Source organism: Amphiura filiformis, chromosome 5 (assembly GCF_039555335.1).
Source record: "Amphiura filiformis chromosome 5, Afil_fr2py, whole genome shotgun sequence".
In the NCBI taxonomy this organism is placed as follows: Eukaryota; Metazoa; Echinodermata; class Ophiuroidea; order Amphilepidida; family Amphiuridae; genus Amphiura; species Amphiura filiformis.
Window position 1 is genome coordinate 8,924,373 of NC_092632.1, and position 127,839 is coordinate 9,052,211.

Consider the following 127,839-nt stretch of genomic DNA (forward strand, 5'->3'; position numbering starts at 1 on the left):
TTGATTTTTTGAAATTTGCAATTTAATACACATTTTATGGCAAATCATTAAAATTGATATTTTGATATTTAACAGTACTTGAAGTAAACTTTATAAATCTGATGATTTATACTTAAAGTGTATGTAGGTGGGATGAAAAGCCGACAAAACACCAAAAAAAATTAGGTCTTTTTGGGAAAAAAATCCATATATTCAATATGAAAGGTCAAAATTTTCAATTGACCGTCGGCGTTTCCTCCCTGCTACATACACTTTAAGAATATGTCATTAGATTTATATAAATTACTTCGACGACTGTTATATATCAAAAATAAAAAAAAATATCAAATTTTATAATTTGTCATAAAATTTGTATTATATTGTGATTTTCAAAAATGAAAATTATTTGATATCAGAAAGACATGCCTTATTCAGAATGCAATTTGATAGGTCTGAGGTGCTTTCATGTCCCACAAAAAATACTATCGAAACGCAATAAACGCTCATTTTAGATCCCTTAACTTCTCCAATACTAATCTAAATTATAAACTCCATTTCTATAAACATATAATCAAATTAAACTGCATTTAAATTGCTTCCATCTGCCATGCTACAGGCCTATATATTAATTAGAATTCAATATTTTATTCAGCTGAGCAGTAAATAAATTTCTTTATTACTAAGAATTACTAATTATAAACATGTCATACAATTGAATTGCATGTGCTTTTATTGTTAATACTTGTCACACGTTGTAATGTAGTTGCACAACTCTGCATTATGATTTTGCTACAAATGTGGCATCAAATTTAAATGGTCATTGTAACATATTTTGTGTTTTATATTCCACATTTGTAACATCATTTGTTCTGACTGTTGAACTGTTATCATCAGAGTTCACTGACCTTTATCTGACCTCATTTGACCTATGATGACAGAACTTGATCTATAATCCCATTCTGCAGAAAAATTTCAGGTGAGTTATTTAAAAATGTTATTGAACAAAAGTTCAATCGCCATTCTACCAAGTAGATTAACTTTCATGCTTTATTTTTATTTCTTAACCATCAAAAAATTGATGACATGATTGACACCCCAGGGAGAAAGAGGGTTAAAACTGTTCAAATACTTTTCTCAAATTTTGTTACAAATGGAAGAGAGTGGTCAACTGTCTATTAAACCAGACTAGTTATGTTCATAGGCTTCATTGATAAAAACCTACTCTCAGAGTGAATGCAGCATGATGAACACCCAGACCACCATTTATGACAACACATCCACAGGGAGTGGGACAGGGAGGCTGGGACATATCAGATGCATGCATCTATACATTATAATATTCATTCATTTACCATTCTGACTAGCTTGGCCAGTATCAATTAAAAGAAGAAGACTATTTTAATACTGGATTGGTATGGTATCACTTGAATTGGTTGATAAAATTTATTTTCCCACCTTTTGTGAGATTTGGAGCATGTAACAGGTAAACGAGTTAATCCACATAATTCATAAATTGCCAAAAGAAACATCTTTTCTAGTTGTACTATACTTTGGTTCAGTTGTGATGTACGTCCATATTTCGCTGGATGCAGTATCAAATCATGCACATAAAGTTAATCATGAAGTTAATGTCGGCACACTTGCAGCACAACGGTGAAAGGCATCAGCCGCATCACTACCAAACTTGAAGTGAACCAAAGAATAGCCCTGTTATAACAGTCCATGACTAAGTTAGTCCCTCTTTGTGAATGCTAAACCTATGAGTGTAACCAGAACTATACTTTCTTTAATAACTTGTAAAAACCTTTTTATTTTTATTTTCGTTGATGCATGCCTCAATATAGGTCCAACTTATGCTCATGTAAATTCACAAAAGACCATGCCTCCTACATACATGTACTGTACCCTGATGTGACAGTGGCAGTGATGTCAATGCAGTGAAGCAGCTGTTTTGTTCACACATCTATGCAGCGTCTTTAGACGTGTGCGTGTGTACACCAGCTATTTGAGCGAATTTAAGCTGTGCTTAATGAAATGTGCACTGATGTCACTGCCACATCAGGGGCATATTACCAAAATGGTTTACACAAAGGCCACTCACAGTAGTTACTGTGTGTCCATCATGAATTCACTGGACAACAAAGATTTTGTCACTGGGGTAGAAGTAAATGTGTTCTAGACTAAATCAAGCATGCTGATTTCGAATCTGAAGTCAGAATTTACCCATTATGTCAGGTTTTTAAGATACTAGCGGTTACCCGTCTTTCGCGATCAGGGTCTTTCGCGGTTGGTAAATTTTGTTATATTTTGTGTACATGTAAATGTTTTATTTAATGTGATTAATGGTATGAGAGGAGATTATCATTTCGAACTTAGAAGTATAATATTTAGTATCTTTTCCATATAAATCAATGGCTTGAAATTGCAATTAGATCATGATCGAAGCAAGTCTTCTTGCCACCATATCATATCCACCGTGAGAAGTCTTGCCCCTGTGGGATGCTGGCCACTCTGCTATTAAGATTTTTATGCATTTGTTTCTACAGTACTTTTTAGCCCATTTTGGACACATTTGTTGTACCTTTTATAGCTCATTTTTATCATTTTCATCCAAGTTTGTCCCCACCTTGAAATGTACCTTGCTGCCCCGCCTCCTGCAAAAGTCCTGGCTACATCACTGAGCAGATGAACACATTTATTCACATCCCTCTTGGCCCCTGTGGCCTGCTGGCTGATCTGATATTTTAGATTTCTATGCATTTGTTGTACTTTTTATTTGTTAGCCCATTTTGGATAAATTTGTCGTACTCTTTAGTCCATTTGTGACAACCCCCCCATGAAATTTGCCTTGCCCCCCCCTCTCTCTCGCTCTCTCTGAAAAAGTCCTGGCTACACCACTGTGCAGCTGAATCAATTTTATTCACATTTCCTTACACTCTATTTCATATAAAGTTATGATTTTTTTTTGGCAACCCTGATTAATTTGTCCTTCAAAAGTTTCACTTACAAACTAATTCAATAAACAAACACTCTACTGTTGACTATAGGTTCTCCATAAAAACACAGAATACATACTAATGTTGATAAATTAGTTGAATAAACAATAGATGTTAATTGAGTTTCTACTGTGTGATGTAATAGTTGAGACTACAGGCATACTTCTACTGTGTCATGTAATAGTTGAGACTACAGGCATAATATCCTCACACCGATGACAGGATCAACATTAGTGTATTGTGTTGGCTTGAAAATTTTTAGCATGCAGGTGCTCTGGTAGTGGCTTTGAAACTAATTAACATAATTTGACCGTCTTAACGTAAACAAAAACAAAATTGGACGTTTTATTGGGGTGCGGACAACTTTACTCTCTGTAGCATAAAAATCCGTTTTCCAAAATAATGTAAAACGTAGAAGTTTTTAGCCTTACCAAGTCGCCAAACTCAGTAATTTATTATAGATATGTAAGGACTATCAGCAAATTGGCTTAAAATTAGTTTAGAAATGCCCTTCTTTTATTCTCACCTTGATTTCGTTCCACCTAATAAGGGTGATGTAAGTGATAAGCATGGTGAAAGGTTCCATATAGACATTTAATGATGGAAACTAGGTACCAAGGATGGTTTATCCCAAACATGATGGTGGATATATTTTATGTCTTTAGCATTCTCAAACTAACTTGAAAGTGTAACATGCTGGGTAAATTCTAACTTCACACTTGAAATCAGCAGCCCCGATTTAGTCAAGAATATTTTCCTCAGTAGCAGAGAGAAAGTTTTCAGTTGTTATCCAGTGAATTATCAACCCATCCATGATATTACAAATCCTCCCTAATTGTAACTATAGAAAAATTATTTAATTTGTGTACATCATGGAACATTCTCTTTGTGTGGCTGTGCATAGTAAGCTGTTGTATGCAGATAACCTCGCTAATATGGACGTGTAGAGTAGCGTTGTCGGGAGCCTTGTACGCTCATGTATTAGCATGATTAGTCGCGGAGTAACAAGTGTGTTGAATGCTCCACAATGTACACAAATTAAATAACTTTTCTATAGTTCAAACAAAGTTTAGTAACTGCAACAACAACAACTATCATGGTTTTTCCCTACATAAATTTGTTGAATCACATGATCAAGTTGGATATTAATTTTTGAGATGATTTTCAGGTGACTAAAACTCACTTCAGGAACCAACTCATGAAAATATATATACTTTTCATAAATTCTGTATAAATATAAATAAAAATCCCTTAAGGGAACGGATAGCACTGTTTGCACAGTATTTTTTATGGGACATTAGAGCACATCAGACATATCAAATTGCAATCTGAATACAAGGAATGTCCTTCTGATATCAAATAATTTGGATTTGGAAAAAATGTATATCTTCAATACTGAAATGTCAAAATTTTCAAATGATGGACAGCTTTTCTTCCCAGCTACATACACTTTAAGTACATATCATTAAATTTATAAAGTTTAATTTGAGGACTGTTAAATATCAAAAATTTTAAAAAAATATCAATTTGCTATAAAATTTGTATTTTATCATGAATTTCAAAAAGATCCAAATTATTTGATATCAGAAGGACATTCCTCTTATTCAGAATGCAATTGGATGTGTCTGATGTGCTCTCATGTCGCACAAAAAATACTGTTCCAATGTTGCTATCCGAGCCTTTAAATCAATCAGCATTGATTGCAGATATATCTTAGATCACTAGATATGCTCCATAATGAAGGGTGACTGTCACTTCCATAACATCACCTTGAAATGGAACGCAGCTCATTACATGGTTGACTCTCTTCATATTCTTTGTACATCTTGCGAAAATCATTCACATAGTTGAATTGCTGCATACAAATTAAAATAAACAAAAACAACTTAATTATACATCAATGTGTAGAACTTTGTGAGATTTTGAATTGGCAAAACCAAAATGCTCTAGATCTCTTGTTGTTAAATGCATACAGAGTTTGAGGCCTTGATTTGAAGCACCCTCATTCCTTAAAGCTCCGACTGAAATTCTGTTGAAGTTTTATGGACACTACCACCATTTTATGACTATATTAAGTAAAAATGTCAATCAAAATAGTGGCCTTCAAAAGATTAAGAACTGCAGTCATCAGAGCAATCTGTATTTTCAAATATCACTATAGAAAAATTATCAAATTTGTGTACATCGTGGAACATACTCTTTGCGTGCTTTGTGCGTAGTAAGCAGTTGTACATGAGATAGCCTCGCTAATATGGACGCATGAGTAGCGTTATAATGCAGCGTGTAGTTAGCATGATTAGTCGCGGAGTAACAAGCGTAGTTGAATGTTCCACGATGTACACAAATTTAATATTTTTTCTATAGCAATATTATTGAAAACCATTTTAATATTTTTTTGGTTTTCATTTGTTGAACTTCATTATGTGACCAGGACCAATTCAATGGCTCAAAAAATTCAACACAATCCAGTAGGAAACAAAGGAATTTCAAGAGCGAAACATGAAAGAAAAAAAAAAGAAATGTGCTAAAATGAGAATTTTAAAACCTATGCATGTCAGAAGCTAATACAATTGCTGATACTATAAAAGTGTGTTAGGCCAAATTTTAAAAAAAGGTTTGTCTTAAAGCTCTCCTACTCAGAAAAACTAATACGAAATGCGTTTTTGTTTTTTTTTTCTATTTTTTTTCCATCAATTTTTTTCAAATGTGAAAAACCTCAAAGTCTACTGTATGAAGTGTTGTATTGAACAATAAAGTGATGCTGCTATTATATTGAAGTGAAGTAATCTAAGAGCAGGGGTCTAAAATTGTCAAAACGGAAAAAAAAAAGAAGAATTTTTTTTTTACTAATGTGGGTGAACACACTAATGCACGCGGGAGCTTTGAGACAAACCATTTTTTTTAATAAGAAGAAAGCAAAAATAAAAGATTCATTTAACATGTACGGTACAATTACCTTGATTGTTTGTATAGCACTATGTCCTCTCAGAGCCCTGACCTTATCAATTGCAGTCTCTGACTCCATATCCTCAGACATCATCAGTAGAAAACAAGCTGCAATCAGGCAAGACCTTCCCAAACCACCATAGCAGTGTACAAGACACTTACGATCTGATGCGATGTTCACACGCATGTCTTCTAGAAGCTTAGCACAGTTTGCAAAGGACGGTGTGAGTCCATCTGGGAATGGGTAGTGGTGGACGGAGAACTCTGCTGTGGTAAGTTCTTGGAGGAGTCGAGGGACTCGGTACTTGCGTAGTTCTCCACGAGTGCAAAGCACAAAGATATCAGTAATACCTTCCTCACGTAAATATTCTTCAATTGAAATAGAAAAAATTGGTTATGATACTTTCAATAAAGAACAGTGAAACACATTGTGAATCCAAGAAACAAAAGAAATGTAAAAAAAAACCAAAAAAAAACCCATATAATAATAATAATAACATGATAATTATTGCTCCAGCCCTTCTTCATTTATTTTAACATTGTTACCAGGTCAGTTTCTTTGTATATTATTGTTTACAATGAAATCTTACTTACCAATGTCAGTCATCAAGCTTCTCCATGTTTCATTAAATCGACAACCTGATAAGATAAAAGAATAAGATGTTTGGAGATATACATTTTCCATTATAAACATACAGCTTGACATAGCCAAGAAGTCAGGGGGGGGGAGTAAAGCCAAATGTGACACGATCAAGGGAAATGAGTCGGATGTCGCTAATATTGATTTTGAGATCTATATTGGCAAAGAAAGTATTAAAATTCTTTTGTTTTATATTGTTTTCAGCGATTGATAAATTGATGTAACTTTGCAAAGACAATTGGTATCAACATGGGGTTTTCAGGTTCAGAAAGCTCTAAATGTCCTCTTTAGAAACACATGTAAAACTCATTTTCGACCAGGGCCAACATGTGACTCATTCCCCTTGATCATGTCACAAATGTCTGTCATTTGCCTTTTTTTTTGGCGGTCCAAATTGTTCAAATTTCCCTCCCCATCATACATTTGCTTATGATTTTTCACATTTCCGTCCTCCTTTGCCACAACTTAATTTATTCCTGAAAATTTCTGTGTCCCCCTGCTACACCACCAATAATATACAATTAAAATGACAAATGATGCAATCTATTTTTTTTACTTCTAAACATCACAACATACCTGGCAATCCTGATATTCCAAGACTAGTTGAGAAACCAACAGAAGAAAGGTCTAGCCTGAAGGAAGAAGATTGATAAAATCACACAACAAACTCAATATTTATACAAACTTTAAACTTCCTTTAAACTTTTTTAACTTAAATATGACATTTAAATAATAGATCCATATATCCTTGCTAATTCCCTGCCATTTCTATTTTGTTCAATCAGTAATACCTCAAAAGTAAAAATATTTAAATTTTGTAGGAAGTAAATGATAAGTTTATTGTCATTGGGTATTTTTGTCATAATTATGAAAAAAAATTGGCAAAAAGGAAGCAAACAGCAGGGTTGAAGCTCCACTCCATTGTGTGAGTGTCCATACTTCCTCAACATATAGTCTAAAATGCAACATTTTAGTCATATCAAGTCCCTTTCTGTTTTAACACACTTGGAGGTTAACACCTTCTTCATAAATATGCAAATATATGAATTTTGATCATTTCTAATGAGTGAATCACTGAGAGTGCAAATACTGAAAACAATCACACCAGAGTTGGGCCTATTTTCTTAAATGGGAGAATTCCCTTCCCTGGGCTTTATATGAAGAATGAGGATAATCATTTTTATGTTTATGAAGTAATAATAAGTATTTTCTTCACTCATATCCAAGATGACCGCCAGGGACTTGTCCCAACAAATGTGGTATGAGTAAGGACTGGGATTTATCTGTTGGCGCATTTATGCGCCATATCCATAAGTGAATGATGTGTTAATGTAATCTACTTACCAATCTACTTTCAATGGAGAGAGGTCAACTTCTTCACCTTGTTCATCTTCTGATGAATCAAATTCATTTATCATATTGTTCACATCTGCTTCTGCTGCCTGTCTCACAGAAAAAAGGGTAAAGAACAAAATCTTGTCAATTGGGTGATGGGGATGTGCATTGTGCAACATGAGTTCACGGTGCCCCGTGAGGAAGGAACAACTAGGTCATGATGTTTCGGGCTAACATAGCTAATTGACTAAATTACTGCATTGAAACGCATCTCTGATTGGCTGACTGTCATGGCTGAGTCTGAGACAATCTGCTGTTGCCGAGTGGTAAATTTATGAACTTTTGTGCCGCACCGTAAGCATTGTTAGCTCCGGGTGTTAGCTCTGACTTTGTCATTTGGCCAATTACACCGTTACGGACGTTACAGATACATGCAACTTGCAACTTTTAAGTGAATAGCACACATGTTTGCTGTTAGGATAATACTTTATTTCTTAGTATGCTACTAGTTCACACTCTAATGTTTAATATAATGAAGCAATTTTGTTTTGGCTTTCTTAGTTAATTAGCTACAGAAATTAGAACGCAGCGTTACGGACGTTACATAAAAGTGCCTGCCTTTTTGACAGATGGTACATATCCTTAAATATCCACTCAGTTCTGTGTTTTATTTTTTTCTGTTAACTATATTGAGCAAGCCCTGACTCCATTCTATGTAAACATGAAAAGCAAGTTTGAAATTAATACTCCTGTATCGCCCTACACTGTTGATTTAGTGTTACGGACGTTACATTTTATCTCAAATGTAACGTCCGTAACATTTTTCATATTGAAAAAAAACTGTCAAGGTGCTTCCTCAGATTTTTTTCTTTACTATCTTGAAGTACATGTAGGTCTGACATCAATCTATGGAGGCATGATTAGCAAGTTTTAAATAAATGCTCATGTTTTGAGCAATAATGTTCCGAAATTTTGTTACGGACGTTACAAAGGCACTTTTGGCATGGAATTGGCCATTTGTTCGGAAGTACGCGATCGTCAAACATGCAAAGGTTTTATACTGTAAAATCATGAAATAGAATAGACATTCACATAATAGAAGAAGTATAGAAGAAGTGTTTTCTACTAGCTCGAGATACTCTAGCTAAAATACAGGTTTGCATTTTACTATCTTTAATCTTACATTATCTTGCTGACAGTGTTCTCTAGTCGGGATTATGCACTTTCAGTTTCTCACGCGTTTGAACGGGAATTGGATTGCGTACTTTTTCGATGTCTAGTGAGCAAATTTCTTCAATATTTTGAGAAAATGATGTCAAATTTTCCATTCTATATTGTTTGGTAATAATGTCTTTTGCCAATAGTATGTTTAAAGTTGTAATTTTGTGTTATTGATCGCAAAGATCGGATATTTTCGTTCCCGATTCGAATTCTGAACCCTTCGCAAGGGTGCCGATTTCGACAGAACTTTGACGATAATTTTGCCTTTTGGACACTAAAATGCATTCGATCCTTAATTTTGTTTCAACCGAGTCTTAAATTAGCAAGCACAATAAGGTTGGTACCACTTTTATTTTATAATATACATTGATAAAATTTTAAAGATTTTTTTCAAGTTTCTAACTTGGCGCCAAATCGTTAAGTGTGTATTTCCCATTGACATCCAAAATGGGAAATACGAGTCTGATGGACATAGGAACGGCGTCCATGAGACTCATCGAGTCTAATGAGGACATCGTATAAGTTCCTTGTACTAAGCTGGCAGAGAAAATTCCGAAAATTGACTGGAACTGAAAATGAAATTGTGAAGGCCCCTGCCCTGTCTCTCGTCTCGCGATCTCATACTCATAATAATATATTAGTATACATGTACGATGATCTTACCTTTCGTTCAACAGTAACACCCATCTCTTTTTACTGGGAACAAAGATGATTATTAAATTTTGTGAGCGAAATATTACACAAAGATGCGTCGGACGGAGTTTTTCAATTTGCTTTGTTATTGTTTACGTTTTTAAATGGACTGCGGAGACCGGAGAATCTGATTGGTTCACTGGTTGACAAACAGCGTTTCTATAACTAGTTTGCAGTAATTACATAATAAGGTTAAATATTAATTTAGAAAACTCTAATATATCTAGAATATACTTTGTCAATTCCTAATTAAGAATTTTATTAAGTTATTTCTTTCCTGGATTACTATTTGGGAGTTTTATTTCTTGTTTTAAAAGCATCAATTTTTATTTCTTCGAAATAAACGCGAAAACTTTTTATACTGGGGGCTGACATTACTATTTGTAGATGCAAAAGTGTCAAACATGATACTTTTTAACTACAAGTTTTGAACATTTGTCAACTTTTATATTTTGAATCAAATTTTTCTTACGGAAATACCGGGCGGAAATACCACCGTTTTTAGTTTTAAAAAATCCCTAGCATTAACCCATTAGCATTAATCCCATCTTAACATTTTGGCTGAATTGTCCGAATAAAAATCAATAAAGTCACGGAAAGACCCGCTTTTTGGTAAAATTTTCCTGGTCTCACAAAATCCTACAAGTTTTTTCGGAGCTGGGGCCTTCTCATTCAAACACCTTTAGTGTAAATTCTTTCACGAAAGACCCCAAAAATGTTTATATCGACAGCATAAACACGTTGTTGCATGTCAGTGATAACACTTAAAGCCATATTATAACATTTCTTTAAAAATAGGCCTAGATTATTATTCATTTTCTACAAAATGTTAGCATTTAGGCCTACTTATACTGTCAGATATGCGGGCAGATATGTCCCCTTTTAATTTTGAGCCGAACAAGTGAGGTAAAGCAAAGAAAATTGGAATTTACTACTAGCGCCAATGCATTACTCCGGCGGTTGTAATATGGTACCGTTGGTACGATCCTCTGGCGTGTGTCTGTGTGTCCCGCACGCCGTGTACGTAGGGGTGTGTTGACATCGCATACGCGTTCGACTAGGCCTATTTCTATCGTAATAATAAAACGCGCAACGGTTCCGGCGGTTTATTCAAAATCTCGAGTAATTCAGGTTTCGTAAGGCATTTGTTAGTAAAAAAAGTTGATAACCTAGGCCCTAAGTATCTTTACTAATTTAGACCTGCACTGAATCTAAAAAAGGTGGTGAGCAAGCATTATTTTGAGTCTATGACCCTCAAAATGACCCCATAGGGTTATGCAGGGGTCAAAAATTTAACGTTAAATTAAATCAAATTATCTGGTCTGGGTGTAAGAATCACAAAAATATCAATTTTTTGTGTGTACGACCTGCATAGGTGTAGATCATGGGGGATGGGGATAAACCCCCCAATATTTTGTCAGGGGATGGTCCATGCAATCCCCACCCCCCCCCCCGCCCCCTATATATCTTGCATAAATTATAATGGATCACTTCAATACTGAACAATAATTCTGATTTTGGAATCCAGTACCAGTTTATTGATCGCGAAAGCCCGAGTAACAAAATCTTGGGAAGCTAGCAAACAGAGGGAGTACGGTGACTGAAAAGATCAGAGATGAAAATCTATCAATTGCACACAATTTAATTTCTGGGGTCATTTTATGGGTCATAGATAACGCATGATCACCACTTTTCTTTTTTTTTTTTTTTTTGATTCAGCAGGTCCAAATTAGAAAAGATACCCGGTACCTAGTCCTAGGTGATCAACTTTTACTCAAAAATGCTTCAACAATTTTATATAAGCACATGATGTATTTGAGATTTTCCTCTAGATAATATTTGATTTGAATAAAGTTGAAATCAGCGGATCCTGAGCGATTTTTTTAAAAATGTTTCAAAGAGCACGTGGGTGCTTTATCGGTGATAAACACCTAGCCCCTTGCAATGTGCTAATAATCATGATAATGATTCGGTAATCACTCCAATAATGATACGGTATCAAAATATGATGTGGGAATTTTAAATTAGGGCCAAATTATTGGCTGTGGAGCTAAAAAGTTCTAAATATTTTCCAAATTTGAGCAAGAGCTACAATTGTCAGAATTTGAGGTTCAAAGACCTGAAGCAGATCCAAATGTGGGAGAACCTGAAAAGGGGACCCTTGACCACCGCACATACCCATTATACCAGTTACCACCTTTACCACCCCCCCCTTTGCCGTTGCGGTCTTAAATTATATTGTACATGTAGCTGAGACGAATATACCTATACCCTGAGACGAAGGTATATTCGTCTCAGCTATACCCATGATACCTGTAGGTATATTCGTCTCAGATTGTAGGCCTAAGGCTGCGTTCACATAGAAGTATACGGTATACGGTATTCGCTATACGAAATACGCTCATTCATTCAGGCTGAGTTCATATAGGAGTATACTATGTGAACTCAGCCTGATCGAATGAGCGTATTTCGTATAGCGAATAGCGAGTTGTCAGTTTACCCATTTTCTTCGTCTTATCAAATGCTTGTAACTTTACTTCTTGAGGTCACATTGCATTCATTGAGGTGTCATAATGTGCAGAATTAGATAGTGCATCTATTAAAAAAATGAATTTGCCCACGTATGGTTTAGGTTTTTAAAATTTGGACGGTATACGCTGCACTAAAATCGAACATGCGCGATTCCCACTATACTATACTATATGCAGGTATACGGCCTTTTCGAATAGCTCTTATGTGACCCGGTACTATGAAATTACCTTGCTAGATTTAATCTATACGCGTGCACCTGCAAAACGTGCATCGTATACCCGAATAGTATACTTCTATGCGGTCGTAGCCTTATGTGACCCGGTACTATGAAATTGCCTTGCTCGATTTAAGCTATACGCAAAACGTGCACCGTATACCCGAATAGTATACTTCTATGTGAACGCAGAATGAAACCTGAAATATTGATCTTGTTGCACAAAATGTCCGCTTTATAATGACGTCACTAAACATTTTGTTTGTACTAAACTGGACCCTGAAACACCTCAGCCGTCGATAAAGGCAATATAATCAATAAAACAATATTGTTTGAAACGTAGATCAGTCTGATAAGACACGTTGTTTACTTGCTAATGTTTGCAGTGCAGATATAAATGTGACATACCTGTATGCACATAATGATGAACCTATAATAGTCATAACATTCATATTGTATTTAGAGTTCTTCAATATCTCACGATGGAATTACCCTGGAAGAACGTGAAATGGTCTTTTCCAGCTTTTCTTGGTAAACCACCTTGCCAAAAAGACGATGGAGATAAATTGACAGAAATTCAAGACCATCGGAGTAAATTGGAGGAGTCTGCAGACATCAACTACAATGTGCCTAGTCGTCTAAAAATGACATGGGAAAAGATTGGTACAGGAGACTTCATCAGAACGTTTGATGAGATCAATGACGCTCAAGATTCCTTAATGTTTTTTAATTACAGTAGCGATGGATCGAGTTACAATCCAGTTCGATCACCGATACTTGATCAGTCGACAGAGCTGGATGACAACGATATTAATAACAGCAAAGAAACCATATTTGAATGCGATCCTGATGAAGAAGAGCAACAGAAGGCCTTGGAACATCTGTGGAAAGAAACTGGGCATAACCATTGCCAATGTCGCAGGGCAGCTTCATTAGTTTGTGGCAAATATGGGGCATATCCACCACTGAGAGTGAATCAAGAATCTGTATTAGATTCATTTCAATTGCATAGAAATATAGAAAACAGTATTGATGAACTTTGCAACACCGAGGATTTCTTAGACTTTGCGGCAAGGGTTAGCATCGAGGAAGAACTTAAATACATGAGAGTTGCAAGTAAAGCTAAACCTTCTCTGAGCATAAAACTGATTATAGGTAAAACATACTACCCGACGCCTTTTCTTGACATTCAGTATCATTTATTACACTGTGTTCTGCGAAGTTTCTTCATTTGTCCAGATGAAACAATTAGCATAGAGTGGTCAAACTCAATACATCACAAGATACTTCAGCTTCTTGGTCATCAGAATGTCAAGATGAAATTTGGTGAATGTTATATTGCACCAGAGAATTTGGACAACATTCGTGCGTGTTTGATTCTTACTCACGATGCTTCTGTTCTGCTTCGAGATAGCAGCTCAAGTTTGTTAACAAATGTTGCCGATATTTTACTTATCAATAGAAAGAGTATAGTAGTATTTGACGTGATTGATGCATCACAGTTAACAATAGAAAGAGTATTATAGTTTTGGACGTTTTAATTTGAAATAATTATTGATGACACAAACTTAAGCAAAATGTGTTTGCATTCTTTAGTATAATTATATAATTGTTTTTGATTATATAATTGTTTTTAGTTCATGTTTTATATCATTGTTTCGGGTGCACTCACTCCGTCTCGACCCCCATCAGCCAATTTAATCATAAACAAAAGTCAAAAGGTCTGCAAGATATCGTTTTGGGCATGCGAGTCTACCGTCTGGTGACATCAGTAACGAGTTTATGCAGTGAAATCGGTAACATCACGGCTAAGAGAAGAACTATATTGGTTTCTTTACTAGTTCGGGCTCAAATTGCAATTAACTAAATCGGTCGAAAACGAGTTGGGCCACTTTTGATATTTTCGCGTATAACAAGCTTGCATTTCGTAAAAACGACTTTCATTATTAAGTTGCATTTTTGCTTTTCAGATAAGGAGTTTAATATGGCGTACATGGTAATGTGGTATACAGTAGAATCGGTGAACGGTGTCTTTCCAGGTTCAAACGCGATGTCCGATTTTACTTAATCGCCCGAGTTGGGCTACTTTTGCCAATTTTGCGTATCAAGTTTGTACCGCGTAAAATTAACTCTCATGCTTATCGTTTCATAACAAAAGCAAAGGGGTTTTCATGTTTTTTTCTCTCACAATAATCGACATTAGTGAATAAATATTATGATATTTATTTCAAAATCATCAATTATAATACCACTTCAAATGCCACATTGTTTAAAATTACCCATCTTAAGAGCACCGACCAGATGGTTCATGATTCAACTCAATTCAGTCACTTTTGCTACACAAAGACACGAAATTGGCCCAACAAGCTGTTTACTACACAATTGGCCATATCTTCGATTGTCGACCACCGATTTTATTGAAACAAAGCTTGTGTAGTAGCTTCAAATATTACTTTCACGACCAAGTCAAATTCAATGCAATCAATAAGTGATATGTTTGCCTATTTTCTAAATTGTATACATTTTTTGGTTACAGCTTGTACTTATAAAATAGATTTTTGTAACCATTTATTGATCAGTCAGCGGGTTGTTCGGTATTTAAGTATCGGACGCTTATCGATCATTCAAATGCTCATCCACCCAATTGGGTGATTTATGTTCTAAATTCTGGTACAACAGCTCAAATATCCGGTATGTTTTTGGAGTTGTTGAAAGTGTGGGCAACACTGCCAGCAATATGATGATAATGATCGATTTACATCATTTAATGTCAATTATCTTGCTTGAAATGCAGAGTGCAGCACCCGGGGTGCAGCAGATCACATCATCTCTGACTGAGTCCGAGTACAGCCTTATGATATTATAAAATGAAGACATAGCTGTCATTGCATCATTTTACTCCTATATATTTCTGACTTACTCAGTATTTCACGATGGGAACACCGTGGAAGAACGTGAAATGGCCTCTTCCATCTGTTCTTAGTAAACCACCTTGTCAGAAAGACGATATCGGAGCTGTTGAACTGACAGAAATTCAAGATATTATTATTAAAAAGCAGCGTAAATTGGAGGAGTCTTCAGAAATCAACTGCTCTGTGTTTAGCCATCGGAGAGTTTTTCAATATGTCATGACGGAATTACCGGTATCGTGGAAGAACGTGAAATTGCCTTTTCCTGCAGGTTTTTTTGGAAAACTACCTTGCCGAAAAGATGATTTGGAAGATGAACTGACAGAAATTCAAGATATAAAGCAGAGTAAATTGGATGAGTCTGCAGACATCAACTACAATGTACCTAGTCGTCTAAAAATTACATGTGAAAAGATTGGTACAGGAGACTTCAGAACGTTTGATGAGATCAATGACGCCCAAGATTCCTTGATGTTTTTTAATTATAGTAGCGATGGATCGAGTTACAATCCAGTTCGATCACCGATACTTGATCAGTCAACAGAGATGGATGACAACGATATTAATAACAGCAAAGAAACCACATGCGATCCGGATGAAGAAGAGCATATGAATGCTTTGGAACATCTGTGGAAAGAAACCGGGCATAACCATTGCCAATGTCGCAGGGCAGCTTCATTAGTTTGTGACAAATATGGGGCATATCCACCACTGAGAGTGAATCAAGAAACTGTATTGAACTCATTCCAATTGCATAGAAATATAGAAAACAATAGGGATAAACTTTGCAACACCGAGGATTTCTTAGACTTTGTAGAAAGTGTTCGCATCGATGAAGAACTTGAATATATGACAGTTGCGAGTAAAACAGAACCATCTCTCAACATCATACTATTTGTAGATAAAACTAACTCGCCTTTTCTTGGCGTTCAGCATCATTTATTACTCTGCGTTCTGCGAAGTTTCTTCATATGTCCAGATGAAGCAATCAGCATTAAGTGGTCAAACTCAGTACATTACAATACACTTCATCTTCTTGCAAATCAGGATATCAAGATAAAATTTGCTGATAGTTGCATATTTGCACCAGAGAATCTGGACAACATTCGTGCGTGTTTGATTCTGACTCACGATGCTTCTGTTCTGCTTCGAGATAGCAGCTCAAGTTTGTTAACAAATGTTGCCGATATTTTACTTATCAATAGAAAGAGTATAGTAGTATTTGACGTGATTGATGCATCACAGTTAACATAAAACGTGTTATAGAAAACGTTTAATGTCGGGTTGTATAAAGCGTAAAACGTTTTAATAACATTCCGAAAACGTTTTTGAAAACTTTATCCAAAACATTATAACTTAATGTAAGTGTTTACAGAATATCTTGCGAACAAGTTTGCCAAAATATAATTATTTTGACAACATTTTTAAAATGTTGTCACCTGGTGTTTATCCTCTAAATTTTTTTGAAAATGTTTTATGACCTTTATAATCTATAACCCGGTAATTTAATATTATTAAAACGTTTTGTCCAAAACCAAAACGCATTATATCATTTTGTGTTTGCTGGGTGACTAAAAGCAAAATATTTGCGTAGACAATTAAGTATTATTCTTTTAGTATTATTATATGCATACACAATTCTTTTATACTTTAGAATTTTTATTTTTATTACTTTTTTTTAATACTTTTTTTTATTATCAAGTGAAAGCATATGTTCCTCATTAACATAATGAAATTAGGCCTTCCAAATCGGTATTTTTTTACAAAGAAATCATCAAAAAAGCTGTCAAATTAGTCTCGACTGATGTAGTATATCACGTTCGAGACTAATTCAATAGTGTTTTAAGGATATCTTAGAAAATATACCGATTTGGAACTCCTAGTTTCAATATGTTAATGATATTATCAGTTTATTACATACATGATTATCATTAATAAAAGACACTGTAGTCTTTTTGCATGAATACTCAAAAGGAACGAGATTTTATGTTAATGTTATACGTAAGTTTGAAAAAATTCCATTTTCCAAATATCAGGCCACCTTCCTTAAAGGGTCCAACTATTTTCGTTGGGCGTTTCTACAGATGTTTAGGAAATGTGCACCTCTTTTTTGTTGCTCAACAATGAGAACTGGTCACTGATTTATTTTCTATGCATACTGAAATGATGTTGTAATATACAAAATGTATAAATTTAAAGGAATTTGGTGGAGCGGTTTTGTGATAACCGAGAAACATTCAATGTGGGAAGTTTCGATTTATTGAGAATTTTGAAATAACGTATGATTTACGTAGCGTTCTCGTGGGCAGAATGAAATTTTTTACATTTGTCACCACTTAGACTTAAAAGACTACACTTTAATAATAATTTTATGTAACTAAGTTAATACATTTAATGTGTGGGGGTGTGAATGTGTGGGTTTTTTTGTGTTTTTTTGTTTTGTTGTTTTGTTGTTTTTTGTTTTTTGGTTATTGTTCACTTTTATTCAGATTACTATAATTAGCTTATTCTTGAGACATTATCTTAGATTTTTTAACACCCATGCGTAAACAACTTTCCATTACTAATATGTCAATGAAAGTTTGAATTATATTTGGGAAGGTGGTACAAAATTACTGTCAAAAGTGTGTCATCACCCTGTAGTTCCAGGAGCTATTGAAATGCCATGGATTTGAAAGTACTCCATGTTTGTGTTTGTTTTTAATTACAATAATTTTAAAATGTAATTATATGTAAGGAATATTTTAGCTTTTATACACTGTTAATCATTTTAACCATAACTTGTCCTGTCTTTACTATACATGTATTTAAAGACAGCAGTCTTTTAAAATGCTTATGAATTCAAATTATAGTATACAGCAGCTGCTAAGCTCTTAAACTGGGAGTGGGAGCCATTGTGCACTTTCTTCTGCGACGTTATTTCATTTAGTCGGGTACGGTGAACATGGAATCGGAGTATCATTTTTGCATTTTTTTTCTTGATTATCTGATGTCCTGACGTACATAGAATCTGGCATTCTGGCTGATGTCACTTTTTCATATGTGTCGAAAAAAAGTTAACACATCCACTCCGATCCGAATCCAAAGGTCTATCAGAAAGTATTGCTCTGGTACTGTCTGGTATTGCCCATGTGTGACACAGTATTATTAAGGGCTGGGGTATGAACGTTTGGACAGTATTTATTGTGGGACATTAGAGCACATCAGACATATCGAATTGCATTCTGAATACGAAGAATGTCATTCTGATATCAAATAATTTTGATTTTTTGAAATTCGCAATTTAATACACATTTTATGGCAAATCATTAAAAATTGATATTTTTGATATTTAACAGTACTTGAAGTAAACTTTATAAATCTGATGATTTATACTTAAAGTGTATGTAGGGGAAGGTGGGGCATAACGGACCCCCGGGGCAAAACGGAACCACCTGGAAAAATAGGCCTTCGCAATACTGCCGTCTATGCAAATTATATTAAGGAACACAAGTATGGCTACGAGGATTTACAACAAAAATTTTATCTGAAACAATCCACTGACATACGAGCAAGATCGAGTCAAAAAAATAATACCCGTCTGGTGTAAGATATGTAGATGTTTAATGCGCTGAAATTTTACTTCATTAATATCGGATTCCCAAATAATTGTGTATATTGTAAACACGAAGGTACTAGCCATGAGCTGTATTAAGTGCATGGCCTATATGCTACGATGTATTATGCATGCAACCTATTTCTAAAAAATCGGGTATGGGGCAAAACGGAACCCTAGGTGTGGGGCATAACGGAACAGGGTTCCGTTTTGCCCCGGGCGTTTTGTCCCACAGATGGGTTCCGTTTTGCCCCAATTGGACATAACTTGTCTTCACTCAAGGAAATGTAGGCGTTATCTAGGGGCCTACTCGAACATGGTAAACACTTCGCTGAAACATAGACATATAACTAGACCTACAGATAGAATTAATGATTAAAAGTTAACCACTTACTCCACAGAGATGGTAGGCCTACTGAATATTTCTTTCTGATCAAATATTGGTCATACATATTATAGGCCTACTAGGCCTATAAAAAGTTAACCACTCACTCCACAGAGATGGTAGGCCCACTTAATATTGTAACTGAATATAGGCCTACATATAACTAGGCCTAGGGCCTACCGATGGAACAACTGATATAAGTTTACACCCAGGGTGCCGTTTTGCCCCATAGGGGGGTTCCGTTTTGCCCCGATAGTGGGGCAAAACGGGTTTTTTTTGTTGAAAATATTTCTCCATTTTTATAAAAAAATTGTAAGATTCAAGTTATATTGGTTAATGGTATATTAAAGGTAAATACAAACTTCAACTGAACATATAATTTTTACAGTCATATTACTTATGGTGACGTCACAGAGCATCCTCAAAGTTAAGTGTTCCGTTATGCCCCACCTTCCCTAGGTGGGATGAAAACCGACGATCAATTGAAAATTTTGACCTTTCGTATTGAAGATATGGATTTTTTTTCCAAAACACCAAAAAATATTAGGTCTTTTTGGGAAAAAATCCATATCTTCAATATGAAAGGTCAAAATTTTCAATTGACCGTCGGCTTTTCTCCCTGCTACATACACTTTAAGAATATGTCATTAGATTTATATAATTTACTTCGAGGACTGTTATATATCAAAAATTTGTCATAAAATTTGTATTATATTGTGATTTTCAAAAAATGAAAATTATTTGATATCAGAAAGACATGCTTCGTATTCAGAATGCAATTCGATAGGTCTGAGGTCCTCTCATGTCCCACAAAAAATACTGTCGAAACGCAATAAACGCTCATTTTAGATCCCTTAACGAGGTTAAACTTTCCGTGTACAAGATACAGGAAAGTGTAGGCCCATAGGGCCCAAAACCTAAAAAACGAATACTCCGATTAGTGGGCGTAATTGTTCTCAAATTGTTCGCAATATAAAGATATTAATAATATTAAGTAAGATAAATCTCGACACGTTTTTTTTTATTGCGTGCTATAACCGAAAATATATTTTTGTCGATTGTTATTAATAAAAAAAAATGAACAAATGTAGACAAGTAAACTTAATAAATGATGGTACATGTATAATGGGCGTAATACATTTATGACCCTATAGAATGTATTTGGTATATTTGCACAAATAATTATTAAATATACTAAATAATTAATGATACGTGTATATGAGTGTTTTATTTGTGTTTCCTTCGTGTCTGAGTGGTTAGCCATATATGGAACACAAAAATGCTATGCAAACGTTACTATCCGATTCCTTAAGCCTATACTACTTTCTCAAACTTGTGAAATTTTGCTTATTTTCAATATATGTACTAGATCTAGAAGGTAAATATAGTAAGAGTGATCGTGAAGTTATATAAGTAAGGATTTCTATTTATAAATAAGTTATTGCGGTTTTTTTTACTAATGATCCTTCGGACTACGAACCTGTAAACGGAAAAATTACGTTTTTGGACTTCATATTTTTTCTCCAATTTTGGATTAAGAATTTCCTTACAGTAAAATAGTTTAAACGATTTGTTGGGATTGGAAGTGGCATTGTTTTCAAAAGCTTCATCTTTTTTCCCATAATATGGGCCAGTATAATTATGCTTAGGCTCTCATTTTATAGCCTTTTGCTGGTTCCCATCATCAGGGCTAAAAACAAACAAGCAACCACCCAGGGTTGGATACACCTCGGGGCGAGATGGGACTACTACGACAACATGTAGGCCTACGATCTATGCATTTTTATTACCGAAAAGACTGTGATATTGATTTCTTCCATAGGTTTTCCTTCATTTTAAGACCATTCTATAAATATCACACCATTCATAATTATGGTCTACAGTTACATTTCTGTGAAATGTAAGAGCGGACATGACGTTTTCAAGATAACAAAATATCGTCAAATGTTGACATAAATATTTGGCAATTATCATCATACTGTGCCAAAGTATCCTTAGAAGAAAAATCTTAATTTTAAAACTAAACCATATTTGGGTAAATTTATTTGTTTAATAATGCACTATCTAATCCGGCACATTATGACACCCCATTGAATACAATGCGACTTCAAGAAGCAAAGTTATAAGCATAATTTGATTAGACGAAGGTCCCGTTTTAAAAGTAACAAACTGGCCTAAAAACTCCACGGACTAGACATCTGGTTTGAGGGTGATGAATGGCTAATGTATGCGTGCCTTTAATTTAAAACAAAAGGAACAAAAGAAAATTGAAACAAAAGAACTGACAAATAAAATGAAAGTTATGAAAAGTGCCGGGGAAAAGTATAAAGAAGTAAAAACTGAAATAAAAACTGCTTGAAATAAAGTTTCATTGAAGAAACTGAGTTGTCTCTTTGTTGCACTTGTTGGAATCTTTTTGCGACTTGTATACCAGTTTGTCACTTTTAAAACTGGACCTTTGTCTATTCAATTGCTTGTAACTTGACTTCTTGGGGTCAATGTGGTGTCAAAATGTGCAGGATTAGGTAGTGCATCTATTTAAAAAACAAATTTTCCCCAATCTTGTTCAGTTTTGAAATTGTGATTATTTTTCCAAGTGTAAGGATAATTTTTTGGCGCAGTATAGGTGGATTTATCATTTATGGCGTAATTGCAGAATCCGGAACGCCCGGCTGTCAAACTTAGAGTATAGCAGGGTTTAAGGTAAGAGTTTAGGGAAAGGCCATAGTTATTAGTATAGATTGGTTAATAAGACTGGTACTCCGTATATTGTTGAAACTAAAACAGGTCGTAGCCATGCCAGTCACTCAGAAAATGCTCTTTTACTGGCGTAAGCAAGATGGATGGAATATAATATATCCTAGTCCATAGGCCTACATGTACGCAGGATAGTTTTGAGGGGGGTGGGGAGTGCGGAACTTCAAGAAAGTGGATGTTTTTTGATGAAATTTAGTGCACTTTACCCATGATTGTTACTTTAAGAGGATTACCCCTTGCTCTCCCACCGTAAAATATAATATATAGCAAAAAGTAACCTCTATGGATTGGGTGCCCCGGCCGCACCTTTGTTTCATATTAACCACTAAGGACATTTTATAGCCCCCCCCCCCCTCCCTCTTCAGAAAATATTTGCATTTGCATACAGCGGGCAATGTGAATTTTGCCCGATAAGTTTGTTGCATAAATTGTATGGGATTATTTTATTATGAGCCTAACTTTAAGTGCTTAAATGCACATGGTGCCATATCCAGTCTTCTAATCTTCATCTCCATTGACTTTAGTTTAGGCCTACTTAAATGTAGGCTAAAATGAAAAGCTAGGTTCGTTGAAAAAGAACCGCGGTCATAATTATTAAAGTTTGTATACAATTTCCACAAAATGATAATAAGTATATGCGATGCACTAGTTTTCGAGAGGGCTATACAAATTAATCATATTTAAAATGGGCCTTTCAAAAATAAAATATTTAATCTATCAGCCCTGCAATCTATGACCCCTGAGACGAAAATCAGCTATGCCTCCGATATGCCCCATCTATTTTACTGTATGTAGGAATGTCAGCCCTAAGTATTCATAACTTTATTCTTGTTTAATAATGAAAAATATTTTCCTCTAATTCTCTAAAAACACATGATTTTTATTTTCAATGTTAAAAGTTTTTAGAAGTAATCAACCCTAATATGTTATTTCTTGACATTAATACTTCCTTATGGTCAGTTTTTGACAACATTGGGTACATCATGTTTTCATTGTCAAAAGAAATGGTTAGATGATGTACTAGAAATACTCTTCCTGGTTACTAAAGTCAACAAAGTTTCGTTTTTGCGGCTGGTGAGTTCGAAAAACTTGTCTAAATATATGAAATAAAGCGTTAGAAATTGTATACGATAACTTTGATTATATTATGTTGAAATCTAATTACTGCTGTTATCAAACATTTGTCAAATATTCACAACTAGACTGAAATTATAGCTCATGATCCCAGCTCATATCATGTCTGTCTACCCTGCAGAATTCGGCATCCATGAAAGGCATGATCATGACATTATTCAGTTCTGAATTTGAATCTGATTGGTACTTTCAACACTCCCTTCGGGGATCAGGCGAGATGATGATGAGGGGTGCTTTTAACTTTCTTATTCTCGTAGGGTGCTTTCTTCTTGGCTGTAGATGTGCTCAGCCACTGGCCACTTGTCTTGACTTGAATTCACCTGTATTCACTATAATATTTACAGTAATTTCTTGGCCAAATTGGAACACAATAAACGCTAGTGGCTCCGCGATAAACACACGCAAATATAGCGCGGTACAGAAGAAAGCATACACGCGACTTACATTGCGTACACGCTTAGTACGCTACATAGACGCAACACACATGTTCCAGTTTGGCCAAGAAATTACTGTAAATATTATAGTTCCAGTCATGCCAGTAACTGTAACTCGGCATACCGTAGATGTCATTAATGGGCGCGATCCCCTGAAATGGTCTGCCCAGTAATCCAGTAGAAGTAGAAGTAGAAGTAGATAAAGACTGAAGTCTTGCTGGCAGGACTGTATTCACCTGTCTTGTCCATGTGTCGGGCTCTTAGTCTTGGGAAGGTAGAAAAACCTTGTGCCCACCTTAATATAGGTATCCCAGGCAAACCTTAGTTAACACATTTGCTAGTTAGCGAAATTCGCCGAGACCGGGGCCCAAACACAATGCATATTTACATAGAAATTTGAATTTTTTTCGAGAATAGGTCGGTGAAGGAAACCTACATAAATATGTTTTCTATACTTCACTTGACCCAAATATATGATTTTTATGGTGATAATCAAGTCGCACATGGAATTATAGAGGGATTTTGATAGCAGTTCCATTAAAAAAAAGCTGCTATCGCCATGAGACTAAGATCTAGAAACACCCCGAAATGCCGTTTTGGGAATTTTGCTAGCTGAATCTTTTGATGAAAGTCAGTCTTTGACAAGATGTAACTTTGCTATGGAAAGTGCTATGAAAAAAAGGTTTTCAGTTTTGGCTTTGTTTACTCAAGGGCTTTAATTTGATATATAAAATGATGCAGTTTGATGGCAAATTTGAATTCACCTAGCATACCTACTTAATACATCCTAACACTCTTACATAATAAGGGTATTTGGCTGAAGAGGACTTTGTACACTGAAGCAGGGATAGCATTAAGGGTTCATACCACTAAATCCGCCTGTGAAGCGGTTTCCGGCAAAAGTTTATCACGCCTATAGTCCCAACTTTGCATACAAATTGTGCAAAATCTGTGCAATATTAACAATTTTAGTGTTGAAAATCGTGTTTTACTAGAACATGTGAATGTGATCTCTACTAATTTGAAAAGAAAACGCAAAAATTTGAGTGATGTTTACGATAATGAGCGCATGAACACACAAGGTTATACCTGATCTCATGTACCAATACCTTGTGTATTGGTACATGATTCGGCGGGTATACTTCAGCAATAGCGAATAAGTGGTCGTTTTTACTCTTTTCAAAAGCGTCACATGTACACCAAATACAGCCCCGAAATGGTCTACTTTTAGCGTGCCTTAACTCCGAAACAGTTTAGTCAAAGTTAAAAATGCGATCCCCAACCCTTTGCTTACCTTGGGCCGAATTTGCAGTATTTTCCGCTAGCTCCGTGTTGGAAAATGTCCGGTACTATCCAGGTACAAACATAGAAATGGCCACATTTGCTTCAGTCCTGGTATGAATATTTCTTCCGTAATCCAATGGTTCCAACGTGGGCATCACGATGATAGTCTCCTACACAACCAGATTGTGTCGGCCTGACCCTCGTCGATCCTAAAAGTGAGGACAGCGTGAGCTCTTACCTGCGTAAAAGTCTGTTCGACAAAGGCAATAAGGATGATTGACAGCGCCGTTCATTGGGCGGAGCCATTACGGCATGACAGACAGACAGGTTGCGCTGTTCTCTGACCTTGACTGTTCGTCACGTAGACATACCGTGACCTGGGTACACGTACAAAGCTGGGGGTTGCGACTGCGGCCGCCATTTTGACACGCGGTATCTACTCTTCAGAAAAATTACTTTTGGTGACGTTTTATATCAAACAATTTTCGATAACGGATTTCTACTAGGATTTCAATTTTTTATTAATGAAGGTGCATGTAGTTTTGAGGAATAACACGGGATGTTTAGAGTTTTATTTCAACTGGTGGTGTAGGAAGGTGAGTGAATTCGTGAATGAGGCCGGGGATTGAGGTTTCGTTGCTTCAACGATCCGATAGTAGGATCTGAAACGTAGGCTAAAATGTCTAATGACGCCATGTTTACATGAAAACATTAGCTGTTGCGAGGTCAGTGTCGTTGAATTCGTTACCTAAATTCCTTTCAGGATATTCTGATTTCACTTATTTATGATGTGTACGAAAATTCACCATATAAACTCAAAAGTGTGAATGCAAGCTGTTATTGCTGACAATAGAAACATTGTTGCAAAGTCATTAAAAACAGGTATGTATTACAGACGTTCTTTGGCCGAAATGAGATACAGGCCAGTTAGGCAGTCTAACACGAGGTCAAAACGCGGTTATCAGTCGGACGTAAACACAGGAAAATCGGGCCTTTTTATATAGCGCTAATTTTCTCAAAAAGTAGACCTAAAATGTTGTGTCATTTTCAGATATGTTATGCAGAATTTTGTTCTGATTAAGATGATATCAAATATATATTTCAAAGCTAGAGGTAACTCGACTTATGGCCTAAAACGTGACCCCTGTTTTGCACGTAAAGTCAATGGAAAGCTATTTAGTGTTATGTACCCTTAAGGCCCGAAAGTCGGGGTTGTTTTCCGTGTTTTTCACTTCCGAGCTTGCAGAAAATCCAAATGCATGGGGTGAAAATTAAATCTCAGGGGTGAAAAATATTTTGCAGTGTAGTCAGGGGTAGGAGTAAGGTCCAAAAGTAGAGGGTCAGAGTTCACCCCCGAGCTTGCACATTCCCAATATATGGAGGGTGAAAAATTAAAGGTACATGCCACAAAATAGCTTTCCGTAGACTTTACGTGCAAAATAGGGGTCACATTTTAGGCTATAAGTCGAGTTACGTCTTACTTTGAAATATATATGGTCGCATGTCATAAGTTGGGTATGCAAAAAGGGTGGAGGGATTACACTTTTCTGAAAATTGTGATAGAAATTTGATTGGTTTTCCGTAACCCCATATCCTACAGCAGTGGTTGATACCTCATTTTAAGCCTAATTTTATACTCTTTCAATCTACTGAAGCATATAATTATACATTATTCAGTAAAAAAATCACATCAGTTGAAATGAAAAATGCCAGGGGTGGAGGAGCAGGCGGATGTGGAGCAGGCGGATGCGGGAGTGTGCAATAGGGCTTATGTGAAATTTCACATGTCAGCATGTCATAACTACTGGTTATTTTTTCAAATCTAGTGAGGGTTTGATGTATTGACAGCTTTGAATGTTGAATTTATACAACTAAAACAATTACTGACTACTTAAGGTGGTACTACACCCCCTGATATATTTTGTGACTAATTTTGCATTTTTCTCAAAAAGTAACTACAAAATTACTACATTTTGTGTACACACTGGTAACAAAAGTTATGTATATTATTGGGGCACGGAATCCAATATACTTCAACGAAATTTCAGTGATTCAAGACAAAGGGGTTCATTATATAAGTTAAAAAATGAGGTACATTCTAGTGGTACCTTTTTTATCATAAATAAAGTATACCGCTTATCTCAATTCACTGAAATTCCAGTGTAGTAACTTGATTCCTAATACTCCTATAATTTACATAACTTTTGTTACCAAAGTGTTATTATTTTTTGAGAGAATGAGAGAAATGCAAAAATAGTCACAAATTCATCAAGGGGTGTAGTACCACCTTAAATGGTTATAATGTTCCATTTTTAAATTTTTAATGAAATCCTAGTTGAATTTCAGTATTTTTAGCAACATGCTAATGTACATTTCTTTTCTTGATATTCATTTCCTTAATAATAGAATAACCGTCTAAGCTAATTACTCGTATAAAGGTCATTGACCTTCACAATGTAATTAACATACGTACAATTATTTTAAATAGTTCATTTGAAGCATTAATGTATTGAGACCATATCCTCCAAATCGGATGACATTCTTGCATTAAATAAAAATTTTACAGTCATTTTTGTAATTGAGGTCCGATTTGAGAAAAACGCATTTGAAAATTGAGATTTACATAGACACCTGTGTATTAATTAATTAGTAATTAAGCATTATCTCAAAAATTAAGCATGTGATAAGGTTAAAATGGTGTTAATTATTAGATGTTGTCAATATATACAACATATCCAAAAATACATTTTTTGTCATTTTTGACCATGTAATGGAAATTGTACCCAACTTATGACATGCGACCATATTTGATATCATCTTAATCAGAACAAAATTCTGCATAAAATATCTGAAAATGACACCATATTTTAGGTCTACTTTTTGAGAAAAATAGCGCTATATAAAAAGACCCGATTTTCCTGTGTTTACGTCCGACTGCTAACCGCGTTTTGACCTCGTGTGTTCATGCGCTCATCATCGTAAACATCACTCAAATTTTCGCGTTTTCTGTTCAAATTAGTAGAGATCACATTCACAAGTTCTAGCAAAACACGATTTGCAACACTAAAATTGTTAATATTGTACCGATTTTGCACATTTTTTATGCAAAGTTGGGACTATAGTCGTGATAAACTTTTACCGGAAACCGCTTCACAGGCGGATTTGGTGGTATGAACCCTTAATATTTTTTAAATTTAGGGGGTCATTCACTCCCGACCTGGGGTTAACGCTACCCCTGCACTGAAGCCTGCCAGAGTTGAGCAACACCGTCCATGAATTGAGTTGTTGATTCAATGAAATGTCCACTACAGTTTACGTATTTCTTGGCCAAACTCACAAACTGGAACATACTTATTGCGTCCATATAGCGTACTAAGCATGTGTGCACTGTATGCCACAGTGACCCTAACCCTAGGCTACCGCTACCATTACGTGATTGGTGAGTTCACAGACTGAGAGGTCATCTATACATCGCCGTACTTTATTACAGGCCGGCTGGCATATAGTACAGAGACTAGGGGTGTAAATTAACGGTTATTTGTCTAACCATTTAAACGGACCACAATCCGTCGGTTAACCATGTAAACGTACATGTAATAAAAAATTTTATTTAAAAGAAAAAAATTTTCCTAAGTTATAGACCCTAAATTTCTTGTTATTCAAGGTTGGAACCAGAGAAAAACTTGTTCGAGCATCAGGGCATAGGAAAAATATTTATATGATACTAATTTTTTGTTATATAACCAACTGGTACACGAAATATACTAGCTTATTACCTATAGACGAATCCAAGTAGCCAAGTCATGGTCAGGATTTGGTCGGACATCTTTGGGTAGCCGCTAGCACCAACCTGGTGATTTGAGCGTCCAATTGTGCAAATAAAAGCCGCCTAACACCTAGAGAAGATGCAAGGACGAGGAGGGTTAATAGAATAATAGCTAATAATATATATAATGGAGATAATTCCGCAGGTAATCCCGTCGCATCTATTCATACATATAGCCCTTTTGTTCGCAAGTACATCAATGCATAGATACCGCGTGTATTAATCCAATTATTATGTCACTTCAACAGCGAATAGACCATGCTGTGTGTTATGTCGAAGGGAACTGTATTGTGTTATTCTTTTGTCTGCCTGTGTTTTCTCGGAAGGTGTAAAACGGGTGATGGAATGCAGTTTAAAATTTCCGCCAAGGCCGAATCATTTCACATTTTGAGTGCATTGTAGCCGACCACACCACACGCGAACAAAACTTGATTTAATGCAAACGGCGTTTTTACCGCGGTGATTCTATAATGCCGTCATTAGACACGCCCCACGTTTTGGCCACGAAACTCAAATTGTCGCTGATCGTTTACTGTGTGTAAGTATAGGGGATTTATGGAAGTACGGATTAAAAGTTCAATTGTGAAGAAAAATGAGCTTGACTCAATTACTTTTGTGACTTTATGGTATCTTTACATTGTGTATCGATGATTTTTGCCAAAATTGGATTGAGTCAAGCTCAAATTTCGGTAAAAAATGCAATCATAACCGGGTGTGTACCGGGGAACGGTCGCCGATTGTTTACGTGTGTTGGTATAGGGATTTGTAAATCCGTGTAAAACCCGTGTGAAAATACTGGATTAAAAGTTGAATTGTGAAGAAAAATGAGCTCGCCCTCTTTTCTTGTGTGCCTTTTAGTAAGTTTACATAATGCATCGATGATTTTTGTCACAATTAGAAGAGGACGAGCTCAAATTTCGATAAAAAATGCATTTATAACCGGGTGTGTACTGTACAGGACTGGCAAGCGAGTTTGCAGTGGAAATTACTGTCGCCGATTGTTTACGTGTGTTGGTATAGGGATTTGTGAAACCCGTGTGAAAATACGGATAAAAATTCATTTGTGAAGAAAAATGAGCTTTGGACTCAATTTCTTTTGTGACCTTATTGTAAAGTTACATTGTGCATCGCAGACTTTTGCCAAAATTAGATTGAGTCAAGCTTAAATTTCGGTATTGTAAATGCAATGCATGCCATTGTCATTGATAACCGGGTGTGTATCGGCATGGCATTGGCCTACAACCAATGACAACGTACGGTAAAGTCAATGCATGAATGAATTTCAACATGACAAGCGTGAGCATGCATTGAGACTTCTCTTTTGCGTCTTTTTGGTAAGCTTGATTTTTGCAGAAGTCAGTCTCTAATCTTGATAAAAAAATGTATCATAGCTTAGGCCCTGGCTGGGCTAGCCTAATTAGGCCAGAGAAAATTACATCTTCTCTGCTTAGGCCTAGGCTACAGCTGCATGTGTAAACCCTAGGCTATGAACACAATCATCAATATGATCAAGCTTTAGACTTTCGTGCTACTGCAAGTACTAGAGCAAAGCTTTTAAAAGCTGGAGCTACGAAAACTTAAATTGTGGAGAAACAATTCCCGAAACAATTAAGGGGGTACTACACCCCTGGCCAATTTTGTGCCTGTTTTTGCATTTTTCTCAATAATTATAGCGCATTGGTGACAAGTAACATATGTGTATTATAGGGGCAAGGACTACAACTAATGCACTGAAAATTCAGCAACTCAAGGCAAGTAGTTTATTGATTTATTGATCAAATATTGGTTTTCCCTCATTTTTGACTGTAACTGTTGTCTGTGTTGGAATAAAATTACCAGTGTAGTAGTTGTAGTCCTTGCCCTATAATATACATATCTTACTTGTCACCAATGCGCTATAATTTTTAAGAAAAATGCAAAAAAAGGCACAAAATTGGGCAGGGGTGTAGTACCCCCTTAAGTTGACACTAGTATTAATTGGTGAATTTATCCACAATTAAACTTGAACAAAAGAATGTCAATCTCTATTTTTGCTCAAAATAGCCGGTGCTGCATAGCCAAAGCCAGGCCCAGGCTAGGCCTGCGTGAGAACTAGCCCGTTCCACAAACTGCGCACGCCACTCGAATAGTGAGGCGTCACGGACTCGCAGTTTGTGGAATGGGCTAGTTCTAGACCTGCTACATAAAGGGCTGTGCAATAATTATGAGCCCTGGTGGGAGGGTAAAATTGGGGAGGGGGAAGACGTGATTTTTGGTGAGCAAGCAAGTTTTGGCAAGCCGGGGGCAAAGTTTGCAAATTGCGATCCCAAAAATTTGGCATGTGCAAAGGGGCAAAGATATTTTGGCGAGGGGGGGGAAACAATTTTGGGTGGGCGAGAGGGGCAAGCAAATTTGGGCGAGCCGTTTGGACATTTTACCCCCTCGCTATTCGTCTTACGCCTTGTTTGTACATCACATCAGCTGCGTGTAGCTCTGCCAATAATCATGATAAGGCCATCGGCAATGAATTCAGTAAGTTTCCTCTTGGAGATCTCGAAAAGGGGACGAGGTCACATTTCATTATTCATTTAATAGGTTAATATAAATTATGCGTATCACTTGTTGGGAGTGAAATTGTACAAAATAATGCAGCGTGCTGAGAAGAGCCCTATGCAGGGGCGGATTTACCTTTTGTGGGCCCTGGGCCAGCCCAAAATTTGAAGGCCCCAAATGCACTGTGAGGAAGACATGTACACTCAAATGCCCAAGTTTTTAGATTTTACTAGGACATTTTGTGTGTGAAGTGCGCAAAAAAAATTCAATTTTAGACTATTTTGGCCCAAATTGAAGCAGAATTTTGCTATAGGCCTATAACAGGCCAGTGCATGCGAAACGTGCAAAATTGTGCAATTCTTGTACCCAGGGTTGTCACTACGCTGCAGTGGCGTAGCCAGCACTTTTTCAGAGGAGGGGGGCAAGACAAATTTTAAGGGGGGCACCTTTTGGCGACAAAATCGGTTAATGTTACAAATGCGTGCGAAGCGTGCGAAAAAATGTGCCATATTGAAGCTAAAGTGATGAAATATGGTACAGAAAGTGAATAAATTCGGCCAAGCGCATACACTAAATAGGCTTACACTAAAAAAGATAGTGTGAGGCGCGAGAGCTTTGCTTGCTATGCTTCACCTTCAATATTTTAACCAGTACTTTTTGGTCCTGGTGACAACCCTGATTGTACCCTATTTTGGTCCAAAACATGGTGTTTTTCGGCTAAAATGTGGAAGATGCACAACGCACAGGGCAATTTGAGGGCCCGGGCCCATCTGGCCCTATGGTAAATCCAGCCCTGGCCCTATGGTGCAAAAGTAAACAAAGTTGTGTGAAGAGCGCATAAAATTACTTAATTACCCTTTAGGCTAAACTTGCCAAATAGAGAAACCTATCAAAATTCCACATGCCAGTCGGGCGCGTACTTTTAAAAATGCCCACCATATGAGGCCGCCCACCGTAGACCTATTCCAGGGTAGGCCCCATGTCGGGAGATCACACAAAAACAGCCAGATTTTCTAAAATAATGACAAAATCTGTTAAAACAGGCTGCTGAATTCTGCAAAATTGTGAAAAATGAGGAGAAATGCTGCTAAATATGTGTGATTTACCATTTTCCCCATGTGACCTTGTGCCTAAAAATTGAAATCCTTCAAATCCTACAAAAGAAGAACTGTTGGGCTATTCCATTTGAATTCCATACTCCGCACCCTGCAAGACATCTTCCACACAGGGAGTATGAATATCAAATGGAGTTGCCTGAATGGGTGACTACATTTGATATCTACACTCCTGTGTGCAAGAGTGACATCATGACCTCCATCTAGAGGGTGTAAGGATTTTAACAGGAACAGCCCATTGGCTGCATTTCACACATCGGACATGATTTAAATTTCCCGTTTTTTTTTTTTAATTCTCGAAGTCCGCAAGTAATACCGGTACATGTATATATACGTTCTTGTTAAGAAACTTTTATCCGCAATCAAGTCCATTTTTTTGACGCCAGAGGAAAAAAGCACTTGGAATTTCAGAAAAATGCATGTGAAGTTTTAATTTTACATTGAACCCTATGCAAAATATACAAGTTGGAGCCACAATTGAGCTATCCTACACATTTGCTGCCTTGAGATTCCAGTGCTTGAAAATATGAGCGATTTTGAACGTTTGAATTACCCCCCCCCTCCATGCAGAATTTTTTTCTTAAAGGGGCATTTCGTGATCCACAGCCTCATCCCCCCACTTTTCCCAAAAAAAGTTGAGATTTTTACACCACTGGATACCTCTGGCTACATAATGTGTATGTACCAAATATTTCTTGCAGATTAATTCGTTTAGCAAAAATATTGCCAAATTTGAATTTCGTTCTGGTGCACCAGAACGAAATTACAACACATTGTCTATGGAGCAGTGTAATACACATAATCATGCATAACTCGTAAACGCAAAATCGGAATCAACTGAAATTTTGTAAAAAAAGCCTTTTTCGTGGATATCTACTGAAATATGTCATAAAAAGAGGATGCTAGGATCACGAAATCCTCCTTTAAGGTGAGTGATTTCAAATGTAAAATCATGATCTGAAACAAGACCCCATGTCGCATGGGGGAAAATGGGAGATCACACAAAAACAGCCAGATTTTCTAAAATAACGACCAAATCTGTTAAAACAGGCTGCTGAATTGAGGAGAAATGCTGCTAAAATATGTGTGATTTACCATTTTCCCCCATGTGACCTGGAGTCTCAGGGTGAGGGTGTTGTGATTAGAGGAACTGACAGAGTTCTAATCTGTGTAGCTGCCAGTTGTAATCTAAATCTGTATACCAGGCTACATAGAGGCATGTACCAGGTACATGATATATTTTATTAGTCCCCATTCAATAGCTTTCAATGCAACTGGCAAATCCTGCATTATTTATTGCTTTTTTGTGTGTTTGGTTTACAGGTGACTAAGATATCAATGGAGATCTATGTGTAAAATGGTTTGATCACTTCCATGGTTTGATGTAATAAGTTCAATCTTGGATTCCTGTGAAGATACAATTCAAGGACACCATTCGACATAGGCAGGTAGGTTAGCAGTGTCTAGTATACTAAGTTGAGCGCTGACTAGGGGCACAATCTTTTTAGCGAACATGAGGGATCGGGAATAGGCTAGGCATACTCACTAAATGTTTTTTTGTTTTTGTTTTTTTACTCTTTTTATGATGAATATTAAATCATTTGTGGGAAAAATAGGAGAAAAAAACTTTACTTATTTTTTAGTGCAGGTTGGCCCGACCAGCGTAGCTATAACCAGTGGCGTAGCCAGTGGGGGAGGGGGGGGCAGGGGGCCGGTGTGACAGGAAAAAGGGTAGAATTGTAAAGAAAATGATGAAAAATTGTGAATTACACCCAAAAATTATGTGTTTTTATGTTAGTACCGCCTATTATTAGGTATGTCACAGTGGCTGCACAATAATTCTGTCATACTGTGCACGCATACATAACAGTGAATCAAAAAGCCATGGATCAAAGTTGGCCAATTTTTGAAAACATACATGTCAAAAAACGATTTCCTCGTTATGTTTCATTGATCACAATAATTTGTTTTTTTAATATATGGTAGGTGAAACATTTCCTAAATCACTATCAACTCACTTGAAATTAAACACTGCCTAGTTTAAGAGTTAAGACCTGTTTTATGAATTTTTTTTTTTCGTCCATAAATCAATAAATATAGGTCTCTCGAAATAGAGGACCTAGTACCACCGGTCTGAAATACCAGTGTTTGTTATCATGTATTTTTTTTCCTTGGACAATGAGTGAAACACTTCCCTATACCAATTGAAAACTCGGTGTACTTAGGCAATTAACTGCAGTTTCTTTATTCAACATCACAGCAGGTTCATATTTGACAAAATCATGCTGTATGAATAAAACATAAATAAAACATTGAAAAAGTAAAATTACATATGCCTAATTAACATAAGAATGGCATAAATATATAATTAGATGTAATTAGCTAATTTGCATAATTCATGACTTTTTGTGTATTTTTTGTTACCAAATGAAAGAACTTTTGGTACTTATGTGTGCAAAAAAAACCGCATCCTCATATCATGTACGGTTCTCTGTTGGCATTATTTTTGCATATTAATTAGCTGGACTTAGTCATTTTTAAGCATTTATTTGTCTGCAGATTGGTCAAAATGGCTAAAATTGTATATTTGGTGGATTTATTACATTTATTCGAGGAGAGATTTTTTAATCTTGTTTTCTTTAACGAAGTCCGGAAAGATATGCAATTAATCTGTGATACTTAAATCAATGCTACCTTTTCAAGTAAGTGTCCGAATAAGCATTACAAATCCCAAAATTACCATTTTGCCATTTATAGCAATTTGTGGTATGTTTTCACCCGATTTGCCGGTATCTTCAAGTTGACGTTACATCACTTTGCATTATCCGATTTCAATTCTGTTTTTTGTTTTGTGAAGCATTCATAACGATGATTCAATTAAAAGCGTCAAATAACATGTTTCTGCTGCGCTTATTTTTGGGGTGATATACCTACTATTATCCTTCTTCTTTTTTTTTTTTTTTTTTTTTTGCTCTTCACTTTTCGCTCTTTCACTCACTCGTCAACAAATCACAACTTCCGTCGGTAACAAATATTTCTGTCGGTACATTTACAAGTTGTGCCCCCTCGGTTCCAAAATCCTGGCTACGCCACTGGCTATAACCCTGACCCCAGTGGTGGTGGTGGTGGGGGGAGCAGGTTGAAGGTAATGTATACCGGTATGTGCCATGGTTTGGAGGAGGGATTTGGGCAAAAGTGTCCTTAAAAGCGCCCAATTAGAGCCTCCCCGGCTATCACTACAAGGTGTGACTCCTCCGACACATTGGGGCAATTACATTTTTAGGTATATTATTGCACAAATGTTAAATTTAAATTAGTGTTACAATCCCAAAATGATGTGTGTCATCAGTGGCATAGCCAGGGGGCCTTGCCCCCCAGATAATTTTAGGGATTTAGGGATAAAATGGGGATGACAAAGAGTTAAGTGTCATTAAAATGACAAAAAATTTACAAATGGGGACTGTCCCTTCACACTGAAAGGCTAGCTACGCCGCTGCATGTCATGATCTACACATATGGCCACACTGGGTAAATTCATGTTGGCAGTTTTGATCAGACCTATTTAAAAACATGTCAACATATATAATTTCTGTTTAATTTAAGATTTTTAATATATTTATTCTTGTTATCATTATTTTGTTTTACAGGGGCTTGCAACGTGCATGATGATTTGGAAAATGGACCTGTTAATTTAAATCGAAAGATGACATAATCTTGTTGATTATTCAATGGACCTTTCAACCAATGTATTTGTCATAAACAATTCAACTATCAATAATGGTATTAATTAATAAAGTGTGTACCAGCATTCAAGAATTGATACTAACTTCAGCAAGTATAATCAGGGATACAGATCATTGAGGACCCAGTATGACCATGAACTTGAAGTTGTGTACCAATTCATATTTTTTGCTTCAAAAGTGATGGAGAAGGGTTTGTAGGCAAATTGAGTCATTAAGGGGGTACTACACCCTGAGACGAGGTACAATGTATATTCGTCTCAGACTACACCCCTGTCCTATTTTTGCATTTTTCTCAAAAATTATAGCGTATTGGTGACAAGTAAGATATGTATTTTATAGGGGCAAGGACTACAACTACTGCACTGGAAATTTTATTTCGGCACAGACAGCAGTTGTGGAGTTGCAGTCAAAAATGAGGGAAAACCAGTATTTGATCAATAAATCAATAACTACTTGCATTGAGTTGCTGAATTTTCAGAGCAATAGTTGTAGTCCTTGCCCCTACAACATGCATATCTTAATTGTCACCAATGTGCTATAATAGACACAAAATTGGCAAGGGGTGTTGTACCCCCTTAAGATCAAAGGTATGATTATCACCTTTTCATACACTCCTATATCAAAGCAGCCAATCAGAAAACGGTTAGAAAAGTAATGAAACATGCATTGATTGTGTATATTGTGCACTCCAGCGTACTACGCGCAGTGTTTCAAGCATGCTTCAAGGCGTCGCTGTAGAGATTGATTCATTTTTCGGGCGGGTTGCTGCATTTATATTTGGTTCTGTTTTCCAACATTTTGTTGCGCTGATGTTGATGCGTCTAATGCACTCCCCCTTCGGGGCTCGTGCATTAGACTCATCAACATCAGCGCGCGTGCATTATTTTGTCTAATTTCTCTCTCAATAAGTAATACGCGTTCAATAACCTATAATTAATCAAGTTGTTCCTCTGGTCCCAAGGAATAAAAAGTAAATAGTCATTGTGACGTGCACATGGTATATCGAAAGGAGACTGGGCGGGATCGTAAATGGAGAAATAGGGGTGATTTTTCATAATTTGGGTTTGTTGCAAATTGGTGATGTTATTAATGTTTAAAATACTATCTCATAATTTCAGACCGGAATATAACTGGTATTTTGTATTAACCCAAGATATCTTTCAAGGTCATTCCTACTCTCAACATTGTCAACAATATTTTTTAAAGGCAGATATCTCAATTTCCAATTTTATAATACCACTTAAGGGGTACTACACCCCTGCCCAATTTTGTGCCTATTTTTGCATTTTTCTCAAAAATTATGGAGCATTGGTGACAAGTAAGATATGTATATTATAGGGGCAAGGACTACAACTGCTACACTGGAAATTTTATTTCAGCACAGACAACAGTTGTGGTTACAGTCAAAATGAGGGAAAACCAATATTTGATCAATAAATCAATAACTACTTGCCTTGAGTTGTTGAATTTTCAGTGCAGTAGTTGCAGTCCTTGCCCCTATAATATACATATCTTACTTGTCACCAATGCGCTTATAATTTTTGAGAAAAGCATAAAAAATAAGCAAAAAAAAATGGCTAGGGGTTTAGTACCCCCTTAAGAACTCAATATCTTCGCTAAGGAATGTCCATTGTGGAAAATGGTGTTGTGGAGCAAAATATCTGTATTGTAAGACACTCAAATTGATAACTTGCCCAAAAGTGTCTCTTTCTGATATTCCATGTCACAATTATATCTCTAGGATGCCTAATTGATGCAGTATAGGTCAAAAGGTATCCTTTGTTCAGACAGGGACAGGGCTAGGCTACCAACTCATGTATTCAGCCTGATAGAGACTCACACATTCTGGCACCAGCTTTCTCCCACTCTCACACCAAGGTAGTAAAATCACACATACACCAAGTTATGTAGTAAATATCACACCAAGGTTAAAATCTCACACATGAGAGGGTGATGCAATAATTATGTGTACCCTGGGTGGCAAATTGGGGGGGCAAAGATTTTTGGCAGGCCAAAAGGGGGGGGCAAGCTTTTTTTGGCAAGTCGAAAGGGGGGTCAAGCAATTTTTGGCAGGTCGAAAGGGGGGGGGGTCAAGCGATTTTGGGCACAAATATTTCTATATTACACCCTAAAAGGTGTAGGAAAACATTAGGAACATGTTCAAATATTAAAAACTTTTTTGGCACATCAAAAGGGGAGGGTCAAAGATTTTTTTGCCATGGCCAAAGGGGGGCAAGTAATTTTGGCAGACCACTTTGATAATTCACCACAACAGGGGTACACATAATTATTTGCACAGCCCCTTAGAATCAACCAGTCCTGTTGTTGCTATGTGCCTCCGATTGGGGGGTGGGGTGTATCGCTGGTCTGGTCCTGTATACATGTTATTTCCTTCCTTGCCTTGCATGTATAAATTTGCATTCATTTTCAAATTTCAACACAGAAGCAAATTCAAGCAAAATAATGATGTTTGTAATTTATTATTGTTTTCATTGTTAAACAAAGGCAAGATTAAAACAACTACCACTGTTTGTGTTAAAGTAATATCAACTATGCAATACTGTAAAAGTGGAAATTTTCACGCTACATTTATTTTTGCATTCCAAGTTGCTACCACGAAAATATTCTTTGTGTATATAGGGCATAGGCCAATGTAAGGAAACTTAGAATCGCAAATTTAAAAAACAGGGAACAGTTCAAAATTAGCAAAACCTGAAAATGTATTGTGCTAAAATTTCCACTTTTACAGTACATGTTATCAGATTCAAGTTGACAGAAAATGTAATTTCCTTCAATAATGTAAAGTATACATGTATGTAAATCTTTCAATACCAGTAAAAAAGGCTGAATAAAATGTTTTTTATATAGCATGGTCATTTTCAAAAAAGTCTGATTGAAGTCATTCTCTATTTAATTGTTAATGTCAATTTTGCACATTGCGCTCTTTTATTTACTACTTTAGTAGAAACAAATAGCACCCTTTGCTCTGAAGAACAAAATTTCCTGTCAAGGTTATTATTGACTGTATGGCAGTATGGCAGACATGTGATATATGGTGCGACTTCTTGAACGGGCTCCCAAACCTGCACCTCACTTTCTTAGTGTGTCCTAAAATCCAAATTGCAACCCTTGTAATATTTCGTTGCTTATTTCTTGCCCGCAGAATTAAAAAGGTTGCCCATCCCTGGTGTATATTTTTTGGTATGAAAGTGGATATTTGCATGCAAAAACAAACAGTTAAACACAAGTCACAAGTGAAGTGGGGTCGGAGAGTGCAAAGTCACAAGTGAAGTGGGGCACTGGTATTGTTCTTCCTGGGGTTTATAACTTGGAGCAAATTTTGCTCTCCTGTTGTCTATCCAATCGAACAAATTTTGCTCTCCTGGTGTCTATCCAATCGAACAAAGCTGCATGATATTAACCCTTAAACATGTGTTGTCACAGTCCACTGCTTAGATTGAGTTTCTGGAGTGATGCCATTCAGTTTGCCAACTTGACTACAATACACAAATGAATGATTCTTGCAACTCTTGGCTCCATAAATGCATAATGTGGGACTTCATATCGCCGATTCCCAAGATGCTTGCTTTTCTTCAAGGGCTTGGTTCACCACTTGCTTACCACATCAACCTGTAAATTTTAACAGAAACAGAATATCAAATATTTTTATTGTTTCAAATTGAACAAGTTTTTATTGTAAAACGATCCTGGGAAAATGGGGGGGGGATGATCCACTGGTTACATGCTGGCTGACAATGTCCACAAAATATGTTGTAACCATGAACACAGGACTACAATGTACAGTGTAAATATCAGCGGGTTGAGCGCAATTATATAATCACCAGGGTTGTAGCTAGGCCAATTTCTATGCCAGGTGGCAAATTATTGAGAAGCCGAGCGTGGAGCTCTCGCGTGACTTACGGCCGGGGTCCAGGGGCCCGCTTAAGGGGTATCACCCCTTTTTTTTTTTTTGTGCGGGTGCCCGGCAGGCAGCGCCGCGAACTCACAACCCTGATAATCACACAACCCCATTTGTTGCTAAATTGAGTTATTGTATGAACACAGCTGCACAGTAGTGTGACGAGCTGCGACGGTGTGATGAACGTTCCCACTAATATGTAAGCGCATTTAGAGAATAACGATAGGAATTTTTATTTTGCCTATCCTCTATCGTGTGATAGAGCGACAGGCAGGTCCAATATTTTGAGTAGTGGATGCCGGCGCAGCCGTAAGATAAAAATATTGGACCTGTCTGTCGTCTATCATAGGTAGAGGATAGGCAAAATAAAAATTCCTATCGTTTATTCTCATTCTTAGTCAGTTTAGTTAAATATTATTTTAATAACTGTAAACAACTTTTTAGAGCAAAAACTAAGTTACCGTCATAAAAACTCCCCTCGTTATAAAATAAACGAAACTTGTTTACAACTTCACGTATTCTGTTGCGCAGATTGCTAGCGCGTTCGCGTGTTCCGCACTAGTCTACGCATCCAGCGAAATGTGTCTACGAAGTAGACCACTCCCACTGACTAAGAATCTATAATAATACGCAAACAAGATCGCAGTATGTGCAAGTGCAACTAAAACGGTTTACAAACAAGTTTCATTCATTTCGGAAAAAGGGGAGTTTTCATGACGGTAACTTATTTTTTGGTAAATAAAACATGCTATCTACTAAAAAAAGATAGCTTTGGACTCTAACCTCGACTGAAAGCATCTGACCTGGGAACGGCGATGCAGGACATGAGTATATCTAGTATGGAAAGCCGTTGTGGTATTCTCACCATATAACTTTGTATAAATAAATTGAAATATTTACGAGAATCCATTTAGATTCTTGCAATTTTGTTCATGCAAATCTTAGCTTTGCGAGAATGGATTCTCACCAAGCTAACCTCGAATCATCAAATGAGATCTATCTTGTGCAAATTTGGAGTTCGAGTTCTTGACTTGAGTAATGGCCATTTCATCAAGATCAAGAAGATCACAAGATGAGTTTGCAATTTTGTGAGAATCAATTTTGATTCATAAATGCAAAGTATTATTCAATTTCAAAAACCCATGCTGAATTTTTGACACAATGCCAAGACTATCACCTTGGCACGACATCCTGACTGAGGACCATGCCGAGATGTACATGTAGCAAAAATCAGCTCTCACAAGCTAGTCACATACGTTACGTAGTGCACTATTTAAATTGCGGTCTCTTCAAAAGTGTTGATGCTTTAGAAGCTTACTTCCCGACATGCGCCCGGAAGTAAGCTTTTATTTACTCACTGAGACTCGCGAATTTGAGCCTTGCAGTTGAGGCTTGTATTATATACTCCCTACATTATTTGAGCTAAAACCAAGTATTTGCCATGTTTGTTGTATCCCGGTGTCTGCCATCACGTTAAATCCTTATTTTTGCTCTTATTTCCACACAGCAAAGTTGTCTTCGACGATCCAATGTTGTTTTACGCCGCATTGACTGGTTTGTTTACATCATTTAAAATTTCCGCACTGAAGCTGAACCTGTCAATCACCTGCAATTTGCATATGCACGCGGGCGATTTGTGTCGTGGGGCTGGCGTCTGATGTCAGTTTAGGCAGGTTTAGGGAAAAATCGCCTTTTTGTTCGCTAGTGGTGTGGTAGCCGACGGCTACCCAACTAAAGGCTGCTAGTCAGGTGTAGGAATGCGTGTATTTGAATTCGTCTATAGATGAGGTGACCTCAATGTTTATCAACAAAGGCAAGGGACTGGTATCATCTTTATGCTTGAATGAACCCCATGCAACCACCACACTGTTTAATAGTCTTATTGTGATGTGGCGGGAGTTTTAAAAACACGAGCCCTGAACAAAATATGATGCGCACGCATACTGCCAGGCAAAAAACAATGGAAATTGTGATGATGCGTGCGCATACTGTCAGGCATTGATGTCAGAAGTCACATCATCTATACAGAAAGGTGATTATCAGCCTTCACTCAGCAAATTGACGTGCCCGGCATATGCAGCCATTCTCCGTCTGGATAACATGATTGTCGCCCTCAATACGTCTGGGCACAAATTTAAATAACAATACGCTATTTACATATCAATGTGGCCTCATGCTAATTAAAGCTGCCCCATCCAGGAGTTCATCTATGACACTAGTTATTTACTAAACCATGTCTTTATATGTTTGAAATGGTGGTTACGTCACTGTTTGGGTAGCAGACAATGTCTGTTTATATTTTTGACAGCATGCTGCAACTTTTTTTGGTAAATGAAATGCATTGCTTATCGAAGCTGCGTAGCATGAGGCACATGACATTTACTAGCCTGAATCTCGGTCCTGCTCTCGAAACTAGAAAACATGGCGGAACAAAATATCCATGCGTTTTGGTGAAATGACTTGTGAATTCAACCTAACTGTGCATGCACAGATTCAAGCATTACCGAGTGTTCCAGTTTGGCCAAGAAATACTTAATTTAACTGTAGTTGTTGCGGCAGGTTATTCCAGCTCGTGAGTGTGAGCGGAAAATAAGAGTTCATGTGTAGGGCCCTTTCACAGTAGGCAGGGTTCGAATTCAGCTGTATCGCATAGCAGTTTGCTCCTTATTTTGAAGCAACTGCTACTCAATTTTGGATTTGTATTATTGAATAGCACTTTTTATAGTGCTGTAGTATATGGAAGTATCCTGATTATGATGAATTAGCCAAAAACTGCTACTGCTTCTGAAGCCTTCAAGAAGAGCTGTTTAGAGCATTTACAATATAATGTAAAAAGAGAATGGTCAACTAAGGAGAGCAAAAATCACTCTCCTACATCAGATTTAAGGAGAGCAACAGAGAGTGATTGCTCTCGCTCTTCCCAAAAGGCAGTCCCTGCATACATGGGACCCAAGCTGACAGTGCATTCAAATGCAACTGAAATTTAAGTCTTGTGAAATTTCCCAACAAATCCTTGATGGAATTTAGACTATACTCTTGTGCATAGGATAGTGTCAAAAAATTTCATCCAGATTAAACAACACATCTTGCCCATTAGCTGAGTGCCTTGTTACCCAGAAGTGATGTTCTGGTTTTGTAAATCACTGATTGTCCACAAAGCAGTTAAGTTATTACCCTGTGTTATTACCCCTCCGACTTTCAAATATCGCCGAAGCACACGGTCAGAAGAACACAGGAACTTCCAAATCGCCCATATACTGTCAAAGTTCACTTTTCAAAAGGCGAACTGTTAGGATAAGAAAAATGACCGAAGAAAGTCTATTAAATGGCCTCAAAAGGTCAACTCGTCTGTGAAAATAAAAATGGAAAATTGCGATCCAAGAGCTGTCGCCTGTCACCCTTGCAAATGAAAATACAGCATATTTAGCCAATGTCAACATGGGGTCATCAGGAAAATATTTTTCTAACAAATTGGACTCTTAAAATTTAACTTCTTTTTCCTTTTATTATTTTTTAACAGATCAAGTCACTTCTTCATAAGTGTCAACAATGATCCACCGTTTCCAGCCCTCGATAACAGCAACCAAAGATGAAGCATTAAAACCTCCAAAAGGTTTTCGCTTTGGTAACTTTGAGGGTGTGCGTGCTCTTCCTAGTGTTGGTACAGCACACATAGCAGGCCAGCATGTCAATTCTTATTTCAATAACAAGCAGATATTTTATACCATCTGTGAGTGGTTTGAGACCTGGATGCCCTGGCAGAGGCGAATCATCCTCTGTGGAACAACGGACAGGTGCTCCAATCAGCAGTTGGAATGTTTGGCTACGGTATTAGAGCCTGTCTTCCACAGAGACTTTGCTACAGCTCTAAAAGGATATTATCCAAGAGCTCCTCTGAAGAAACCTAAAAAGAATTGCCATATGGCACTGATGAGAGCTCTCCAAATGGCAACTGAAGGTACTGATCTTGATCCTAGAAGAGGATTAGTATCAAAAAGGAAAGAAACTGCTAATAAAATACAGGAAAATAGAGAAATGCAACAGTTTGCTTTAAAATTTGTTGAAAACATTCTCGCAGTATCGGTTCGACAATATCTTGCCGAAGAAGAATCTTCAAAGAGTTCATCATATGATGAATTGAACATAGATGATGAAAATAACAATATGACTGTACAAAATGGAAAAAGACGGATAGTGTCTTTCACAGGTGATAATGATTTGAATGAATTCTCTGATGGATCACATGCTAATACACCAGAACTTTCCGCCGCGCAGAATTCTTGTAAAGAAGAGGTAATTGAAAACAATGAACTGGTGGAAAGAGAAACACCATCAAGAACTTCAAATTATGAAATTAACACCGAATCAAGACTATCAGAACAGCAATCAAAACTAAACTGTGATGAAACAAGAACTATTAGCGCAAGTCCAGATGCAAATCATAGACCCTATTCATCAGAGCTAAGTTTGTCATTACAGCTCCATCATAAAACTCAATATGCAGACCTGTCAGAACACAGAGTATATAGTATTACCCCAACACAGAGTAGGTTACCTCCCCTTGAAGCAAAAAAAGCATCCACTTTATCATGGTGTATGAATCGACAACTTAGTGCCTCTCTTCCATCCACTCCAGTGTCAGGAAATAGTGCAAGGTTACCACATCGTCACCATAGCAACGTGAGTTCTGTCAATGTCACAAGTACATCAGAATTTTTTCAGAAACAGAAAACATCAAGACTTGGTAAGTATGAATCATGTGTCTTCACATTCCTGAAAAAAGTATACAAAAATTAATTGACAAAATAAGTAAATGTACATGTAGGCATCTATGTCTCATTTCAAGTTGAGAGTAACGCCATGCTGGTATGGTAGCATATTCATATTATGTGCTCTAACTTAATCCCGAGGGCGTATACACTAGACTTGCTTCAAGTCCTTTGGTGTCCATAGTTAGTGAATGTAAAATTCATGGAAGCTTTGCCACATCTTCCAAAAATTTCTGTTTCAAAAGTTATTCTGTCGAAATAATTATTTACCATCATCTTTGTAAAAATTTGTTTGACATTTGAATTGTTGAGGCCAGATAGTGGACTTTCTTATCTTTACTTTACTCCAGGCATACTGTGCACTGCAGGGGTAGTGTTTGAGCAAAATGCACACCATGCCACGCCCACCCCACAAGGCACACTTCCTCCCTAGCTCATGTTGCCAGCACCAAAAAAATCTGACCTGACTAAAAATTTTAGAGAGTGAAGTATACAATGGTATATGATAGGCCTACTTCTACCACTGATTATACATGGGGAAGAGCATGAATAGAGAAAAAGTAAGGAGGAAGCCTTGATCAAGGCTACGTATACACATGCATAGAAGGGTGATTTGTCCGTATCCTGGCGACGCAACCGCGTAAATGTACTGAATTGAATCTGCCACTGTGAAATCCAACATGGCGTTACTCTCAAGACAGACACACTATAGCACAATTATCAAAGAGCTTTTTTTTTCTTCGCATTATACACTTGTTCCACTGCCACTACATCACATCAGATGGCTGCCAAAAAAACACAACACATTGGCCCTGTCATGGTTTAAACCCAACCTTGTGATACACTCAGTTTCAGAGAAGAACGGCAGTCCCTTGCTCAGAATGACGCGAGCGCCCTGTTAATGAGCGACGTATGCGGAGCTTTGACACTTAATCGGCCAATGATATTATTAGTCTATGGTTATGATTGTCAGACGATTGAATCGGCCAATCAGAACTCTACTTCTGTGTTTACGCTGTGCACGTTATCAAAATGTAAACAACTGCCGTTCTTCTCTGCCAGAAACTGTAACTTTTAGGCCATTGATCACAAAAGAATGGAAGACACCATTTTGCATTATTTTGGTTACTTTTCTAACCAACCCCATTGGCCATTGCTCATGTGCAAAAGTTTGAATTTTTTGAACTTGAGTGTTGCTTGTCTTATTGAATTGTTACGCCATATTGTTGCGTGTATGATATCTAATACCATTTCTTGCTGCAGGATCGATGCATGGTGCACTAAGAACAGGACGTATCAAGAAACCAAACCAGATACAAGATCTTTACATTCCAGTGCAGAAGTCTTTCAAGAATGCTAAATGGTGGAACAGTAATAGGGCTGCAGAGTCTGACAAGAATAAAAGCACCACTAAGCCTAATAAAGATGGACTCAAAGAACACTTCAAGCAACAAGTTTTACAGGTTTGGCAGGTAATCACATATGGGTGAAAGGTAGATTTCATAGGTTTGTGTCTTGATATAAGGGATAGATTAATTGCTGTTAGCAAGAATCTAAGAAGTCCACTTTGTGACCATGGAAAACTAGGTTAGACATGAGGAGACTAGGGAAATTTCAATCTCCTTCTGTGTTATGTAGAGAACTGGGTTAATCGATCATATAAAAAGGTGACAAAATTGTAATCAACTTAACCATATTCAAAATCTGTACTTACTCATGAATACAGTCAGCATGACCTCATTCTGAGTGAAAATACACAGAATTATTCCAAAACTTTTGTTATAAAATAGTTAAGTTTTATCATAACCTTTTGATTAGTGATTAAATCATGGGATATGTTATGTTTATGTAGGCTAATTGAAACGTACACCAGGGTTAATTGTTTGTCACACTTTTAAACATGCAAATCTAATGGGAATTTGCCATATGTATGGTGTGTTTTTTACCAGGATCTTTGCAAGAAGTGGGTTTCTTGGCATTATGCTTGTACAATTTGGATTGGATATGATCAAAGAAACATGCAGGGAAGATTTGACTCTCCACAACTAATAGAATTACCAAAGCTTAATTTTTCCCAGCACTGCACACACATGGTTGATACCTAACCCAAGCCTGTTCAACCTACATAATAGCTTCTAGCTATTGCCCAATACCAGTCTGAGCCTGTGAGTCTGATCCGTGTCTGTGTGAGAATATTGAGTGGACCTACATTGTGAAGAATGAAGGAAAGCAGGGCTCGAAATCAAGGAGGCCACCAAGGCCATTGCATGCCCTTTTTCAGTTTTGGCCTTGGTGCCCCTAGATCTTTGTCAACTTCAAGGCATTCTTCATCACTTGTTGGCCTTGGCCTTCTTTGTCCTTGCCCAGTGGCCTTGTAAATGGGTGTTTCCAAAGAGATTCGAGGCCTGATGGAAAGTCAAGTGCAATTGATTTAGGGAACTCTACAAATGAGCACAAGATATTAATTAGATGAACATTTCAAGATGGGTGGTAAAGTTGTCCAAATTCTCATTTCACTTTTGGTGCCACATTTTGGGAGTAGGCATAATCTGCATCACTGTCATGCTTCCAATACAGTCCTACATAAGATCGAGAAACTACCATGTAAGTGTGAATTTCATGTGGTATATGCTGCTGATTTTCATCAAGTTTCCTTTAAAACAAAATCTATTTCAAGAATCACTGGACAAATACTTGTTTTTCTACACACTGGGTGCATTTTGATCTCATCTAGACTGAAGGTGCATGCAAGAATACAATTTGCACTCGCAAACCATAGCCGGACTTCAGAGGCACCTTTGTCTTTTCGCACCATTGTGACAAGATTGCAACCGCTGAATTATATGAATGCACGTCTGCACAAAATCAGTACCCCATTATCTGGGGAAAAAGGTCTGATACAAAATTTTCTCAGTCACCAACCCAGAACGTTGAAGACTGAGGGCGCCAGACTAGATCCCGTGGTCATAAAGCGGAATAATGATTTACACAGTCATAGAGATCATTGACTGTACTTGATACCGTTGCAGGAAGGTTAATACATATGATTGAATGCTGTAACTTACTGAATCCCCTCAATCCATCCAGTCCTCAGACCTTAATACCAATTGGGTCATCAAAGTCCCTGTGGTGTTTAAATAATAATGGTAACATAGCTTCAATATAAATAGCTTAATCGATAACATCAAGATTGGTTACAAATTATTCATGTTCCTCCTCCCCATTGTGGATATTAGTTAAACATTACCTTGACTTAATGTTTGTTAAATGTTTGTTTACGCTTAATCCCCTTTGGGTCTTGCAATTCACCAGGACTGGTGCCCAAGCTCAATAACTTAATCCTAATTTTACTTTGCCTTGCCCTCAAAGGGTTACACTAATCCTGTGAAATGCAGGCCAAGTCGTATCAATTTGCCCGACATTGTCCAGTGCAAGTCTGGAGGAAGGATGAGGGAGGGGGTTAACATAAAAGAGGTCAACAGTGTACGCCTATGGTTTGCATGATCAACACTACATCATGTGGGGTGCAAAGCATAAGTATGTCACTTAACCACTGTGGAGCTTAAGTATAAGGAAATTATTGCAAGGTTTCTGTCTAGATTTTAGGAATTTAATGAATTTTTGAAATTGGGAGAAGAAAGTCGTAAATGAGGAGGAAGAAAAAAGCCATTTAACTTAAGATTTTCTTGCATCATGTGGACTACACATGGTTAAATTGTTGGGCTTAACTTTGGTTCATGTGCAGCTTAGTCATCAAGTTCAATGTATTTTTATGTTTTCAAGAACCTTGCTAATAACAAATCGTTGGTCACATCATGTAAAGAGCTATAAGTTTAATACCATTATAAACAAATTTGTTTCACATACATAGCTATATGTTTACTATTTCATTTAGAACAGGGATGTAAATTTTCTGTATTTTTACAGAATTCTGTAATTTTTGTAGTCCAGATTTACGCAATTTCTTTTATTTTCAGCCCATTTTGGGCTTTTTAGCCCGAATTTACGCGGTTTTTTTTTCCGTATTTTCCGTATTTTTTCTTCAGGTTTACTTACATCCCTGTTTAGAATGGTATGTGATGCGACTGATGAAATGTATACTTTTGTATTTTAAAAAAGTTCAGTGGAACAGTGAAGCTGAAGCTACTTTATTGTTATTGTATCGTCTCATAATTTCTTACCAAATTGGCTGATCACAGTTACTGACACAATGCTCTTATATGTGGTAAGAAATGGATGTAATCTCAACTCCTTTGTAGAATTTTACATTTCAACAATATGATTTCAGTAGGCTGTAGCCAAATTTAGTGGTGAATTTATTCTATGTAACTTTTCAGGACTATTATTTGAAAGAAAAGAATACAAAGTCAGTATATATGCATGATGATGAAAACCTCTCAATCTGTGAATTGTTTTACACACACCACCAAAATTTTAGCAAATGTCAGGAAAATATCTTGTCTTACACATGTATCTCATTTTGCTGGTGATGTTCCATACGATGATTGCACTAAATCAAGTGATCTTGGTATCACCAAAGTACATGTAATTGGTCAGAAAGGTCAGTTGCTACAAAACAAAATGGAGGGAGAGATTGAAAGCATCATTGGTGAGGTTGAAGTTATTTTGAAAAAGTAAATGCATACAGTAACTGAATATCATTGAGCTGTTTAGTGTCATCCAAGAATTGAGACATTGAATGCGGCATCCATTAAGCCACCATGGATTTATACTGAGCTGCATTAAAGAGCACTTTATTTCCCTGTGGCTTCCTGCTGGCAAACTTATGTTGTCAGGCCAAAAAGTAGCTAGGACACATTTAAAAAGGGTAAAGGGTCACCAAGTTATTACAGCTAGGGGAGCTGCAAGTCACTCTCCTTGGTTTGTTAAGGAGAGCTCTCAGTGGAGTGATGTAAGTTGAACAGCATTAAGTTTTGGAAATTGCAGGTAGGCTACACATCACTATCATGTTGAATCACTGTCCTGATGGAGCAATGCTCACAAGCTGTTATGCTCATCTCAAAGTATATTTAGTTTCATTTCTTTATAATTATGATCTATAATGGATGTTACTCTTTGGAATTTGGACATCTTCCCATATCCCTGCCCCCATCATATTCTGTTGGCATCCCTTTGAGTGCTATTGGGTTTTGCTGGGCTTCGGCCAAATGTTATAAATAAAATAAATAAATAATACTATGGGGAGGAGGGTGTATTAATTCTTTTTATTCTTATTTACACAACAAATCTTTTTGACCCTTACCCATAGAATGGTTGAGGTACCCAAAGTGTTTTAACAGTTAAAACTGCCCCTGAGATGCTCCTTGGATGGCATTCAGGGTGCTGGTCTTTGGAAGGCTAGGTTTAAAGACTCTTGACCAAGACAGTCAAGTCTATGATGTATTGCTTTGTGAAAATTCAGTAAATTGCCTCACTGTGGCTGGAGACTTGCACTTCCAAACTGACTTAACTATTTGTTCGGAAGCTTTGTCTTGGACAGCCAATTTCAAGGGATCCCAAAACTTGTATGTATGTGTGCTATGGTGTATGAGGTGGTAGAGGGTAATTTGCTGGTGATCACTTTAAGATGTTTTTAGTGGAGGTAGGATATTTGCACTATGGTCGTGTGTCTTGAGCTCGCCACCAAAAAAAGGTGGCGACGTTACATTTTGCCAAAGTCGACTCAAAACAAATGATGATATCTCTGTCAAGCAAGATGGTATTGTCATGCTTGTGGTCTCATTTTATTGCTAAATAAAATGCACTTTCAACCCTGTAAAAAAGAAATACTTGAACCTTTTTAATACTGACACTGTGCTTCATAGAATTCAGAATGGGCAGGGTGGCGGTGGTGGGGGATGTGGTGGTGGGGGATGTGGTACACACAAACTCTATGGGATTGGTATTTTTAGTGCGTAATCTGCTTCTGTAAAGGTTGTAAATTGGATTTGGACTCTATTTAGCATCTAAAACACTCATGGCCTTACAGCTAAACAATTCTACTAATTGTTTTTAATAATTTATGATTGGTTTAGTCTAGAAAATACAAACTTTTCCATACAAAACTACCCGTTGTCATATTAAACACTGTAGTAAGTAATGCAGATGTCTTCAAAATCTAAAAGTTACTGTAAAATTTTAATTACTTATCCTATCATAGTCAAAGTATAGGTTGTCTGAAGGGAAATTTGACAAGGAATCTAAATATGGACATATTTTTTCTGTATGGGTTAGGGGGAAAATGTTTAGGTTCAAAATATGTTGAATTGTAAAAAAATCTAACATACTTTGGGACACCCTATATTCCTAGATTACCAAACAGCTGTGATTTTGGTTTCTTCCAAAGTCAGTTGGCTCTCCATATCCTCTTACCAAATGAATGTTGTTTACTTCCAGTTTATTACTGTAAGTTGGTAATAAGCAATGCATTGAGTGACCCATTTTTTATCAAAATCTTTTTTATTCCACCCTGTATAACTTGCAGGTCACCATGTATAATGAGTTGAAATGTATATATTTGAATTGCTTATGCCTTAAGCTTTCCAAAAATGTATACTTTTGCTAGTTTAGGGTTGATGATTGTCGAGATAATCTAATTAGAAACCCGGTTGGTGTAAAAATTCATAATATTTGTCATGTAACGCTAAGGGTGGCGAGTTCAGGACACACGGCCCTTTATGTGTTTTCTCACTCCAAATTAGTGAGGTTACTGGTGATTAGGGTTAACTTTTCAATTTCTCAGATACCCTGTAAAGCATGTGATAGTTAACTATCTTGATGATCATGATGTCAGTCTGTACTTTATTCCAACATTGCTTATGTGCACTATCCTTCAGAGGGCTCCACTATAATAATGCAGGAAGCATGTCAAGATTCTGGCTTTGTAACTTTTTCCTCTAAGTCATCAAACATTGTGTACAACATTGAACAGCTGTGTCCTGAACATTAAGACACAAATATGTAAAGAGATAGTTTAATCTGGTATCAGTGTACTATGTGCGTATACATTATGGGATCCTGTGGGGATACATACCGCATTTAACCCTCACTACATTATAGCAAAGATTCTTTTAACAAATTTGAATTTAATGGAGTAAATTTGAAGTGTAATTTTGTGTAATGTATACAAAATCAGTTGCATTCAAGTGAATGTGAGTATACCTCATAATGATTCACTGTTTGATAAGGTTTGGTACTGTTTTGAACATTCAAAGTAAATATTTAAAGTGAAGAGTAAACTATTAGTTTGTCCAATTTGATTCTAGTGGCTATCTGAATGGGAAGACCATGAGAAAGGTGATCTACTTGTGGAACTCATCAAGCTTTGTGATCAAGATCTTCTCAAGTTTTTTGCTCAATGTTTGGTACAGAGGTAAGGAATCATGCAAATACAACATGGGATGGTTGGGTTGATGCTTTCAATCTGATACACAATGTCAGGATAATATTATTATTCATGTATGATTCTCTTTCCTAAAGGAGACACTTTTCAATAACCATTAGAAAACTAACTATCAAATACAAGGGTGGAATATAATGGCCTTGTGGTTCTGGTATTTTATTTGTCAGTAGATTGCCCCTTCCAGTCAATGTTTGAATACTTGCTGGGCATAGATCCAAGTGCTTCAGATGCTTGGCCAAGTTGTAGAGGGAAAACTGAATGTATAAATCAAGGACAAAAAGACTAATTGAATGGGATGCCTAGAGCACAAAAAGTTTAACTGCCTCTGTTTAACATTAGTTAACCCTTTTGTGCACCAAGCAGTCCATGCAAGTGACCTTTTTGTACTCCAAGAAGTCAACAGGTATTTTGCAGTGTACAGGTCCATTAACCCTAACCGTACCAAACATCAAAAAACCTCAATTCAAAAAGCGTAGGCACAAGCAGGTATCCCACGTGATGCTATTGCTTCATCATGCGAACAGTCATATGGTGACGGAAAGCTTAGCCGAGCAAGCTACTCCCCTGTGGCAAGGTAGGCCAGTGCACGAGCGTGGCACCCGAAGGGTCGGGGTTCAAAACCGCACCCGAGAAAAACAGTTTTCTCTTCTTCTTCTTTCTTTCTTTCCTCCTTCTTTCCTTCTCCCTTGCCAAAAAGCAACTGGGGCGATAGGGTTAAGCAAGATTTGCAACATACCATGAAGTGAATTGACGTGCAATCTGTTATACACAATGTGTGATTACCTAATCTTTGGACCACTGTTTTACCAATTGTCTCATTACATTTACAATTGACAGGTTGTTAACTCGATATCAAGGGTATGTAATTATAATATGAAGAGTGGATTGATTGATTGATTTTGATTGATTGATTGACTTTGATTGCTGTGAGTTTGTAGATCAGTAAATCTTTCCTCCAAGTTGCCTTTTTCTCTGGTTGCAGTAATCGGCACATCAACCAGTAGCATATTCAAGTGTGAGCAGAAATTAGCCTAGAAATGAAAGAATTAGATTTACCATACAGATCATTTTAGATTTTGACAACAGGATCATTTGCTGGTTCATTCATTAGTAACATTTGATGCAATGTAGCTAGCAACATTAGTGTTCCCTTTTCAAATCATATAGTCTGCCTAGAATTCATATAAAACTTATTTTTACAGAATCAGTTCTTTGAAATATTTTGCAATTTGTGTTTTCATAAGCAGTGTAGTTGTTTTTTATATTCAGGAGTGCTGAGGCAGCCTCCACTTCCCTGTATCCATGTATCCAACAACATAATTATACTGGATGGCATTTAATATCTCTGACTAGAGAATGAATTAAAAAAATACAAAAAGAAGCATCTATGAATGTAACTTTTACATATCAGTTCTTCTCTAACATCGCATAACATTATGAGCAATTGACTCTTCCATGCTTGTGTGATACATTTTTCATTAATTGCAGTGTGGCAATGTGATAATAAATTATATATAATTATGAATTTCATTGCATTAGCTTGCTTTGCAGTGCAGTGCAGTGACACAATTGTTAACAATAAAACAAGGTTGATTTAGTTTGTTCTTGATATTGATTAATCTCTAATCAGGTTAGAAGATCGCAGTGATATCAACAGTCTTCCAGACAAGCTCCTATTTTATATCTTCACATTCCTCACACCTGAAGACATTGGTATGGCAGAGAAAGTGTGTAGAAGATGGCACTATATTAGTGCTCAGGACGAGCTGTGGCGTATCAAGTGTGAGGAGTTAGGTAAGTAGCAGTCTTTGCCTTCCTTGAGTATAGTCCATTTGGCTTCCTGGAGGCAGTGATATCTGTACTTTGTTGCAGATATGTTTCATGTGTACACATGGCGGTCACATACCAGTTATTTGAGTCAGCACACACAATTTAATACTGCACCCATTGGGGCACAAACAGATGTCACTGCCTTGATAAAGCCAAAATGACTATACTTAGCACATCGTCATGATCTTAACTTGTAAATATGCTATGCACAAAATGGATTGTTAGAAGTGTTTATACATTTTGTAACAGGAAATTTTGTGAATTGTGTGTGCCTAGGACCTTGTGCAAAATAATACTGGATGGTTAGCAGTATGCTTAATTGTAAAAGGAAATCTGCAAAATATTATAGTGAAGCAGAATCTTCGTAAGCTAGTTGTACAAATTGAACATGTTGAGATTTGAGTAGACAATAAATTAGCATTTTTTTTACTCAACTGAAATTAATCTGATCTGCCAATGCAAATGCTTGTGGCATTCAAATTGTTATTCAGCAAACATGAATAGATGCTTCCAAATTTCCCATTCACAAGTTGAATGTCTATGGTATCAATCTTGTCTGGATCTGGATTTCTCTGGATCTGGATATCTGGTTCTGGGTGAAATTTTGATTATTGGAAATGTTGCTGCAGATGAATCTTAATGGTTTACGTTGTTTAGGCGCAAGCTGTAAATTTGTGGACATTAATATGTCTGTTTCTCATAGCCTTTGTATTTGACTAGCTCTCAAAGGTACTTCGTATCAGTAATCAAGTCAATGAAATTCTCTATGGGTACATGTATTTTATGCAAAATGTACAAAAAGGAAGGAAACAGCAGTGCTGAAAAAGAATGTGAAGCTCCACTCATTTATGTGCTGCTGTAAGTGTTTATATGGACTGATATGGACTGAAGACTCGACAGTTGCTGCAATGTGAAATTATATCCTTATTTAGGTCACTTTCAGTCTGATCACTTGCGCAGTATGTTAGAACCACAGAATTAAAACCAGAGAGCCAGGACTCAGCCGACATACAAGCATGGGGCAAAAAATTTGGGGTATTTGTGTCTTGCTCATGGTGTGTTGCACTAACTGCTTCTAAGGAGTGACGCTATGCGTTTTACTGTGATTATAACATAGAATTGCTGCCGTTTGTTTCCGTGTACCGTGGCGTCTGCAAGGACCCAAATACCCCCAATTTTCCCCCCATAGCTGACGGCTCCATATGGTAGTATGGGGAGTCCTGGTTCACTGGTTTTAATTCTGTGATTAGCACACTTTCAGATATTAGATATTCTGTTTTAAGAAAGCACTAATAGTATCTATAAGGAGTAGTTTAGAGCAGGGTTGTCAGCTCTCATGTATTTGGTCTGAGTCTCACCATTTTCACGCATTTGGGCATTTTCTCATGTTCTCACTCCAAGGTAATAAAATCTCATGCATTGTCAAAATATAGTTCGATAATGTTTTGTCCTTCCCCCTTAGATTCTCAAGTGCCCTGGCGGCAAAATCAGAGATCGACAAAACAATATTTCCGTCCGGGTACGCCCCTGTTGGACAATATCTCCCCGCCAAGCAATTTTGTAAAGTTGACAGCTTTGGTTTAGAGCAATATGTTATGGTTCTAAATGAAAAATTATGCCAGACATGTAACATGAAGCCATAGATAATTCCCACCGGATGGTATGAACACCTTAAATCATAAATCTGAGATTATCACTTGATAGCTACTAGCCCATGATACATAACAATAAAAACATGATAGGAAAAAAAAGACAACATTATTATTGCTATAATTAGGCACAGGAAGCGACCTTTGCTAGAAGACGACCTACATTAGCCATTGCGTGTGGTGATGTTTCCCCTGGATCATTTGCTGTCAGCCTAGAGTAGAAGGCAGTATTGCCAGTGATGCATCTAGTTCACACAATTGAGTTACTTACTGTAATAATCCATGAAGCTGAAAAACCCAAGACCTTCAACAGGTTTCACAATTATTTTGTCACTACTTCCTTTAAAAATCTGTCTTAGATGTAGCAACTTCCTTTTCTTTTCTTTTTCTTTTTGCCCTATTTTTGTGAGATTTTTCTTTTCCTGGCTTTTTTATTTCCTGGTCAGTATCTTAGAGATATGGAATATTTCCAGCTCATAGGAAAAAGCTACATGGTCAGCTTGGCATATCAAATTGCCACACTTTGGGTGCGGATATACGTTGGCAACACCAGTAAAAGGACCCTTGTTTCTGAGAACATTTATGTTAGCTCTAAGGGCATTCATTTTCCTGCTTCATTTTTCATAAGAAAGTTAAACTTTAACTTTGAAACTGAAACAACAAGGTATGGTTGATATAAAAGAGGAAATGAAATGATTGCATATGAAATTGGTTACAATCCTCGTCATGTCACGCCTAATATCCTGATCATGTGAGATGACTGCAATAGGTACTGGACAATATAAGACAGGTTGATCAAAGTATTTGTGTGCATATGTAGTGAACATTTTCAATAATTTCAAGTTAATGGGGTAGAATAATTGGAAATAGATAAGCTTATGAATGACATGTTGTCTGGGTATCCAGACACGGTCTAATCACATCAGATTGTGGGAAACTACTTGCTTTGTATAGTCACAGTAAAAATAGAAATGTTGTGTTTATTACAATTTGCTGTAGTATGTTAGCTATTTGGGAATAAAAACATTTGGCATTTTTGTTCCTGGTACCAAGGAAAATGAAAATCACAGAAGTCCCTTATATATTTGTGCAATTAATGACAGATGATGTATGTCAAAGATATAGCACAGCAAATGTGCTTCCAAACAGAAGTTTTCTTCAAACTGTATTATTTACAATGATTATGAGAGTAGAATAATCTTTTTGTTTTGATAAATTACATAAAAACATCACTGCTCTTCCCCATCTGTCTCAGGCTTGAATCCTGGATGGTTAGTTTTTTTAGATTTTTTCCCTGGCTGTCATTTATATGACTTGTGTCTAAAAACATTTCTCAGGGATTGCAAGTTTTTGATTTGAAGAATTTCTCCTTCATTTATTTAATTAATTATTTTGTTCTACTGTTCTTATTTTATCTTAAACACTATAATAGGTGTCAAGGAGAATGTTCCCAACTTGGTAACCATGGTAGAGGACTACATGAAAGATAAAGCAGTTGACTGGAAGGAGGCGTATGAGGAGTTGTCACAGATTACTCTCAATGCTAGAGTTGCAGACCAGGGCAGAAGACATGGATGGTTGAGAGGTATAAGAAGGGGTTGTTTGCTTTTACCTTCATCTTTTTAGAAGATGTTCTGAGATTATAGATTTTTTAATATGTTGTCCTCTGTGCTCAGACTTGTAACAAGGTATGACTCAAAACTCGACCAAAAATGCGATGACTCGACTCAGATTTTCAAATTTTCCCCATAGAGATTGTACAGTGACTTGAGTCATTTGAGTCATTCGAGATATTGTTAGAAATGACTCTACTCGACCATGAAATGACTCGACTTGTTACAACTCTGTACATATTAAGACTTCTTCAGTAATGTGGCAATTAAATCTCCACTGCATTTGGTACTCCTCTTACTCTCATCCCCAGTGTGTGATAGTCCTTCCAGCAATTGATTGTAAACATGATTTGACTTAGAGCATAACCCTTTCATCATGATTGATAACATTATCCCCCCTAGTACTGACATATTATAGAATTCCAAAGATTTCAAGATATATCCAAACCCAATTGGTACTCTGATGTCACTTCACAGGACAAATAAAGTGCTGTACAATGTAATTCATCTGACTCCTTCAAAATATATCCTCTCTGTTCTGTCAAAACCTTGTATATGATTTTTTACTCCTTCATGACAAACTACCCCATCTCTTTATTACAATGATTAAATGGTCACATATGCAGTTTTGAGTGTTATAATGACATCTCCAAATACAATCCAAACTCATGACCATTTATTAATCATTGGATTAGCATTAATTGGATGGGGCAGTTTTGGATCGATGAGGTATTCAAATATTACATGCAAGGTTTCGACAAAACAGCAAAGAATATAGTTTATATAAAAAATGCCTTTCATGTGCAATTTGTTGCAAACTTAAGATGCCTCAGTTATATTATCAAGACTGAATTTGGAGGCAAATTGGATGTGGATGACCAGTTTTGTGATCTGTGCATGGATGGGAGTATTGAAGACAGATTATTTTGTCTGGGATTGACGAGGTTCGTAAACAAATAGGTTCCACCCAGGTGCAGGTCCAAGAGAGTGTCCCCAAGTTTATTTTTCTTATATTGGTGGTTCTATATTGGTTTTTCATGCCATGATACATTATGAAATGATTTTTTTAAATATATTTATTTTATAATTCTGTTGCATTTGCCTTGTTTACACTGTAGTACAAAACACCAAGGGCCTATTATGTACAATCAAATTTAACTGAATTGATATAATTCATGTTCATTACAGGTTCAAGTCGTCAATGTCACTTGCTAAAGCTCAACTTTGATGATCTGCTGAAGAGAACACCGGTCCCAATAGAGTCTCTTCAAAATAGTAGGTCTAGTTTTCAAATGAGAATGTACACTTTGTCTCACATCGAGTTTGGTAGTGACTGAAGTGCACATTTCGCTGGTCGCATTATCAAATCGTGTATGCTAAGCTAATCCTTAGAGCATTTTTACATGCATACAAGGGCAGTGTGGTGGCACACTTGCAGTTGTGGTACAAACTTGTAAAACCAATGACGTCACTACCAAACTCAAGTATAGTTTTGTCATCTTAAACCATGAGGGAGAATTTGGGCAGTGGTATTCAGGTTTGCACTACAATCATTCAGTTACTATACCATTTTACACCCTGATGTGGCAGTGACGTCAAAGCGTTGAGGCAGCTGTTTCTTGCGGCGTCTTTAAGCGTGTGCGTGTGTACGCTAGCACTTTGAGCGAACACTGGGGATTTGTAGCTGCACCCAATTCAACACACACTGACGTCACTGCCACATAAGGATGGAAAATGGTCTATGTGTACATCCATATCAAAAGGATGCACTTGTCGGCTGCTACATGTGTCTCATGTTACATAATAGCTAGGAACAAGTACCAAACTCATCTGAACTTCTGAAGTTAAGGATGAGACACATGTAGCAATCGACAAGTGCATCCTTTTGATATGGATGTACACATATGTATGTTTTAGTCTATAATCACACTTGGGACTTGACTGCTTCCCATTTCAGCTTTTTGCAATGCTTCTGTGGCTCATGAAGAGAATAATAGGTCTCACAGAATCCAATGGTTATACAGAAAACATAATGAATCCACTCCCTCGAATCGTAGAGATACGAACTGTGATGTACTTCAGCAGTAGAGCTATAAGTTTGTATTCTGTATAATTTGTTCTCTTTGTGGTTTGGGCACACAGCTGATTGCTGTCGCATTTTCTCCCCATGGCAAATAACTCTGCTAAATCTCTCTCATATGCAAGCCTGAACTAATGTTATTCATTGTGCCAATTGCATGTGTATGTGCCATCAGTCCATTATTTGTAGTATTTATGCTGACACTTTAGTTAGGCCTTCAATTTATGCAATAGTATTGCTAGAGTTGCTTTTATATTTAAAATGTCATTTTTGGATGACACGTAGCAGTTTTTTTATCCATCAGAAGAATATTCCTCCATGTGTCTTTGTATAGCATAGGGTAACCCATGTCTAATTTTTGTGAACAGGGCAGGCATCACAATTTCTCAGTTAAATCTCTTGAATTTGTTTCAATAAGTATAACAACTGTATAGATTCTAAGTTCCCCATTTAACTCTTTTTCTATTACCCTCACAACTCATTATTGAAAATCACGCACTGATTTGTCAAAACGTGTGACATGAAAGCACTATATTCGAAATTCACTAAATGCCTACTGAACGCAAGCGTGCACATTCTATGTTCTCTTCTATGATTAAATGTGGCGATATTCCTGAAACATGCACAGTTTCTATAAACATGTAAGTGAACTATATAAAATCACTGCTTCTTCACAATATAAACTCTAACTTACAGTAGTATACAGTATACCTTTACTGTTTGCTCCCTTTAAACATTTGGTCAAAAAATTGATATTTTCGCTTTAAATCACACTATTTTTGTGAAGTATAAAGTTCTGTTGACCAAAAGAACTAATAAATATTGCAGAACAATAGAAGTTGTGATGCCTGTGTGTTAAGGTAGTTCAAACAGTTCCATAGATTCTACTAATGTACATTCTATACAAAATGGTGCAAATCTGTTCAGGTAATGCACATGTTTATGACATCCCATCTTATCTTTAAGTTGAAGATGACATCAGTTGTATTAGAGTTTGCAGTCTAAATGTTGTCTGTGCTGAGACCACATTAAAGGTTATTTTGATCACATCCAGGTGTGATAATACAGACTGAAAGTGATATTAAATGAAAATGACACTTCAAAAGGTCTCATAAATCAAAGAATCATTTGTTTTTGATTAGCTGATTTGAATCATAAGTTTATTTAAGACTATTATTTTGTAATACTAGAGAACCATGTGACCTTTGTGAGTGTTTAATAGCTAGTGAACAAGGCTCTTTAACAGGGTGCAGATATGAGGAAACATTGTTCTGAACAAATCTGGAAAAAATAGGCAAAACGTGGCAAAACAGAAAGCAATATTGGAAATTAGGAACTGTCTGAATACTTTCAAATTGTGTGGGAAATGTACATGTAGCCTACACTTTGTGTTCCTTACCCATTACCCATATCATTTCCATTCTCATTTCATTTCTGTTATTAACACAGTACCAATTGTAGATAGTTCAAGCTCCTCAGATGAAAGTATTCCATCTCGTCGTATGAGTACCGTAGGTAAGGAACAAGTTGCCACTATTTGATATGGCCGTATCACAGGAGCACCATGTGGAAAGTACCTTAAAAAATTGAAGCAGAAAGACCTGTGCAAAAATCAAAACCACTGGTAATATATATTTGTCATCTTAATCTTTCACTTGTTTTAACCAGTCAATAGCACAATGACTTGTGATTTTTTTCACAGGTTTTTCTGCTTTGATTTTCTATGGCACTGTCCACATAATGAGTACAATGTAGTGGGTGTTATAGGTCCTGTCCGAATCCGTTTGCGCTTGCTGGCATGTGTGCTGTAGTGGATGTGATTATTGTGTAAAAAGGCTGGGGAATATAATGAGACTTTAAATGGTCAAGTAATGAGATGTGAATATTTGACGACCTTATTCAGTTATCCAATCAGAGTCCCTACTTCCATATTTACTGGGTAAAGTGGTACAATTTTGATTTCCTATTCAATGAGATGCAAAACCAATTAAGAGTCTCTGCTTCAATATGTATGCATTTCAATTTTGAAATTAACAAATCTAGATTTGATTTAATTTGCCAGTAATTATTTCAAATGCATCGTTTCATAGCCAGACTAATATTGTATGTAACATTGTTGTGCCGGCAAGAAATGATATAGTTATATCCTTCTCCCACAGTTGATGTACCAATCCATTTTATGCAGACTGCTTATGATGATGATGAAGACAGTGAAACAAATGCTGATGGGCTAACTCCGGATATGCAAGGCTATAATAGGTAAGGTATATTATGCCAAATAATGGCTAGAGGAATGTACAGAGAAACTGTTAAACACGGGGTGACAGGCAGGTAGGCCATCTTGATTCCTAGATGCACAATGCATTCCTCATCTTTGTAAGAAAACAAAAAGATTCAGCTTCAATTGTAATAAAAAGAAAATAGAAATCTGAATCTGAAATTGAGAATCTGAATTCTGATAAATGTGCAGATTTGTATAAAAATTTTGCTTGACTGTACCCATACATATTTAAAACTAGACATAGTGGTCTTAACAGGTATAATGATTATAGAATCAGCAAAGTTTTATTTGCCATTTCAAAGCAATTATAAAACCACAAAATATAAATGTGCAGAGAAAAATAATTCTCCCAAACAATGCCCCTTCCTGCCCCCTTGCAGGATAAGATAATTATTATCAGTAGCAATTAGAGTAGGTGCCATGGACTATGAGGGGGTAACACAGCCAGCCTGCCAGACAACCAAGGCTATAGGTAAACATAACAGGGGAAATGAGAATAACTAATACTTTCCTTGTGTGTAGTCAGAAATTATGATATGACTAGTCATATCATCTAATGCTACTAATCACAAGGATGGATCTGTGCCCCGCATTTTTGTAGGTTTTTAAGCCGGGGTTTTAAGTTTGTATACTTAGATGTTTCAGTGAAATTAAGTCTGCAGCAAAATTGAGTGTTACATGGTCATTTTGTCTGGGTGGTATCAAAGTACTGCTGTGTCTTACCTATTAAGTACCCCCTCTTTCATTAGTGGTTGAGCAATCAGTCTAAGTAGGGATTTGAGTAGCTAGATGACTATGTCTATAGCAAGCTTCAATGACAAATTAATCCTATAAAGGCTTTGAGGATTTAGTGTAAAGATACTAAATATATTGTGTATGTGCCCTTGCAACCTGATTTATATTTCATATATTATACCGTAAAAACTCGATAGTTAGCATATGTGCTTACTACCGAGCGCATTTAAAACATGCAAACATGAAGAGCCCTACCCACAAAAGTGTAAAGGGTTTTGAGCAAATCATTGATACACATAGTTATATACAAACAAGTAAACCTGCAAATGTGTGTCTCAACCCCATTTACTCAATTGGTAAAGCGCCGGCCTTTGGTACAATTTCATGTTTTCAAAAGCGCTCGATAGTAAGCACATATGCTAACTATCGAGTTTTTACAGTATTATGAGAGGCTACATGGGAGATTATCATAGCATCAATGACAAAACATTGAAGGCCTAACAAGTCTGTTATTAGGTAGTGTCCAAGATATGGAAGGCAGTGAGAGGGAGAGAGCAGTAAATACAGCCTTTTTCAGACTTCATCTGTTTTGTTAGGTTCATACCGTTGTATGTTTCTTCATGCCATTCAGAGTTTACGTGCTAGTACAAACAAACTTTTTCTGTTTAATTTATGAAGGTGAAAATGTGAAGAATCCTATCACATTTTGTGACAGTTCTGCTTGGTCATTTATACGAAACAATGGCATCTTTTGTAAGTGATTATACATGACTAAACTGCATTGCGCAAATACAATACACTCAACAGGTATTTGACAAAATAGTTAAGAAATATGTCAAAATATTACATTATCATTACAATGTTTGAAATTAACAAGGACAATAACTGCTTATGAAATCATATGCCAAGTATTAGATCAGCAGTTTTTGTGTATAATATTGTTTAAATTACTGAAAAATTGAGGTTGTGGAACAGACAACCTGGCTTTTTGTTTTTTTGTTTTGGTTATCCACCAGATTGTTTGGTTGCCCACAACTTGGAATACACTTTTGCTTGCGTTGTGATTCCTACCACGGTCTCGCATTTCAAATATATTTTTTAACTCTATGTATTTTGATGAGGTTCTTAATTCCTGAGATTATTAATTCAGCAATACGATTAATCTGGTTTTTTTTTATTGGCAATGACAAAATGAAGCATGTAAACTTAGTTTGTCAGTGTACAGATTTTTGTTAGCCAGACAACAACTGCCATTTAAAAGTTGTCCGCAACAAGTTTTGGTTGTATCGGGCAACCGCCGGGACAACCACCTTACATGTTACTTGGTATTTCATTATTCTTGTACAGTAGGTCCCAAACCAGCATAAGAAACATAAAGCAAAGAAACATGCATGATTTCACTGTCCGCTCTCACTCACTCAAGTCCTAGCTTTGATGAACTACCTGCCATATGTAATAACAGTCATTGGTATTGATTGAGGATCGCAAGACTAATCTGAGTAAATATTGTCCTATATTAAATATTATGTAACCGTCCAATTAAAGAGGAAGAGAAGTGTGTGGTCATTATGAATAGTTTGGCTGACTATGTCACATGCATGGGTGTGTAATATGTGTATCTATGAAATCATACAAATTAAAATTTTGCTATATCATGTATTTGGCTTGAAATTGTATCTGTTGAGTTTTGAAAGAAATTACCTAGAGAATTGAGTGAGAGATACAAGATGACGATGTCACATCAATCAGTCTGAAGCATAGATTCTTGCAGTTTATTGTGGCGCACAAGTAATCCATATTTTCCATCAAATCTCCACAATGTCTGTATGGACCAAACTTGGGAAATGATGACTCAAATCAAGTAATCTAAATTTAGGAAGCTTGATTTCCCATTAAGTGAAATTACACCAGCACACCCAGCTGACGCTCATTACAATGCAGGATCATTAGAACAATAATATAAGATGCCAGTCAATTTAAAAACAGAGAGTTCTCCATTAAGTGCTGGTTATTTTGCACTTGTGTAAAGCAATCCCAACTTTTAGGTTCATAATGTGTTACTATAATATAAAGATTAAAGCGCAATGTATAGGGAAACAAAACACAAGATGGTCAGTCAACTTTAATGGGTATATTTTCACGGGAAAATTTTCTGGACACATGACCAATGCGTATCAGTGTAAGTGTAACTTCGAGCCTGATCTCTGATCCCCGGCAGTGACCTCGCTATTCTAGTCTTAGTAATTTTGAATTAGAATAGTATTCTTGGCTGCAATTTCGATAGAAATTTGTGTATTGCAAATTTATTGAATATCATGCAATCTTAATTTCTTCACAATATCATCAAAACGTAATTTCAAAAATATCTACCTACGGAAAAAAATATTTATCTTCGGAAACTCTATAATACAATATTTTTAACTGGCGACAAGTTACTTATTTTGCATCAAAGGAGGAATTCTTCCTATTCAAATACATTGGAAGACCACCTGCCGTGCTCGGGGTCACATTCCATAATGCTAATATGTCTGCGCCCATGGGTGTCACGTGTCCAGAAAATTTCCCCGTTAAAATTTCCCTATTAATTCTGACTAATGGTATGCAGAAAACAATAAATGTAGGCTGCACAGAAGTAGGTGCCATTATGTGCAGAGAGTAGGAGACTTTGCCTTCCTAGTACTAAATCTTGATGTCTCCCTAGAAAATGTCTGGTCTCCAAAAATGCATAATAACTTCCTACTATTTGCCCTTTTTATACAAATTTACCAATTTTATCCAAAACAGTCTCTTATATTTCAATATTTGATTTAACACCTGCCATAACTTACAGAGCAGATGAAGCTATCAAGGAGGCTATTTAGGAATTATATTTTGACTTACTGAATTAGATGGCCTCCCTCAAATGTATTGCTTTTGTAATATTTAGTTTTGCCTGGCCGAACAATATAAATAATTCATAACCTTATGAATATATATGCGAAGCGTGTGATCCAATCAAAAGAAATTGATATCCTGACTGCGCACTTATTGCACGGTCATTTAATATTAACTCACAATGACTCCTGGAACATGGTGTTCATCACAGATACGAACTACAATGATTTCTGCATGTGCGTGCATGTATACGCTTAGCGTTATAGCAACGCTAACATGAAGCCATCACGCTTCTGTGATTGGTTGCTCTTGTTGTCGGTGCTAATGTCAAGTTTGCCAGGTCGATTTTTTTGTAGGGTAGGTTATAACAATAATTAAAACTGTTTATATTTTTATAGGATTTATCCGTGCAATTTTGTGATCATGACATGCCAGTTTTAACTTTTAAGCTTTCTTACATCATGCTAAGGCATGGAAATTTCTGCATTTTGGTCACTCTTTCTTTGAATAAAAGAAGGGGTGTTTAATAGAGTAAAACTCAGAATATATATTCAACCACTATTTTTTCTTTGCTTTTTTATAGACGTAGCACAACTAGGAATGAAGCAGACCAATCCAGCACGCCAACTCAAGATAAGAAAAGGGTTCCTAAACCTAAGAAGAAGAAAATTGCAAAAGCTGGACAAGCAGCAGACTTTGCCTTTGATATCAGACCTGATCCAACCCAGGCAAAGGATATCATGGTATGTATTTCTTTGTACTGTTTTACTCCCCCTAGTTACAAACAAAGCAGTGTTGCCTGTGTGTTGATTAAACCACCTAATCAGCTGATTTTGAATCATTCTTGTTACCCTTGAAAGTGATATTTACCCTGCACACACTTTAATTGTTTGCTTGACAAATCCATGAAATCTGAGTACTCACAACTTTAGCTTTCACCATCTGTGGACTTTTTCCACAGCTTTTTCCACAAAACTGTTGACATTTTCTGGAAATTACTATGTTTTTATTTACGTATGTGATTCTCAGCTGAAAACAAAAACATCACTTCCAGGTAATGTCAACATGAAGTTTAGTGTGAAAAGCAGTGGACCAAGTCATGTGTGATCAAGCCACTGGCATAGATTGTGAAAGCTAAAGTTCCAAATACTAACTATTTTATATACAATACTGCAAATGCATCTATATACCTATTGATGCATGTTTGCATTTGTAACCATGTGATTTTAGCTTTCAGGGATTTTCTTTATTTTCATTGTCACATTTTGTGTAATTTTACTTGGATAAGTTTGCAAGACTTTTCAACTTAAAAAGTTTGTATTGCAATAAAAAAAAATCCTAATTTTTGTTTTGGAAACATGTAATAGGATTAACGAGATATGATCACGACAATCTCACAAATGTTCATCGATTGAGAAATAAGTTCCTATAAAATAATCATTTAGTGCCAATTAGATATTGAGTATCATAAAACATAGATTTATTACTTGTTTTATTGAACTGTTATGTGATCAATTAATTATCTTCATAAATTGACTGTCTGCATGAAGCACGCAAGCTGCCAATTAGAGCTTCTATGTTGCTAAATAGGTTCCAATACAGTTTATTTCAAATGTGATTGGATAAGAGTTACAAACTCATCTTTTTTAGGAAAATTTTGTTCAAAGATTTACCCATGGCAAACGTGATTACACCCTTTACTGGAATTAATGTTTTTGGTAACATGCTAAAATCTAATTGTTATTGATAGTAAAAACTAAAATGATGCAAGTGATTATTCTAAGAAACTTAGAAATGTTGCCCTTTCATAAGAATCGTTCCCTATGATCCAATTATGATATAGGATAAATTGTGATAATGATCTGATATGATACTTCCTTACATATGCTTATTATCTTGACTAGCTTGATCCATCCAATTCATTATATGGACAAGAAATTGGACTTAGTTTTAAGAATTTTAGGTAATTAAGTGGGTTTAACCTAGTTTCCCCATATCAACCATATAGATGAGGTGACATGTGTTTACATTTTATACGCCCTCTGTTGGTCTGTGATCAAAACTGTCAGGCACAAAACACTATAGTTTACATGGAAAAAGTTGATTTTTATTCATTAACTTTGGTTTCAAAGCAAATGATACAAAAAATGTTATCAATCTTGTTTATAAATGCATCAAGCTATATACATAATATCACACAAAACTTCAAAGGTTTTTAAAAGTTGAGTTTTAAAGAGATTTATGTGGTCTGTCATAGACACTTCTGTGTTATTTTGCCTGCTTTGAAACAACAGAGGGCGGTATGAATGTAAACATGTGACATCATAGGTCACCTCATCTATAGAACTGTGTTTTTTGACCCCAACTCATGACCTACTATGTACCACAGTGATTGGTTACAGCATACCTTTGACCTCAACTTATGACCTACTATGTACCACAGTGATTGGTTACAGCACACCTTTGACCCCAACTTATGACCTACTATGTACCACAGTGATTGGTTACAGCATACCTTTTTGACCCCAACTTATGACCTACTATGTACCACAGTAATTGGTTACAGCACACCTTTTGACCCCAACTTATGACCTACAATGTACCACAGTGATTGGTTACAGCATACCTTTTGACCCCAACTTATGACCTACTATGTACCACAGTGATTGGTTACAGCATACCTTTTTGACCCCAACTTATGACATACTATGTACCGCAGTGATTGGTTACAGCACACCTTTGACCCCAACTTATGACCTACTATGTACCACAGTGATTGGTTACAGCACACCTTTGACCCCAACTTATGACCTACTATGTACCACAGTGATTGGTTACAGCATACCTTTTGACCCCAACTTATGACCTACTATGTACCACAGTGATTGGTTACAGCATACCTTTTGACCCCAACTTATGACCTACTATGTACCACAGTGATTGGTTACAGCACACCTTTGACCCCAACTTATGACCTACTATGTACCACAGTGATTGGTTACAGCATACCTTTTTGACCCCAACTTATGACCTACTATGTACCACAGTGATTGGTTACAGCACACCTTTGACCTCAACTTATGACCTACTATGTACCACAGTGATTGGTTACAGCACACCTTTGACCCCAACTTATGACCTACTATATACCACAGTGATTGGTTACAGCATACCTTTTTGACCCCAACTTATGACCTACTATGTACCACAGTGATTGGTTACAGCATACCTTTTGACCCCAACTTATGACCTACTATGTACCACTGTGATTGGTTACAGCACACCTTTTTGACCCCAACTTATGACCTACTATGTACCACAGTGATTGGTTACAGCATACCTTTGACCCCAACTTATGACCTACTATGTACCATAGTGATTGGTTACAGCATACCTTTTGACCCCAACTTATGACCTACTATGTACCACAGTGATTGGTTACAGCATACCTTTTTGACCCCAACTTATGACCTACTATGTACCACAGTGATTGGTTACAGCATACCTTTGACCTCAACTTATGACCTACTATGTACCACAGTGATTGGTTACAGCATACCTTTTGACCACAACTTATGACCTACTATGTACCACAGTGATTGGTTACAGCACACCTTTGACCTCAACTTATGACCTACTATGTACCACAGTGATTGGTTACAGCATACCTTTTTTGACCCCAACTTATGACCTACTATGTACCACAGTGATTGGTTACAGCACACCTTTGACCTCAACTTATGACCTACTATGTACCACAGTGATTGGTTACAGCACACCTTTGACCTCAACTTATGACCTACTATGTACCACTGTGATTGGTTACAGCACACCTTTGACCTCAACTTATGACCTACTATGTACCACAGTGATTGGTTACAGCATACCTTTTTGACCCCAACTTATGACCTACTATGTACCACAGTGATTGGTTACATCATACCTTTTGACCCCAACTTATGACCTACTATGTACCACAGTGATTGGTTACAGCATACCTTTGACCTCAACTTATGACCTACTATGTACCACAGTGATTGGTTACAGCACACCTTTGACCTCAACTTATGACCTACTATGTACCACAGTGATTGGTTACAGCATACCTTTTTGACCCCAACTTATGACCTACTATGTACCACAGTGATTGGTTACAGCACACCTTTGACCTCAACTTATGACCTACTATGTACCACAGTGATTGGTTACAGCACACCTTTGACCTCAACTTATGACCTACTATGTACCACTGTGATTGGTTACAGCACACCTTTGACCTCAACTTATGACCTACTATGTACCACAGTGATTGGTTACAGCATACCTTTTTGACCCCAACTTATGACCTACTATGTACCACAGTGATTGGTTACATCATACCTTTTGACCCCAACTTATGACCTACTATGTACCACAGTGATTGGTTACAGCATACCTTTGACCTCAACTTATGACCTACTATGTACCACAGTGATTGGTTACAGCATACCTTTGACCCCAACTTATGACCTACTATGTACCACTGTGATTGGTTACAGCACACCTTTGACCTCAACTTATGACCTACTATGTACCACAGTGATTGGTTACAGCATACCTTTTTGACCCCAACTTATGACCTACTATGTACCACAGTGATTGGTTACAGCACACCTTTGACCCCAACTTATGACCTACTATGTACCACAGTGATTGGTTACAGCACACCTTTGACCCCAACTTCTGACCTACTATGTACCACAGTGATTGGTTACAGCACACCTTTGACCTCAACTTATGACCTACTATGTACCACAGTGATTGGTTACAGCACACCTTTGACCTCAACTTATGACCTACTATGTACCACTGTGATTGGTTACAGCACACCTTTGACCTCAACTTATGACCTACTATGTACCACAGTGATTGGTTACAGCATACCTTTTTGACCCCAACTTATGACCTACTATGTACCACTGTGATTGGTTACAGCACACCTTTGATATAAATCAGTGAGAATTTCTTATTGGATGTGACCTACATAAACTGGTTAACTGATTTTGCTGCTTAGATAGGGGATTTAATTAACCACAACTTGACCCAGTACAAGTGTCAGACAATGTACAAGGATTTGTCCAGTTGCCATATGACACCATAATAAGCACAATTGGGCTGCTTTAAAAGAAACCAATCTTTTGTTATGTCAGGAAGACAACACTTGATACAGAAGGCCTAGAAATCAAGTCTGCAAATCCATTCGTGAAAAGATTCATTGGTCAAAAAGAAAAGAAATAGTACTCTTGAAGCATTGAGTTTGATTAGCCATGGTTTAACTATTTATATCGAATATACACTATTTTTGAACCCCAAATGGTGAATTATAGTCTAATTTACTTCAATCATTAACATATTGTACAATAATACTGATTTGAGGGGCACATATATACAGTAAAAACAACCATTCAGTTGCGGGAAAAAGATGTGAAAGTTTCAATCCGCCTGTATAGAATGTGGTTGAAGTTCTGAAGTCTGTGTGCTTTTTTACTTTCCAAAGTTGTTCATTAAAATAAAATGCAAGGCAGTCATGAGTAGTTGATACTCATGAGTTTCATCCTTTCAGTAGTTTGTGATTATAAAGTATACCAGTTATTCAGATATCAAGTAACACTCGCAACTAAGCTGTGAATAGCTTGCATATCATCATAGCGAGTGATGGACCATTGGCCTTTCAAATCTAGATGCAAAGTCCTGTTATCACATCCCTGTTTAATCATCTTGCCCATGGAACATACTGCAATTTAGTGTTATACATGAATGTTTGGATATTTAAATCTTCTTTTTGGCTGCATCTCAAAATCAATTTGAGCAACAAATGAATGTTTGTGCCTGATTGCATCACAGATTGCTTAATAGCTCCACCATGTTTTACAAAGTCACCATTACTTGCTGAGAAGTTAGGTTACTCTTGCAAGTTCTGACTTCTGGTGGAATTTTAGTTGAATTGAGCTATAGTCAATATAATTTATGTCTCAAATTTTATTTATTTTCCAGTGTGTTATGTTAGAAATGGATTGGAGAGCAAGCAGTAGTTCATGTTTCCAAATATAATACATCCTTCTTGTGAATGAATTTTCCTTTTTCAGGAGTTTGTAAAGTGCCCCAAATTTGAGTTTGCAGCACTTTGTCTTGGTTTGCAAGTGGTCAAGAACCCAGTGGCATATGTTAGTCTGAAAAAGATGGTAACTCTGTTAAGCTTCTTGTAGTCTGATTAATTTACCTCATTTCATGTTGTATTTTATTATGGATAATGTTTAGGAAATACAAATAATCAATAAATGGCATATCATTTTCCTTGGATCGGTGACAACAGGTGTACCTGTAAGATGTGTACATGATGAGTAATTGGGATGAATCCTGGACCCTGGTCGCAAGTAATTGACCAGCAGAAGTGGGATGTCAACAGTGACGAGATATAAATGAAATATGGCACTTGTGGTGACCAGTTAAATCTTGCTAATTCATCTTGCAATAGCATTGACTACAAGCTGTCTTGTAAAGGAGAAAGCTGAGCACCCCATGTTTTCTGTGATTCCTTTTTTAGCGTATCCCTCATGTAGTACCTACACAGTTTGAAGCATATACCATATGAACTTGTTCAAAATTATATGTACCGAACTGGATGACAAGTAGTATGTGAAATTTGTGAAAGTGATTCCACTTTTGATTTTAGATGTAATTAGTGAAAAGAAGTAACACAATCATGCATGTATAGCCCGAATGTAGAGCCTTTCAATATTCTCTTATGGTATATAAACAAATTTTTAGTTATTAGGCTTAAATGCACCTTAATGGAGGATATTTAAATTTAGTGTAGTGTGCTCTTACATAATGTTATATTCAAAATTTTCCATAATTTGCAAGGTCTGAATATGTTAACACCATGTTGCTGTGATGTGTGTCATAGAATGATAATTAACTGATATGGTGTGGTGAAAAAAGATCTGATTCAATGATTAAATGATGGCAATAACAAGTGTTTAATTATTAGATTGGAATAATCATAATGTATTAAATTAATAATTATGCCACTCCAGCTATCCAGGTATGGGGTTAATGTGCAGGCTCTATCATTGGATAATGTGTTTGAGTGTAGAAAAAAAGACCCATTTATTCAGGGAAAAATAGATTCTATGGCCCCAGTGATGATAAACTTCTGCAGTATCAATGTCTGAATACATTTAAACAAATTAAAGATTAAAAAAACCTCCAGACCCGAAATATGTAAAAAGATGCAGTGACGTGATACATTTTCTGTAACTTGAATGCAGGTGATTCTATGATTTCTGTAGGTTGTGGAAAATCTTTACTCTTGATTTAATTGCCAGAACTTTTAAGGAGGTTATTAAAGTGCTGAATCCCATAGGTTTTGATAACTATTTGATTAGGTGTGATGGGTGTTTCTGTGATTCATATTTTCATTATTCATAAGCATGAGTTAATGAAATTCTGACCTGTATTGTGTATCTTCTTGTTTATCATTCAGATATTGAATAAATACTTAGTGTGATTAACTAAAGGCATATGTATTGGCTTGAACTTTACAACTGACATATGAGTGATTTTTTTCATCTTGTCAAATTGCTTTTAATTTTGCGGTAGCTGTAATCGCCCTGATAATGCGCATGAATGTTGTAGTTATGATCATGTATGACTGGTGATGCCATTTGCCTCAATGACTTCTAAGTTTTCCCATCATACCCTTGTACTGGGGATATTAATCAGCATGAACAAATGGGTGAAAAATCTTGTGACAATTTGTGAGAAAAACTTGTAATTTAGAGTGACATGTCTAAAAAGAGCATAATTATTATGACCCTTGTCCTGGTTCTCATCCAATATGATTCCCCAAGTGATGTGAAAGGAGGGTAGAGAGTACACCCTATGTTCTTTCCTTGATATGGGAATTCCAATTGGTAAGTGTTTATAAATTTGGTAATTAGAAGTGGATGTGTTTGTTTTTCATCTTGTGGATTTCATCATGTATTAATTACGGATACATGTTGATTATGTGCCTTAACAGGCTATTCCAGTTGAAATCCATACCACCCCATTACAGAACATGTGACCTTAGTATTTCACACAGGGGTGTAGATTTCAAATGAAGTCATCATTCAGGGGTGCATGGATTGCATCTGGAATAGCCCAATACATGAACTACATAATAATGACCTTTGGTTAATGAGTGAATGCAGATGTAGATATGAATGTCATTATGTCACATTTAGTTTTGTTGCCCTTATCCAATTTACATGTATAATACTAGCAGCTTTTTGGTTTTTTCCATGTTTATGCAACAGCTCACCAGTGTGCGTATTTCTTTTCTCCAGAATTTCCCAAGCATATTTGCAACTTGAATACCATGATGGTTACATGGCTAGCACTAAGCATTTTCAAAATGCATTATGAAGACAGCCAATTAAAATGGACGTTTTGATGATATGTTGTTTCATTGCCAAAAACTCCATTCGTATTGGTTATCTTCATCACAACACTTTGTCTTCACGATGAATGCTGTGCTCATTGAAAACATCTTGTTGCAGCATATAATGGCCTTGATGGCTTGCCATAACTGGGACTAAACTAAACAGTGTTATATGATGATGTACGTAGTTTCCATGCAATGAGAAATCGGCATTTGACAAATCAACAGTGCAGATATCAGTCAAATCATTTAATCAGCACCTCTCCTCCATCACTTGCTCATCACACATGTTACACCAACCAAACCTTGCTGAAAAATGCAGAGATCAGATGCAAATACCGATATATCCATTTTGTCAATTTGAAATATTGGCATATAACTGGTTAGAAAATAAATTTAAAAAGTGTGTTACTTTGATCATATTTTCAAAAATTTACCTTGGAATGTTTCAAAAATGGTTTCAATTTAAAGCTAATAATAGCATCAGGGAACGTGTTGGTGGCCTTTTCTAAAAACAGTTTGAAAATGGCATTTATCACATCTGCATCTGAACTCTTCAAATGTGACCAGCAAATTGATAGTAAGAATGCAACCCACAAGCATTGTCATGTGCTCTGTTGACCATAATGGGCAACAATTATGTCATAGTAAATTTGTTTATTCATATCACATCTACATATCTAAGAACAGGTTCTTACATGGATCCAATGAGCTATTCCAATTGAAATCCATACACCCTATGGAAGACAGGACCTTAATCTCCCACACATGGTGTAGATTTCACACTATCTTTGTGGAAGATTAAGGTCATGTCTTCCATAGGGAGTGTGGAATAGCCCAATTCTGAAAGAAGTGTATGTTCATGTTCATCAACATTTGGGTGTTGTTTCCTTATCAAACAGCTGAAATATTAAAAAGTAATAAAACTAACAAATACGATAATACACATAATACATCTGTTGAAAATTGGATGATTCAACTTACATAGAATATATCAGGATGGTTAGTTAACTTGGCCCTGTGATATTAACTGTTTCCATGCTTACAGCAAGTCTATTGACCGGTTTAATAATTTTACAAAAATTCTTCAAAAACACGAGAATTTTACATTTTTATGATCATATTCGAGATCTACATTGGGCAATGCATTAAAAAAAATACAGACAGGCCTAGCATTGGTTCAGTGATTGGTGTGGCGAATTGTGTGATTTTTGACAAGAATTGTTAATGAATTGAATTATGCATGGTTTAATCTGTAGTAGTGTGGTAAGGATGACATAGTATAAGACTCATGATGGGTGTCAGGTGTGTTGCACCAATGCAGGGTCGTTAACCTTCGTTAAGGTGATACTAATTCATCTATTATGGCTTTTAGAATGCGGCCGAAGTCATAAACAGTCAAGATGATTGGCTGATCAATAATTATGACAACTAGACAGATCACCCATTGGTTGTCTTGTGTTAGGGTTTTTTCTCTGTTTCATAAATTGGTGTGTTTTGTTTTTGCTCTAGTGTATCAATTCTCATTTCCTTGTGATTTTGATCCAGATCTTAAGCATGCTAAGACCAAATGAACTAAGATTACAAAATGCTAATATTATTACAGTTCCATAGTTCCTTGGAACTAGGGTGATGATATAGCTAACAAAAGACTGGGGTCACAATCTTAATGATTTTGACAAGAGGTGTTTTATGTCATTTGTTTTGTTGGTTTTTTTAAAATAAAATTAATGTTGACTGTTGGCCATAACCTTCCCTGGCCTTAAAGCATGGTTCATCATCTCAAAAGGACCAACTTCTTTAGAGGGATTGCCCCTGGCATGAAACCTTTTATTGTAAGATGCATTTGGCATTTTCCATATATTTGAGACAAATTTGCTTCTAAAACACTTGCTCCTTGCAGTAGAGAGGTGTACTTTAAGCAGGGGTTAAGTGGCTGCAAATGCCCAAAATAGGCTGAATCTGTACAAAACACAGGAGCTGTGGCCACCAAAGCTGAATACTTGGATAACACAAAGTGCTAAAAAGGAAGTTGATTGGTTGCCTCAGTGATCTACTGATAGATGATAAGAGCATGAGAAGCATCCAGTTCATGAGCCTTCACAGTATGTTTATACATTTGGAAGCTCACAACATGTTTATTCATTTAGTAAAAATTGAAAGAAATTGATTTTGTTTTTACCAGACCAGTATCACCTTAAATTTAGCTAGCTGAACTCTATGATCAAATGAAACAATGCCTTTAATACATGTAATAATGATAAGCAAATTAATGAGTCTTATGTTTAGCACATAGCGGTAACCTGGCCATGTCATGATTTGCTCAATAGATTTTCTTATTAATCCTCAGTGATTGCTACTAATATCCTGACCCTATTCCTGTATAACCGCACACAGCCTGGATTAAGACACACTAGAGACTGCATATTTTGCCAATCATATTTTGCAAAGGATATTCGGTATTAAGCCACATAGACTAGATGAAATGTGCACAGGATCAATTTAAAGGGAAAATCAGGAAACCCACTTGTAATTGCTTGTTTCTTTCACCTTTTCTTGACCTGAATAATATTTGCTATGGCCGAATGGCTGAACTTGATAACAAAATCAAGGAACGATAATACAAATATTAACATTTACATAGGATGTATAGAAATACAAGAGGAAATATGATTTGAAGACATTTTTTTTTCTAATGAGAGGCTGACTCCCCACCCACCCACACACCCCTACTAGTAAATACCTCCAAACAAGGACCTATCATTCACATACTTAAATTGACACACCCGGACCTACCACACACACACACCACACCACTTACTATCCAACCGTGGCCCGTCCTGAACCCCCTATAGGTGGACCCATTTTAAATGCATTTTTACGTTACTTGCAATGTCCTGGTTATATCCAGCAGACCGAGGACGTCCACGGTTTTGAGGTGTGTCCTCATTTGTGATGTGTGTATCCATATATGTAGGTCCTCATTTGGAGGTATTTACAAATGCACACATACACCTTGAATAGTCAATTTTGACATGTCCACATTCTAAAACTAGTCCCCATTTGTGGACCAAAGCATGCATGTCCCCATTTATTGGACAAATAATTATGTTTGGATGTTTTACTAATTCTGGAGCCCATAGCCAAAGTTTTCCATTGCACACACTTATTAAAGGCATTGTGTAAATGGATAGCTCCAAACTGTGCTGTGGATAGTCACATTTGCAATGCAACATCAATGTGTGATGTTTTGAGACTTACCTGTTTATTACACCATGAACAAAGTACATTATTGGTTCAGTGGTTCTTGAGGATATGCCGTAAGATTTAAATGCTTTATAATGTGATTAGTTTTGTTTTGTGAACCGCAAACTATTATGTTTAGTTTACAAGCCAAATGCCAAGCAACCATAGCAGTGCAGTGTATACATGTGTCATATCGTATTAAATGACAAACCTATTTATTGATCTTCATCCATGAGCCTATATTTGTCTCCTGCGATTACAGCACCGTGCCACTGATCACAAGTGAACTATAGAGGGAGTCCTCTTGTATGCGCATGGTGGGTGCCAGATATAATCCTATTTCCTCTGATGTCTGAAGTTTGAAGTCTGTGATTGATACTAACCATACTACCCACATACAAAGGATGTACAGTACTGTCACCAGTATCACTCACACAATTTGGCACATATCAGAAGACTTTGCATGCGATAGTTAGAGTCACTCAGATTCTTCCCAAAGTAACAAGTTTGCAAGCAAGTACTGAACCGATACTGAGTATATTTGTACTCATTTCAAATGTAATTTAGAATATGGTCTCAAAAATATTAAAGTCACATTTTCAGAAATATGCTGATTATTTTTTGACCAATTTAGTTTCAGGAGAGGGGCGCTTAATAGGACATAAGTTCCAAACACTGGAGATCATTACGGCGAAGAACCTCTAGGGCTTTGGAAGACAACAAAATTGCGTGACAAGATAATGAAAACATATTGTTTATAAAGGAATGTTTCCCTCTTTGTAATTGTAAGAACATTTACATATGCATAGACCGCAAACATGCATGTGAGGAAAATGGGGAAGTTTATGTACTGAGAACTCTCTTGCTGCACATAGCCAGTTTGGAATCAAGATTTTTTGGGTGTGACAAAACGTAATTGGGCATGTTTCTGTGAAGACGTAGGGTAACTATCAGTTTGAATATCATAATCTGGAATTGGTTTCCAGTTTACTGATATCTTTGTATTTAGGGCCATCCCCTAAATCTGAATAAGTGACTTGTATAAGCTGTTATATCCAAAGATTGGTTTATACACCGCCGGCATGAGCCCAAAATCAAATGATAATTTGTATTTTAAGGTATACACATAGAGTGCATGGCACACATTTTGGCACAAAGCATTGCACGCAGAATGCTAATAATAATATAATAATAAAACAGCATTTATATAGCGCATTGTGAATCTCAGATTCCTCAATGCGCTTTACAGATTTAAAAACTCCAAAACTTAATTTACAATATATAATTTTAACTTAAGAATTATACAAACAATACAATGCATAAAAATAGCAGACCAGCTGCAAGCAAACAACATTAGAATGGCAAGAGTAAAGCCTGGTGGATAGTCACAGCGTTTTTTCAAGCTTGGCGGCAAATCGCCACGATTTTTTTCCCCGCCGACGAACAGCGACTTTGTCGCACTTGTTCAGCGGAAAACGCTAGCGAGTTAATTTTTTGCCGCCGACGGAGTTGCGATAGAAAAATTTCCAGTTGAAATTTTTCTACTGAAAACGATTTTAGCTGGCGATTTTCTGTCCCAAGTAAGCATGAAGAAATCACAGACATCATGGCGAACTTGGCCGACGAACAATATCGAAGGTGTGGATGCAGGGAAGAGATAGATCTTTTCAGCACAATTTAATAGTCAGTATGTACATCAGTATGTGCGGTGATCTAGGCTACTTTCATGATCCTCAGTGGTAGACGAATCCAACGAGCCAAATCATGGACAGGATTTGGTCGGCCATTACTGGGTCCCCGCAGTACCAAACTGGTGCTGTGATTTCCCAATTGGGTGGATTAAATCCGCTTAAAATTCGATGTTAGATTCTTTTGTGTTGTAAACTGCCTCATTTCACATTTTAGGTGAGATGGGGCCGACGGGGACCCAGCTATGGCTGCCATTGAGGTGTAGGAATGCGTGAAATTGGATTCGTTCGCAGCAAATATTCAAAACACAAGAGACTGGAGAGAGAGAAAGAAAATCTTAAATTGTCCTTCAAAAATCACTGGTATCCTATTATACTTCATACGAAAATGACACTGTTATAAAATGCATAAAAATGGAGAAGACTATATTATTTAGGCAACATATGTCACCATAATAGACTGGCAACGCCAGCCTATAATTTTTTCTTGCAATTGAAAGCGTGATAAGTCGCACACTTTCGCCGAAAAGTCGCACACGTTGGCGAGATATCGCGGCGATTTGCCGCTGCGAGAAAAACGCTGTGACTCTCCACCAGGCTTAACACTAACACCAGTGAGAGGCCCACCGACAAAATCCCCAAAGGGGACTGTCGGTGCACCTCACACCGCATAAAAGTTTAGTGTAGAGTGTGTGAGAGACTCATCGATGTAAACACATCCATGAGCCTCCCACACACAAACAAAATTATACTCAACAGCAGAAATACATGGCATGACAAATCAAAACTCAAGCAAAAACAAAACCTACTCCATCCAAAGGATGGGCGGGGATGTCTATGTAAAGAAGCATGAGAGACCCACCGATGTAGCATAAGAGCCAATCCGTGGGCCTCCCATGCCCCTTGAACATAATCAATGCAAAACCAAATGACACCAATGTAATATTATGACCACACTAACAAAATAAATACATTATTCCTGGTGTGTAAGAGACTCATCGATGCAAACATCCATGAGCCTCCCACACACCAAAAAACAATAACCACATCAATAAATATGACACCAATGTAATAATATAACCATAGTAAATAATACATTAATAATTCACATCAAATAAAATACCACACACAAAAATTGATAACATATAGGCTTACAATATTGAGCTTGGAGACTACTGCACAATTTAAATTGCACTAAAAACCACATATTATGAAACCACGATTTTACATGATAAATAAATGACACTATTAGTGCAACAATACACTTTGAATTTAAAGTTTGCCGGTTGTATAGCAAAATAATATGGAGGTACATTAAGTTGCCTCCATAAGTGACACGCAAACATGGCGGAGTCAGCACTCTTTGATCTACCTCATTGGTTCTTACATCCCAGCTAGCCAAAATACGTTTTAAAACGTTAAAAAATCGTTTCACTTTGGTTTAAGAAACGTTTCAATATTGCGTTTTAAAAGCGTAAATGTGTGGAGTTTTGAATACGTTTCAATAACGTTTGCATGAAACGTTTTGATTACGTTTTGTTCACGTTAATATTACGTTTCACTTTTGTTTAAAAACCGTTTCAATATTGCGTTTTTAAAAGCGTAGTTCTAAATACGTTTCAATAACGTTTGCATGACACGCTTTGAAAAGCGTTATCAGACCGTTTTCCAAATGCTAATAAACCGCATCACTTTGGTAGTCCAAGTTATCATGGTTATGGCGTTAACACCGATCTCTTGTGTAGTATATAAGACATGAAACCATGAAGAAATACATTAACCATGAAAGTAAAAGATGTACACCATGAGATAATGTATAACTCCATGTCCCCAATGTCTTCGACATCAAGACATGTTCAGCGTCCCAGTCCAGTCCTGTTGCATCGATTATTCTTGCCGGCAGCTGGCAGCATGATTCGGATAACCAAAATATGAAAGCCAACCTTAGCTAGGATATTAAATGTGATATTAAAATACATTAATGTAAATGTATTCTGCGCTAAAATTATAAAAGTATCCTTACACTTGGAAAAAATCAATTCTACAACTCACTGAACTGAACTGAACATGTGAATTAAAACTAAACCATATTTGGGTAAATTTATTTATTTAATAGATCGCTATCTATTTTTCTTCCAAGTGTAAGGATACTTTTTGGCGCAGTATATAAACCAACAAGAGACTTGCAATGGGCAACTAGCGCGAATATTATATATGATTATAATCAGAAACAAATGGCACATTTATACCATGTCATGCTATTAAAATTTACAGAATTAAGAAATAAAAAGGCCTCAATTAAAACTGAAAATGAAAACTTACCTAAATGAGTAGACCTAATGCTGTTATACTTTACTCTTGGAGCGAACACTTATCATTAGATACAACAAAAATACATGTAGAATTGTATCGCTTTCTCCACACCAGAATCAAATTTGAACAGCTAATATATAGTAGTTGAGCAGTAACCACGTATAGGCTAGTCAAGTATAAGGTCACTGAGATCAAGGATACTAGTACTATAGTACTGTGTAGTATCACCATTGCTCGCCATCAGTGCAGACTAAAATTATATGTCAGTAATTCCATTAAAAACGCAAATGTTTCGCCCAAAACATAGCTGCAACTTGTCTACAAAATCAAAGGCCTATACACGTTTATCTTTTGATCTATAAACATGATTAAAGGTTAGCTAGGCCTATTAAATTCCACCGTCAGCAATTGAGATTCACAGATACTATCCGTTGATGCATGGTCAAAACGGTTACAATTTGTTACTAGTATTTCGAAACACACAAACCGCACTAACCGGTGGGTAGTCTAGTCTTAGTCCCAGCCGCTTGTGCTCCTTGAGTAACGAGGAGCACAAGCCGCCTGGGATCGAGACTAACCGCCGGTTCATTATTTCTGTAAATCGAGACCGTGCGTTACCATGGTTACATCTTTTGAAAGTTGATATATAAAATAAAGCAATGTAAATTTACGGTACTTTTTACTTTAATTTGCTTACGTTTTTATTCATATCTGTCATCATTCATGCAAATAACGTACAGTAGGCCTAAATAAATTACAGAAAAATAAAATGCAAGTCTCTTGTTGATTCGATAGCCTACTTATTATAATAAATATTAAATAATTATTTAATATCCAGCTAATTGGTTATACAGTGGAACCCCAGTCGAATGGAACGATCTATGAACATTGTGATTTGAATTGCTTTTTTCGTGAGTATTTTGTCTACAACGGGTCTACGTTATTAGAACGTTTTTATAACGTTTTGGTCGAACTATTCTGCCATCAGATAACTCGATGTTTATCAAAAGCGTTTTGGAAGCGTGTATTTAACGTTTTAAAAACCAAAACCAAATAAAACCAATTCAAAACGTTTTGGAAACGTTTTGTGTTTGCTGGGATAAGACTAGATATTAATATGACCTATTTGTAAATATTTATGTCGTAATGGAACAAAGTGAGTCATAATTCAGGAGTAATTTCAAATCTGCATCTCATTGACCCACACTTATATTTTGCTTCATACTTAAATGATATTGCCTTCTAACCACTCAAATTGAATCCAATGGCAATGTAGATACTTTAAAATACATTTAAAAAGTTATACTATTGAAATGGTTCTATTTATATTAAGTGGACATGTCTTCCTATATTGGTAAAAATGTCATTGGTAAAAAAGTTGTCTGACAAGGGATAATTATGAGTGGTGTATTAATTAGATTACACCTAACCTTTTTGTGTTGCGTATATTGCTAACTTGCCAAGGAAATTCTTAGGTGATAATGACCACTTAATTCCTGTGGGCTTGTGTTGTTGTTGTTTTCTAAAGAAGTATGAACGTTATAATATTGTGTGGAAAGAGTGCCAAGTTTTACGATGGGTTATGCAACAACTTGTACTGGGATAGTCTGTGCCGCTTGTGTACTTATATTACCCATAGGGAGATAAACTACTGGGAACCATACACTCTTGGAAACCACCGGGGGAAACCATAGCAGCTTTGCCTCTCACCCCCCCCTTTGATCACGAGTAGTCTTTGACAAAGACTATGCTGGGACTCAGCTCAATGTTTAACATAGTATAGGGTTGCGCCTGTGATATGGGTCCCCAACTCCTTGCTTTGTCATGTTCCTGTAAAATGCAATTTTCTAAATTTCTTGCTAGCTCTGCTCACTGATATAGGCTACATTGTTTTATATTGCCAATCTTAACTTGCTCCCAATTACAGTGATATCTGAATCTCAAACCAGTTTATACCCTTGCAGCCTGCACAGATATTGGGCATCCACCATGTGGCCCTCAGATCTTAGAAGCTGGCCACCCCTAGAGGAGTGTACCTTTGCCCAAGAGTAGTTGATTTTTGCCGATTGTAGCACATTCCTGTATTTCCCCGTGTAAATCGCCCCCAACCATCAAATTATACATAAAATCACAAAAACCCGTGTAAATCGCCCCAACCATCAAATACACAGTAAAATCACAGAAACCTGTCTATTTCCGTGTAAATCGACTCAACCACCAAATACACAGTAAAATCACAAAAACCTGTGTAACTGCCGTGTACACAGGATTACACAGAAAAACATCCTTGCATTTTTAATTCACCCCAATCCAAATTACACGGAAAAATTCCCCCTGCATTTCAACTTATCCAAAAAAAAAATGCAGGAGGAAAAATTCCTCCTGCATTTTTTTTTATCTTTTCATTTTATTCATTTAAGAAAAAAATATTTAAAAAAATAAAAATAATAAAAAAAAGGGAAACAATACAACGTTAAAAAAGAAATAACTCTCGAATCAAAAGTAGAAAATAACCGTCTGTTCAGTATTTTACAACAACCAGTGGGTTCAACTCAGTCAAAAAATCCAAACAAATTTTACAAACCCGTAACATTGCAGAATCGTTACAATGTCGGTCTATGTAAAGAGTTGGGAATTCCGACAAATAAGGGTAAAAAATATAGTTTGACTTATTACCAGAAAAATAGAGAGAAGTATTGTATGGCTTCAAAAAAATATTATGAAAAAATAAAATCCTCGCGATATTGATTTTTTCAAAATAAAAAAAAAGGGTTTAAGAAAATAAAAAATTGTATATATAATAAAAGAAGATGAGAAGAATACTAAAATTTTCATCGTACGCTGAAACGGGAGCGTTTTAAAAAACAAGAGAGTCACTATACGGTAATCGGTCTACGAGTCATTGCAAAAAATGCTGGCCTGCAAGGAGATTGGAGCGCACCAACAAAACCGATCTGATAAAATTTCTTCAAGAAAACTATGTCTTAGATCCGCTGGATGCTCCGATACCAAATATCGATGTACCCATTCTTGAACCAACGCTGTATACCACCCCCGCTCCACCGCTGGATGCTCCGATACAAAATATCGATGTACCCATTCTTGAACCAACGCCGTATACCACCACCCCCGTTCCACCCCAGATAGAAATAAAGCCAACGCAAGATTGGTCATTCTTGGATACCCCCAAACCACCTCCCAGGCGAACCAGATTTCAACGAAAGATTGCAAAGCTTTACAAACAAAAGGAAAAACCATTTGAAATTCAAGAAACCGAATCCGCTCTCAATCATTTTACGACTCGGTACAAAATCGATGGACTAGCTGGCTATGCGCCAAACACATTTTTAGCAGCAACTAAACAAACTGTTGTGAACCTTTTAACCAACAATCGTCAAACAAAGGTTGTGCTAGTTCTTCGCTGCATGATGGAAAAGACGAATCTCCAAACGGGAGAACCTATCACCAAAGAAGCCGTATTTACCTCCACTACGGATGTTAATCTGGAAGCCACCAATCTTGATGAGCTGTACGAAAAATGGAAAACCAAGATCTTGGAAAACATTGCGTCATTTCAAAACAGCGGAAGCGGATGGGTATTCAAATCGATCGTAGACTTGTGCATTCACACAGTTAAATACAAACCGATGAATGGTGCGTCATACATTCCGACTCCAAAAGATCTAGCCAAAAAGAAAGCGATTATTAATCTTAGAAATCATGACAACCAATGCTTCAAGTGGTCTATGGCTCGAGCCGTCAATAAAGTTCGCAAAAATCCAAATCGGATAGACACAAAACTTATGGTACAAGCCGAAGAGATCAACTGGGATGGTATCCCCTTTCCAACCACCCTTAAAGATATTGACAAATTTGAGATGAATAATCCATCAATTTCCGTCAATGTCTTGGGATACGCCGAAAAAAATTCATCCGAGAGGTTGTACAAAAATGAAGTCTACCCGCTGAGAGAAGGTGCTAGCAATCGAAAACACGAAGTTATTCTTCTTTTAATTTCGAGCAAAAATAAGGATGGCTATGACACCCAACATTACTGCGTCATCAAGAGTATGAGCAGACTAATGTCGTCACGAGAGAGTAAAAATGGTCATGCTAGATATTATTGTATGCGATGTCTCATGTCCTACATCTCCAAACAAAAATTGGTGAAACATAAAGAGCTATGTCAAAATAATGAAACCGTGAAAATTGAAATGCCGGATCCAGAGAAGGATTCATCTCAGTATTTTAAACATCATTTCAAGTCTCAGAACGTCCCCTTTGTCGTGTACGCCGACTTTGAATCCTTGACGGTGCCGATACAAACCTGCCAACTGGAAGTTTCTCAGAAGACGACGAAATACCAAAAGCACGAACCATCGGGCTTTTGCTACTACATCAAGTGTTTTGATGACTTGGTGTACACTCAAGAACCAGTGATCTTCACCAAGGAATCTGAGGACCAAGATGTGGCTCAGATTTTTGTGGAAACTCTAGAGCAAAACATCAAAGAGATCCATCAACAATTCAAGTTCCAAAAGGAGATGATCTTTGGGGAGCAAGAGCGAGAGATCTTCAAAAAATCTACCCACTGCCACATCTGTAAGAATCTACTGACTCCCGATGATAAAGATAATTACAACGTCAGAGACCACTGTCACTATAAGGGAATCTTTAGAGGAGCTGCTCACAATCAGTGCAATCTTGCTTACAGGAAACCAAATTTCTTTCCGTGATTTTCATAATCTAGCGGATATGACGCTCATCTGTTCATCAAGAATCTTGGCAAGACTGAGGGAAAGATCGACTGTATTCCTTCCAACGAAGAGAAGTACATCTCATTCACCAAGAAGATATTGGTTGACACCTTTACCAATAAGGAAGGAAAAGAAGTCGATGTCAAGCGTGATCTCAGATTTATCGACAGCTTCAAATTTATGGCTGCTGGACTTGGCAAACTCGTCGAAAATTTGGATGAGTTTTCTGAATTACTAAAATTTTATCAGGATGAACAACTTCAGCTGCTCATGAGAAAAGGGGTGTATCCGCATGCGATCACGTCAACTCTTTGGAAAAACTCCAGGAGACTAGTCTTCCACCCAAAGACGCCTTCTACTCCAAACTCAACGAAGAACACATTGCCGATGAGGATGATCAACACGCTCAAAAGGTGTGGGATACTTTTGGAATGAAAACCATGAGGGAGTACCACGATTTGTATCTTAAGTCGGACGTTCTTCTTCTAGCGGATGTTTTTGAGAGTTTTAGGAAAGTATGCTTGAAAAATTACAAATTAGATCCTTGTTGGTACTACACAGCTCCTGGACTTTCCTCTGACGCCATGCTGAAAAACGACGGGTGTAAAATTGGAACTCCTCGTGGATTATGACATGGCTATGATGATCGAAAAAGGGATCAGAGGTGGGGTTTCCATGATATCAACCAGATATTCAGAAGCAAATAACAAATACATGGGATCCGATTACGATCCGAGCAAGCCCTCCAAGTATATCCAATACCTCGACAATAATAACCTTTATGGCTGGGCGATGAGTCAACCATTACCAACCGGAGGTTTTGAGTGGATGACTCCGAAACAGCTAGACTCTTGGGATGAAATCCCATGCATTCTTGAAGTGGATCTGGAATACCCTAAGAAGCTACACGACCTCCATAACGACTATCCCCTAGCTCCTGAGAGAGTCACCGTAAACAGGGTGGAAAAACTCATTCCAAATCTTGGAGATAAGGAAAAGTACGTCATTCACCACACGGCTTTGAAACAATGTCTAGACCTTGGACTCAAATTAACCAAGATTCACAGAGGAATCACATTTAATGAGAGTCCCTTTATGAAAAAAGTACATCGATCTGAATACCGAGCTTCATAAAAATGCAAACTCGGAGTTTGAAAAGGATTTTTTCAAGTTGATGAATAACTCGGTTTTGGCAAAACTATGGAAAACATCAGAAATCGCGTCAATGTCCATCTTGTGAATTCGAACACAAAGCCATCAAATTAGCATGAAACCCAACTACGAGCGATGCACAATCTTTGATGAAAATCTTACAGCGGTTCCCATGAAGAAAACCAAACTGTACTTCAACTAGCCGATCTATCTCGGAATGAGCATCCTGGATATCTCAAAGACAATGATGTACGACTTCCACTACGGATACATCAAACCCAGAAGCACGGAGACAGGGCAAAGCTCTGTGCGACAGATACTGACAGTTTGCTCTATGAAATCCAGACCGAAGATTTCTACAAGGACATCACTCCAGACGTGAAAAAATTATTTGACACATCAAATTATCCGAAGGATCATCCATCGGAAATATTAAGTGGACTCTACGCTCAGGGTGTATGCGCAATAAAAAATCCCGGCTTGTTCAAGGATGAAGCCGGAGGCAAGCAGATAGTGGAATTTGTTGGTCTCAGAGCAAAGTTGTACTCTTTTAAAATGCACGAGGGAAAAGAGGAAAAGAGGTGCAAAGGCATCAAGAAAGCAGTCGTTGAAAGAAAAATTACCCACGACGACTACAAGCGTTGTCTCTTCGATGAGAAACCTCTGATGAGAACGATGAATGTGATTAGGAGTTACAAGCATGAGGTGTACACTGAAACCGTCAACAAAGTTGCCCTAGATCCGCACGATGACAAGCGAATCATACTTGAGGACAAAATTCACACACATGCACACAGTTACTGTGTTAAAAAACTTGAATAAGAAAATTTACTTTAAAACTCTGTCGGGTGGCAACTGTGTGCCCTCGGGTACTATCATAAGCTCCTGTTTAACAAACGCTCTTTTTGGTGCACCTTCACTCAAATAGTACAAAATTGGATCACCCGGAGTCCTCACGATACTATCAACCGTGTAAGTTTCCAGAGACCAAATGGGATCGGTTATGCGTCTTCTCTCACCTCCTCCAACTCTCCGGGGCGTACAAATACCTTAATCTCACGTTACCTGGAATTTTAATCTCATTTTTCAACTTCTGTGGAGCTGAAGACATCGTTTCAATCTTTTTCTTCTTGATAGTATCAACCGGTTTCATCCCTATCAGCCGAGTCTCTTCGCTGTTCAAAGCTCTGATCACATCCGGAAGCCTACCCACCCACTCGGTAGACCTCACATTTTTCTGACCACGAGCTTCCATCAGTATTTCCTCTCTGCAGTACTGATAGCCAAACAGTCTTTCAGCCAAAGTTCTGTTGAATCTTTCAACAATTGCCTGAGCTCTATGTTGACCAGGCAACCCTCTTCTGATATCGACCTTGTGCTTTTTCATCACTTCGTTCACTTTGCCCATGAATTCTCTTCCAGGATCGACCTGCAGAAGCTTGGCCACTTTAAAACTCGAGAGTAAATTTTTTCAAATGCCTTAGCCACCTCCCCAGATTCCTTCAAGCTCAGAGGCTCAGCTTCCTTGTATCTGCTCGCGACATCCACCACAGTCAAGCAGCGTACTTGTAAAGCTTTTTTTCCTTTACTCGGTCTGTCGTGAGGGAGAAACAACAAATCGGCTTGATGAACTTTATTAGGTACACTTACGTTAAATTTTGCTCTGGGAATGTACTTCGGAGGTGGTAGGTAAATTTGCCACTGAGTCTGCTTTTCCAAAAAATTTCTAGCTTTTTTTTTCGTCACTCCAACCTCTTTTGCTAGCTTGTCTATCGCAGAACACCCTTCCAATACCCTCTCGGACTGTAGTAAACCTTAGACATTTTAGTTTCAGCCATCTTTTATTTTTAGCCTCGATTTAAAAATAAAAAACAGTTTAAGAAAATCCTAATTAATAAAAAAGCGAACAAAATGGCAAAACAATCAAGCATAGCGAAGCAAGAATTTGAGCACTTGTTAGAAGAGCAAAAAGGATCCACAATTTTGAAATGGGTTGAACTAGAAGAAGGAGAAATTTACAAAATTACCAATTTTGAGATCATGGAAACCAGGGTTGGAAAATCCGAGTTATCACTCTCAGTGATAACACTCGAGTTTGGAGTTGTTCTACCTAACAAAAAGGCTAGAGAACTTGGACTTGGACTTCGGTAAATCAATAGCTTTTGTTAAACCCACGGGCAAAAAAGAAAGCAAAACAACCGGGAATATGTACCACAGTTTTGACCTTGTAGTAAAAGAGTTGGAATATGATGAAGACTCAGACTAGTCGTACAGTCTACCATAACCAACAAAAAAAATCCCTTTAGACATTCAGTCTAAAGGGATTTTTTATTGATACTAAAAAATGAAGTGTACGAGTAAATATAAGCGTTGTTTTTGCAAATTGTGTAAAAAGAAAACTCGCCGTCGAAAACATAACAAAAACCTATTTGTCTATACGGTACTGAATTTAATCAGTTGTTTAAAGAACCCATGCGAGTGCAAAGCCTACCAAAATGTAAAAATTGCAACTCAGAATATATAGTAGGCGATGTGTGTTATGATTGTGGTTTAGAAAATGACGCGTCTCTTAACGAGAACTCACCCCGAGTTAACATCGACCAAATTCAACAACCGAAAAAATACTGCGAAACCAAGACCTACCAGTTTGAAGAATACATCGAAATCTATCTAGGAAATGTTACGAGTACTTCTGAGATTTTGATCGGCGAGTTTGTTACAAAAATGAAGTGTACGAGTAAATATAAGCGCTGTTTTTGCAAATTGTGTAAAAAGAAAACTCGCCTTGAAAACAGAACAAAAACCGATTTGTCTATACGGTACTGAATTTAATCAGTTGTTTAAAGAACCCAGCGAGTGCAAAGCCTGCCAAAATATAACTCAAAATACAGTGGAAATGTTACGAGTACTTCTGAGATTTTGATCGACGAGTTTGTTAAAAAAATTTAAAAAAATAAAAAAAATGTTCGAGTCCCTGAGTAAAAAAGACTTGTTAAAAGTCTTTAGATCAGACCCAAAAGCCGTTCACAAGATTTACTACTGAAATTACGGGTAATTTTCCCGTTGATTTTTGTCACGATCGCATTAATTTGTTATGCGATCTTGATAATATACTGAAAATTTATTTACAAAATAAACCCAAGAGAAATAATTTCAATATTCACTACGTTCTCTTCTACCTACTCAAACGAAGAAATTATCCCGTAACTCTTAACGATTTTCCAGAGATTAGAGGTTCAGCTCCCACCCAAATACTTTTATCTAAAGTATTTGATAGCGACCACACCGGTTCCTAGCAATCCCAGTCCGAGCAAAGCTAATTCCCCGTTCTGGATCGCTTTTGTTTGATCTTCGTCGAGATACTCTCCATCATAAAGTTGTGGTTCGGGTGGAAAAAGAATCCATCAAAATTCCGTTAAATTATAATACTGTCTCATCGCGTCATCGACGTCCGAAAAGGTTCTTTCCGCGTGACCCTGTTTTTTTAATTGATCGTTGATGTAATCTATTCTTGAAAGACGCGCTAGATTCCAAGAATCTTGGTCGTGCTGAAGTTTTTCGAGAGCGAGATCGTGTTTTTTGCGTTCTTCCGAACTGAGAGAGTTGAACCAATAATTGGTTCCTGAAAATGCCAAAGCGTTAAACACGGCTCCGATTAACATTGCCATTTCTCTTTATTTTAAAATTTAAAAATGAATGTTTTGCAGTCGCGGTTATAATTTCAGGAAGTGGTTGAAAAAATCACTAATAAGCCATAAAATAGTCGTACCAATTCATACATTGTTCGGTTTTATATTTCAAAAAGACGTCTCTTTTTCCCGTATGGAAAAATAAAACAGCGGGCTCTTCTTTTACTTCTGACAATGTACGGCTACGATGTATAGAGCCAACCAATTATAACAACAAATTTCATCCTCTACATCAGGAATATCGGCCCAAATAAGAGGATCTACCTTTAATCGGTCACCATTGGCGAGGAAGTGAATTCGGTTTCAACATCGATCTTGGTAACTTTGTAATCTTTGTTCAACTCTAGATCTTCAATTTTCAAAAGTGCCATCCTTTTATTATTAATTAAAAAAAAACCCTCTTAGCACAAATAGTGTTAAGAGGGTTTTTAATATACCTACCTTGACAGAATGTTTTCCTTGGACTAAGCCATAATTTGATCCGGAAGAATTCCTTGATTCACGAGCCAATCTCTGAGCATCGTAGGCGAAAAAGACGCTCAAAGTCAACTTTCCAATATCCTCCGCATCAAGCTGCGAGAGATTAGCCGGCTTCATTTTTAGGAACTTTTTCATAACGAATGAGTTAGCCCATATACCGAGGCTTATCGTTGTTGCGTGATACTGCGCCGTTCTACGATCATTTTACGTTTGGATTGGTTTCTGCCATCTTCTTTATTGTATCTTACAATCATCGAAAGGATCGACTTTTGGTTGATGGTTGTCCGCTGTGGTCACGGTAGGTGGGCTTTTAGTCGTACCGTTTAAGGTAGAATACCCATATGCCACTATCCCTCCAACGACGACGACCGCTCCTCCAACAAGAACTGGACTTGACAACCAGTTTGACACGGTTGATTTTTCTGAAGGTGTACATGACGTTTTGTCTATGGTGGACGGGTTCTCCCGTGTTGTTTCCGCTGCTTCATAGGCTTTTAATTTTGCTAATTTTTCTCTGTTTTTACGGCTAATGCCTTTCCAGCGGCAACCCTCTTTGGGTCTTTGACTTTTGCTTGACTCACTTTTGCTATCACCTTTGCCGGCCATGAGATGTTGCTGTCGCTGTTGACACTTCCACCTTGGACGGAACGTTTACTGATTTGGTTTCTTGATCACTCATCTTTTATTATTAGAAAAAAATCTGAGCAGCACCTGAGCAGCACCTGAGCAAATTTGCTCAAGTATCTGAGCAGCACCTGAGCAAATTTGCTCAAGTATCTGAGCAGCACCTGAGCAAATTTGTTCAAGTATCTGAGAAGTATCTGAGCAGCACCTGAGCAAATTTGCTCAAGTATCTGAGCAGCACCTGAGCAAATTTGCTCAAGTATCTGAGCAGCACCTGAGCAAATTTGCTCAAGTATCTGAGAAGTATCTGAGCAGCACCTGAGCAAATTTGCTCAAGTATCTGAGCAGCACCTGAGCAAATTTGCTCAAGTATCTGAGCAGCACCTGAGCAAATTTGCTCAAGTATCTGAGAAGTATCTGAGCAGCACCTGAGCAAATTTGCTCAAGTATCTGAGAAGTATCTGAGCAGCACCTGAGCAAATTTGCTCAAGTATCTGAGAAGTATCTGAGCAGCACCTGAGCAGCACCTGAGCAAATTTGCTCAAGTACCATGGGAATCCAACCAAAAAAAATTCAAGAGGAATAAATACTTCCTCTTGATTTTTTTAGTTTTAGGATCTCAATCAATCACATCAATACTTGGGGAGTCGTCTACTGTGCACTTCGCTTCTGGTGGAAAGTCACCTTGTTTAACACCGTTGCTAGTTAACAGAATAGCCTCCAACGGAGCTAGCATATGTCCAAAACTATGATACAGCCCACAGGTCCATTTGTTTAAAGCTAAATCAATAAAGGGTCCTTCGTTCAGAGACTCTTCCAGAGCATCGCGATCGGTAATCGCTAAATTTTTTGGAAGGAAGAGTCCGACCAAATTTACGTAAGTGTAACGAAGTGCTTTTTCATTGATCTGGTTACTATCCCACCCATGTGAGCCTCAGTATCTGGCGTGAGAGTCTCATCAGGCTCTTTTGATCAAGCCTATCGATCTCAGCGGAGGTTATGCTCTTTCCCAAATACTCTTTGCTTTTTCCTGCCTCTGCTACGCCTATCAACCGTTCCCGCAGCTGTTCCGTTTCGCCAAACTTCCTCACAGGTTCCTCCCGTGTAGCCGTGCCGTCTAAGGTAGACATTCCGCCTATGGTGGGCAAAACGTCCACGGTCATCGCCTCGTTAACTATATCTTCAATTTCAGTCATGATTTTCTTTATCTTACGGCTAAGATTGCAAAATCACGTCAGCAAGCATTTTTTTTTTTATCTGTACTCAAATCCTCTGGGTGGATGTAGAAATAGATTTAATTTCGAATATTGATTTTTTTCTAGTTTTTCATTCAATGCCTCCCTCTTTTCTTTGGGAACTACTTTGTTCTCCTTCATGATGGTGACGAAATCATCTTCATCTTTGCAATAGAAGGTAGACAGCCATTTGACCTGTCTTCTAATGGTTTTGGGAACTGCTACGTAAGCTTGAGTGAGCATCCAAAGAGAGCAGTTATCGTGTCTGCGGAACAAGCGAGTTTTGTTAGAACGCTTCTTTTTTGTCGATTCCTTCTTCGGCTATGCTATCGTCGATCAGAAACAGAACCTGGGAGTCATCCATTTTTCCGATAGTTTCCCAAAATACCTTGATCGCTAATTGAAATTGATCGTCTTTGTTAGGAAACCATTCTTCCGGATCGATCATAAATACTTGGTAGGGATTATCGAAGATCCACTGCCTACTGCGGTAAGTCGAATTATTAACCCAGTTCGGACAGATGATCACTATGTAAGCGAAAAATCCGCGATATTCGTTTTCTAATAGATTTAAAACATGCTCGGTTTTGCCGGACATGGTTTCGCCTGAGATTATCGCCGAAAGTGCGCGTGTTTTGGAAACATCTTTTATTCTACCATAGGCAGAATGTCTAGTAGTTCACACTCTGCAATTTTCCGGCTTCGATATTCACCCGTGCATCCTGTATGTAGTACACGTAAGCGTTCAACGCTCCTGCCGTCTCGGCTTCTTTTTCGATCTCGATCTGAATACTCTGACTAGCTCCTTCAATTTTCCTACCAGATCCATGCAACGTGTCATCATCCGTGGTTCTCATGTCCAACCAAAGACCATACTTGCTCGTGAGATAATCTCGTCTCTTCACATCAGCCAATCCTGCTTCCTTGATTACGTGTGGAACGGTTCTGAATTTTCCATCCGCGAAGTGCTTTTGAATTTCTTTGAAGTGATGGTGAGACAGCATCCCAGAGGAGTACAGCTGATTTGGAACACCGTCGGCGTTGTTGAAACTTTTTGATCTTTGGGTTGTAGAACTTTTCGGTATCTCGAGCGTAATTGGCTCCTCCTCCATCCGCAGCTGGGTCTCTGAAGAGAATCAGAATACCTTTCATGGACTTTGCTCGCGGTGCTAGAGCGATATTCCAGGACGGTGTCTGACTTGTTAGCGACTCTTTGCTGTGTCTGATGACTCTGTCGTACATAACGACGCTTTTTCCATTCACCCTGTTCCTAAGAGTCATCGCTAGCTCAGGATCATTGACTACATCAAACTCAAGGGTAATATCTGAGATGGAATAGCTGGCTGCTGTATCCGTGGACACCACGACTTTTCCGTAATTGTTGAGCGTCAGCTCGTAGCTCAGCCTGTCCTTCATCTCGTACTGAAAATATGGATTATGAGAATTCAGCATCTCAAAGTCCAGAGGGATGCAGAACATGTTGTCACCAAAGGACTTTCCTTCAGCGATATCCTTGGCATCTGCACCTTTGTCACCAGCGTCGATTCTTATTTTTCGACCTGCCGCAGACTGGATACCCTGATCAGGCGTTCTCTCTTTCCTCGCTCGTCTTCCAGAGATCTTGGTAGCATAGGAAAATATCAGCATCGTTCAGAGTGAAGATACTCTGCCCTTCCAATTTAACCTCAATTTTTGACACTATCGCTCTTCCGAGATTATTTACGATAGTCCTGTTAAGATCTTGATTTCCACCAGAGGCGGAATTTAGAGTAATCTTGAACCAAAGTAAACTCGTTCCAGGGTATATTACGTCATCTTTTCCAAGACCAGGAAATCTCACCGTAAGAATTCGGTTTGGTCGATGGTACTCGGAACGTCGTATTCGAATACTACGTCTATCACCTTTAACTCCTCGCGCTTTGCGAAGTTGTCGGTATGGGTTCAATTTGTATCCGTATTCAGTCGACATCTTTTATTTATACGTAAAATAAAAACCAAAAGATGGCAGATTCTAATCCTGTAGAAGACATTCAGATGGATGACTTCAGTGAATTTGAAAATACGATCGGAAATACCGCGAGAGCATTTGGTGGTACACCGGCTGAGACTGATTTTGGAGGTGGACAGATTGAAACAGAGGTTGAGGGTACTCCCAGAGACGAGAGGAAGCGTCGAATGGGAAAATCATCTCACTGACGATGACATCAACAGCGTGGCGAGTTTAGAACGCCGACTCCAAGATCTTCATGAGCGATGCTATTCAAAGAGGAATTCCAGAGGCGCCAGAGTACATTGAAACACAGAGAGATATTAACGCAAAACTTTCCACAGCGTTGGAAAGAGTATGTCGAGAATCAAAGGCAAAAATTCTCTCTCGACGACGTTACGAGAGAAGGGGATACGTTTCGAAAGGGCACAACATGGTCGCTTGAGCGTGATACTATTTTTGACAAATACGAAAAAGGCAAAAAAGTAAGACTTACCAAAGAAGGAAGTCCGCGAAAATTTCTAGCTCTTAGCACTATTAAAAAACAATATGGAGATGGAGCTGCGCCGTTTTTACGAGAAACGCTGGGAGTTAAGGATTTTGCAAGCTCTAGTGGAAAAACGCAACAACTAGCCAAACAGGTTGAAAGTAGTATCAGTCAAGCAATCAATACCCCCACTGGGCCTTCCACCCAGGGTGGAGCACGTAAAAATCCGTTTGCAAAATCGGTTCAACAATCAGATGAATTGGGTGAACAGTTAGTTAGGGATCCCATTGCAAACCAAGAGGAAATCAGTAATTTTTTGAATGAAGAAGGACAACTAAAAAAAGCTATCCGACGTTTACAACCATCTTGTCGAAAGAAGGGGTAAAAAAGTCACCGAACTAGAAAACTTGAAATCCAAAGGTGATCGTTCAGTTAGTTTCGTTAATCCAACATACGAAGGTGAGGAAGAAGAACCTCTATTACCAGTAAGCGAAGAAGACGCTGAAAGAGCTAGAGAACTGGAAACAGAAATTGAGGATTTTGACAAAGCTATTACTGACCAAGACATCAAGGTCAAAAATTCGTTTCATCGTTTGCGAGATTCTATCAAAAATTTTATCGATAGCGATGGCTCTTTGCGTGAACAAGTTAGCACGTTATTTCGACGAGAGGGGGTTACTATTGTATCAATCATAACCGCAATTGGTATGACAATTGCTACCGTTGTTGAGGAATACTCATAGCAACCAAATCAGCAATTTCAGCCGTCACTCCCGAACCTAAGCCTGTGCCGCCAAAACCAACGCCCCCAGGACCAGACCCGGGTTCAGGACCAAAGCCACCAGAGCCTCCAAAAAAAAAAAACGTGGACCGATTGGATTAAGGATCAGCTCAAGAAAGTAGCTAAGCTCCTGTTGAAACTTGGAGACAAAGCTTTGATCGCACTTCCAGGGATCATCGGGGCTGTTGTGAATTTCTGTCTCAAAGCAGCGGGGTCTGTTGCTGGATTTCTAGCTGATCACATATGGACTTTCGCTCTGGCCGTCGGATTTTTGCTATACACCACAGTGACGGAATTTGCTAAAAAGAAAAAGTCCTCTCACTAAAATTTTTTTTAAATCCAGAAAAATAAAAATACCACGGCAGCTGCCAAAATTATACCGAGCTTCTTCTCGTCGTGCGCCAAAGGAATGTCTTCTAAAACAGGCGGGCTTTTTATTACGGACGGTAGCGGAACAGGCGTCTCGAAGACGGGCTTTCGCGGAAGCTTAACGTCTCGAGAGCAAGAGGTTCGTCGTTCACCTCCGAGTTGAGTCCGATTCGCATGTCGGGTGTGGCGATCTGGATCAGATTGTTGTATCCGTTTGCAGTTCCTATTAGAATTTCCATATCGCCGGAATCAGGTAGAGTCCGTGAGCCACGCGAAATCCAGTTTGCTCCGTGCAAATTGCAGGGTCTTTTGATACCTGTCGATCGAATCGGGAAGATTCACGGCTGAATTAATCGCATCTTCGACATTCGCTAGAAATTGCTTCTGAGCGTCGAACGCCTTGCCAGAACCCAGGATGCTGCTCCGAGTCTGAGCCTGACTTCCAAGGGTGGCCCAGACCAGGGTTCTGATGCTGTCGTTTATTCTGGACACTCCGGCTCGGGAGAATTCCTCGGATGAGGCGTCCAAAGCGAAAAGATCCGATCGCCGCTATTGAATCGCCCTTGTGAATCGATCTGTCGGTTATACCGGATCGTGGTCGAACTGCTGGTCCATCCAGATCTCGTAAGTCGCGTCCCTACTGTTACCGAGAAAATTTACGTGACCGGGAACAAAGACCGTGAAATCGGCCAGATTCGGATCTTTCACAAATTCTACTTTGTCGTTCGTCTTCAAACTAAAATCCTCGTGGTAAGTTCGAGTGAATTTGGCGTACCCATTCCGTTCCACGGATCGAACTTTGCCTCCAATTTGTTCTCGGGTTAACTCAATTCGGAGCAGATTCTCTCGTAGAGCGACGTGTCGATCCCGTTGTTCGTAGCGTTCCAGGCGGGGGTTAGAGGAAGCGGACAGCTCATCTCAGACAAGATCCTTCTGATCTGATAGTACGCGTGAAATCTGAACACGGATCGAATCATCGGATCTTTGTGACTGAGAAGTTCTTTGGACACCCGCATCCTGGACGTGGCGCACCAGACCGCGAAGTTCAGCTGGTTTTGCCAGAATTGTATCTGGTTGGAGAGCCAGTCATCGTACACGGTTTTGTCCGTGACTCTCGGAAGTTTGTACTTTTGCCACAAACTGGGAAATCTTACGTAAAATTTTCCTTTTTTGCTGACTTGAATTTCTTGATTTACGAGACTGAAACCGTGCGTCGGTTCGAATACTCCTCCGGTTCTCATTTTATTGAAAGATAAAAGAAAAAATGTTTGTCACAATTACCGGCACCGGCAAAGGAAAACCTTATCGCCCGTTGCAAAGTATAGACAATAACGGCAAAAACTTAAAATTGGAATCAAAAGGATCTCGGTCGAGTAGGTTGGTTCAACGTCGAAGAGGAACTAGAGTGGAGGTACACTCAAGGAGGGCAGGGACCTGAAGAAGCGATAAAAATAAGCCGGGGCTGTATAATTTTGACCTGCTCGCGAAAAGAATTCACGAGCCAGATCGATGGTTTGAATTGAAGTCGACAAACGCGATGGGAAACTCAACATGACAATCCCGAGCAGTATCAGATTTGGTTTCGGACGCGTTCGAGAAATGTTCGGATTGGACGACGAAGGGTGGCTAGCGGATGGTGAATACACGGGAGATCGGGCAATAGAATTTTTACCTCGAAGAATTCTCGTATACCTAAATCAGCTGTCAACCACGGACAATCTCGTGAACAACGACGACGTTCTGCAGGGAGGTCGAGTTCTTGGGTCTATCGATCTCACAAACGCCGCGTTCGGAGAATACTTTGTTTCGACCTACAAAAAGCCGAGTTTAAAAAACTACAAAGCGGAACCATCCACGAGCTCGACTTCAACTTCAAAGTAGAATGGAAAAATTCTTCGAGAAAGCTCGATAATCACGATCAACCGCTGGATTTGGAATTTGAAATCCGATAAAATAAAAGAAAGAATGTCTATCCGGGACCAGCGATCAAAAAAAATCAACGTCAATAGCTGACGAAGATGTTGATCTTTCCGCGTACGTCAAAAAAACTGGAGCGCGAATGACCGGAAGGATTAACATGGGAGGGAAAAAAATAACGGGGTTGATGAATCCAACCGAGCCGCAAGATGCAGCTACTATGGGTTCCGTGACCAGCCTAACCTCATGGTTAAGCGACAGAAAAGTTTGAAGGATGGTGACTCGATGACCGGCGAACTCGCTATGAGCGGCAATAGAGTCGCGGGTCTCGGAACTCGCACGGACAACGAGGACGCTGTGACAAAAAAGAGTACGTAGACCTGCAAATTGGACACGAGCACGATACCAGCTTGCATGTTTTGGGGAGATTCATGGTATGGATGAGCGAAGACGGAGCGCACTATGTTTCCATCCGAGCCAAAAAAACATCGACTTGGAGAGAGACAAGTTGATCGAAATTAAAAGCGGAATGAACAACACTTTCAACGCTAGGCCTATGCAAATTGGCATCACTGCTGGGTGTACGAATTTGACCCCCATGCGACTCACTAGACCTTTAGAAATTTTCTTCAACAACCCACATTTTATTGTTCAGCCTTGGAACCTCTCTTTTTCGGTAAAATCGGGAGTGAACCCGCCCGAGCACGCCCAGCTTAACGCTTGTTCTTTGACGTTTCAGTCTAATGTGAATTTCTTCATGTACCTAAATATTACTTGGACCGACGACTCGATATCGTTCAAAGTGTTAAATAACGCTGGCGGCAAACCCTCTTTTCCGCATCCGTTCAAACGGACACTACTATTATGCATCATGTCTCGATCGAGTACGTTGAAAATAAGCTTTGCTTTTGGATCAACGGGGTTTCAGCAAATGTCTACAGAACTCAAGCCCTGGTAAGTCTCCTTGGAATCAACATGAATTTTGAGCAACTGGGAATACTTAGCTTCTACGAAAAAAATTTAACCAAGCAAGAAATCATACAGCATTTCGTTGAAAACCACGTTTTAAACTTTACGGATGATGAAGTTCTAATTGACTAATTAAATAAAGGATGAAAAAACCTACAGCACATAAATATACCCTGATCTTCCACAAGGAGAGGATCAGGGAGTTCAATTCGACTAAGTAAGATATCCAAAATCCGCGACTCCCTCGAAAAGGAAGTTGACCAAAGAGATCAACTAAGGAGAAAATACAAAACAGTTTGGAATGTGTTTTACAACACGGCTCAAGTAGCAGGACTCGTCGCAGTTGGAAGCGGAAGCAGGAGCTGTCGGAACTCTAGCTACGGGTGTTGGAGCGTTCGTAAGCATTCCTCTCGGAGGAATAGCAATTTTTGGAGGTGTTCTTAGTGGAGCATGCGTGGCTCTCGGAAAAGCAACGATGAAGAAGGTCGAAAAGCACGAAAGTGTCAAAAGAACCGCAGAGTCCAGTTTGAACACGGTGAATGATCTGGTGTCTAGAGCTCTTGAAGATGGGGTTGTGAGCAATGAGGATTTCCATCACATTCTGCGGAAATGGAAAACTACCGAGGTCACAAGGCTGGAATCAAGCACAGAACCAGAGCGGATCTAATTGAACTTACGACTGATAGAGAACGTGAAATTCGCACAGAGGCAGAACAGGCTGGACTGGAAAGAGGAAAAAAAGAAGCTTTGGAGAGTCTCCGAAGTACATAGAATCCTTAAAAAATAAAAAATTAGAAATCAAACTTGTTTTGTATAAATAAAATGGATCTTCCAAATCTGACGGATGACAACTGGGTTGAGAACCTAAAAGCGTACGGAGAGTATCGGAAAGAAATGTGGGATGATGAAGGAAAACCATGCGGCGTTTGGAGATGGTACTATGACGAGAAAAAAACAAAAATGAAGGCTGAAATGGTGTTTGATGATAATTATCCCACGTACATGACGTGTTGGTACAAAAACGGATTAGTAAAAGCTGAAGGTAGATACAAAGACGGCGCACCTAGAGAACCGTGGGAATTTTGTGCTGGACGGGATCCTTTAGTTACTGGATACGCCGCATTTGTAGTAACCTACTTGATTACAACCATTTTAAACTGGGTGTGGTAAACTACAACAAAAAACCTCTTGTGATTAATAATCACAAGAGGTTTTTTTTATTTCTGCACGACCTACTCATTCCGTCTTTTTAGCATCGTTGTAGGCTTTCAAAATTTTTGTCATACGCTTGACTTCCATCCTAATTCTTCTCTCGGGAGAATCCAAAAGAGCGCTCGTGAGAATCCAAAATGCTACGATCATCTTTATTTTAATAAAAAAATGGCAGATTCGATTTATTTTGAGCTCGCTGATGATGAAATATTCCAAAACTGGAAGACTCCGCCCAAAGGAGATTTTTATATGTGGAATGGTACTAGTCTAGAAAACCTGTTTGTTGCTGCTAGCGGTTACAACGGAAACAAAGTAATCCAGGCAATCAACCTTTTGATGCGTTACATTGGGTGGTATAAGGATAGATACAGGATGAGATTGTGTTTAAGACCACCTTGGATTTTTCCTGAAAGGACAGAGGAGTTCAAGGTTTTAAAAAAGACTCTTGAGTTTGTTACGAATGAACCACCGATTGAAAAAAAAGATATGACTATGTTAAAAAATTATCAAGACAAATTTGGTCTTGTGGATAATTTTTGTAAAATAATATATTAAAAGTAAAAATCAAAAATTTTTTGATAATACAGGACGTGGTCAAAAATTGGTGGCGCCCCAGTATCTGCAGAGTCTGACTATGTTTTCGCGTCCACGTATTGCAGCACACCTCATCGCGCCTTCAAAATCGGTAATACAGACAAATTTTTTTGATAATATTTTTGTCAAGTGTTTGTATAACACACATGCAAAAATTTGAAACAAACATATCCAGTCCCAAGCCTGAAAAAAGTGGAGGGCTGCTGGCTTAACAATGTTTGTAACTGTTTTTACCCATGATGCTTTGAGGATGAACAATCATACCGAACGATTTTACTGTGTATTTGGTGGTTGAGTCGATTTACACGGAAATAGACAGGTTTCTGTGATTTTACTGTGTATTTGATTTTACTGATTTTATGTATAATTTGATGGTTGGGGGCGATTTACACGGGGAAATACAGGAATGTGCTACAATCGGCAAAAATCAACTACTCCAAGTGACTATAGAAAATTATTAAATTTGTGTACATCGTGGAACATTCAACTACGCTTGTTACTCCGTGACTATTTGTCAATACACGAGCGTACAACGCTACTCTATGCGTCCATATTAGCGAGGTTATCTGCGTACAAGTACAACAGCTTACTACACACACCCACACAAAGAGTATGTTCAACGATGTACACAAATTAAATAATTTTTCTATAGGGAATATGATAATTGAGAATCTCATATAAATAGCCAGTACTAAACCTTTCTCAAGTATCTGTGTTATGTCTGGTCACATATCACAAGTTAACTATTGGAAAATAGTTTAAAACTCATAATCTGATCAGAATTTTTTTTAATGATGATAATTCTTCTAGCTAAAGCATCACTAGCCTGCCATAAATATGTACCAGGATAACTAGATCATTAATGGGTCTGGAAGGTCATGACCGATATGAGGTAGACAAGCATGTTCTAAGTAAGCTTAGATTAATAGTGGAATTCAAAGGAAATCTGGCATTAGTCTCTTATTTCATTAAACTTATCCGCCCTACTCAAATAATTATCTCAAGTATCTGTGTTATGTCCATGGTTCCTGGTCATGTGTCACAAGCTTATGATCAAGATTATTCAGGCCGTAGCAGCCCTTGTTTCAAACTACTATATAACGGGACACAAAAAACCTTACCCTACAACTTACCATCATAATTCTTTTCTAGCATGTGGGTGTGTGTGCAAATGAAGTAAGATTCTGATTGGCTTATTCAATCAGGTGAAAGAATGAAGGCATGTGATTGGCTTATAAAACAAATTCATGTGCTTTTATGGGATAAATCTGGGCACAAATTTTATTTTGGCTGGGGGGCACTTGTGTCAAGGAAGAGTTCAGACTTGGGTTCAAAGGCAAGTCAAAAGGGTGTGTTTTTCACCCTCTGTTACATCGGGTCAGAGGGCAGTATGACCAAGCTGTGTACAACACACATGTTGTGACAAATAAAGCTGCCCCACAAGAGGAATGGTATGACGTCTATATAGGAGATCCCAATATAAGGGGTGCCGGCATTTCCGCATCACATGCATACATTTTCTTGGGAGGAGGAATATGCCCGAAACTTTAGTTTTGATATATTAGCCCGTAACTCAAGAACCACAAGACACATGGAAATATAAATATGATTATTGGCTTGCTTAACTCTTTTTATTTAAAATTAATGTATTGATATTGAGAAGTGCACTGCAGTGTTTTAGTTAAATGGCTAAAACTGGAAAAAATATGGCTCATTGTAACTTGTTTTGGGAGTGTCAAAATGCAGTAAAGGAGGGTATAGTTGCTTATACTTGAGAACTTTATTGGATAAAACATTGATAGAACTCATTTAAACCAGGAATAGCAAAAAAAGTTTAAAAGGACCAATTGATTTTTTCCCGGACCCTTTAAGCCCTGCAAAACCCATATTTAAGGGGTCCAATGAGAATTTTAAGGGGTAAGAGGTTCTGAACTTTGAAAATGGTCAAATACTTGGTTCCTTTTTTGTATCAACTATGACGAAATTTTATTATGAGCAACTCAAGAGAGAGGATTTACATAATTTAATTTTTGTGCATCATGAAATTTAAGGGGTTCATGCAGTTTTTACCAGAGATTGGTCAATTTCAACTTGTATATTTTAAGGGGTCCAAAGCGTCCAAAACGAAAAAGTAAGAGGTCCATACAGGATGTGCAGACGGGCAAGGATGCTACTCCTGCTTTAAACCATTCATCAGGTATCAACTGCAACTCTGTCTGTTAGTTTGTGTATGTTTGTTAGTCACTTTGAACAAGTATCAGGTGCCTGTCAGGGTGTCTAGGGACACTTTAATATTACTAGTGGTGATGCACATGTGCATCATTGGCATCTAAGACCCCATATTTTTGGATAAACCCATGCTCTGTCACCCAAAGACCCCTTGTTTCTCCTTGGATATGTCACCCAAAGGCAACATTTTTTCAATTTGAATGGTGGCATTTTCCATGGTAAAACAATACTATAGGCTTCTGTGGACTGTTGGGCTGCTCTCACCCAATGCCCCATAAATTAGGTCATAAAGTGCATCTCTTATACCAAAAGCCCCCATTTTTACTTTTTCTCTCACTGAAAACCCCTTTACTTTCATAGTCTCAGCCTTACACCTGCATCAATTTCATATCAAAGTGCCTCGTATCATTCTAAATGTGCTATACCCCTCACCCTGCCTGAACACATTGTCTAAAGCAAAATATTTGAAATAAAGTTAAAGTTAAAACAATTGTAACTGCCTGAACACATTGTCTAAAGCAAAATATTTGAAATAAAGTTAAAGTTAAAACAATTGTAAGAATAAAGCCTTTTTGTCATCAAGAAGTTTCTTTTCATTGTATCAGAGTCAAAAAACATCATAAATCCCACCCATTCCCACTAAAGCAATCAGCAGAAGTACAATCTGTCGGCAGATTAGTAATTTACTAAATCGATGAAATAGTCAGCTTTCCTCATTTAAATTAAACAAATATCGGAAAACATCACATCATATGAGTGTATGAGTTGCCTGGCTCGTTATCTGGCCTTCCTTCCTGATCACTGTGTGGCTGAAATTTTGAGTGAAACAACACGACAGCTGGGGCCTTAACCGATTAAGGATGAGTCGCTTAATATGTGGTCACTTTGATAAGAACATTCATGGGACTATGTAGAGCTTTTATTGCACCAATAATATTGACCTATGTTAGAAACTTTCATGCGGTTTAGCACTTGCGTAGGAATAGTATTCCTCAAGAACTGCTGTGCCTGTTCGTTTTGCGGTGGGCATTTGTCTCAGAGAATAATTTATTTTGTCCCTAAATTTTTTTTAACAAAAGCATTGGTAAAAGTATGTTTTAAAATCATTTTTTGGAAGAATTAGTGAAAATATTTCATATAAATGTGTATAATAATGTATGAAAATTTGAGTCGGGGAAGGAATAAAAATCTTCGCAAGCTCTGAGACATGCTATTTTTGTTTTGTTTTGTTTTATGCCTTTTAAATGATGTTGAATGTTTTATACTTTTCCTGTATGGAGATACATGAAGCTTTCAAACCGCAGTAGGACTGAATGGATTTCCTTTAGATGTACTGATGGAAGATAGACTTTCATCAACAAATTAACAATGTTTAAAACAGGAACTTATGGATTTAACATCAAACATAAATCTTTCATATTTTGAGCATAACATGAAACTTATTGCCAGTTGCTACAAATTGATATTAACTTTTGATTAAACTGCTCAGAACTTGAGATGATTTGTCATCAGTACTTGAAATAAATCTGAAAGTGTCTTATGAATGGTAATATCCTGTAAATTTGTCACAAATTATCAGCATAATTCAAAGACTAATAGTAATTTCTGCTTCATTTCATAAGTGACTGACTGTTAAAGGGGATCTAAAACATTATGTGCAAAATGATAAACCACCCAACAGGGACCTACAATATTGAAGAAAAAATTTGTTGGGGAAATTTCTTGATCTGATTACTCTTTGTTTCCCCCGCCATCTATACAATTTTGGCAAGTATTTTTCAACAAATGTACGACAAAACTTCCTTGAAACCATTTCCTTCCTCATCCCTTGTCAATAATAGGATGAGGGATCCAGCAAACCAGTTGACAGCATGACTTAACCAACATGGTATAGATTCAATCAATGCATGGTCCATGGTTCCAAAGTATTTTTCTCCATGATTGTAGTGGCCCTGCTCCAGTTCCTGTTTCACCAACATTTCCTCCCAAACATGCAAACAGAGTCACTTTTCTTCACCAAATTTGAGGTTTCATAAGGTACATACATGAACCCTATTTGCCACGTGTGACACAGGTACCTAAAATATTATCAACTTCAGATTTCCAATCTAGTTGTATTATACATTACGATTTTGGTTATTCTGTAAACAGCACTGTCCTGTACATTATGATTATGTCAGTATAATGTTAAATACATTTATTTCAAATATACTTAATATATGAACATGATTCATTGTAATAACATGTTAAATTTAGATCAAAGTATGACTAAATTACTTTTTGACTAAAACACAATTTTGTCAATGATTTAGTTTCAACTACATAAAGTAGTTAAATTTATTGAAGTGACACAAAGTTATTTTTGTATTATGTTTTTTGTTTCAGCCGGACAAGACATTGGAGAAAAATGAAAGTGAGGGGCTAGATGAATTCCTGTCTAAGGAACGTGATGTGGTAGTGAAACCTGTGAAAAGAGTCAGAAGACTTCAAGTAAGTTTGTAACATTGTACCTAACACATTTTCATGCTCTGCAGTCTGCACCATTGGCAGGGCATGTTGTCGTACACTGCTATATTACACAAATACCATCTTTTCAGTGTTTAAGGGGGTTCATCACCTGGGGGTAGGGTGCTTCACCGACTTTGCTAAGGCAAAAAGATCTGCTCTCAGGGGGAAATGGGTAGGGCAAAATGATCTGTTTTAGTGGAAAATGGGTACTGAAAGATTTACACTATATTATAATAGAAGACAAAGAGTTCTGAGATAAAATTGACAAATTGAAGAAATGTGTGCTTTTTGTAAAAATACAGGTCTTATACTTCTGAAGAAAATTGAGGTAAAAAATAGAAGTCAACATGCACTCAATACAAATTCCATCCAGGATTTCATGTAAGCTTACAGCAGGTCTGCAGGCCCAGTATTTGCCTATTGCACAGTTATGCCATGATGCAATGCCTTGAACTGGCATGACATGAAAGGAAGAATTACATGCTGCCAGATCGAGGCTCTCCTCGCACATAGCGGAACTATGCAATGGGTGAATAGAAATCTTGAAAGGAATGCTTCGATCCAGACAGGGTTCAGGGATGCATGAAATATGCAAAGTGTCCTAACATTTCCGCCCATGATTTTGGATCATAGGTGTCATGCCATAAATAAATTCATTATTTGCATCCTATTCTTTCTGTACAGGGCCATATGGATGCTGTGTTTTGTCTGATGTTTGATGCACGGCGAATTGTGACTGGATCTATGGACAGGACAATACGTGTCTGGGATATTCGCAGTGGCAGAAGTATACACAAAATATATGGACATAAGGTAATGTGGAGTGAAATTAATTTAAAGATAAGTCACTACATTACACATTGAATGAAAACCCCTTCTTGGGAAAAAAATCTTAGATAATCTAAAAATTTCAACAAGAAATGAACCATCCATCACATTACCTTCATTTAAGTAGAGAAAGAGTGATCTTTGGTGGTGATTCAGTGTTAGAGGAATTGATTTAGTCAGAAATATTGATGCAATCAAGTAAAATCATGCCTGATGGCACGAATAATCATATTTAAGAGATAGCCTAAACAGATATAATGGTTTCTTTGTTTGTCTGGTAATTTGGTTTACCTTAACTCTAACCCTCAAATACAGGGTGCCAGCTGAGGTCTGAGGTATGCCACGTTGTCCTTTTTAAATCTCAAGTTTTGTATCCTTGAATAACCTGTTTTACCATGCATTTTCTTCTTTAAGGGAGGTATCCGTTGCATCCAGTTTGATGAAGACAAGATCATCTCTGGTTCCTGGGATACAACTATCATGGTATGGGACATCATACATTTTAATCGTCTAGCAGTACTTGCAGGACATAACGACGTAGTATCATGTCTCAGATTCAACCAAAATTACCTGTAAGTTCCCTACCTCAGCATCACAATACTGTGAAATGCTAATTATTCTGTGCAGCATTTTTTAAAACAGTTTTACTTCTTTATTGGTAGACTGCCTTTCCATTGTGAGAAAATACAGTAATGTTTTTTTTATTTAACAATTATTATTCTATTTGAATCAAAAATAGCATAATAATCATTGTTTTAATTCAAAAAGTTACTCCTATATTTTCTGACATCAGGAGCAAGCCAATAAAATGATGTTGTTTGCATTTCAAGCCAACCGTTACGCATTACATGTGAGCATGTACAATTTGTCATGCCTAAACATTGCGATAGTTTTTCTGTAATTTTTTGCTGATATCAACTAAACTGATCAACCTTCTTGTAATGTGGAGTGGCGATGACACTGATATTCCTCCCTCATGAAATAATCATGTGAAATAGACAATTTTATTTTTGTTATTGAAAGGTAATGAATCATGTTACACAGTGGTTAACAACTCTGCACCTGACGCGTCCGCATATTTTCATACCTCTCAAGCAGCTAAGCTTCCCTCGCGATATAAAGTATGTGGACGCATGGGTTAATCATTACTAATTTCTGATGAACCACTTGTAACATGATTGAATCCCTAAGTGTCCAATACTTCAAAAAATTACAGTGTCCAATGCTGAAAATGGTTATTTGAGAGCACTTTTTATTTGAGAGATCAACTAGGGTAGAGATATCCACAGACAGTGCCAGAAATAAGCAAACACTTCCTCAGGTCATGCGTGAAGAAAAGGTTTTTTTTTCCAAGTTAATTAATTAAAATGCATGAAGCGATCATGATGATGGGAAAATTCTGGGTGATGAAACAATACCACTTTAATTTTGTACCATCCTGGTGTGCCGCAGTATGTGTAATGCAAACTTTTATTATTTCACAAGCTGAAAGTATTAATATTTCTTTTGTTAATTTTCTTTTTAATCTACGATTCCATAATTATTGTTATTACAACAAATAAATGCAATCTAATATCAAAGGGGTAGTTTAGTTCTGAATGAGCACTGTTTTATGTTTCATAATTTCAAGGTGTTGAATCCTAGGTGCAAATTATGGATATCAACAGTAAGAAGCCACTGTTCTGCCAAAAAGAATCTCCTGGTTCAGACTAGTTAACAGGAACCTGCAGGAGCCGTTTTAGACACTATGTCTGCCACAAGGCAATGTATTTCAGCAATCAAGCAGTCTAATGCAATGGTGTATAGCTAGGGGTATGAGGGGACACATGCCCTGGGCACCGTGTTGGAGGGTGCAACAAATTGTCTGTTTTATGTATGGCCATACATAAATCAAATGATTCAGTACCCCTCCAAATTGTGACGAATTCCTAGTTTTCACTCTCTTTGTGTGTAGGCCTGTTTCACAAAAATAGTCATTATGATCTGAGAGGCTGTTTGAGGCCAAAGTTGACCTTGCTTGTGACTAATTAGTAATATCTGTACACATTTTTTGCACTATTTGTTCAGGGAGAGTCATTATAGGTTTAGTTCAGTTCAGCTGCCCCCCCCCCTTTAAAGAAGAGGATAGTATTATTAATTCCCTATCATTTCCCCTGGGTGCCATAAACACTACGCCCCTGTGGAAATGCAAACACCAGCACTCTATTGAAACAAAATGTTTTAACTGTTTATTTCCATTCCCTTTTCGGCATCTAAAGTGTTGATATAAACTGTATGCTGCCACAGCCAGATTCCTGAACATTAAACAAAATAGTTATATCACTTTAAAATATCTTGAGCTTTCTATATATGTATTTCAGCAAGCAAGTAATCATGAGATCATTTCAAATGTGCATTCTTTCAGGCGCGTAGCGACCAATTTCGGATTGGTGGGATCACCAAAGTATGAAATGTAGAAAACCCATATTATGGACGGGAAGCTGCCACTCCTGAGCGCTTGCGAGACGCAGGGGGTGTCTGAGGGGGGATGTGAAGCCATTTGGATGATCTTTTTTACACTAATTGTGTACACAATTTTGTTTGAAAAAGTTTGAAAAATGGACAATTTTTCCAAGAAGACAATCGCACACTAAACATGCTTAGTAAGGACATCATCGACCAGATCCTATCCCTATCTGCTTTTTTAAAGCGATTTCACAAATTTTTGCCCTTCAAAAATGCCCCTTTTTGGTCAAAACGCGAACAATATTGCAAAGATGCCTTTTTTGTTGTTGACAGAAAGCGTGTAGGCCTATATGCCTCACGACAAGTCCCGAGGCCTAAAGTGTGTTTTTGTTTAAGAATTTCGAGCAATATTCTGAGAAAAATGAATGATTGATTATTATTTTGTCTCTTTTTTTCTTTTTAACAAAATATTGGTCGGATCACTCCCTCTGATCCGAGCCGTGGCTACGTGCCTGTTCTTCACTCTATTGAGACAAAACCATTGAACTTTTTATCATTTGTACATCCATTCTCCCTGTCTTCTACAAAGTTTATGTATGCTGGCACAACTTTGAAACCAGAAATTGCTTTTAAATGCTTGAAATAAAAATGTCTTTTTATGCATTATGTGACACAACATCTGTTCAACACAAGGGATATATTGTAAGGGAGCGTATAATTTATGGCAAGCAAAGATTGGATTTGACTGCTGTGTTTATATGTTGTATTGATTCCATTCCAGACGTCCATAATCATTGAATCATGGCAAACCTTACGACCCCAAAATATGTAATTCCTTGTATTGCTGTGATTCCAGACAAATTTGTTTGCTCTCACTCATTGTTTCTTATATTTATGGTTTACATTTGATGCAGAAAACTTACTGTAATAAAGTGAAACCAAATATAAGCATAAAGTAAATGGGTTTCTTATTTTTTGTACATTTATATCACATTTCTTGATGTAATGCGAGAAGTAATAACGCTTTGGGTTATTCCAGTTGAAATCTATACATATACCCAAGAAATAACCTTAATTAATCTTCCACACATGCAGTGTGAATTTCAAATGGAGTTACCAAAATTTGGGTTATGACTCCATTTGAAATTTACACTCCCATTGTGGGAGATTAGGTCATTTCTTCCAAATGGGGTGTATGGATTTCAACTGGAATAGTCCATTGTGCTAAGATGAACAAACCAAATGTCCTAAAAATAAAGGGGATCTTGGATGAACTGGCTGGTGTTTTTTAAATGTCAAATTTTGGATGAACTGGTGTGTTTTTTAAATGTCAAATTTTGATAAAATCCACACAATTGATGCGAACTCCCACCTGCAAAGAAAATCCTGGGTGTAGACCTACATGTGCGAAGACTTACATTATGCAGACACAGAACAACTGTACCAAAGCTTTGATATTGCCACGCAAGACAGGTACATGACCAGACCACAGACTATGCAATGTTAACTCAATGTGTAAATCACTTCATCAACTTGCAAATTTATTGGATTTGAACTTAAAAACTACTGATTTGATGTAGTTCCATGAACTGGTCCTGATGAATCCATTTCAAGTGTTACAAGTTACCTTATTGAAATTGACATGAATAAGGTTCTGTTGAAAGCATTTCTAGCTTTGGAAATTATCACTGACATATGAAGTAATGTTTGACCTAAATGTTTTTGAGAGCAGACTTGGTTTTTAATGTAAAACATGTTTTTTCATGTTCTTATTGCATGTAGACATGATGATATTTGTAATGGCAGTAAACACAATCGTTCATGTTCACTTTGCTCATGAAAGAATGCAAATTCTCTCCGACTCCCATAATTCATTGTGAAGTTATAACCCAATATCAAATGTTTTATTTGCCAATTAGGCTCACTTTCTCTTTGAAGCAAATGATTATTTGTTAAACACCTGTTCTGGGCAAATATTTGACAAAATTTATACATTTTCTTTTGTCAGCCGCTGTTTGTGTAGTTTGTACACATTGTGGAGAAATTTATGTTGCCTATTAGTATGTCAGGATGTCAATTATTTTAATAGCCTGCTGTTATTTACAATGTCCCACTAGATCGGGTGAAGGGTGCAGTGTACTCTACACTGTACACCAAAGGCCATGTAACCAGCTAGCACACAGTACATGACATAGTACTTGCGCCCCCATGTGTGGCTAGAAAGATACCAGAGCCAGCTTGGTTGAGTACACCAAGGCAGCCAATAGAGGTTTCATCTAAACAGTTTTATTACGACAAGACCAGAAATACTCACAAAACCCAATAAATTCAGTAGGTGGTGGTACAGACCCACATCTTTAGGTGTAGGCCTATTGGATTGTTATAATGGGGACCTAAATAGTGTCATGTACCATTATTTTGGATATTTTGAACACTGTTCTGAGAGCATGAGCTTTTTACAAAGGTTGCCTTGCCAATGTCCAGTGTTTTTTGACACTGAAGATTGCAATGAACCATTGCACAAAACTATTTAGTAAATCTGTGTATCCAGAGAAAGCTGATGATGATGTATCCAGATATGCTTTACATCAGACTTTCATTGCTGCTATGCTATGGACCTGGTTAAGTTAATAGTGAAAAGTATCACAAATACTCATGCTCATCAGCAGTCATTGTAGTTTATGTTAGAACAAGACTTGGCAAGATGCCCCCCCCCCCTTCTACCATCCCTCATACTATTTGTCAGGAATCAGTACTGCTCAGACTTAAGTTCTTGTTCTTCCCATGTCCTGTCAGAAACCTGTTGTTAGCCAAAATTTCAACTTGGTGCAGAGCTCTACAAATGATATTGCATACATGGGTGTGTTTTTTGTGGGGTGTTTTTTTGGATTTGAGTGTCATTTTCCCATTTTGTCATGAGTTTGCTCAGAATGCCCATATTTATCACAGGTCTGTATTTCATTGTACCATGGAGACCTCTAATTTCGGACTGACCATACTGCCCTTAGCCTTCCTCATTCTATCACAGACAGGGCCAAGTTTACTTGAGTAGTCCAGCTAACTGACTAAGCTAGAGGCCAACTGATGGGCCAAGAATTCATAGGTGTAGAATGAACTTATGGGCATAAGTTAAGAAAGTAGAGACAGGACTTTACATTGAATTGAGGTTCGAGTCATAGGTTCTGTGGGGGCTAGTGAGATCTCAGCTCCCCCTGCCAATAATTCCAGGTGAACCATGGCTTCGGCAGTATATTGAATGTGGCATACCATTGTCAGTCACCCGGGGGTTCATACCTTCTTGAGATATGTGAAAAGGACCCAAAATAGGAATATTGACCTAAGTCTTATAAGGAGTGTCACCCCTGGTGGGGAAATTTTTAATTATATAATCTGTAATTTTTTCTCTTTGATTTGACACCACTCAGGGGGTCATACTTTCTTGGCAGTTCAAGATGTGAAAAGGACCCACTTGACCCAGGCCTTTTGAGGAGTGTCACCCCCGATTGGAAAATTATTTTAATCATATTCTTTACTTTTTTGTCTTTCATTTGACACCGCTCAGGGGGTCACACCTTCTTGGCATTTCAAAATATGAAAAGATATGCCACCCCGGGTGGGAAAATATTTTTATTATATTCTTTTTTTTACAATCGCAAATTTCCAATTTGCGAGTGTTCTGTTTTTGGTCAGTTCTTCTTTCTTTCTTTCTTTCTTTCTTTCTTTCTTTCTTCTGTCAAACTTTTAACGAGCCATTGTAGCCATATGCTTTAGGCCAATGTAACCATATTTGGTCACAAGGACCATTGGGTAGGGGCACAAATGTTACATGACCAACTCGAGGTCAAAGGTCATCCAAAGGTCATTATGGCCAAAATGTGATTTTCACTAAAAATGCTTCTTCTTCCACAAATTACATAATACAATGACGTCACTTGCATACCTGCATCGCCTTTAGCCAGTGTCTAAAAGTTGTACAAAGAATTGGGGTCAAAGGTCATTAAGGGGTAAAATCTTACAATTGCATTATCTCGACATCCATAAGGGATATGGGGCTCAAACTCGTTAACAACAAATATCATGACCAGGGGAACATTTTACAGGGGTCAGGTCAAAGGTCAGCAGAGGTCATATTTTAGAAATGCATTTTCTGTACATCTGTAAGGGGTACGGGACTCACACTCTGTGACAACAAACTTGATGACCAGGCGCATATATTGGAACACTTTGCAGGGGTCAGGTTAAAGGTTATCTGGGGTCAAATCTTATAATTTCTTTTTCTGGACATCTGTAAGGGGTATGGGGCTCAAACTCAGTGATAACAGATCTCATGACCAGAGGAACATTTTGCAGGGGTCAGGTCAAAGGTCATGCAGAGGTCAAATTTTAGAAATGCATTTTTGGACATCTGCAATGGGTACGAGGCTCAATTTTGATGACAACAAACCTCGTGACCTGTTAAACATTAAGGTTAAAGGTCAGATCAAAAGGTCATTAAAGGGTTACATGCCTGGCGATTGTCTGCGCTCTGTGAGCGCAAATTATCTCTAGTTTTCTCTCTCTTTCATTTAACACCACTCACGGGTCATACCTTAGTGGCATTTTGAGATATGCCCATTTTAGACCAAAAGGTTAGTCAGTCTGCAAGTAAGTAAGGAAGTAAGAAGATACACTCATATAGGCTGATACCATTTCATGGTTCAGCAAAAACTGCGATCAGACACCGGCCGGCCGGTGAAACCGTACTTACAAGTTGGCATGTCTGGACAGGAGCATGTTCAGGGTGTGGCTTTGAGGCAGGGTTCTGTAGCCCCTTCACTACCCTCCCTCTGGAGTGCCTCAGTTCTTGGTATTCTTGGTATGATTCTGATTTCATTTAATAACCCTTAAATCACCTGCTGTACACAAATTCCAAACTTTGAATTCATCATTTGGTAACATGATTTCTGTGATTTGAGGGCCATTTCTGGAATGTTTTCCCAGTTGTGTAGGTGTAGAAAAGAAAGGGCAGAACAGAAAGAACAGATTTATGATGTTGCCCTATTATTAAAAGCAGATTTGTTTTCTGGCTGAAATGACTTCCTGTAGTAAACCATTATGATTGATACAAGTGTGTTGAGAGTACAGTGTGACCTGACATGGAACAGTTCTCTTCTGCGATCTGTACAGGCTGCATTTGCCAAAATGATTGATATTTTCACCAACTTTCATCAGTTTTGAAAACTCAAATGAACCTGTTTACAATGCCCAAAATTTAAACATTTAAAAGGTGAAATCAAAATCACTTTTGGTATTCTACTGTGATTGAATAGCCAAGGATCTCTTGTGAAAGTAATACATTTCATGACACATAACTTCGCCATTTAGATCTATATGATATTTATCCATAGACCATGGGTATAAGCAAGCCCATGGCCAGGGGAGGGTGAGGGGGGCAGATGCCCTAGCCACCAAGGTCAATAATATCCCTCAAATCTGTCCAAAATTAAGAAGGTTGTAGCCAGGGCCAGGGGAGGGGCAAGGGGGGACATGCAGCTACCATGGTAAAATAAAAGCCCAAATCCCTAAAATGCCACCCCAAATCACCAGCAATTGGCCCAATATCACCCAGAATTTAGGCCTACCCCAAATCCACCAAAATTCTCCCAGAATCTATGCAGTGCACCACAAAAGTCCACAATTTGAAAAACAGGCTACTAAAAAGTCCACTTTATCCCCCCCCCCCCCCCCAGCATACCAACTGGTGGTGTTGAGGACTTCTCTGGTTCCACTTCAGAGGTGACACGTATGTAAGGCTGTTACGACCCCTTTCGTATCAGGAATATTCATGACCCCCCCCCCTCCAAAGAAAATAACAGCAGAGTCAGATCGCCGCTTCCAAGATTATGTCGAGCTTGATTTTATACTAGAAAATTAAATATTCAAGGCTTCATTTGGTTCTCACCCAAAGACCCCATTTTTATAAGGTCATATTCTCATCCAATCCCTAATTCAGGTCCAAACTGTTCGTCTCTGGCCCATTGACCCCATATTTTGTACATTTTGCTCTCACCGAATGCCAAAAATCATGCTCTCACCCAAAAATGGCCCTTACTGTGAAAGTGTCAGTCCAACACCTATATCCATTTCATAATTGAAGTGCCCCCACCCCTCCTGGGTCTGGTCTGACTCAAATACTGGGTTAAATCTACCAAAAAATGCAAAGTTCCAAAAAAATTGTGGGAGTAGATTATTGTGCAACAACTTGAAAACTTTGCTCTCAGCTCCCGGGCTCACCTTCCCCTTACCAAAGTATAGAAACCCTATGAATGAACATTTGCAATGGATGACTTGGAAATTAGTTTGGTAATTGGCCACTGGGAATAAAAGTTCAACATAAAAGCTCCCAAAGTGCTCACACCCAGTAATAAAGCTTAATGAGTCAGTCACACAATAATTGAAATAGTGTATTATGGGAATAATGGAAGGTGATGAATGGAAGGTGATATTATGATCCTCCGAGTCCAGAGTATTCTAGTGTATTAGACTAGTCTATGTATGGTTTAACGAAGACACAATTGAAACAGAAATATTTGTTGTTGTATTACTACAACATTAACTGCCCAGGGCGCTTAACGAATTCAGTTTGGGTGGGTGCTTACTTTTTACATTGTTTAGGTCAACAAGATGTAAAAAAGGCCCAAAATATTCATCTATCATCATCACAGTGTGTCGTATATTTCAGACCATGATTCAGATTTGCATGGGCAGTTAATAACCTAATATCACTTTGCTTGTTGGAAAGTCACTGGGTGGGTGCTTATAGGGGCATAGGCAGTTAATGGAACGAATATGGTTTTCGCCAGCGTTAGCTGGCTATGATCTAATTCGGAGATCGTCTTTGTTTGCTAAAGAGATTACGGGGTACTAGCATTGGTTTGAATTACTTTGCGGAACTTTTTATGGTGAAAATATATAATAGACCTGTTATTGGATTTGTAAGAAAAAGAAAGTATGTTTTGCCGTTTCAACGAATGAAAACAGTGAGAATTTCAAAAGTTATGGTTTGAAGGAAATATGACATTAAAAGTTCATGCCAGGCCTATAATAGTTTCCACAGCATATCAACGAAAGAAAATTATAGAATCCTTGTTATCAGGCGTTCTTAGATTTACATTCGCAGACCTCCTGGAGATCAGCATAGCATGAGATGTGAGTGTATTGATAACATGATTAAAACCTTTATGGACGTAAAAGTCAAAGTAAAAATATCCTATAATCTGTATCGTTTTATGGATAAAAATGACTCAAAATGTCATTTATGAAATAATTTATATCTTAAACATCAGTTTTGTCTTTTCAACGGGAAAAATTGATGCAATTTCAGGGCCTATTTTTGATATGGGTATAATTTATATACATGTAGGCCTATTATAATTGAACAATATCAGTCTTTATACATTTTATAATGTGCTATATTAAGTATAAATTGCGAATTAATATAAAATTAATGTGCATGTATAAGGCAAGTAGGATGGCAGTTTTTAGCCAATTAACTAAAAACTGCATTTCTTTATATTAATAATGAGCTAAGGGTAGCCTAAAAGGCAGAAAAGACAAAAAGACAGAACAATTTGGAGTAATTAATTGACAGGAAGTTATAGGAGTTGTTTGGTTTGCTGTTTCTGTGTGCATGTTCTCATCATTGATGGTTTGGTGGACTGTCATGAAACATGATGGATCATAAAAAAGAGTGATCCTAAAAATGCCACCACCCAAACTAATTACAAGGCATCTTCTGCATTGAAGCTGGCTTTCCCTTTAAAGGGAATTTTTATTATTTCTTTTCCATAAAATGTTAGCTTATACTGTCAGATATGTCCAATTTTAATTTTAAGCTGAACAACTGAGGTAAAGCAAAGAAAATAGGAATTTACTACTAACGCCGATGTCGCTTCATAGGTCGTGCTACGGCATGATCGTTTGATATGTGTATGACCGCTCCACACGCCATGTATGTGTTGTGTTATGAACATCGCGTACCTGTTTGACTAATATTTCCATCGTAATAATTAAACAACAGTTCCTCAGTACTTAATTCAAAATCTTGGATTTTGACAAAACTACAGCACCTAAAGTCTTGATTTTTGCAGGGTATGTTGGTTTAATAAAGTACATTACAATCATGTAAAAAACAGAATTTTGAAAATATTGAGGGTGTTGACTTCAGCATATTTTTCAATATGGCTGTAATATTGCTTTTATTTTTGTTACTTTGTGTTTGTGTGTTAGGTTGCCAGTGAATTTTATTTTTAATCATTATTTAATTCATTATCAAAAGATTGGAACAAATTGAAAGAAAGAAAAATAATAAGCAACTTTTTTTTGTATTCCGGATATATAAATACCTCCAGAATTTGAAAAGTAGTTGCATTGACAGAGCACAATAGGTTGTAAATGAGATTTAGTACCCCAAATGACACTTATAAATATTAATTATTATGCATGCTAGCAGCATAGACTGATATTGGACTCTTGTGATGTTGGCATATAAGCTTTAAAAGTTACCTTTTCAGAGTCTGTATTGAGCAGCGATGTAGCAATTGCGATGCAGCTTGACAATGTAATGGCAATGGGGAACTATTACTCCTGAAGCCCCTTCCGTGGATTCGCTAGTGACTACTTTCACAAAAATTAACACCTTTTTACTTTCATTTATATACGCTTTCTATTTCAAGATATTACCAACCTGAATATACAGTAAGTCTGTAATGAAAAGTAATTGTAGTAACACATGCCTAGGTATAATGTCTAACTAAATATAAGATTTCAACATACTTGAACATTTGAATGATTTTATGGTGATCAAGTATTCAAACTCAAGCAATACCCATCAATTATAAATAATAAAATCCCCACTTTTCATCTTTTTCTTTTTTGTTTCGTTCCCATGTTACAAAGTGACTATCTCTCCACACTCGATATCTCCCACTGTGTTTCAGTGATCCCTGTTGCGCTAACAAGCTCAATTTGGCATCATGTACTTTTTTGTTTCCAGGGTTACGGTTCCTATGACAAGACAATCCGGTGTGGTCTTTGTCTGCAGACTACCAGTGTGTGCGCATCATTGAATGTCATTCAGAAGAGGTGACCTGTCTGGTACTTGATGGAGTCCATGTCACAAGCGGATCAGCTGATTAGTAAGTGTACAATGTCTGCATCTCAACAAAAGCTGCTTCTTGCTAGATTTACTTTAATTAAATTTGTCCTCTTTGTTCTATTTTTTCATATTAAACACAAGAAAGTAAACATTTGGTATTAGAATTTGCCCATTTTGTGCATTAACCATCTAAAAGTAATATTACTGACTTGCAAGCCCCTGTAGCCCCCGGGCCATAGCCAGGGAGTGCCCCCAAATCCATCAAAAGTTCTGCTTTTATAGGGCATCCTTTAAGAGAAATTGAATCTCTGGAATTGGATGGTAATTTTTTTATTGTAATGTCATGATCATGTTTATATTCTTGATTAAAACTGAGGGGTTTGTGCTCTTCAACTTTTCTCCACTCATTTTTGTGGAGTCCCACCTTTTCACAAAAAATTGTCAACCTAATCTTGGGGTGCCATTTTGCACTTTTAAAAAACAATCCTGTACCCCCAAAAAAAATCCTGGCTTGGGGCCTGCTGACTTACTGATCTTATTTCTTGACAACTGTTTGTGTATACACAACCATTTAAAGATTGCCAATTATTATGTGGCAGCATTAGCAGATAAAATCAAATATGACAGGTATCATTTTACAGATCTTCTTTTAGTATGACCATAACTCAAAACCACTATAAATACTAAACATGTTTACTCTTCTTTTTTGTTCATTTTATCACATATAATTCAAATACAGCCTTTTAATATTTCAATTGGGTGTTAAAACTTGTTGACCTTTGCAATGCACTTTTCATTGGTGAAGAGAGATACAATGTTTCAGTAAAGTTTGTTGTCGGGTAAATACAGTTACAGTCTTCTTAGTAAAAAAGTGCATCTTTTTTAAATTTCATTATTAGGCTAAAATTGAATATAGTTTTTTGTTGCCCTTCTGGGTGGGTTCCTAAAATTGGTGTTTTTATTATTTTTATTATTCTGTCTATTTGCAAAATACCCTTGATTCATTTTTTAAAACCACACAATTTAAGAACAAATGAGAACATCCTGGAATTGATTTCATTTTTGTTCACTGTTGGGTAAGGACCAGGATCCAAAAGGCAACAAAACAAACAATATTTTAAACCTTATAATAGTTATATTGCAACCATAGGTAACTCTCACTCTGTGTTGATGTTGAGTGTAATGGATATGATCAAAAATTACAAATAATTTATTGAAAATTCAGAACATTGATAAGTTTCACTGGGGAAGTGAAACATAAGTAAAGAATGCAGTTCTGCACACGTACGGAACCCAGGAAAGTGGTGTCTTCACAACAGACACAATTCAAGCTGGCAGCTTACTTGTTGCGTAGGCAGCTTCCCTGAAATTAAAAAAAAAGTACAAGTCAAAGATGTCAGAAAGGTCTGATACACCTGATTTGAGAAAGTTGGTTTGCTGGATATTAAAGAGATTCACCTTGTCAACAACAATAATCGTTTTGACTAATCTGACAGTTGAAACTAGTGCTTTTGACAAGGATGAAACTTTTATCGTATGATTTTACAAAAGCTGAACTCTTTATCCAAGAATAGCGCACCATTATCTTAAGGATGATGGTATCTTTTTTGGCTCAGATGCACACAAGAATAGCCTTAATGCTATGTTTCCTGCAGTGTCAGTTTTAATGTATTCTCTTTTGAACATTTTAAGACCAAATTTATCTGTTGTGGCAATTGCATGATCTATCTCACTTTTGCAACATTTTGCTGATGGAGAGCATACAAATATGGGCATGAGCCTGAATGGCTGATGGAGTCGGGTCATATATCTCATTGGCTGAACATGTAATCATATAACCATGGTAACAGGGCTCATTTGTATAATCAGGGCATCTTTGTTGGCAAAGGTGAAAGGATCGTGATGGAAACTATAGCATATTTTGAAGGTCTTGTATGTAAATTAATATACCTTCTCTGAGTGAAATTACCAGATTGGTGATGCTACAAGTAAGGGTTGAAATGCCTTGTAACCAATGAATCTGAACTTTTTTCTGTGACAAACAAGATTTGGTCTGACGCTTATGTGGACTTAAAAAAGTAGATTAATTAAGGTTAGCAACTATTTTAAACTGTTGCGATTTGGTAGTTCACAGCATCTTGCGAATGGTAGTGAGCTTTGGCAAAAATTGCATTGATCATTTCATAGCGAGTGTATAAAAGAATTCAAATATCACATATACTTTTGTGGGTCCTGTGGTTCTTGAGTTATGTTGTAAAGAGGGCTGAAACAACAACACTTTTGTAAAACGTACATAACTCATTAAAATAATAAATCAAGTAAGGTTTCAATATAATGATTTGTAGAATGAACTTTTGCAAAACATCAAAGTGTTATTTTTTAATAAATATATTGATTTAGATAATGAAAATCAATTTTTATTTTGGCTGCTTTGGCCAACAATACCTCGTCTACCTGTAACTATATAGAAAGCAAAATTAAATGTCTACACAATGATTTGGTACACTCATCGTAGTGCTTTCACTGGCGTCTTCATTGGATGTTATTGCTCAAGATTTGTTGTTGCTAGTGATGTGGAGACACCTCTGATGACATCACAGGTGTAGATGACGTCAAACAAGAAGATGATGTGGCACCCCCCGTGATTCCGAGGGGTATCAAGGAAGGATTAACTATGTTATATAAATCGCTTATATCAAGAGTAAAACGGATTTGACTAAGGCCATAAAAAGATTTGTAAACATTTTGTAAATTATAATTATTTTTACTGTTTTTTTTTTTTTTTTTTATTATTATTAATTTTGTGTTTTTCTTGTTTTTTGCAAAAGGGTTAAGTCTCAGGTTTTGGGGGACAAATTCTTTTTTTTTGTTGCTTAAGTATTGCAATCTATTTATGGTAATTTGTTTTTTAATCAACACCACAACTTAATTACCTAGCCTTCATATGCTTCTGTCCACCTTGCTATTTATTTAATACAACATAGATTGAGGTCATGAGAAGATATGACTCTAATTATTTTTTCATTTGAATTAGTATATTGGGGATTCCTTCCTTTCATTGCAATTTTCTCTCATCAGTATGTTAAAGAAGTGTTTAAATAAAGATATGAGATAAAAAGTGCATGTACTTTTTGACAGTTTAAGTCTTGATTTAATGTCTAGTCAAGCTGGAACCCAACCATGTGGTGCATCTGAGTGAGGAGTATTGTCTCTAAAACACATCTTCTTGTCTCTCACACCTGCAAAGAGCAAGGCTGCCCTCTATGTAATAGTGTGCAAATTGTAGTATGATGCCAAAGCCATTCTAGTATCAAGATTGAAACATACAAACACACAGAAATAAACACACTCCTCCCTTCCCACACACACCCCCTGCACAAGGCAAATACAGAAAAGAAATAAAAGTGGAGAGAAATGCAAAAAAAAGAACCAAAATTGAAAGTGTGTTGGTTGGTGTACACTTCTTTTATGTGTTCAATTGACGTGTACACAACATTTTGATTTTAATTGTTTATTTAAAAAAACATGATCAGGTTTTAAGATATCACAAAAGACACTGGACGGGGAAAACATCCTGTTATTTTAAAGTTCAAATGCCAATGACAAAACCTCATATTTTACGATTTTGGTAATTTTGTGTTAACAGGAGTTGCATAAAAAATGGTGTAGGTTATTTATTATTTACAGACACTTGTAAGTTAAAAGGAAAGTATTGATAGGTGTGTAGATATATTTTCTTTGAGTTGGCACACAATGAATAGAATTTGTCCAAAATTGCACATATGAGATTTTGATATAATTGAGCCTGCTTTTTACATAATGAGGTTTTGCATTTGAGTATGTATCGGAATCTTTTCAATTTATGTATATTTCAAAGGAAGCCCTCACAATATCCACTGCCCATTGTTGTGGTTTTAAAAAGTCTATATCAGAACCCGGTATCTTTTCTTTCCAATTTAGATCTATTTTCCCACAATGTGTGCTGCCAGTTGTGGTTTCAAAAAGGTTGCTGAACCAAGTTTTGAATTGAAATAAGTTGAAGTTGAATAGAAATGACATTTAGAAATGTGTTCTTGCCATAGAAAATGGCAAACATGACATTTAGTCCTAGCAAACATTTTGAGAGAACAATGCAGTTTTCAACAAAGTAGCTTACCTTGTCTTGTAGGTGCCTAAAGCTTATTATTCTCATTAGCAAATGTACTCGCTTTTGTTGACACTCATATTATTTCACAACAATATCATTGCATCATACCTTTCTCTCTTGAGCAGAGATGCTGTTTCTCATCATAGTGTACTTTTGTTACTATTTATATTCAAAAGAAACATATGTTCTAATTCAAACTATCTTGTCCAAGTTTTGTTTACAAATTTGTTGCATTCTTTCTGAGTATCTGATTTACTGATAGATACCCCATGGACTCTGATAGGGGTCAAAATAATGGTAAATATCATAACTAATAATTAGGTGACACCGATGAAGTAGTGAAACTAGGCAATACAAACTGCTTTGAATTGCAATGAAGTGAGTAATTAAAAGATTTATGGACCATTTTTTTGGCAAAGAAATATATTTTGTCAAATACTGTCTGATAACTTCTGAGACAGCCTGATACACAAGATTGCTTCATTTATGCTAATATATACTCTTGATTTGAAAACATCACAATTCAATGAATCGGTTTTTTCTCCTTGGCCGAAGTATAATGCCTTTGTTTTGGGCATTTTCAGTCATTTTGCAAGAGCCAAAAGAACCAGAGGCATAGCCAGCCTCATGGCTCTGTGTGAGTAAGATCTTCCACATTTCATTAAAGTAAATTTTCTGTTTCCCATTTCTCTTACCTCATTCTTCCCTTCTGTTTCTCTTCTCTAAATTCCTCCTTTCTCCTTTTCCCCTTTACCATTGTTTACTCTTCCATTTTTCCTTCCTCCTCGCCTCATTTTTCCTATTTTTCAATAAAGTAGCTTACCTTGTTGGGCAAGTCACAGATGGGCAAGTTAACCACTCCATAAAGCCCTGGCTATGCAAAAGCCCTTATTTGTGAACATACATTTCGGACAGTGCCATTGGAATTCCAAGGGACACAAATATTGTACTGTACTCAAAATGTCTTGCAGTTCTTGACTTTGATACACTTTGCCCTTAACAAATAAGTAATTGATTGAAACATGTAAAACATGCAGTATTTAACATGTGTCTTGAGTGGACACTTAGACCTAATTCCTCACTGGTGATAACAGATGTAATTTTGGAATAGAAGTGAGGGCAGGTCAACTTGAACTTGAATCATTAGGTAAAGAGTATCTACCTTAATCCCTTGCTGCTTCCATGCAATCCATAGTGAGAGAAGTATATAATAGGGCTTGAGATCAACAAAATAATCATAGAAATATCTCTGTTCAACATCAAAGCTTACTTATACACTTATCAGTAAATAATGTGTGATGGTATGTGTGTGCTAAATTGAAAATGGATTTTACCATAAATCCTCTTCTATGATATACCAAAAATTGTACATCTTTGAAAAATCACAAGTCGATGGAATGGGATGTTTGTTAGGAGTTGACTTGCAAATAAAATGTTTGATTTTGTTTCATGTATGCAAAGTAAGCATCATTGAAGCATTTGTGTTTCAAAACGAAACGGTCAATTTGGACCAGACAAACACTAGTTTTCACAGGTTGTCTACATTGGCATAACAGCTCTTTTCAGAGCCAAAACCAAGCGCAATTTTTTCAACGATATGTTTAAACGCATATGTACATTGACAGTTTTCTGATGTGAAATGCTACCCATTACTGTATATAAAGTATAGATTATTGGTGTGTGAGCTGATAAAACCGACAAATTGGAATTTATAGGATGCAGTTGGGCTTAGGCATATAGCATCAGTAGCATCACATATTTAAGCGGGGATGATGATTAGTGTGGTGTTTATAACCTACATGGTACATTATCTCTGACCATGAATCATTTGCTATGTCTGTTTTCTTTCGCTACTTGTCACTTTGTAAAGTAAACTAAGCTAGATGGAATGCTCCTATCTACCTGGGGTCACCAAACACCTTTAGTGGGCTAATTGACTGAATCACTTTGTAATATATCTTGCTTAGTCCGGGGCTTAGTCTAGATATCTTTATTCAGTTTCATGATAGTGATAATCAGGACTATCCAAGCAATTAATTTATTGCGGGCATGAAGCCAAAATGTTGCTGAAATTTTAGTTGGACATATGATGAAAATAAACTTTAGAACATTGAAGACCAGGGAGCAGGTTGCAAGGCTGTCAATCAATAGAAAACATACCAACATAACAGGATGCAGGGCTCCTCAAAAATAAATTATAAAAAAGGAATTAGAGAGAAGTAAAATTAAATAAAATCTGGGGAACTCAGGGGTGCTAGTCCTTCCGCTCTTCAGTTGGAGGCTACAAGTACATGCACAATTTGTTTGTTTCCAAAAAGGTCTTCATTTTTTCACTTCTTTGAACACCATGTGGGTCCACCATTTTGGCAAGTGAAGGCCTCCTCTTTCAAAAACCTGGATCAGCGCATGGCATGTAAAACTGAAGGCAGAGAACGAGTATGAACTCTTCAACTGAACTGCAAATAACAAAGCCACAAAAGCTTGAACTTGCTTTCAAGTCTCAAATTGCAAACTTATTCATTTCACAAAGTCATTTTGTTTTCGACCTGAAAACATCCCGACCACACGTCTCCTACAGGGCCTTTTGAAGATGACCGACATCGGACACAAACATGTCCTATCCAGTGTCTTGGGTGGGGCTGGCTGACTGATGGTGCGTGATTGATGCCACTCATGATGAGGGAACATCCAAACATTTGTATAAGGTGTAATGAGGTGTAAGATATATTTTTGGCCAAGAGGTAGTACAAGCCACAGTCATGTAAACATTGTGGAATAACAAGTATAAGTCATTTAGAAGCATTGACAGACAGCAAACTGTCAATAATTAGAAGAACTGATTCACATTAAGTATGTTTTACTGCCGGTCTTCTTCACTTCTACAATGTCCACTTGTCCCAGTATATTCAGTTTGTCATGATCAGTGAATTACTATGATTTTGATTGGACTATTCCAAAAAATGCACCCTCTATAAGGAATAACTTTTCAGTAAAAGAAATCAGAATGTGTGGATTAACCAGGAATTTCAGTTGCCAACAACCTGAACTCCCCTTTAGAGGGTGTGCATCTATTTTCTAGAATAGCCTATTTTTGTAAGAGCTAACATACCCTGCAAGTGATAAGACCAAAAGTGATCTAATGAGGGTGGGTCAAATTTGATATGTTATTCATTATGTTAGAACAGTCTTTTCTGGCATGTCTGGAGCTGTACGGACACTTACTGCTGTAAGATGGAGCTTCACATTTCTTAGCACTGCTGTCTTCATCCTTCTTGTCAATCTTTTCATGTGAAAAAATAATATGAGAAATTTGTAGACATACAACTATTCTTTCAAATGTGAAATATTTTTGCACTTTCGCTCAGTACTACACTAAACAAAATTTGAGAGTGATTTGTTACTAAAATTGCTTGGCGGGTTTCGGTATCTCTTGGCTTTGTTTTACCTGTTAATTCGAAGATAAAAAGGAGGAATTTGGGCACTCATTTTGTCTCTTTAGTTACCGCCATTTTTAAAGCATGTTATCTGTATGGGTCGTGACTTGTTTATGTGTGCGCATATTTGAGGATCTTACTGTTTAGTTAATATGTGTTACAACTGTCAATCTGCTCTCTAATTAGGCTTACAGACAACAAGATGGATATGGGTGTCGAAGGTTACTGCTCTATAATTTATTGCAAGTCAATTACCATTACGGAAAAATTATAAATTTATAATAGATGGGCTTTGAGACCAACAGAGTTGCCAGTTGTTGTCTTCCCTGCCCATTTGGGCTATTTACTTATAGTGGACATCACTGGGCAAAAGTGAAATTTCTTTCCCCGGTGGGTTCAGTCTTCACTGACAATGTGTACGCATGATGGTTCCAATTAGGGTACTTTTCAAGAAATGTCCGCGGAATTTTCGAGGACAAAATTGTTCGCGATTGTTTAAATTAGGGGTGTTTTGGAGCAAAATTGTCCTTGAAATGAAAAATAGGGTGTATTTCTAGGACTTTCGTCCGCATTTTACCGCTACAGTTTTCGTTATTGTCCTCATTTCCCCGTGAAATAGGGGGCAAATTCAAAAGTGTCCTTGAAATGGTAAAAATAGGGGTATTTATTGCGGAAAAATGTCCTCGATTCCTCGTGATAAGGGGGTGAAATGAAAATGCGTCCTCAAAATGATAAAAATAGGGAGGTATTTGGGGCAAATTTTCCTTGATTTCGCGTAAAATAGGGGGTAAAATTGCTGCAAATGTCCTCGATTCCCCGTGAAATAGGGGTCATTTTCAAATCCTGGAACGGTCATACGTCCTACCTTTAAATACAAACTGAACCCACCGGGTTTCTTTCCTGCTCCATTGAAACCAGCAGTTAAGGTAATGCTTTATTTAGATGTTTCCTATAAATACTGTGAAATGATATAATCTGGCAACTGTGTGTTTAAATATGATTCATTCTCCACAGGCTACTGGAACTTTATATGTAAAAGTTTTGGATATTTTTATCACATCATCTTTTGTTTTGATAGACATTGTTTGCTTTTGTTGCACACAAATCATAATTCCATTATCGGCCTTGTCTGAATATATCCTAATAAATTATCCTTTTATATTGATGTCTATGAAGTTGTACATTGCATCACGACCCACTTGTAGGACTTCTTTACCAGGGTTGAAAACCTTTTCTAATCTTGTCTTTTTCACCTTTCAAAAAAAAATGATTCTGAAAGTCCCTAGCTATGTAAGTAAGGAAATTCCATCCTCATATGCAAGTGGTTGGATATGCCTTAAAATGTTGGTCAAATATATCAAGTTAGGAGCTGGGATCACTGAGATCAGCCTATGACTTATTTTCAGTAGTTTTGGTGATCCATTTGCCCACAGTAGCAGGAAACTTGACATGTTTTGAGTATTTGCCTGATTGTTAACATTCTATCATGTTACATAGCTTTCCACACAAACTCTTGATTCATCCCAGTACACATCACAAGTTGCTTGTATAGAGATGTGAGGCAAAAGACAAAAGTACTCCCTGGGGAGGTGTCCCTAATAGCCTCTTGATATCAGAAATTCTATCCTTCTAGTAAGTACACCTGGATTTTGCCTCCAGGCAGGCAGGGCTAAATGAAATATGAAATTGGTGTCTGTGAGTAGGGGGTCTTCTTAATGCCTGTAAT

The 127,839-nt window shown here is 37.3% G+C and overlaps 2 protein-coding genes and 1 long non-coding RNA gene across 3 annotated transcripts; 2 read left to right on the top strand and 1 right to left on the bottom strand.

The window, feature by feature from the left end:
* Positions 1 to 4,702: 4,702 nt before the first annotated feature.
* LOC140151798 (cyclin-dependent kinase inhibitor 3-like) lies at positions 4,703 to 9,843 on the bottom strand. Its single transcript, XM_072174135.1, has 6 exons — positions 9,781 to 9,843; positions 7,906 to 8,003; positions 7,138 to 7,193; positions 6,516 to 6,560; positions 5,932 to 6,290; positions 4,703 to 4,830 (listed from the first exon to the last, which is right to left on the bottom strand). The coding sequence occupies exons 1-6, from the start codon at positions 9,802 to 9,804 to the stop codon at positions 4,741 to 4,743; spliced, it is 672 nt and encodes a 223-aa protein (XP_072030236.1). The 5' UTR covers positions 9,805 to 9,843; the 3' UTR covers positions 4,703 to 4,740.
* Positions 9,844 to 23,232: 13,389 nt separating this feature from the next.
* LOC140151983 (uncharacterized) lies at positions 23,233 to 107,527 on the top strand. Its single transcript, XM_072174284.1, has 14 exons — positions 23,233 to 23,276; positions 43,710 to 44,933; positions 46,222 to 46,430; positions 52,224 to 52,330; positions 53,198 to 53,218; positions 53,991 to 54,154; positions 57,272 to 57,424; positions 58,641 to 58,727; positions 60,982 to 61,047; positions 61,692 to 61,791; positions 66,006 to 66,165; positions 106,001 to 106,105; positions 106,808 to 106,936; positions 107,366 to 107,527. The coding sequence occupies exons 2-14, from the start codon at positions 43,739 to 43,741 to the stop codon at positions 107,525 to 107,527; spliced, it is 2,658 nt and encodes an 885-aa protein (XP_072030385.1). The 5' UTR covers positions 23,233 to 23,276; positions 43,710 to 43,738.
* Positions 29,372 to 36,904, top strand: LOC140151799 (uncharacterized). Its single transcript, XR_011858955.1, has 3 exons — positions 29,372 to 29,418; positions 33,851 to 33,975; positions 36,175 to 36,904. It is a non-coding gene; the product is annotated as an uncharacterized lncRNA (long non-coding RNA).
* Positions 107,528 to 127,839: the final 20,312 nt, after the last annotated feature.

Excerpts from the sequence above, each read along its gene's own strand:
- LOC140151798 (XM_072174135.1), bottom strand. The coding sequence starts at position 9,804 with ATGGGTGTTACTGTTGAACGAAAG. Across the intron at positions 8,004-9,780 it reads GTGTTACTGTTGAACGAAAG|GCAGCAGAAGCAGATGTGAA; the intron begins GTAAGATCATCG and ends TCTGTGAGACAG. Across the intron at positions 4,831-5,931 it reads GTGCTATACAAACAATCAAG|CAATTCAACTATGTGAATGA; the intron begins GTAATTGTACCG and ends ATTTGTATGCAG.
- LOC140151983 (XM_072174284.1), top strand. The coding sequence starts at position 43,739 with ATGATCCACCGTTTCCAGCCCTCGATAACAGCAACCAAAGATGAAGCA. Across the intron at positions 52,331-53,197 it reads GCTCAATGTTTGGTACAGAG|GTTGTTAACTCGATATCAAG; the intron begins GTAAGGAATCAT and ends TACAATTGACAG. Across the intron at positions 61,048-61,691 it reads TCGTCGTATGAGTACCGTAG|TTGATGTACCAATCCATTTT; the intron begins GTAAGGAACAAG and ends CTTCTCCCACAG.